This window comes from Chenopodium album, chromosome 11 (genome assembly GCF_948465745.1).
Source record: "Chenopodium album chromosome 11, dcCheAlbu1.1, whole genome shotgun sequence".
Classification (NCBI taxonomy): domain Eukaryota; kingdom Viridiplantae; phylum Streptophyta; class Magnoliopsida; order Caryophyllales; family Amaranthaceae; genus Chenopodium; species Chenopodium album.
The window spans coordinates 40,040,075-40,184,253 of record NC_137844.1 but is presented as its reverse complement, the minus strand read 5'-3'; the positions used below and the strand labels follow the sequence as shown (position 1 = coordinate 40,184,253).

Below are 144,179 nucleotides of genomic sequence, written 5' to 3'. Positions count from 1 at the left end.
CTGGGCCTACTGAAGAAAATTTTCCTGAACGTATCATTAGAGCCAATAAATCTCTATGCTCGCTGGACTGTGGGCCAGTAGGTGTGCATGTGTCTTTTGTAACTCTGTTTTTGAGGGGTAATGCTCGGATTTATAGGAATTTGCCTCAGTTACATTTGGAAGTTCTCGATTATTGTTTGCCGAAGGATGATTCAGTGCATAGGAAGTTAAGTGTCATTTTTTACGATAATTATTTTTTTATCTGTTTTTTTTCCTTTTTTTTTTTTAATGCTGATCTTATTTTTTATTGTTGCAGTGAGAACCTAGTTACTTTTGGATTGAATTTTTTAATTCTAAGAGAAGATATGATGTCCCTTGCTGCTCCACTTAGGATTCGATGGTGCATTATTGATTGCTACTGTCTGTATTTGAATGAGAAAGCATGTTTTGACTCTTCAAGTCCTCGAAGATTCTTCTTTGGTGTGAGGCAAAGTGTACGTAATTTGATTTTTTTTTTATTTAACAAAATTTACTCTATATATATATATATATATAAACAAGATCTTATACTTTAATAGTTTGCATTCTTGCATGTTTGTGAAAACACTGGCAAAGGTGATATTTCTAGTGCTGTTAAGGATTTGTACGATCTATGGGAAGGTTGGGTGAGCTATGAGAATCCTAAATGTGATATAATGGATGCTAAACTGGTATATTTCATGCTAAACTTAATATCATAACTTTAAAATAGTTCTGTTTATGATATGCTCTGTCTAAATCACTTTTAATTTTGCTGTTTCAGATCTATATTCCTATTCTTATTGAGAATCACTACGTTCTGTTTGTTGTTGATCATACAAAAGAGTTTGTATATTATCTTGACAACATTATCTGGCGTGATTCTAGTCTTGAATATTTTAAAAAATTGTCTTCATAATTGGTATGTTTTGTTGAATATTGTTATGTTTCTGTTGATTTATTGTTTCAATTTAAACTTTTTTTTTTGTTTTTAATGTATTCTAAACTTTTATATTTTATGTCAGTGTGGTCATTTGGGTGCTTTTATTGGCAAAAGAAATCATCCAAAGAGTTCTCAGCTACATTCTTATGAGTTTCAAATTGTTGAGTTGGAATGGAGAAAGGATAAAGTTGACAATTTGGACTGTGGGGTGTTTGTCATGTATCACATGCTCCATTTTGTTGGCGAATCGTTCAAACTAAATGAACTCAAAACAGTAATTATTCATCTATTTTGTCTGTAGTTCTTCTTTTTCTAATGCTTTTATTAATTACATATTGATAAGTTTTTTTTTCTGTTGTGAGGTTGTTGGCAGAAAATTTCTGCGAGGAGAGATCTGTACCACACTGGTGCTGTGTGATTTGAATGAATCTAGGAATGATGTGTTGTCAGAATTAGCAAAGTTTAACGAGAAGAAGAAAGATCCTGATTATGTTCAGGGAATTGAAATAAGAAGAAAGGTTGCTATTGCTGAGAAGAAGAAGAAAGAAAATGAAGAAAGAAGAATGGCAGCAGAAGCAACAGAAAAGGCAGAGGCAAAAGAAGAAAAGCCCAAAGAAAAAAGGGCAAAAAAGCAGACAAAGAAGTACACTCCTTTTAAAGAGGGAAATGATTGTTAGTTATTAGCATAAAAAGGGTTACTTTTTGAACAATGAAAAAACTTAATGTATGTGCATACATTAAGTTCAATGATGTAATTAAACTTATTGTATAGTTTTTGGTTGTATTTTTGGAATACTGATGTATGTGCATACATTAAGTAATTGAAAGGTTCTTTTGTATGTTTTTTATGGGTTCACTTTTGTGCATAAAATGGTGAACTTTGTAGCATAAAAAGGGTTACTTCTGTGGGTATATAGGGTAACTTTTATGCGTAAAGAGGGTAACTTTTAATGATAGAAAGGGTAACTTTTACGCAAGAAAAAGGTAGATTTAGTGGGTAGAAAGCGTAACTTTTAGCCATGAAAGGGTCACTTTTATGCATGAAAAGGGTCACTTTTATGCATGAAAAGGGTAACATAAGTTCATGTGAAAAGCTGTGAAAATGGTCAATTTTTTATGTGAAAAGGGTAACTTTTTCTGTTAAAAGGGTCACTTTTTGCTTTGAAAAGGATCACTTTTTCTGTTAAAAGGGTCACTTTTGTAGTTTGGATCCTCTGATTGTTCTTGATTTAAAAGGTTCACTAATTAAACATGTGCTAATAATAGTGTCAATCACATTTTCATCAAACTAGTCATAGAGTAAAAAGAGAAAAAATAGTTTAACAATACAAAGTATATTAATTTTAAAAAAAAAATGATCTAAAAAAGTTCCTAAAAGAATCGTAAGTTAGGTGTCTTTGATCCAAATTCTGAATGTGGAGGTGGTAGTGCTGGTTTTCTTTTTCTCTTGCTTTTTTCAAGACCTCCTTTTGCTCTCTTGCTTCTTCCTTTTGTTATAGCCCTTTTAGGATCAAGTATTGTTGGTACACTTGTGCTTGTACTCGATGCCGAAGAAACATCATTATTGTTGTGAGTGTTGTCTGCCACATCAGGAATGTTAGAAGCAGCTTCTGCACTTTCTCTCTAAGCAGCACTAGCAAGTAAGTCTTCCATGCACCATTTTAACACTGTTTCTGAAGCTTTCTTCTATAAATTCTCTTGTCTCTTCATTTTCTTGACTCTTTAAGATTAGATTGTTGAATTTCCTCATCATTGTTTGCCTCCATGGAATATATTGCTGTGTAGGATCCTGATTCTTCAACCTATCCTATGCCTCTGTTTTTGCAAACTTAGTCCATGTTTTTAAAACATACTTGTCAGGTATTCTTGTTACTGAATGCAAGTGTAGAATTCTGATGCAATGATAACATAACCATCTAGATGCTTCAAAATTTTTGCAAGTACACCATACACTCTGTCTCTCATGTATATAGTTTACTTGATGTGCAGACCATGGCTTGTCTTCTAGGGTTACTTGATAAAGTAGGCATTCTTCATTATTCCTATCATTTGAACAGTTGTTGCCACAAAGTATCCAAACTCCTCTTCAAAATCTCTAAAGAGTGACAAAGTGAAAACCTGTTCACCAAAATCATGTAGCTACATTTAAACTGCTATATATTATGTGTAATTTATGTACTTGTCAGTTAAATTTTTACCTGTGCAGCATGCTTTAGCATTCCGGACAGTGGCAATGAAGTAAATGCTATTGACTTGCTACAGGTAAACTCATCATATTTCTCTATGCTTCTCCAACGATTGGTTGTCTTCTTAAATATGGTATAAAATTCTGTCAAGGTAGTTGCTTTACTTGCTCTGAATCCTATAGCATGATTAGTGCTTTCACTCCTTTGTGACGATAAGATTCCTGCTAAAAAGAAATCTCTACTAAGGGCAAGACACCATTTCTCTTTCAACTTGTACACTCTTTGGTACCAAGATTGTGTTGTCAAGTCATATTTCTGCATCATTGCCTGCCACTTTGCTGCAAATTCTTGTTTTGTCACATACATCTTTAAGCACTGGTTGAATGCATACTTGAATTCTTTGCCTTTTTTAAGAGCCCCAAATCTGGTTATGGCATTTTGTTCCAAATGCCAGATACAAAGTCTATGCCTTGTATTAGGAAGCACCTACATTGAAAATAAAGGGGTCACTTTATACTGTTAAAAGGGTCACTTCATGCATTAAAAAGGGTCACTTTATTCAGTTAAAAGGGTAACTTTATGGGAAAAAGGAAAACATTATTGTCAGAGCTTAAAATCTGTAAGATGTCAATATGAATCTTTTACCTGCTCAATTGCATTTGCCATTGCTTGGTCCTGGTCAGTGAATATTAAAGTTGATGTTCTATTCTCCATAGCTTTCAACAAGGTTTCTAGTAGCCACACAAATGATTCTGTTTTTTCATCCCCAATAAAAGCACATGCAAACATACAATTATGCCAGTGATTATTTATGCCAACAAATGGAGCACATATAAGATTATATCTGTTGGTTCTATATGTTGTATCAAATACAAGAACATCTCCATATATCCTATAGTCTTCTAGCATCATTGAATCTCTCCAAAAGATATTGGAAATTCTTCCTTCATTGTCAAACTTCACCCTAAAAAAGAAGTTTGGATCCTCTGATTGTTCCTGATTTAAAATGTTCACTAAAGTTTGAGCATCTCCAACCTCAATTTGTTCCATTCTTAACCTTGAGCAGAAATTCAGGTGATCTACAACATTATGACCTACATTCTGTTCTCCTCCAGCCTCTGTAGCCATGTAATTGTAAGTGTCCATTGTAGTTAGACCTGAAGATTTCATTGTTTTAATTGCTTCAGCTTTTTCCTCTGTCATTTTTCTTTCGGAGCGATGCAAATAAAGCCACTGTGACCTTGTTAGCTCGTGGTTATGCTGAATAACATGAGCCACCACCTCAAACTGTCCTTCTTTATTCACTTTTGCTCTTATGCATGCCTTGCAATTCGATCTTGTAATGGCTACTTGTCTTGGCTTTCTTGTTTTTACATTTACATCCTCTTCATCAACCATTTCAACTAACTTTGTTTTCTTGTCACCTGAATTTCTCTTTCCTTCAGCAGAACACACATAATTTTTCTTAGTTACTATTTTTGTGTGTGTTCTGTATCTAGTTGTATGCTTTCTTATTGAAAACCCCAGTATAGCAGCATGTTTTTCATACAATTCCAAAATTTCTTCAAAAGTTTCTCTTACCACACCAAGAAATGATCCTCTAAGATCTAAACTAGAAGCATCAATTGGATTTGTATCTGTGATTTAATACAGATATATCAGATAATAACCAGAGGCAGCATATCATTCAAATTGGAGGCAACAAAAGGGTAACATTTGTGCATAAATAGGGTCACTTTTATGCATGAAAAGGGTCACTTTTATGCATGAAAAAGGTAACATTCAGGCATTCAAAGGGTTACTTTTTGCATACAATCTGAGGGTAACATTTGTGCATAAATAGGGTCACGTTTATGCATGAAAAGGGTAACATTTATGCATTCAAAGGGTTACTTTTTGCATACATTTTGAATTTTTTGCATACAATCTGAGGGTAACATTTGTGCATAAATAGGGTCACATATATGTATGAAAAGGGTAACATTTATGCATTCAAAGAGTTACTTTTAATTCGAATCTTCTGCATACAATTTTAATTTTCTCTATACTAATTTACATTCATATCAATGTTGTATTCATACAATTCATATAAAAAAAAATAACAATTTCAAAAGTTTATAGAAATTACCTTCAGTTGCATTTGAATCAATTGATTTACGAGGAACCACCTGATTTTCTACATTGTCAATTGCTTCTTCTGCATTGTCAATTGCTTCTTCTGCATCGTCTCCATTGTCTGGATTGTTATTATCGTCAATTGCTCCTTCTACATCGTCTCCATTGTCTGGATTGTTATTATCGTCTCCAATGTCTGGATTGTTATTATCATCAAAAATTGGTACAAATTCATCTCCAAAACTCTTAGTTTCTTCTTCTTCTATAATCGATCGATTTAAATCGATTTCAACATAAGAATTCGAGTTCTCATGATCACCTAACAATGAAGTTTCAATTTGCCTCTGTTTTTGTAGCAATTCGTGGATGAGATTGCTGCAATTTTTGATATCGAAAGTCGAAATCTCCATTGATGATCGAATTCTCCAATTTGTGGTATTCTCTCTTTGCGTTTTCTCACTTTCTCTCTCCTCCATTTTTGTTCTGTGTTTTTGTGATTTTGCGGTATAAAATTCCGCGTGTTTTGTTATTTTTTTTTTTTAAAAAAAAGCCACTGTAAATGATCGCACGTGCGGCGCCCTCGATTTATAATAAATTTATTGTAAATCGGGGGCATGCAAAAGGGATTGTTTGATAGTCCGTACTTTTTTTGTGTTCGATTAAGTAAGTGTAAAGGTAAACTGCACTTATTATTCATGTCACTAAATATTTTTAAATTGATTATAATATGATGTTTACATATAGTACCCCTAATATCATTAGAGATTCTATGCATAGAACCTCTACTTTAGTTTTCGCTAGCCGCTCTTTATATACAACTGCTAATGGTATTAGAGGTTTTACATAAAGAACCGCTAATACCAATAGAGGTTCTATGCATAGAACCTCTATTACCATTAGAGATTCTATATTAGTTAAAACCGCCAACAATGTTAGTGGTTTTATACTGGCAAATACCGAACCTTGAAATCGAGCCTACGTGGGCGGTATGGTGTGAAATAGTTTTTAAACCAATGTATATAAGGAACTAGCTTAAGACCCGTGCCATGCACGGTTATTTCAAAACTTAATTCATTATTATTATTAAAAGGAAAAATTGACAGGAATATTACGACCTTTCATCGATCTTCCATAAATATAACGACCTTTGGATTATCCGGGAATATTACAACCTTTGACCCTGATCTTCCATAAATAGGACGTAACTGGTTAGTGACCTGCTAAAAAGGTTAAGCGTGACATGTGTCACTTTTTAATTAGTCAGATACGTTTTTTTTTAATTTTACAATTTTCTTATTTTAAAAAATAAATTTAATACTCCCTCCGGTTTCAATTATCTGCAACAAACACAACTTTTACGGACTCCTAAGCAAAACTTTTAGGGAAGTTTAATGACAAGTTAGGGTGTTTAATTAAGTTGGAAAAAAGGAGGGAAATAGGAGAGAGAAAGTGGTGCATGTGACTAAATTTGCATGTGGGTACATTTGAGTGGGAAAAAGGAGAGAGAAGGTGGTCCCTTTTTTTTGGCTGGAAATCTGTCACCAAAAGAAGAGGGAATGTACTTCTCCCTCTCTTTTTTTGGTGTGAAAATTTGAAATTTTCACATTTCCATCCAAAATTTCAAAAGTTTTAAAATTTGGTCCAATTTTAAACATCATTTAAATTTAAAACTAAACATGAAACCTAGAAATGCCTCATATAAAAAGGCACCAAGCATTCAATGTGCATTCATTACAAACCAAGAAGCACCATGGCCTTCAAATTTTAATTCAGTTTCTTCCAAAAAAAAAAAAAAAAAAAAAAAAAACCCATTACATACATGTTTAATTAGTCCAAAATATTTACTGCCTACACTAAGATTAGTCCTAAACTAAGGGCAGCATTAGGGTTTCGCTTTAAGTAGCACTTTACAAAAACATCAGCAGTCACAAAAAACTTCATCACCTTCCTTCACATCTGCAAAAACAGGGGAAAAAAAAAAGGAAACCAAACACATGGAAGAGTACTTTGATCAAGAATTTTTTGATATTGAACAACTACTGAATGAGGGACCATTTCAGTACATAAGTGATGATGAGAACATGGAATATGATGCTAATTCTGACAGCAGTGAAGCAGAAGGGGACAACAGTGAAGGGGATGAACCACAACATCAACAACCAACAAGTAGAAAACAACTCACAGTTCAGACAAAAAGGCAAATGGTTGATGACATTTTACTCAACATGCATGAGGGGGAACTCAGAAGGGGATTTCTGTCAGACATGGCCAGAAAATATGGGATTCACAGAAGTACTTCACTTAGGGTCTGGAAATTTGTAAAGCAAAGTATAGCACAAGGGAATGTTATTGATGTTAGAAGCAAAAAACTTAGAAAAACAGGTCCAAAACCAAAGGACATCACTAATGAGTTCTTGCAATCTGTGCCATTATATAAAAGGACAACAGAAAGGAGTTATGCAACAACTCTTAAAATTCCACATTCATTTCTCCATAAGTTGAAAAAAAGGGCAGGTTAAGAACACATACAGTAGCAAACCATCCAGCACTAACATCTAACCACAAAGTGGCAAGGCTAAAATGGGCACTACAGCATCTTCACCCAATTCCAGCAGTTGGTAACCCAACTTTCATGGATATGCAACAATACATACATATTGATGAGAAGTGGTTCTATATGAACCCTGAGATAAGGAGGTTTTACCTGTTACCAAGGGAAGAAAACCCCTACAAATGCCAACAATCAAAGAGATACAAAGTCAAAGCCATGTTCATGGGAGTCATTGGGAAACCCTTGTATGATTGTAATGGACAGATGTTGCATGATGGGAAGTTTGGTATCTTCCCATTCACTTACCAATAGAGGGCTAAAAAGAAAAGCAAAAATAGAGATGCAGGGGTCATGGAAACTAAGGCTGTGGAGAGTGTGAACAAGGATGAAATCAGGAAAATGCTAGTACACAACATCATTCCAGCTATAAAAAGACAATGGCATCCTAGTCTTCCTAAAGACATATTCATCTAGTGGGACAATGCTAGGCCACATCAAATTCCTATGGATGAGGAATTCATTGCAGCCTGCACATCTGATGGTTTCAATATTCAAATGGTGTTTCAACCTGCACAATCCCCAGATCTTAATGTCCTGGATTTGGGTCTTTTCAAGGTCATACAATCTCTACAACATCAGTCATTCCCTACTACATTAGATGAACTCATAGAGAAAGTATATGAGGCTAATGAGTGGTTTGATCCTATACTTAACAAGTATACATGGATCACTTTGCAAGGGGTCATGATGAAGATTCTGGAAAAGGAAGGGGGTAACAACTTCAATCCACCACATATTGGCAAGTACAGATTAGATAGTCTAGGTCTGCTTCTAGAAATTTTGGAATGTGATAGGGGACTCATTTAACAAGAAGTTGACCACCTAAACACACTTTTCATTTCAGTTAACCAAGTTATCCCAGAAAACACTCAGTTGGAGGTGGATGCAGACTAGGGACAGAACAAGCCAATCATTCAAGGCAGGCATGACTTCCACGCATAACCAAACAAGTACTCAAACCATTGTTTTTGTCAAAGTAAGCTACTGTTTTTTGTTCATGCTTATTATGGTTTGGTTATGTGTATTTTGGTAGATTACTTGTTTTTATTTTAAGGCAGTCATGTATTGAATGATTAGGATAAGGGACTTGTAGCCTTTTAATCTTTTGTGTTAAAATCAATGAAGTATGAAATGGCAGGTTTTAAAAGAATTCCATCAGATAGGTAAGTTTATTTTCAGTGAGATGTTGTAGGTTGTTACTTCAACATCTGTACAAAACAGTTGTTGGAGCTAAACCACCCTACATATCCCACTCAAACTGAGTCCCTTCATCATTTGGAATTTGACAAATCACATAGCACTGAATGAGGGACTCAATCACATAGCACTGAATGAGGGACTCAATCACATAGCACTGAATGAGATAGCACTGAGTGAGGGACTCAATCACACATTAAAAGGCATAGACTAGCAAGAACTCTTAGGCAAATATACATGGGGACTGGTTAGGCACCAACACATGCCTCATCATACATCAACATACATTCCCTTGGCCAGAGTGGGACTCAAACAATCAGAGAAACAGAAAGATGCATACACCAGTAGCAGTAATCAACAATGGTAAACAAAGCCCAATCCACCATCAAAATCAACATACAGAAGGTACAAGCACAGAGTATACAAGCAGGAGTGTATGCACATGTCAAACCAGCATATTAATCACCAAGCATTATTTACATGGCAATACCACCCAGTATTGTAAACAAGCACAGGGTACACAAGCAGAGGGTACACAAGCAGAGGGTATACAAGCAGGAGTGTATGCACAAGCACACACAAAGCATCAACAACCATTATTTACATGCCAATACCAACCATAAACCATCATACAACAAAGTGTACACAAGGGTAATAAAACCCATTTCAACATCAACCATCAAAACATTAACCATCCAAACAATAACCAACAGGTTAATTAAACCCATTTCAACATCAACCAGCAACATCAATATAAGAAAGCAATAAATTAGGGGTAAGGAATAGTTACGCTGCGGTGATCAGTTGCTGGGAGGGAAGTCATTAGGGTACTTGTCCCTAAGGTAAGCAATATAGCAAGGGTCCCAGTCGTTGTAGTCTGAAGTAAAGACAGATTTGACCCTTTTCCTCCTAGTAGAGCTGCTAGAAGAGGCAGGAGACTTGAGGAACTGAGGCAAAACCCTCCCCCCAGCCACGAGCGAGTCAGGAATCACCACCACCTCAATAGGGGGCTCTGAGGAACTTCAACCTCCACCACATCAGAGTCACAAGAGGACTCCTCCACCACAACAACAGCGTTTGATGGGCCGTCAACACCCTCCGCAATAACAACGGGACCCTATAAAGAATATTTCAAGCCATCCCAAACTTGAACCCCACTGTGTTCATACACTAAAGCATGGTGGCGTCCAAAGGGAAGGAAGCTAAAGCAAAAGAGTCGCCAACAAGTTTTAGGAACTTGTAAATCGTTCACAGGGTGAAGGTTACACCCCTTAACGATCCAGGAGATCGTCAACTCCAATAGGTCTGGAACCAAGACTGGTGTTCGGGGATGAAGATACAAATCCAATCTAAAAGAGGTTGAACCTGCTCTAATAATAGGCCTCTACTTTATTCTACTCGTATTCATGTGCGCTTTCTGACTAACATGCAATCATTAGGTTTACCCTAAACCTGTTTAATCTATGCTGGTTAAATATTAATACACAAATAAATCTATTATTGGCGATCACTTGAATTATAACCAAATTAACCCTAAACAAGATTATTAATTATCTTATTAAGCGTGATTACAAGTACAAATTCCCTTTAAACATGCATAAAAGGCGTGATCAAGCAACAACAATGATCATCAAGCAACATAATAACAATCATCATAATTATAATCATAATCATAATAACAATTATAATTAAAATAATCATGTTAAAGCATAATAATAGCAAGATCCTAGGCATGATACTAACAAGATTAATAACAAACCCTAGCATGTCACTAAGCAATAAAGATCAAAGCTTTAGCCCTAACATGATACTAACATGATATTGATATGATATTAGAAAGCATAGAAAGCACCCTAAACATGATACTAGAAAGCAATAATAACATCCTAACATGATACTAGGAATTAATAAATAACAAATATGCTTTCTACAAGAATAGAGCAATAAGACTACATACTTTGATGCCTCGTATCTCTTTCTAATAACAAAATACACGCGTTAGTAACTTCAAGGAAAATATAAAATCAAACAATTAAATCAAATAATTGAAATAGAGATTTGGGACCAAACCCTCAAAAATTATAACCTTTCACGTCTAGGGCGAAGGCAACTTCGAACTTGGCTAGGTGTTTCTAGATCTCGTGTATGCGGAATTGTGTTTGTGAAAAGCTAGAGAGATGATGATTGTAGATGATTGATTGTAGAATGAGAATTGATTGTTGATGAAAAACGGAGGTTCAGGACCCTATTTATAAGAAAATAGTCCGGAAATAGGTAGAATTTGATAAGGAATAAAACTCCACATTGTCGCCGCAAAACCAACCTTGTCGCTTGGCGACAAGCTCTGTGACGTGGCGACAAGGCTTGTCGCGTAGCGACGGGCTCTGTCGCGTGGCGACAAGGCTTGTCGCGTAGCGACAGGCCTGTTGTTTGGCGACAGCCTGGATTCCTACGCGCTTTCAAACACGGAGTCCACTTTTCAATCAAAATTGACTTGTAAAGTCCGTATGAAAACTGAAATCGTATTTTTCATAAAATAATATCTTATTCCAAGTAAAACTCATCAAAATATAATTATTAATTCTAATTTTATTAGGACTTAAGAGAACCTTCTAGAGAATTCTAGAAGACTATCATTAATTCTAATAACTTTAGGAATAATAATTAACATTGGGCCCTCCCCTAGATCATCGGGCCGCATGTAAAACATCAAACCGGGCCCAGTTTAGTATTTTGGCCATAACTTCCTCATTATTCATCGGCATTGGGCTTATAATATTTCGTTGGAAAGCTCTTTGCAAGCCCCATCCAACTACACTATTATTGGACCCTTGTCGTGGACCAAACTAAACTAGTTTGGCTGTTTTCATAAAAATAGAGTTGTTTTTCGAAAACAGAAAGAAAGAATTTTTAATAAAAACTAACTGCAACACCTGACCTTTCACACTTTCACCTTATTCGATTATCATTCGACGCAAAAGGTATTCATCAATGGGTTTGGTTTTAAGGAGACACATTTGGGTGTCTACAAACCCATTTCTCCAGCATTACCCGATTTTCCGGCCAGATCTGGATCTCCTTCACCCTCCTTAGCACCGTTCTTCTCCTCGTCCTCATCACTCGAAAAGTATTCACTCAATTTCGCTCCGATCTTCCCTCGAGTGTATCGGCGAAAAAAAGCAGTGCAACGGTGAACAGGCTTCAGAATACCAGTGCCTCGCTGCAACTTGTAGAGCGTAGAACCCTCAGATATACGCTCATGGGTGGTGTTTTCAGGGGACTCATTTTCGTTTGGGTTCATAGTTGCAGAGAGATAAGAAAAAAAATCGAATTAGGGTTTCGCATGAGAGAGAGAGGAGAGAGAACAGGAGAGAGAGTGAGGAAAATGAAATAGGGGGATGGGTTTTGATCTGGAAAATTCTCCAGAAATGATGAATGAAGGCAGCATAATCGAGACATCTTCAATGAAGATCACTGAATGAGGTAGTTGGGAGATGAAAGGGTTTGGAAGTAAGAGGGTATGAGGGGGTTTAATTTTGGTGGGAATCATTAGAGTGTGTTAGATATAATTGTGTGTAATTAAAATAAGTTAAACAAATTTAAAACAAAAAAGTAAGGGTAAGGATGTCTTTTTACACTATTAATTTTACTAAAAATAGAAATAAAAAATTTGTTGCAGATAATAGGTAGCACCCAATTATGGCAGATATTGCAGATAATTGAATGTGGAGGGAGTATTAAAAAATTGATTTGAATAATTAAAAAAATGATTTTAGTCATAAAAAAAATCCCTTAGCCCCTACTGCCCCCCGCACCCCCGTGTAACGAACACCCTACAACCACCACCCCTGTGAAACCTACCATGGCCTCCAGCCCCACCCACCCTCGTGAAACCCCCGCCGTGACTCCCGCTTTCCCGTCCTCTATCCATTGATGCAAGCAAGTATATAGTATCGGGGGTCAAAAATGAAAGGGTTGGGTAGAATTTCAGATGAAGTGGTCGGAAGTCGGTTTCGAAGGCGGTGGGATTTAGATGAAGTGGGCGAGTTTCCGGTTTAGGGTTGGTCGGAATTTCAAATCCGATGAGAATATAAAGTCAAGGGTTCAAAAATGAAAGGGAAAAGGTGAGGACTACTAGAGTTTGGATTTGGGAGGGGAATGGGGTAGGTTGGTCGAAGAGGAGAGGGGAAGAGGTGGGTTAATTGCCGGCCGAAAGGGGGACAGGGCTACTGGTTGGAAGGGGGAGGGAAAGAGGTAGTTGGAGGGAAGGGTATGGCGGCTATTGGGGATCAAAATTGAGAAGTGAAAGGGGTGGCGTGGTCAGAAAAGTGAAGGGAAGAGCATGGGGTGGTCGCTGGTCGTCGAAAAACGTCGAGGCTAGTCAGAAGGGGAGGGGAAGGCTGTCGGAACACCCTTTATGCTGCCGGAATGGTTGGGGAAGAACATGGTGGGTTTTACATTTTTCTTTCTTTTTCTTTTAATTTTTTCTTAATTAAAAATCAGTTTCTTAAAAAAGAAAAATATAAAAATTAAAATTAAAATTTCTAACCTATCACAATGCGACATGTGTCTTGGGTAACCTTTTAAACAGGTTACCGATTTTTTATCTTATTTATGGAAGATCATGGTCAAAGGTTACAATATTACGGGATAATCCAAAGTTCGTTATATTTATGGAAGACCGCTGAAAGGTCATAATATTCCTGTCAATATTTCCTTATTAAAATAATAATAAATTTATACTTCTTCCACTTTATTTATAAAAGAACTTGTGAAAACAAAATATATTTAATTTATCTAAAAAATATTGTATGTTTAATATGTCAATCATTTGATGTATAATATTAGGTAACGAAGATATTTTTATAAGTTTATAAGTTAGATAATAAAATTTATACAACTTATTTTTCATTGATAACTGGTTGATAAAAATGACAAAATATAAATAATGTGCAGTAAGCTAGGATGATTATTATGATTTTTTTTTTTTAACTTTTATAAGGGCTTTGGCTAAAAATTATAAAATAGGAAGTAACCTATGTAATTTTGTCTCTGTTTTATTTTAGCATTATAAAATATACACGGTTAACATGTTACTATAACTTAATACTCCGTAGAAAATATTTTCGATGTTCAATGTCAATTTAATCCAATACTTCGTATTACATAAAGATGTTTTCTATTCCGTATTATAAATTAAATCTATTTTTCTAAAAAATATTTTAAGAAAACCATTCTTAGCATTATAAGCACTAAGAATCTTTAATTGCTATAATTAATCATCTAAAAGTCAAATTAAATATATTTAATGTTCTAGGTTGTCAATGAAAAAAGAAATAAATAACCTTTTGTTTGGAAATTATTTTTGGAGGGAAAAAAACAACAGCAAAAAGTGATACGTATCAATCCTGCAAGTGTCTGTTTTAGTATTATGTTATTGATGATTAGTTTATATTATTACATTATTTTGGGAAATCACTCTATGATGTAAGATGGGTATTTCAAGACTTGAATAACATGTAAGAAAAGATAGCGTGTTGATAATTTATTAGAGAGTAAAAAGTAATAAATAAAGTTGAGATAAAAAATATTAAATCATAAAAAGCAAAGAAAAATAGTGTGTATGAGGATCAAGGTCCCTTTTAACCCACCTTGGTTTGGGTTCAGTCAATTTCGGGTGAACAGCTATTGAGTCAAGGTCGCGTTAGGGTCGTGTTAACTTCTAATCGGTTCATATTCATTTCAAATAAATTTGTTTTAGGTTGAGTTTAAGTCAGGTCAAGCTGGTGTTGATTTGAGTCAATGTGGGTCAAAATGGCATCGAGTTGAGTTCATATCAGGTTAAATTATTGTCAAGTTATGTTTGGATCAGATCAAGTTTGGATCTAATTGAGTTTAGATTGGTTACATATGTTAATTGGGTCTTGAATTTCTCGGTTCAAATCAGGTCGATTATAATTCAAAACGTATGATTTGTTTGGGTATGCATGGTTGGTTTGATACCTCTATTATTCGTTTGAGCCATTTGGTTGGAGTTTATATCGGATTGGTTTTGGTTGTCTAGTATACTTGCTATACACTCTTGATGTTACTATTGTGTTATTTTTCAAAAAATAACACCATAACATGATGATGTGTCATGTTATGATTGGTCAAATTTTTTTATTTATTTTTAAAAGCCTAAATGTATTATACATGTATGTATAATTGTAAATACATGTATTTTTGTAAAGAATACGTAACTATAGTTTTTTAAAATCTATTTTTATCTTTCTAAATTCATTTTTGAAAATTAAATTATAATTAAAATTAGAAAATAAAAAAATCATTATTGTACTTCATTGTTCTTCATTCATGATCTAAATTAACCACCCCCAAAATTTTGCATAATCTATTTGCAACTCAGACCAAAATTCTAACAAAAAAATTCCGTCCAAACATCGGATTTATTGGGTTTCGAATCTGCTTCCATGATCCATACAAATCTCGTTTTAGGGTTCGATTGATAATTTTGATTTATGTAAAAGTCAAGTTGTTTGATAGTTTTGAGGATGAAAATAGCCTTAGGAGTGTGTATTATGATGATTTAAAGCACGGATCTTTCAATTTTTATGAAGATCAATAGATAACGAGGGTGTACTCTGCAGTTTAAAGTTCAAATTTTTTCCGCAAACTTGTTTGATCCATAATCGAGATCTTCGATTTTTTTAAATCTGTCTGTGGTTAGGTAATTACCTGTACTGAGTTAGGTGATTACCTGTATTTATTTAGGTCATTACCTAACTCACAAACAAGTTCGAGAAAACTTAATTACATTTATCGGATCAAATAGAGGTTGCGAACAAAAAAAAAATGCGACTACTTCATCTTCTACACACTTGATACTCCTTGTTTTTTGACAAAATTGCACAATTTGAGTTCACATAAATCATATTTTCAAACCTTTCAAAGCGAAATTCGTCCTTTGCAAATACTTATAAAACAGTTTGTTGTTGAGATTTTTTTATGAACAAAAACCTAAAATAAAAAATTGAAAAAACATAAAGCAAAAACACAATTTGTTTTCGAATTTTTATCCCGATTTTAGTTCGGATTTACAAATTTATCAACAACTAACATTGATTTTGGAAATGGGGAGCTAATCTATGACATAATTGATGAACATTGACGAACAATGATGAACAATTTAAATTTTTTGATTTTTAATTATAATTATAAATTTGAAAATTAATTAATATTATAAAAATAGACTAATTTATAATTATGTATTTCTTAAAAAAAATATATGTATTATAAAGAATACATACAAAAAATAAAATTTTAATACATTATGGACATTAAAAATAATTCAAAATAAAAATAAAAATACTAAATACGGGCTTATTAGATTTCGCCACATCAGCAAATTGTGGTGTCATTTTTAATGAATGACACCACAGAATTTTCATACTCTTTTCACTGTCATTTTTACCCAAAACCAATTTCATATGAATTGATCTTACATCGTTTTAAAGAAGAAAAAAATATGATCTTACACAAACTTAAACTTAAACTTAACCGTGACTCCAATTTTAGTTGTTCTAAATAGAATTATGCTACAAACAAACAGAGCAAGACTATATATTGTACTCTAAGGCCATGTTCACTTCACCTTAAAAAAAATAATATTAAGTAAAACTAATTTCAGTTGTGTAAAAATAAGTTCAGTTCAGTAAAAATAATTTCAATAAGTAAAAATAAGTTCAGTTCTATAAAATTCAGTAAGGCCCTATTCACTTCACCTTAAAAAAATAATATTCAGTAACAATAATTTCAGTTCGGTAAAATTAATTTAACATCAGTAAAAATAAGCTCAGTTCAACAAAAACAAATTCAATTCAGTAAAAATAATTTCAGTTCAGTAAAAATCAGTAAACTTAAAGAAGAAATGTAATAACAATTCAATAAAAATAATTTCAGTTCAACAAAAATAATTTCAGTTCAATAAATTTAATTTCAGTTCAGTAAAAGTAATTTCAGTTCAGCAAAAATAATTTCAATTCAATAAAAATAATTGTAGTTCAGCAAAAATAAGGTGAAGTGAACGGGACCTAACTATAAAGAAGAAATCTAATAGAAAATCAGTAAAAATAATTTCAGTTCAGCAAAAATAATTTCAGTTTAGTAAAATTTAATTTCAGTTCAATAAAAATAATTGTAGTTCAGTAAAATTAATTTCAATTCAGTAAAAATAATTTAATTTCAGCAAAAATAATTTCAGTTCTGTAAAAAAATTCAGTTCGGCAAAAATAAGGTGAAGTGAACGGGGCCTCAATTAAGGATGACAATAGATCTAGACCCAATCCGGATCCGTGGATCCAGAACCATTTTTCACTGATCTAGATCTTCAAATTTTGGACCCTTCGGATCCGGGTCCTACTGAAAAAAACGGATCTAGATCCGGGTCTGGCCTCTAGACCCGAATCCGTTTACCCGTTTTTTTAATTTTCTTATAAAAAAAACTAAAATTGTTTGTTTCTTTATTAAAAATGTTGATGATATTAGTAGTGATAAAGATTAGCCCTTTCAAGAAATGAATTTTGGATGCTCATATCGGATACATCATCGTTGTTTTTTCACTTGCTCATTTGCGTTGTAACATCATACTTTTTTCGTTATTTATAATTTTTATTTCAAAATATAAATGTATAAGTTGGTTACTTTGTGTTTTTAGATTAGTTGCATAACTTTAATTAGGTTGAACTTAATAACCCCCGACGAAAGTTTGTAATGCATTTTTCCACCCAAACATTACAATTATTGCAAAAAAATTAGGCAAAATATATTGGATTCGTTTTGGACCTGGATCCGTTAGACCCGTCGGATCTGGATCCGGGTCTCCATTTTCTAGACCCGACGGATCCAGGTCGGATCTGGATCCTAGATACAAAAATAGATCAGGATCCGGGTCCATCCGGACTTGGTCCAGATCCGACCTGTTGCCATCCCTAGCCTCAGTTGTTCTAAATAATGTGTATTGCCAGTTTGCCACCATGATTTCTGAATAAGACAAACTTTCACAAAATTATTGTAAAATGGGTTAAAATAACTCTAAAATTATTTAAAGTTATCCTCATATACTATATGAAACTAACCATTTTTTTAACATAAATTTTACCCTTAACAAAACACTCATAATGTAATATATTTATTGTATTTAGCCTTTGTAAGCACATGTTCTTTTCACCTTAAAATAATTTAGTACTAATGATTTCAGTTCAGGTCAAATAGTTTAGGTTCAGTAATAAAAATAAGTTCAATTCAACAAAAAATAAAAATAAGTTTTTATTAGCAAAAATCAGTATTCTTTCTTAATGAACAAATATAATAAATAATTAGTCAAAATAAGTTTTAATTAGAAAATTAATTTCAATTCTATAAAATTAATTTAAATTTAATAAAAATAATTAAAGTTCAATAACAATAATTTCATTTTCTCATAAAAAAATAATAATTTAAGCCAAGTAAAAATATTTTAAATAATTATGAATTGAACAATACCTAACATACATGTTTCCATTAGAAAATAAATATTAAAATATAATTAAACTCATTATAAATTAAAAGTTACCCTTAAATGGGTTACAATTCCTACCTTTTACAAAAATTTTCATAACTCTTATGAATAGTATTTGGACAATTATACCCTTTAAAAATATTTATTTACTTATTTGTCCTCATTTATGCTAATTTTCTCTCTTTTTTTTATTTTTATTTTTATTTTAAGAATACTGTATAAATATTTATTCCCCTAAAAATATTTGTTACATTCACTTATGTATGTTATTAGCAATTAAAGTTGTGTGATGAGGCCAAATTGAAAAAGCTCATTGAATATAACTAGCTATATGACCACCCTAAATACCAATTAAAATAACCTTCAAATTAACCCATTTTTCAATAAAATACTCCGTAATGTTATACACGACTTATTATCTTTTCAGTACTGATATTAAGAAGGCATACTTGAAAGGGAAAGCTAATAATTTGGTTTCAACTTGTATTATAATAATATGCAATTATCATAATCTAATTATTAATTAGATGGATAAGTTGTTAATAATAAAGAATTTTCTGGATACATGTCTCTAAGATCAAATCCCAATTCAAATATATGGAGCCAATTGTCCCTTCGGGCCAATTTGAATTTTCTTTTAGTGTTATAAAAATTTCCACTTGCACAATACTCCATCATTGGGTTCAACTGTAGTAGAAACTATTAAGTACAAGAATAGTGCTTAAATTAGTTGCCTCTTACATTATTATTTGGACTTTTGCATGTTTTCATTCAGAGACAATTAGTTATACACCTAGTTGGCATTGTAGGCCTAATGGCCCATTTAATGCTCTATAATAACAAGAAACCAAATCTTTGAAAGAGTAATGCATAATTTTGCTTCTACTAGTGAGAACCAAAGTGAATAAAGTGCAAATCCGGGAGTAAAGAATAAACTTGGATACTAAACTATGGCATTTGCTAGCAAATTGGGTATTTAATTTACAATTGTTGTAACTTAGAGGTACTCTCTGCGTTCCTTAATTACAAGTATGTATTTCTTTATGGATATCTCAAAATGTTGTGCCTATTTTTTAAAATATCGCATAACCATTACTTACTTTTTATCTTTGTCATACAAAATACACATATATTAAAAAATCTTTATAACTTTCTATCTTTCTATACAACATTCTCTATTTTTTTTATGGGTTTTTTCTACATTATAACCCTCTAACTTTACGTTTTCTACTATGTGTCCCCCCCTTTTATGAAATCCACACTATAACTCCAAAGTACATTTAGTTTCTATACATTAACCATATCATTATCCAGCCGTTAACAAATTCCATAGTGGGACCCACTCTCCACTTAATAATATCTTTATATCGATTTGCGTGTTGAAAATTGTTTCGTTAAAGGGCTTGGGGGCTATTTTGGCTCTTTAGGATCAAATTGAGCTCATATTTGGCAAAAAAATAACATAAATGCCTCGTTTTGCGTATTAGATACGTAAACACGCAATTCGAGACATTTTTTAATACACTAAAAGAGGCGTTTACGTGTTTTTTTTCAAAATTTGAGCTCAATTTGGGCCAAAATAACTCCCCAAACCTTTAACGAAACTATTTCCAACATGCAAATCGATAAAAAAAATATTATTATGTAAAGGGTGGGCTCCACTAACGGAATTTATTAATGGCGAGATAATGACAAGATTACCGTATTGAAACTAAATGTATTTTGGGTTATAGTGTGGATTTCTCAAAAAGGGGACATATCGTATAAAACGGAAAGTTAGACGATGAGAAATATTATTGGGATTAATTATAACAACATCTGATTATGTGATTTACATATTTCCTGAAAATGTTGATAGTCATAATAATCCATACTTTAACTAATTTGTTGTTGGTGCAGTAGACAGTGGTGATTGGGGTTGCAGTAGATAGTCATAATAATCCATACTTTAACTAATCTGTTTGATTCTCACAATAATAATTGGGAGGGGACAAGAACTTAACCACCTAGAATTGAGCCTGACTCCAAATTAACTTAAAGGGTGAATCGGATGAAAACACCAAAAAAATAATAATCAATTTTTTTTTATCAGGTGTATTGAATTAAGACATTGATTCATTTCTATTCTGACAATTTTAAAAATATATATAAAAAATCATGCTGCCTCTTCTTAGCAGTATTTTGTCTCTCGTCTTGGTTAAACTTTGTGAATTATTGTCATATCTTTCTATTGATATATATCAAAATAGTCATGTAGGATCTTGTCAGAAAATACATATATTTGAGAGTGAAGGGTAGCTCAAGTGGTTACAGCTTCCTTCCTGATTCCAAAAAATCTTGGGATCGATTCTTACCATGCCCTTGTGGCTCTCTAAATACTAAAAAAAAGCATATATTTTTATTTATTTATTTATTTTTCATTATTATGAATATGCCATACTTATGGGCTTATGGCACACAATATTGGTAGTAGTTTATCCCTAGACTCAAGACTAGGCACCTATACGTACACCCCCTCCTAAACGATGTGCATAATACCCACTATTACACAGCAACTACTACAGTACTTTTTTTTTTAAAAAAAAAGCCACCATTTTCATTTATTCATTTCAATTTCTCTGCCCATTCTCTCTCCCCACCCATTCTCTCTTTACATCATTTCTCTTCCATTTTCTCTCTCATCAAAAACTTTAATGGCAAAATTATTACAATATTATCACAAATTATCACAAGAAATCTTTCTATCACTATGAAATTCAACAAAACAAGACAAAATTTGAAAGAATAAGTTATTTGTTCAAATTTGGAACAAAAAAGTATAGTTTTATTAATTTTTTTTGTTGTGATTGTATTTTAGAAACATAATCGAAACATCAACATTGGTAACTGTATCATTGTAAGTATCATACTATTGTTTTAGTATTTTTTTTTTTGGCCAAAAACTAGTAAATTAAACCAGTACATTCTTCAATTTTTTTTACAGGGCGAAGGAAACAGTAGTATTAATAATTAGGTTGTAGTGATTTTTTTTTTTTGGACAAATATTCATTTTCATTTTGATAAATGTGCATTTATATATAGTATACAATCATTCACATAATAATGTTAATTCTTTTTCAAAGTTTGGAGTGGAAAATTATTTTGATGAATGTTCATTTTTATTATTGTAAGATGTTCAATTACATATTAGTATATAGTCATTCACAATTTTACATATTAACATTTTGATAAAACTTTATATTTGTGTCATCTTCTTCCCAATATTTCATGTACATTTCAATTTTGAATTTCAATATATATTTTTTCTCATATGAATATATGGTCAATCCCATATTGATAGCTTCAAGGGTTTATTCACGTATATATTTCATGTTCATTGATCGTTATCTTTCACAGTCATTTTCAAACTAATATATGTTCATTTATATATTAATAAATATTCGTTTCCATAAAAATAGTTGATTATTTCCAAATTAATATATGTTCATTTATATATTAATAGATGTTCATATTGATCATGTCAATTGTTATACTCATCCATGATATGCAGATAAAAATTGGTTCATTTCAATACTTATATATTATTGTTCAAATCTAGTGATTTATATGTTTTTGTCTGTTATGAATCGTGGATAAATTAAATTAGACCATGCAATAGCATGAAAAAATAAAGATGGCAAACAGAAAAAAAAAAAATCAAGAAGGTATGGAGTCGTCAAGCAACTCAAACCAATAACACAATTATCTTGAATTGTTCGAATTTGACCTGGATTAATACCCAATAGTTCATTTTTTGGTGAATACAATTTCATTTTGATTTTTATGAAGGACATAAACCTTTCTTTTTCCTTAAGTACTACTATAAATCACGTCCTTCAAAAGAAAATATATAGATAGTGTATATATATAATGTTCATATTAGGAAAGCAACATGTTCATAAACAAAAAACTAAATATTCATAACAACTTGAATAGGTGATTTAGCATTAACAATTGTAAATTTTAAACCTTCACTAACTATATATATTAGAATATTTGAAAAACAAGTTATACTTTGTATGTCATAATTCATACAATATTATGTATTGTTTATTAATCATTGTCAACATAATAAATGTTCATTTACAAAATTAGTAATAAACCAATAAAGAAATATTCGTATAACCTTAGCAATAAAATAATAAATGATACAATCTTCATGAACCAAAAAGCATATGATCAAAATCAATTACAAAAAATCAAACACCTAATAATTACCAAAACATAGCTACATTTAAAAATGTTCATTTATCAGTACATAGATGAACAAATTTCCTAAACAACAAATTTGACATGCAACAATAAACGTTCTTCAAATAAGAAAATGTTAAATCTTTAGATACTTGTTTTTTTTTTTAATAATAATCATTAGAAACTTGTTTATTTACCAATAGATTAATTTATTGACAAGTTAATCGCGATAAGAATTTTTTTGAAAGAAACTAATAAATCAATATTTTTTTCCATGAACATCTACCATTTCCCCACAAATTAATTAAAAAATAAGTACAAAATATATAAATTTAATACATTTTTCTATAATAATGGTTCACAATTAAAATGTTCAATTATAAATAATTATATGTTCATTTGAAAAACATTATATGTTCAATTATGTAATAATTACATGTTTATTTATAACCATTATTAAAAAAATGTTCATTTACAAAATATTGTATGTTCACTTATAAAGTTAAATACGTTAACTTATAAGAGTTATATATCTTTATTAAAAAAATAAAAAAAGGAAAAATCAATAAATATTAAAAAGAGGAAAAAATTAAAGCAAAAACACATCTATAACTTTTCTCTTTTTCTTCAACACCATAGCTACCTTATGAAGCTTCATATTTCTCTCTCATGATACTCATATCACAAGAATTCATCAATGGAGGGAGTAACTACATATCCAATTATTTACCACAATCCTCAATTACACTAAATAACTTCTAGATTTTAGTCAATATTCACTCTAGAATTTCATGATTTCATCAATACTTTCTTCAATCGAGGGGGCACCTCAAAGCAAGCTACCTCCCATGGAAGTCAAACACATCTCATAATCAAAATCACAACTTCAACCAAGTGAAATTAACCATCATAAACCCTACTATTTAATTAAATAAACACAAATATAATTATAATAAGCAAATTAAATGTTTAAACATCAAATACTGTTGCCTCATCATCGTCACTACCACAACAAATCAGCAAAAATAGTCAATTTTGGATCAAATTATTCGAACAATTATTGTGTTTGTTTGTTGAAATGGCTTCGCTGCGGTGGTGGAAAGCGGTGGTTTATCATTGGAGTAATACTCATGCGTACATAGGGGGATTGGGAATACTAATTAAAACGGTGTAGTTTGATAGGGGTGTAGGTAGTACTAAATACACCTGGGTCTAAGGAAAAATTTGTACAATATTGGGTGTTTGTTTATATTTTTCTCCTTGGTCTCTTGTTTATAATTTGGGCCTGATTTGGTGTTGGGTTAAGTAACTCTATTTTCCCATTTTTAAACCTGCTTGTTTTCAAATTTTAGTTTCTCATGTGGCCAGCTTATCATCTAAGCTTCATTTAGCTCTTCTGCTTTAAGTAGTGTTGGCGACCTGATTACATAGGCTCTAGTTGTAATTGGGTACGATGGTAGCACAAAAATGCTTTCGAAACTAGCACAAAGTATTTATTTTGAATTTTATGACAATTTGTTATTGTTTCAACTTTTAGGTTCTTATGGTAATTTTTCAGGGTAATAGCCTATCACTTAGATGTCTTGCTTAAAAATAGTTATCTAGGCGCATTAAGGTAAATAATAGTTTAATAATTTGTTTGTGAGAAATTTATTGCTTATTCTTTGTTTTCTTTTCTCTTCTTTTAACAGGGATTATCATTTTATACTTCAAAATTTATCACCAAATACATCAAAATTCGATTATATACTTCTCCAGGATATCAGAGTTGCCATAGATGCAATTCAAATGACACGAGCAACGTCGGGGCTAAAATACTCTTCACTAACACAATTTTGTTAGATATATGCTAAACTTGTCTCTATAGTTTAGGTTTGGGTTTATGTTCATTGTGGTGTATACATGTTTGGAAATTTTCAATAATTTTAGTTCTGTAAACTTTCGTGTAATATGATTGAGCCCTCCTGAAATTCTTTCCCGGTAAATACAAAGTTTATTTCTCCCTAGTTTATCTGATCATATAAATATACAGAGTATGTTTACTTAGAAGATATCTCCATCATGATTTGGCATTCAGCCTAAAAAGTTTATTCAAAAACCCAATTAACAACGCAAGGCATAACCTAGATGCAAAACTAGTAACAATGTAAACCAAAAATTATTGAAGCTTTATTATATTGTCAATAGCTCTCAATCTCCCATATAGATGTTGTAACAATGTGCAACACAAATTCATTTGATTAGCTAGGTGTAAGTTGTACTGTTGAAGGAATATTCAGCATTATAACCTTTACGCAGGCCTTGTTTGGCAAATGGATGTTGGCGGTTGACTGGTTTACTTGGCTTGTTTGATCGGCTGGAATGTTTTCATTTATAATGGCTTTTGAAATTGGTTGTTTAAGCTAGCACTTTATTAAAGTGTTTGGTAAATTTAATTGTTGATTGTTGGCAATTTATTAGATAACTAGGCATATCAAATCAACTCCTGTGATTACATTCTCAGCCTCCAAACCAATTGAATGTAATAAATTGCTAACTACTCGATCACCATATATATGACAATAGTTTGTAATAATAAACTGTTAATTGCTTCAACACATAATACACTTTTTTTTTTTAAATCTAGAATTTTTTTTACAGCAATAAAATCTACAAATATTTTTTGTTGTTGTTGTTGTTGTTGTTGTTGTTGTTGTTGTTGTTGTTGTTACCAAAATAAAACTGGTTATTTTAGCAGTGTTCTCTTCTTCCTACCTTTCCTGTCCCAAATGAAAGTCTATACTAATTTATAGGTGTTCCTAAGAACATCCACGTATCACTTAAACTCCTCGTCACTACGCCACGTCACCCACTGATTTGAAAACGCAACCATTACTTCTAGAACTAAGTGTCTTACCACCAAGCTATGTGATTTTTTATACAATCTTTTGAATATAAAATATTAATATGTAGCACATGACAATACGAACAACGACTTTAATCAAGAAAATTCAATCACAAATTACAATGTATATTAATGATTAGTTTCAAATTATAATCTAGGGCATCGCCCGAGCCCAAAAACTAGTTTAGAATCTTAAATCTGAAATGTATTCAAACTTCCATTATCAAAGAGCACGTTACATTGGATCAAAATGGCTAATTTTACAAAAGTATTTACCAAAACGGCTAATTATAAATTTTAATTTCCAAACTAGCTAATTTATTAACTTGGAAAGAATTTATCTATTTCTTATATTCCACTGAACAGGTTTGGTTCACATTATGGTTTTTTTTTATAATTTTTTTTTTGGTTTTATTTTTAAAAATATTTTTTTTTTAATATTTTGGAATTTGTTTTTCTTTGGGAAATTCTAATGCCATAGTTAAAACTAGTTGAAACCATGTGCTATGCACAGTTTTACAATATTAATTTGTTATTTCGTTTAATAAAAATAGTACAAAACGAAATAATTAGAAGTAAAAAAAATTAAAAAAAAATATAATAGATATTTTGATATACCATAAGATTAATCTCAATGTCTAATTAAATTTATAGTACAACTAATGTGAGATGGAAAAAGTAATTATATTATACTATTCGTAATATGAAAGCATAAAGCTTGTTCTAGATTAAAATTACTCAGTACTCACTATTCATGTTAGTAGTATTTTATAATATTACTGAATACGAGTATATCTTATTCTTTACCACTATATTTTTAAATTTTATTTAAATTATTAATGTTGGGTATCACTCCTAAAATATAAAGCCAAAATTTCTCACTGAGATATACTCCCTCTGTTTTTTTTAAATGCATCACTTTGATTTTTGCACTATTTACATACTATGGCTGACTTAATTTTTTACCTCTATAAATAAATAAATGTTATTATATAATATATCATTAGATTCGTCATAATGTCTAGTTTCATAATATAATTTTGTGATAATTTTTACTAATTAACAATTAAAAAAATTAATGGTCAAAATTGTGTCTTGGCAAATGTGCTGGTCAAACTGATGAAAACAAAAAACCGAGGGAGTAGTAACAAACTTCTTTCAATACAAAAAATTTATTTAAATTATTAATGTTGGGTATCATTTCCAAAATATTTTCTCCGAAAAAAGTTAAACAATACTTTATTTCCTTTATTGTGGTATAATTTTCGATAGTCTTGATAGAATAATACTACTTGTAATTTCAAATTTTTGTGATTGATATGATCTAGACGAAAAATTAGGGCCTTTTTTGGGATCAAACTTGGAATTCTGCCACTGTTTGCATACTTCATATTTTTGAATATTGCTTAAATTTTCCAACTTAAAAAGATCTTTATGAAAAGTGAAAATTGTGAAAAAGGACCTTTTAAGTGGTCGACTTTTTAAAAAATGACCTTTTAAATGAAAACTTGTGAAAAAGGACCTTTTAACTTGTATTTTGTTTGTATGGGGTACTTGGGTGAGCTTGCGTGGTGGTCAACTGGTCAACGCCAGAACTCCGGTGTTGATTATCACTTGTTAGTCAAAATCCCCAAATTTCCCTGCTTTCCCGACCTAACCCTTTGAATGCTTTGTCTCAATTTCGGTTAGGTCGAAATATTTTTTTTTAAAAAAGGCACGTGACTAACACGTGATAGTCAACGCCGGAGCTCCAGCGTTGACCATTTGACCACCACGCAAGCTCACCCAAGTACCCCATGCAAACAAAATGCAACTTAAAAGGTCCTTTTTCACAAGTTTTCACTTAAAAGATCCTTTTTCAAAAAGTCGACCACTTAAAAGATTTTTTTTCACAATTTTCTCTTATGAAAATTAAAATAAAACAAAATTTAAAAAAATCAATAAATTAAAGTGAACCAAACCAGTTAAAAGAAAAATATGAATAAATAAATTATTTTCATGTTAATAAATTAGCTAGTTTGGGAATTAAATTTTATAATTAGCCGTTTTGATAAATACTTTTAGCAAATTAGCTGTCTTAGTAAAAGATCCCGTTACATTCGACGGACTATAATCAAATAGCCCTTGCGATAGTTGCCTGTTGGGATGAAAAATAAACAAAAATAATTTTGTTATGAAATTAAAGAGAAAGGGAGAAATTAGGGGAGAGAATAAATCTATATTCATATATCTAAATAATGTAGGAGTACATAGATATATATATATATATACATGTGATACAATTAGGGTTTCCTGGTAGAATAATAAACCTAGTATATCTAAAGTATTATAGAATAATCATAAGGGTATAACGGACATCCACTAAATACATATATTATATAACACTCCCCCTTAAATGACTATTATCGAATAGTGTGCCTCGTTAAAACCTTACGATGGGATAAAAACCAAGTTATGTTAAAAAGAATATGTTAGTGTAGATAAGTTGTCAAGGGCCAATCACTTTCTTTATTTTTTTCTTTCATCCGATCAATTTGGCATTTCAAGGTTTAAACTAGGGCTCACATCATAACAACAATATTTTTTTAAAAAAAAAATTTACAATTCAATAACATCATGCTACAGAAATACTCTTACTTTGTGACCTCTATAGCTTGTTGACCTTCTGTACTCTTTTTGTATGTAATTTTTTTTTTCTTAATTATGTTCAATTTTATTTGGTTAAGTTTCAAAGACTCTCTCATCATATCAATTTAATTAATTTTTTTTTCATAAACTATATTACAGACTATGTAGTTAGAAATAATAAAGTGTAACAACTCTAATAAAGTCCTTAAAAAAATTGCTTCCTAATATCACAAAATTTGATGTTGTAATTACAAGTTTATGAGATAAAAGGGGTAAATTTTATTAAATTTTCATGTATTGTTCACCCATTAGAATCTATTTTAAAAGGTAATATGTTTTGAGTAAAAATACCCTAGACATGTGGACCAATCAGAGAGGGCCACGTGTCAAGCCTGAATAAGTCCACTTGGGCCAATTATCAGTAGACACGTGTCAGTCTCAAATACCTACCAAAATTGCGGCCTTCAAGGCCGCAATTCCCTAGAACGCTGCAAAACAGCGCAGCCCACCAAATCTAAGTCAGAATGACCTAAGAGAGAGCACCTTTCCCAATGACCCTATAAATAGGGAGATATCCCTCATTTTTGGGACACATTCAATCATTTATTACACCTACCCTACATTCTCTCACATCAGAGAAAACACCTGATCTAGGAATCCGAGAGCATCCCACTTTACTTTCCGCATCTTTTTAACATTCTCCTACTAGTTCTAACTTGATCATCGGAGGCGGAGCTCCAACCAACCGGGGTCTCCGTTGTTTTGCAAGCACAAGCGTAATCGAACCAGTCTTCGAACCGTAACTCTCCCGAGGGACAAAAACACCTAAAACATTTGGCGCCGTCTGTGGGGAGAGTACCTCAAAGATGGTTCAAGAATCTGTACCACCTCCTGACCCCAAGGATCATCAGCTGGAGGTCTTTATAGACCCTGAGGATGATGATCCTCGGGTCGAAACATATGTGGCCAAAGATGGGTCACTCATTTCTAGGCGCATCCGTCCCAGAGATAACCTTGAACGAGGTGACAGTCAGGAGGGTACAAGCAGGTCCCCTAGGCAGCCGAAAGGGGAAACCCAAACGGTAAGAGGTCAGCTCCAATCACCAGAGACGAGCTCATGAAATTCATGACAAGTTTCAAGGGTGAGATCAAGGACCTGATCGAAAAGAAGACAACTGGCTCTAGCAAGAGTCAAACGGCCAACAAATCTCCTCAAAGTGTGAGGAAGAAGTCAGTCAAGGACAGGCAGCCTACTCCACATCCCAAGGAGAAGACTACGCCTACCCTTGACTGGACTAAAATCCTTATGCCCCAGACGGGCACAAGGAAGGTCATCCGTGTAGTTCAGCTAGATGGCAGCAAGAAGACTTTCACCGATGCTCGGCATATCATCGAGCGAAATCGGAATCAGCAGCTGTATGAGTCAGCCTCTACCTCGAGCTTTCCAGACAGGCAACATACAATGTCCAACCTTTGGACTGGCAGCTCCGTCTGCTTAAACTTGGTGAACAAACGTCTGCGTTCACCAAGGAGATAAACGAGACAGCACAGCCAACCAAGGTTAAGAATGTTTTGGTTGGTGCCTATGATGGTACCTCCAACCCTGAGGACCACCTCATGGCCTACTCCAACCTTATGCACATGCAGGGATTGGAGGATGCTATGTGGTACCGATGTTTCCCGGCTATCTTGAAGGGCATAGCCCAACATTGGTTTGGAAACCTGCCAGCCGGGTGTATTGACAGCTTCAGGAAGCTTGCTTTCCTGTTTGCCTCCAACTTCTCAATGAACATCCCTGCCAAGAAGACAAGTCTTGACTTGAGCACCATACGGCAGGGAGAGAGAGAAGGTCTTCACTCCTACGTCAGACGATTCAATCTGGTGAGAATCTAGATTCAGGGGCTGTCTGACGAGGTAGCCTATACAGACTTCTCAAGGGTCTGAATGATGGGTCGACCTTTAATTTCGACCTTGTCCAAAAGAGGGTTTTCACCCTTCAAGAGGCGTTGATAGAGGCGGAGAGCTTTATTCAAGCTACTGACCTTTGCTCGTCCAGCCATCAGTCGGACTCTAAGAAGTTTGACAAGAAAAAAGAGAGTCGGTCTACTCAGCCGGCTCAGAAAGCTGAAGAGAGAAAAAAGAGAAAAGAAGTTTGGGAGGTTGATGAGTCTGATCAGCTGTCCAGAAAGAAAAAGAAAGAATTCAAGTCGTACGTCTCTCGGTACGAATTCAATAAAGACTCCCACTCCATCTTCATGGAGATAAAGGACCGGCTGACCATTGAGAAGCCGAATCTGATGAAGAGTTCCGTTCAGTCGCGGAACAAGAATAAATATTGTCACTTCCATGAGGAAGTAGACCATGACACCAACGACTGCTATAACGTCAAGCGGACGTTGGACCGTCTGGCTAAGAAGGGCTTGCTGAATTCCTATGTCTTGAAGTCCAAAGCGGCTTCCAAGACGAATCCGGGGCAGTCGTCTAAGACTGTTCAGCCTACTAGTAGCTCGGACACCGACAAGGATTTGGTCTACGCAATAGCAGGCGGGTTCGCAAGCGGTGGCCTGACCATTCGGGGCACCAAGGATCATCTGAAGAAGATGATCCACTCGGTTGATGATGGACAGGCGTCCACCAGTGGTACTTTCCTAGACGTCCTCATCACTGAGAAGGACCGGGGCAAAGTCCGTCGGCCGCATGACGACCCAGTCGTCATTGAGTGTAAGGTCGCCAACCAGCTGGTTGGTCGGATCCTTATAGACACGGGTAGCTCCTCTGATCTCATCAGCTACAAGTGTCTGTCCAAGCTGAGCTATAAGCTGGACAACCTGCGCGACGTCTCCCATCCACTTGTTGGCTTTGGGGGAGGGGTCGTGCACCCAGTCGGACAAATTGATCTACCCATCCGACTGGGGCTGAAGGGAAAAGGGAAGCATATGATCGTCCGGTTCTTGGTGGTTAAAGAGCTAACCGCCTACAACATCATTCTTAGCCGACCCACTCTAAATGAGTGCAAGGCTGTCATCATCCCGGCTGTCATCATCCCGGCTGTCATCATCCCAGCTCTCATGCTGCTCAAGTATGAAAAGGATGATGGCTCTGTTGGCTCCCTGAACGGGGATCAGAAGACGCAAGGGAGTGTTATCTCTCAGACGTCAAACCAACGGTTGCTGCAACCGGTCAGCCGAAGGAGCCAATAGACCTTGACGATGTCAAGGACCCTGATTCACCACCTCCAACAGTTGCAAAGAAAAGAAAAATTGATCAGCTGGTGGAGGTGAAGAAGGAGAAGAAATAGCAATCACTGACCGGGGAACGGTTAGATGAGCTCCGTCCCCAGCCGGCTAGTGAGCACATTGATATTCCTCTGGACGACAACCATCCAGAGCGAACTGTTAAGGTGGGGACGGCTGCCTTTGAAAGGTTGGGTGCAGACTTGCACCTCCTGCTGAAAGAATGCAAAGACATCTTTGCCTTTGAAGTGGAAGAGATGTCAGGCATCAGCCCGGATCTTGCTGTCCACAAACTCGCCGTTGATCCAAAAAAGAAGCCCATCCGGCAAAAGAAAAGAAATCACGGCGAGGAAAAAAGTCAGGCGGCAACTGCCGAGGTCAAAAAGATGTTAGACGCCAGGTTCATTCGGCCATGTAACTTCCCTGATTGGGTCGCAAACGTGGTGCTTGTAAAGAAGCCGAATGGTACTTGGCGCATGTGTGTAGACTACACTGACTTGAACAAGGCATGTCCAAAGGATAGTTACCTGCTTCCAAAGATCGACAGTTTGGTCGACTCTACAGCCGGGCATGCCTTGATGAGTTTTATGGATGCCTACTCCGGCTTCCACCAGATACCCTTGTGGAAAAAAGATCATGAGAAGACGGCCTTCGTCACTGATCAGGGGTTATTCTGTTATACAGTGATGCCGTTTGGCTTGAAGAATGCGCCGGCTACTTTCTAGCGGATGATTAGTACAGTCTTCATTAATCAGATTGGGAGGAATGTAGAGGCGTACATTGATGACATGATAGTCAAGTCCAAGCTACAGACTGAACCTTACTGATCTCCGAGAAACCTTCACCACACTTAGGCGGCATAAGGTCATGTTAAATCCCAAAAAGTGTGTTTTTGGTGTTAAGTGTGGGAAGTTTCTCGGATTCCTGATTGATCAAAGGGGGATAGAGGCTAACCCGAGAAGATACAGGCGGTGATTGACATGAAGTCACCCCGCACCGTCGAGGAAACTTAGAGGCTTACCGATTGCCTGGCTGCGCTTGGGAAATTCCTCAGTCGGTCAGGCGACAAATGCCTTTATTTCTTCCAAGCAATCAGGAAGAAGACTAGATTTGAATGGGGAGATGACGCTGAGGCGGCCTTTCAGAAGTTGAAAGAACATCTACACTCCTTACCAAGGCTTGTTAGCCCTTTGCCAAAGGAGAAGCTTTACATGTACCTAGCCATCTCAGATCATGCCCTCAATGCCGTTCTCCTTGCTGAGAGAGACGACATTCATCTCCCGGTCTATTTCATTAGCCATGTTCTCAGAAATGCTGAACTCCGATACCCCATGGTTGAAAATTTTGGCCTTGCTCTCTACATGGTTGTTAAGAAGTTGAAGCCTTACTTTTTGGCACATCCGGTGGTGATCTATATTGATCAACCCCTCAAGCGGCCATTGACAACCTTGGAGTCATACGGCAGAATGCTCAAATGGGCTATTGAAATGCAAAGTCTTGAAATCACCTACGAACTAAGAAGGGCAGTGAAGGGTCAGGTGTTTGTCGATTTCATTGTCGAAATGACAAGGCCGGTTGCTCCGGACAACCTTGATCAGGTTTGGAAAGTTTATGTAGTCGGGAGCTCTACTATGAACGGCTGTGGTGCAGGCATAATCTGTCAGTCTCCGAAAGGAGATAAATATGAATATGCACTACGGTTTAAGTTCCAGGCCTCAAACAATGAGGCGGAATATGAAGCCCTACTAGCCGGTATCCGCATGTGCAAGGCGGCAAGGGCAACAAAAATTGACGCCTGCTTAGATTCTCAGCTGGTTGTTAGCAATACCATGGTGATTATGAAGCTACCCATCCAGCAATGATTAAATACTTGCAGGCGGTCAAAGTTGAGGCCGAGACACTTGAAGAATTTCACCTAAGCCAAGTGCCCGAGTCTGAAAACAATCAAGTGGATGCTCTGTCAAAATTGGCATCCTCCGCCTCCTGTGATACGCCTCGGTCAGTCTTCTGGGAAGTTATGGAAAAACGAAGTATATTTGACGAAGAACCCATTGGAGTGCTTGAACGAAGCTCTACCTGGATGGATGGCATCCAAGCATACCTTACAAACGGTACGCTTCCTGATTCACCCCAGGAGGCGGCCGTATTAAAGAAGTGTGCTGCCAGGAGATGGTCACATAGGCGGCAGATCCCTAGCTATCAGGACCAGGCGGCAAGGTTATTTCTAGTCCACTCTTGAGGCAGACACCATGGAGATGGTCAGAAAATGTGACAAGTGCCAAAGATTTGGCAAGCTCATCCATCAGCCGGCAATTGACCTGACAGCAATCCACAGCCCGATCCCGTTTGCTAAATGGGGCATGGATATTCTAGGTCCTTATACGCCTGCGCCAGGCAGAAAATGCTATATTCTGGTGGCTGTGGATTATTTCACCAAATGGGTTGAGGCAGAAACGGTCAAAGGCCTCAAAACAAAGGATGTCATCTCTTTCATTTGGAAGAACATCATCACCCAGTATGGTTTACCTATGTCTATGGTGTTTGATAATGGCCCTCAGTTTGAGACGCCTTAGCTCAAGACTTGGTTGGGAGATCAAGGGATCTCACATTGTTTTGCATCAGTCGGCTGACCCCAAGCAAACGGCCAAGTTGAAGCCTTCAACAAACTCATCTCAGACGGCATCAAAAAGAAAATAGAAAAAGCTGGTGGTTTATGGGCTGAAGAGTTAATTCGTGTCTTATGGGCCATCCGAACAACTGAAAAAGGCGCAACCGGTGAACCCCATTTCTCATGGTTTACGGTGCTGAAGCCGTCTTGCCCATTGAGCATTATAAGCCGATGATAAGTGGTTTATTTGACCACTTATTGTGTTAATTTTAACCCGGTTTTGCATTCATTTCCCCTCATTCTAACCCGTTTTTTAATAAAAATGTTTTATCTCGGCCTTGCCCCCTCTTGGTTTGTGTTTGTCCATGTTTTGCAGGTTTATTGATTCAATTTGGAAAGCATTCAATGCATGGATTTTGTTTAAGGCAAGAAAATTAGAGAAAGGAGAGCCCGTTCCAGCTGGAGCGGACGTGCACCTCTCAGGAGCGAGCGCTCCAAACTTCCTGTAAATTTTCTGCCAAGTGCACCCTGTGAGTCGCGGGCGTGCACCTGTGAGGAGCGGGCGCTCCTCCCCAACCTTTCAAAACTGCCTATATTCTGAAGTCAGCTGGAGAGAGCGTGCAGCAAGCTGGAGCGGGCGCTCCTGGCCGTGGAGCGAGCGCTCCTGGCCGTGGAGCGGGCGCTCCTTCGCTGGGAATTCGTTTTCTTTTGACGGATTTCCCTATGTGTTTCGGGGAGTATAAATACTTCCCCTTTAGTTCATTTGTAACCTAGACAGAAATAGCATAGTTTTTAGAAACTCCTCTTAGTTTGAAACATTAATTTAGCTTAGTTTTCATCAAATTAATCATTGTAATAGTTGGTTTCGAGATTCATCCTCAAGATTTGGCACTTTGTACTCAACATTTCCAAGCTTCAATTAGTAACTTCCTTCTACTTTCCTCCATTCAATTTCTGATTTTATTTGTTCTTGCATGATATTTAAATCTTCTTAGTTCTTGATAATTTGTTATTGGATGATAGTTATTTCAATTGTTAATCACTTTTCCCCAATTATTGAAGAAGTTAAAACCCTAATACTTGTTTGCATGTTGATAAACATGAGTTGTGAGTAGTCTTCTTGCTAGGGATTGGGTGAAGCTCAACCTTTTGGGTTAATTATGCAAATGTGGGAGAAGCATTGATGTTTGTATTGCAATTAAATTGATTATATGAGATTGCTTGTTAGTTCTTCATGATAGGATTAACTACCCTTGACTTAGGAGCTTGATAGCATGATATGCTTAGTTTGACATGGGAATGTAAATTGAGTATGTCATTACTTATTGCAATTTGATTATGTATATATCATCTATTGCTAGCCTAATGAGGAATCTAAGTTTAGTAGTGTGAGTTGTTTTCTAATTGCATGAGGTCGATTTTACATATTGTCCTTGCTATACCTTGTTTACTTTACTCCTCGTTTGCCTAATTGCCTTGGTTGAGTGGATCCCATTCCCTAGTGTCTTTAATCCATAGATTTAGAATCATAGTTTGTTTGTCTACTTGACGAACCCCAATTGACCATAGACTTCGAATTAGCTTTAGTGTTAAGATCTTTAGCAACCATATCCCGTTCCTTGTGGACCGAACTCTTACTTATCATTATGCTTGGTTTGTAGGGTGTTTGTTAATAAATGTGTTTGATTGAGTGTGGAATGTGTGACCGTTCTAACGCCCATCAGTCGACTCTAAGAGTCATGCTATACAATGAAGAAGCAAACTGGGAGGCCATGCGGCTAGCATTGGACTCACTCCCGGAGCGCAGGGGCAATGCCGCCTTGCGCCATGAGATTTACCGTCTGAGAATGACCCGTGCCTATAACAAAAGAGTGCACAAACGGCCCTTGAAAGTTAGGGACTTTTTGTTACGAAAGATGGAGGCAACCGGTAGGGCCAATGAGCATGGAAAGCTAACTCCAAATTGGGAAGGCCCCTACCGGATCTATGAGGAAATGAGAAACGGCACCTACCGCCTGGAAACTCCAGACGGTAGGCGGTTGCCCAGAACTTGGAGTGTAGACAACTTGAAAAAGTACTACTTCTGAGATTTGTAAATTTTTGTAAATGAAAAGCCTATTAATGAAAAAGTTGCCTTTTGTTTTCAATCCTGTTGATTACCTCGTATATATATACATGCGTAATGATCAAATACTGCCTGTGCAAGGCACAGACGGTCAATTGAATGAATTAAACTAAGTAAAAAACTTAGTGGCTAAATTAATGTTCAAACTATGAGGCCAATGGCCGGATGTTATTTTATTTATAAAGTCGTCTACTCCAACATAAGTAAGGCGTCCGGCAACGCCCATCCGGATGCCGCAGAGAGTATCTCCCATCCGGGTAACCAAGTGCTCTATGTATTCATGCAGACGACAAAGATTGAACGACCTAATTGGTCAACTCATAGCCGTCTGACCAAAATAGTTTAAAGAATGATTAAGCTCGAAAACTGGATGTCTAATGACATCAGCCGGTTGATGACTGAAGTTCTGATTTAAATTATTCAAAGAAATTGTACAAGTCCACCCAATGGGGCAAACGGACAAAGTGCAATGGACTGCAGGTACCCCAGACGGCCCCTAAGCCGTCTGGGGGCCATTTGACAGGCGGACTATTTATCTCCTTCCTCATCAAGTGCCAAAGGCAATTTTCCTCATGCCTTATCAAAAGACAGTTTAACCGGATTGCGAATATCCCAGACGGAGGAGAAGGGCTATAGTACAGCTAATTCTCCGACTGGGTAAACGGCAATTTACTGGTTGTGTGGACGGCTGTGTACTTGGTTTGGGGCAATCACTACTGTGATTGATTGACTTAGAAACATCTCATACTCTTTAAAGTATCAAAAGTTCCCAAGTCAATCAATCACAAAAGTACTGAAACCAATCACACAGCCGCCAGGGGCAAGAGTAGCTGGTATACTAACTGTCGCATGCTATAAAAAAGATAGGAAAAATGACAAAATTGAAGTGCAAAAATTGAAATAAATTCAGCAAATCGACTCAGTCGGCAAATTTCATTCAAAGCCAGACAAGGCCGGGTAATATTGTTAACCGGATATACATCCGGGAAAAAAAGATTAAAATTGTCACCCGACTCCTTAGTAAGTAAAAATAAACATACTCGGCTCACAGGCCGGAGAAAATAAGTTGGCATACTGCCGTAGAAAATGCAGGAAAGCTGAACTAGGGCTGCTGAGTCTGCTCCGGCTGGTCCTCGCCGGCTGAGAGGTTCGCTTTGTTCTGCTCAGCTGGGACTTGATCAACCTGATCCGCAGCTGTCTCTTCCTCATGATCTGAAACCTTAAAGCCTTGCTCTAAGGCCCATGCCTTAAATGGAGGCGGAGCCTCCTCATTTAGAACTTGAGTGTCATACACCGCAGTGGAGTAATCATATCTCAGCTTGAACACCTCAAACTCGATGGTTGGGTGGAGAAGTCTCCGGGCAATCCTCAGACGGGCTTCATTGTCTTGTTCATTCTCAGCAACCAGCCGGCTTTGCTCCTTAGCAATCTCCTCTTGGTGCTTGCTCCTCAGTTGAACAAGCTCAACCCCACACCGGCTGACATCCTCCCTTAGCTTGGCATTTTCCTGATGAGCCCCCTCCAATGCCTTGAGATCAGATTGTGTATTTTTCAGATCTAGCTCAAGGTTGGACACTATGTTATTGGCGACGTCATTAGCAGTCGTCAAGTTCTTAATCAGCTCCTCCTGTTTCAACTCTACTGCTTTCATTTCTACATCACACATTATTTTACTGTATTCAGTAGAGTTAAGAGCTTGATTGGCCCTTTGTTTAGCATCATCTACCTCGTCCTGCTTCCGCCTGAAGGGGACTCTTAGCCCGTCTACCCTCAGCATTGCCTATAAGGGGGTCAGACGGTTAGTTAAACACTTGAAAATATAAAAGGAGAAAGAATGAAGTACTAAGTGAATACTAAGTTACCTCAGCCAGCAGGCCTTGGATTTTGTCAAAGTCCACCGCCTGCACATCAGGCACTGAATTCTTCTCTAATCTGGTCAGAGACCTCATCATCCTCTTGGAAAACGCCTGGACGTCAGACGGCCCTGAGGGAGCATCTGCACTAAAAGAAGTACTTGGTGAGAAAGCAGCACAGACGGTACCTAATTCATGTCGGCTGCTCATCGAACCTCCAGAGGGGCTGACTCGAGTCTTGACTCGTATGAAGTCAAGCAGACAGGGGAGTTCAATACGAGTCTTACCTTGGGTTCTAGGCTGGAAGGACTCTCCCCCTTCAGCCGTTGCAGTGCCGACTGCAACATTGAGTGGCTCGCTACTCTTCGATGTCGTAGAGGCATCCGGCTGTCTCCCAGCAGCGCTCTGAGCTTTCGCTCAAAGCCTTCAGCACAACTGGGCTTTTACCCCCGGTTGTAGGATGATTTGGGTCGGCTGAAGGGGTTGATTGTGAAGGATTCTTCTTCACCGTCTTAGCCGGGGTCTTTGTCAGCTCATCCCCCGGCCGCTTGAACAACTTGGTAATGGAACGGGGAATGGATCTGTTCCCACTCTGCAAATGAAGAGAAAGGGTTACAGCCGGAAAATTATCAAGTTAAAGCAAAAAGCTAGGAAGCATGGCAGACGATCTTACCCCGCTCTTCTTAGAATCCTTGGCCTCCAAGGCGGCCTTCTTTTCCAATAGCTACTCCTTTCTCAGCAGAGCAGCCGATTTAGCAGGCATCTTGTTTGGATCTACCATGTTTAGCGCTTCTTCTGCAAAAAGCAAGGAAACAATTGGTTAAATAAACCAATAAAATAGTTAGTACATCAATAGAGACGGTAGTTTGCCGGATGTATAGTGAATCTACCCTGTGGGAACATGGTGCTAAGACCACAAACGGAAAGAAAGGCCTCATCCTTCAAAAAATTTGGATGGGGTATCTAGTTCTATGGAACAATTATATCGGTCCCATCCTCCAAGGGCTTAGTCGTAGTCTCAAAGAACCCGGGCTCCATTATTTGTTTGTAAGCCTTAGACGGAATACGGGGAAGGGCGCATTTCTTCACAAGTAAAGTCGGATCCTTATTGTACCGGCATAGGGACCGGTTGTGTCCTAGTTTGGGCGAGGAGATCATGTAAAACTTCTCCTTCCAACCGATCCGCTTGGACGGTTTGTCCAAGGACATCAGGTATTGTGGATGGGTTATTAGTGTGTACCATGCCCCATACCCGCCTGGTGCCCGGCTCATGTAGTGCATATGAGCAAAGGCTGCAAAACTTAGCTCTATATCTTGAAATTCGCAGGCAACGATGTAATTAAGTATATTAATCCATGAATTTGAGGTAAGTTGCTAGACTCCTAAATCATACCCCTTCAAAATCTTCTTAATACCCCTGTGGAGGGGAAAACGAAGGTCGGCTCTAATCACGGCTTCATAACAGCCGAAGCAGTTGTCGGCGTTTTCAATGTTGTCCTCCCAAGCAATCGTTGCCTCAGCAGGCGGAACTTCTATTCTCCATCCTTCCCCAACCGGATGAGCATCCGCAAATGCTCGGAAGCTACCCCTCATGGTAGCAAGATCTCTAGGAAGAATCCTAGTCTCTAAGGAATTTGGCAGGACTAGCCCTTTAACCGGCTGTTGGTAGTCAGCCGCAATATCTCCTTGACCAGAGCCCGATGCTTCTGATCCAGATCGTTTAGCGGCTTCCTCTCCGCCTGACTCCTCTTCATCAGAGCCTTGGGAAGAGGAAGCGTCCTCGCCGCCTGACTCCCCCAGGATTGAGTCACTAGGGGTTGAAGGGGTGCCACCCGGAGAAGATTTGCCTGCTCCTCTGAACCCTCACATTCCTCATCCGGAATAATTTCATCAACAGGCACTTCCCGAGCGCGCCGCTTCCTAGGCATGATAGCCGTTTGCTTGACTTTGGCCATGGTGTCCTGCATAAACACAGAGACGGAGGGATTAGGGGATGAGCAAAGCAGGTCTGAGTGTCCAAAAAGGCACCCCCGATCTAGATTCAGCCGTACCAAGAGACTAGCTGAAAGACCTAGGCGATGCCGTGTGTGTCGATGGAGAGTCCATTTTTATTTTGGATGTCTGAGTACACAAACGGGAAAAGCATAAAAAGCTGGAGGAGAGTAGAGGCGGTTACCTTTATCTTAACTCTGGAAAATCTAAAAATTGCTACAGACGGTGACCAGATGTGTTCCTCAAAAACGTAGACGGAAGCTTCGATACTCGCTACAGGCCGGGGTAGAGTCTCTCTTTCTCAAGAATTCTCTCTTTCTCTCTCTAAAAGGTAAAAATGAGTAAAGTGAGAGGAAAGAGAGGAGGGTAAAACCCTATTTATAGAGTGGTAAAACGGGGGCATCCCCGTCACACCCCAGAAGGTTAACGGTCTTTTTACTGTTCACCACTCCTGGAATGCCGCGTGTCACAAGCACCACGTGGCCCGCCACGTGATACCTGTGAGGGGAAAATGTTTTAGGTAAAAATACCCTAGACATGTGGACCAATCAGAGAGGGCCACATGTCAAGCCTGGACAGGTCCACTTGGGCCAATTATCAGCAGACACGTGTCAGCCTCAGATACCTACCAAATTGCGGCCTTCAAGGCCGCAATTCCCTAGAACGCTGCAAAACGGCGCAACCCACCAAATCTAGGTCTGAATAACCTAAGAGAAGGCACCTTTCCCAATGACCCTATAAATAGGGAGACATCCCCCATTTTTGGGACACATTCAATCATTTGTTACACCTACCCTACATTCTCTCACATCAGAGAAAACACCTGATCTCGGAATCCGAGAGGATCCCACTTTACTTGCCGCAACTTTTTCACATTCTCCTACTAGTTCTAACTTGATCGTTGGAGGTGGAGCTCCAACCAACCGGGATCTCCGTTGTTTTGCAGGTGCAGGCATAGTCGGACCAGTCTTCGAGCCGTAATTCTCCCGAGGGAAAAAAACACCCAAAACATAATATATGTTTAGTGACCGTAAATTTTACTTATTCGGCCCCCAAATAAAATTCTCTAAGATCCGCCACAGCTCTTTACAGTCTCTAGTAAACTCACGATATGAAATTTGATATTGGTGAGCACACATAAGCCACAAGATTGTAGCATCTGTTCAAGAGTCTTGGTTCAATGGGAGCAAAAAATAATAATGTTGACAATATTATTTCATTAAGTGTAATCTATTTTTGTTTTTTTTCTAAAACGGAAAGTGCCATATGTAAATAATGATGCCAATTAAATTATATAAAAAATATACTTAAAATATCTTAGTCAACTTTACAAACTACCAGTTATGAGGGGTAGTCAAATAATAAGCATAAAGTAATTATAATTTTGTTAAAATTAGATTTTTTTTTTCTCATCATACCTTAAATAAAAAGAAATCAATATTATATACAAATTAAATCATTTATATAGATCAAAACATATATCTTAAAAAAAATATAATGCAATCAATTTTGGTAACATTAGTCAAAAGATTCATATGATTATATAATTTTATTAAAAAATATGATTTATTTGACAAAGATTATATAGTACTCCGTAAAATTAAGTACTTTACTAAAATATGAATTTTTTGACAATTTCACTTTATGATTTTTTGTTAAAAACATTTTATGTATTTTCGTCAAAAAAAAGTATTATACTTCGTATTTATTTGACAAAAATTCTCTACATGTGTTGTAATATTCATGTGTAACATATAAATAACATTTTATAGTTGTGAGAAATATTTTATAATATGCTATAATATATATGAATAAGATGTTTGACAAAGGTACGCCAAAAGAATTTTTAGTCATAAAAAAGAAAAAATTAACTTTATCTAAACCAGGGACACTTGTTAGTCATGGAGCTAGTGTACTTTGTTTTAGTATAGTATATAGATAAATAGATACTCATTATATATATATATATATATATATATATATCATGTATAATGTCACTGCTAATATAAATGTTAAACACAAATACTATGTATAATGTATTGTAAATTATGTGCATATATATAATAGTAGTAAACATTGATTATTTTAAGCGCCATACATGGTAAATTTTTTTAATTATATATTTAAGAAAATATATACTATACTTAAATGATATATATTTAATTTCTTTACTGTATATATATTATTTCAAGAAATGAAATATATTTTCTCTTAAAAGATATTTTAGTACGTGATATTCTTTATAAGATCAAATATCCATAAACTGAGTAGATTATTGCATGGGTACTATACTAAGACTATTTCGAATATAGCATGAGCAGTAATCTTTTTTACGGTATATAGTATAGCATAAGAAATTTCGGATATAACATGAGCAATAAAACCAATAATTTACTCAATAGGGGTGAGCAAACTGGGTACCTGGTCAAAATTTTAGGACCCGAACCGGGAATTGGTTAGGGTCGGGTCCTAAAATTCGGAACCGAAATTGGAATTGGTTCAACCAGGTCCTAAAATTTAGGATTTGGAATTGGAACCACCAGGTACCGGTTCCGATTCCAGGTACCCACTTATGTATGTAATTGTTAAAATATAATGAAATTATAATACTTATTTTGTTTATTTTCATTTTTAGCGTTTAATACTTAAATTTATATATGTATTAAGCTATTTATATTTATGTTAGGTATTAATAATACTTTTTTATTTTACTAATTTACATTCAACATATTTTTACTATTAAAATATATTTAGTTTAGCATATATTAGATAATTGGGTACCCAGTCGGTTCTGGTTCTAAAAAGTTGAGAACTGGAATTGGAACTAGTTGTAACCGGGTTCTTAATTTATTACCTGGTATTGGAACCATCGGGTCCAATTCCGATTCCGAACCCTCCGATTCCTAACCAGTTACGGTTCCAATTTCGGGTACCTGAAATTTTTGCTCACCCCTACTACTCAACATGTTCCCTCAAAAAAAATCTACTCAACATGACATTACTACTTAATCGGTTATTCTAGGACTTATGACTTAATCTATTTTTATTGATTCTCTAATCAATAAAGTAATCACATGCAATTATTTAATTTTCCAATACAAAATCAGTCCTTAATTTTCTAATGTACTGTACCTATCTTGTTCAAAATAACTTTTTAATATAAGAATTATAATTTTTTATGTAATTAAGGAGCATATCAATTAATTAGGCAAGTTTATGATACTTAATATTGCAAAAAGATCCATACCCAATATCATCAGCAATATGTTAGTTACGTCTAAAGTGAAATTACAATTTATTATATTGTTTTAGTAAAGAAGAATATCTTACTAAAACTATATATGAGTAAGAATATAATATGAACAAAATTATATGAAGTAATAATACCGTAATAACATAAACTTCTATTATTAATGGCAATTCTACAAAATATTATATAGCCCTCCGTAAAATCAGATACTTAACTAAAATATATAAGATTTTATACTTATAATGATTATTCTATAATAATCGATATATGAATAACATATTTGACAAATATACACCAATACAAATTTTAACCGAAAAAAAAAAAAAAAAAAAAAAAAACTACACTAAACTAAAACAGGGTCACATGTTAGCCATGGAGCTATTGTACCCTGTTTTAGTAAAGTATATAGATTTGTGAGCCAACATGTAATCCCCCGTATTTTTAAATATTTTATAAATGAAAATTTATTTTATTTATAATATTTATTTGTATTTTTCCGGATTTTATTTTAAAAAGTTTCAAATTATTTTGGGTGGAAAATTATTTTATTACATTATGGTTTTTATGAACCATCATTAGCTTATGTCAATACAAATAAAGCTTAGTCCCTTTCATTCTTTTAGCCCATTATTTTTATGAAGCCCAATATTCCTACTTACCCTACTACTCTCTCTCGTATAAATAACCCATACATCCCCAAAATTTTCCCCACACAAAAGGTTAGTCTTATTTTCTTTCTCTCTTTATTTTATTTATTTATTTTTTCCTTTATTTTTCTTTTCTTTTTCCTTTTTCTTTCTTTTCTTTTTCTTTCTTTCTATTTCCTCCTCCTTGTGGCTGCCCACTGCCACCACCGGCGCCACCCTACCGGTAGCGCCCAGCCACCGGCGACCCTCCAGCAGCAGCGGCCTACCGTGGCTGCTCCTCCTCTCTCTCTCTCTCTTCTTTGTCTTCTTTTTATTTTGTCTAAAATTGTTTAATTGTTTTGGGTTTTGATTTTTGTAGTATAAAGATTATATTTTTAGTATCAAAATCATGTTTTTGATGTTTTAAATTAATAATTTCAGATTATAATTGTTGTTATAATTTTCAGATTTTATGAATTATAAACCTAGGGTTTCAATTTATTTAAATTGGGATTTTAGGGTTCTAATAATCAATTAATTTGGGGCTTTTGTTCCTATTCAATTTCTATTGATTAATTAAGCATAAAAACATGTTTTAAAGGAAGTTTTAAGGAGTTTTAATTAAAGTTATATTGCTGGAAATTTGTTTGGGTATTAATTTATGATTATTGGTTGTTTTCTAGGAGGTGATTATTCCCTAGGAGACTTTTAATTGATTAAAAGTGGCACAAAGGATTGTTTATACGAGGTACGTACATATCTACTTTATTGTAAATAGTATCATGTTTAGGTACCAAAAGGAAAGAACTTAGTTTCATGTTTAGAGAACACTTGGATGGAAATTGTTTGGTTATACATTTAATTAATTCATGTGCTTATGTTTATGACACATGTTTTGGTGAATTGATTATGTTTGTATGGAATTATGGATGCAAGCATGTTGAATTATATTGGATTAATTGTTTGTATGGAATGTGGATACAAGCATGTTTTTATTGGATTGGTTTATTAACCATATTTTGATTATTGAAGGATTGGAATTAAATGGTTTAAGTGAAATGAATTTATTAATTATTCCACAACGTTATTATTATTTTATTTATTACTCAAGCATGACTCGTTAGTATGTTGAGTAAAAGTGGATTAAGCCGAAATGGCTAGGTGAGTTGACTATGTTCAACAATTTTGGATAATTTGGAAGTTTAATGGAATTAAAGGTCAATTTATAAGGTGATTACCATTGTCCTAAATAAGATTAAAAGTGAATTGATGTATGATTGTTATGTACGGTCTACTTGAATGAATCGGTTATTAACTAAAATTGTAATCACGTAAAGTGAAACATGGATGAGCAATAAAACTCTGGAAAGTGTGCACTTCTAGAGTATTGACAATTATGGGTTGGGGTACACGGTGGTAGCCCGTGGCTTTCCGAGGCTTGTTTGATCAACATGTCCTCTTCTCTTTTGGTATTTATATTTTTATTTTATAATGAAAGTTAGATGGTATCCTAGACTAGTTTTGTGAGAATGGAGTCGCGCCCATTCTTGCATTGCGCTAAACTTTTATTTTAAATGGTCATTTGGGACCAAAATGATTTGGTGGGTTGGACAACCTCGTCTATTGCTTACTCCAAATTAAATTAATCAAATTAAATATAAAGAGTCAAGTGTTTGGAATCGGTTAGTAAGTATGTAGAGTCAATTGAATTATCTAAGTGTAGAGTCTTGATTAATGAATTAGTGTTGTATGTTTATTTACTTTAATTAATTGAGCATGCTAGGTTTGGTACGTTATAGCTTGTATGTACTCAGCTTTGCTAATTGCGTGCTTTTGCGTGTGTTTACTTTTGGTCATGGCCTTCGCCTTTGAATGACCCTGTGATGATCCAATTATTACACTTGTATTATTGGGGAGCAGTATTGCACAGGTTAGCTTGATGTGGTGAAGTTCGGGGATTTGACATACGCATTGTCAAGGGATTGGTGTGATTGAGAGTATTCGTTCTTTGTGTTGAACTTATTTATATTTTGCTATTTTAATTATGTTTTGGGATTTTGAATATTGGTTTGATAAGGGCCTTTATGGTTCTAATTTGTAAGCATTGACTTATTGGTTTTCTAAATTATATTATTTAAGTTTTAAGTTGGATTTTCCGCTGCGATACTTTGATAAAGCCTTAACGTTTTAACACATGGCGGTAACATGCCAATGGTTCTCCTCTATTTTATATAAATTGTGGTTTGGAAAAGGGAGAATTATTGGGGTTTTACACAACAAGTCAAAAGCAAAAAAAAAGCTACTCATAGCAACTTTTTCATTTGTCTTAAAAGCCAACGTTTTTGCCGAATAAAAAGCCAATTACCAAATACTTTTTTTTGCTGTTTGACCACATAAAAAGCCAAAAATCAAAAACTAACTAAAAAGCCAATTACCAAACATGGTCAGAGTAACGAAAACCCATGTCTGACCTGAAGGATTTATGTCTTCGTCGTGTGTAATTACTAGATATATAAATGGATCAAATTATGGAGATAATTAAGTTCGGACATTTGGGTCGTCATTTTATCATAGCTAGAGGTACTAACGATCTTTGGGCTAGTAAAATAGCCCAAAGCCCAATTGGACAGATCCTATAAGGTCACACATAAAGTCTAGATCGGGCACGAGAGGACAAGGCCCATGATGGGCCTCATCCTCTAGTATGGCCGGCCATATGGAGTAAGTTTGAGGGTTTTGGGCTTCCTAACCCTAGTCTAATTGTAATATGATTATAAATAGACTAGGTGCTTAGGGTTTGCTAAGATGTATGCAATTATCTGATCAGTGTGATCAAACCCTAATTAGCAAACACGAGACCAACCCCTCTCAAACTCTCCTCTCTCTCACGGCTCTCTCCTCCTCCCTTAGCGCCAGTGTGGTGGTTCGTGGTGGTGGTAGATCGTGGTGGTCGGTTAGTCCAATAAAGGTGGTGATCGCGGTTTTCCTCAATCACTTGACCAATCTAGTATTGGTGGACGGCTCGTTCGAAGCTCGTGGACTAAGTAGAGGAGCAACGCTTGGGGCTCTATTCTCTCTCTGATTTGTCAATCAAATTGCTACGTGGAATTCACGCTTCAAAGGTATGATTATGTGTCTTGTGTGTTATGCATGTGATCTTAGAATTAGGTACTTTTATGAATATGATTCATGATTTTCCGTTGCGTAGTACCTATAAACTCCTACATGACCATGTTATTACTAGCCACCACTGCAAAATTTAAACTATACTAATTAAGCTGCCCGGGTGAATCAAATTCTAAAGTTAGATACACATAATTTTTTTTTTCAAACTAACCAAGCCATAAAAAAGCTTACGTGTTAAGGAATCCATCCAGGCTAGGCATATGTGTACGTATGTAATTCCCCGTATTTTTAAATATTTTATAAATGAAATTTTATTTTATTTATAATATTTATTTGTATTTTTCCGTAATTTAATTTTAAAAGTTTTAATTTTTTAATTTGGGTCAAAAAAATAATAATAATAATAATCATTTTAGCACAAATTATTTTATGAACCTATATCCTACAATCCATGATCATAAAAACAAAGCCTAACCCATTTGTTTATTTAATTAGCCCATTATTTTCATCTGGCCTAATTCTACCCTACAATTCTCTCCTATAAATACCCCATGAATCCCCAAAAATTTCCCACACAAAAAGGTTAGTCTTATTTTCTTCTTTGTTTTATTAATCTGTATAATTATAATTATTGTTTTATGGGTTTTGATTTTATTGTTTGAAATTAATGTAATTAGTATCAAATTGTATTTTGATGATTAAACTTTATAATTTCAGATTTTATAAATTTCATAATTTTCAGATTTTGTAAATTTTATAACCTAGGGTTTTTAATTATTGAAAATCATGATTTTAGGGTTTTTATGAACAATTGATTAAGGGCTTTTATAGTAATGATGTTTTGAAATTTTGGTGATTATAACTAATTATTAGTTTAACTTAATTCCAGATTATTTTGAACACGTAAATTCATGTTTTAAATTTTAGATTTCCGCTCGTTAATATTTATCCCGTTTTAATCCCAGTCAGGTTCTGAACTCATCCGATTTTGATAAAAAAAATGTAGTGTTTTCCAAAAGGAAACAACGTTTTAAGAAAGACTCACTACCTATGGTAGTGAGCACTACCCTCTCGTGGCCAAATTCAGCCTCTAAATATGATTTTCGGGCAGTTTTTTATTTTTAAAGAAGTTTTTTATGCTTAAAATTTTATCCTTGAGTTTGATTAATAAAATTAATTATGTTTAAAGTTAATTAAGCATAAATATATGTTTTTATTGAAGTTTTAAGAGGTTTTTCATCATATTATATTGTTGGAAATTACTTGGGTTAGTAATATTAATTGTTGGTTGTTTTTTTTTTAGGAAGTGATTATTTCCTAGGAGACATTTAATTGAGTATAAAAGTGATGTATTGATAAAGTTTAGAAGGGTTTTTAATTAATCTAAAGTGTTGGAAATAGTTTCTAAGTACTACTTTTGATGTTTTATAAAGAGGGTTTAATCACCCATTAAAAAGGGAGATTATTAGGGGTTTTTAAATAATTTTCAGATTTTTATTAAACTTTAAACTTGTTGTAATTTCATGTATAAGAGTATATTTTAAGGTTTTTATGAAGAAAATTTAAAGAACTATATATAAGCCTTTAATTTTAACTAAAGGGAAGGTTTTAATTAAAGTGTTGTTTAATTGGATTTTGAAGGTTTTTAAGTAAAATACTATTGCTGTAAATTTATTTGCTTGGGTATTAATTTAATTCTCGTTGTTTAGTTTAGGAGAGGAGTTTATAGAAGGTGATTTCTAGTGAGTAAAGTGGCATACCAATTCGTTTACTCAAGGTACGTACGAGTTACGACACCTTGCCTTTAGAAGCATGTTTAGGGATGTATCGCGAACTTAGTATCATGTATAGAGAAGACTAGGAATGATTGTTTGGTTATACATTGTGATTTCCGTATGATGTGCACTATTTTACTTTGCAAATATTATTTATGCATTAACTTTTCAAGATGCGCTTAGAGGCAAAGGTATGTGAATATGTAGAATAATTTATTTATTACTCATTCATGATTATTGAAATAGAATGAGTAAAGGAAGAATTCAAGTCTTATGAGACGAGGTTAAGGTTTTGGGGGTGCCTTATGCACTCAAGGTGTTTATACACCAAGGTAGTTAAAGGAACCAATAATGAACATTGCTTGTCACTAATTAATCAAGAATTGAATTGGAAATTTGGTGTACTTGATTGAATGGATATTGGATTGATTGTACTGTTTGCAAATGAGTCATCACCAAGTCTAAACTTGTAAATCACGTAAAGTGCAAGATGGATGAGCAACAAAACTCTGGATTTGTGCACATCTGGAGTAATGACAATCAGGGGTTGGGGTACACGGGGTATTAGCCGTGCACTTTTCTCGAGGCCGTCTGATTTACGAGTCTCTTATTTTAAATACTTTTCAAAACTAGGAGTTAGATGAGATCTCATACTAGCTACGGTCACGGAGTCGCGCCCGTGGTCGTTGGATGTTTTATTGATGTTTCCGAAAGGAGGCATGGGGTTTTCTTTTATTGATGTTCCAAATGGAGCATGGGTTGGACAACCTTGTCTATTGTTTAATCCAATGAATAATAATGATGAGTTAACTACTTTTAACTAGTGGAGTCTTAGTAAATTGATAGTTTAGTCATGTGTCTAGTCTACAAATTAATGGTGTGTGATGATTGATTATTAGTAGCATGCTAGGGAATTCTTATTATGTTTCGCAGCTTGTATGTACTCAGCTTTGCTGATTGCATGCCTTGTGTGTCTTTCTTTGGTCATGGCCTTCGCCTTTCAATGACCCTGTGACGATCCAATTTTTACACTTGTAATATTGGGGAGCAGATTAACCATAGGTTCTTACACATGCAGCATCCGTATCTAGGTGGTGGGATCTTGAGTGAAGTGCTGGTTGCTTTTCTTATTTTTATTGTTATTTACTTTTGAAGTTATCTAAACTCAATTTTTCTTTCATACTACCTCTATTGATTCGAGTTTTGAATAAGGGCCTTAATGGTTCCAAGTTGTAAGATTTAATTTGGTTATTGGTTTTGAAACTTATTTAAAACTGTTTTAGTTTTTTCGCTGCTAATTTCTGAAATAGCCTTAACGTTTGAACACGTGGCGGTAGCACACCAGTAATTCTCTTGAATATTGTTCAGGGTCCTCACAGGTTTAAAGAGATAATTATTGGGGTGTTACAACGTATCCCTTGTAGGAATTATAACTAATACCAATTAATAAAAGAACAAACTTATCTGAATTAATGTCGTGGTGTGACATAGCATCACTGCCCTAAAGTCGAATTTGCCCCGTACTTGTACACACGGACTCATAGCAATCGACCTCCATGGTTACACGACTCTAACTCTTCGGTGTATTACGGAGAGCTAGATTGAGAATACAATGATCAATGCCCAAAACAAGAAACTATTTTGTGTAAGATTTTTGGAGTAAAAAAGAGAAGTATATCCTTTTTCCGTATATCATTATGAAGTGGAGGGGACTTTAATTTATAGTGGAGTAGTAACTAAATAAGGAAGCTAAGCCATTCACGGCAGTCATGCATGCCCAAGTCAAGGAGTATCAATTAAATCCCTTTAATTAAGTAATCACAAGCAATCAAGCATTGTACTTAGCCTCAAATATGCACCGTTAGGCTTAAAATGGGTAATAAATAGAAAGAAATAATTATGGCCAAAAAGTCAACTAATTGATATTTGCAAAATTGGTTATTGATCTTTTGAAACAAAAATGAAACTAGACTTGGAATTTTACTTTGGGAAGAAATAACTCCAACAATAATTCCAACATCCCTTATTCTTTATTCTTTATGAGTTCTTCATAGAAGACATTTCTCTTCTCAACATTTCAACCAAGCATGCTGGAGATGGTAGTTTTAATTAATCTCTACTCTAATCTCATGCATTGGCTTGTGTAGTTGGGTTGACTGATATGTAAGAGGTCCGTCCTAAGCTTAAAATAAGTTCGATCTTATAAACATAACTTATGGCAATTGAACAATTGAACGGTATGGTGTTGTCTGTTTTTATCGAGTCATGTAGCGTAGAGTTTGTGCGTGTGATTGGTTAACTTTTTTTTTCGCCATACTTAGGTCCTACTCTACTCAGAACAAACATACAAGTTTCTACAATCTACAGCAAATTGATCAAGTTAATAATGCACTGTCATAAAGCTAATTAACCCATGAGACATGTTTCTTTGATTGATATTTAGGAGGTCTTACCTTGTCTCCATTGAATTGTTTTTGCATGCACATCTTTTTTCTTATTGTGATGAAGCTGTTGGAGTCTAGTACACTGACTTATTTTCAAGATTTATAACCCTCAAGTCTCACCCCTTCGTTTTTTATCGTTGAAAACTTGTTGATTTTTCCAGTTATGTGTTGATATATACTTAGCTTGATAGCAACAACTAAACTACGGAGTATATATTATTGAGGTTACGACACCAAAAAGTTTAAATGTATTTATTCACCTAAGAGGCTAAGATAGTAATAAGAACCCCCAAACTACGGATGTAAGGGAAATCTCTCATAAAATATGCTTGGTAAAATTTGACCCCGGGCCTCACGTCTGCAAGTCGAAGAACTAGCCAAATACTCTAGCCTCCTATCTCATAGGTCTATGATAGAGTGGTAGTATAAAAAAAGGATGAGAATACCAAAATGAGTGAATGAGATATTATTACACACTTTAAATTACACAAAGTAAATGGGCTATAATTCTATAGATATTGGCCAACTTATGTGCTGGAGTAACCAAGTCTCTTAGCTTGGCAATTCATTGACATAGCAATACAATAGGAGTTTAGGAAGATATGGAGCTATGCAGGTGAATTTTATTCACCTAATTTTTATTTATCAGAACTGAACTTATCTTGATTAGGCCCTGTTCATTTCAATCCAGTAAAAATAATTTCAGTTTAGTAAAATTAATTTCAATTCAGTACAAATAAGTTCAGTTCAACAAAAATAAACTCAGTTCAGTTAAAATAATTTCAGCTCAGTAAAAATCAGTAAATTTAAAGAAAAATATAATAGAAAATCAGTAAAAATTATTTCAGTTCAGCAAAAATAATTGAAAAAATTGTCAAGAATAAAACGACATTTCACCAGTCTTCCAAAAATAAAATGACTTTTTGATTATCCCATAATAATATGACCTTTGACACTGATCTTCCATAAATGGGGTGTAACCGGTTGGTAACCTGTTTTATAGGTTAAATATGACACGTGTTACATTATAATTAGTTAGCTTTTTAATTTTATTTTTACAAATTTTTTTTAAATACAATTGATTTTTCTAAAAAATAAAAATAGAAAACAAAAGAAAAGAAAAAAAAAAAAACCAACATCCCCCCTCCCACCATCCTGTTAACAACCCAACCACCCCCGTAAAAAACCACCACCACTAGCTACATCCCCCACTCTCACCAATAACTCCCTCCTTCCCCCCCCCCCCAATGCCTAACTGCCTGCTGGTCGAGCCTTCCCTACCCTTTCTACTTCCCTTTCCTCTTCCTCTCTCCATTGAAGCAGCGTGCCTCAGCTACCTAATTTAAATCGCACGGCGGGTTTCAATGTAGTGGTGGCCGTGGGGTTTTAATGTAAGGGATGGCACTGGGATTTCGATGCAGGGGGTGACTTTCCGGCTTAGGGTTGGGTGGAATTTCAGGATGAAATTGGGTGTCGGCCGGAAGAGGAGTGGTCTGCCATGGTTAGTGTTGGGGTGGTCTCGGGAGAATATAGGATAAGCATGGTTTGATTTAGAGGGGTTTAATTTCGAGGTGGTAGGGGCCAAGGTGGTTCGATTCAAAGTAGATTTAAGGTGGCGGGGGTTGGGTCTGATTGTCAGAACATGGAGTTGGAGGTGGAGGAAGGGGGGTCTAATGAACAAGAAGAAGCAGTTTTTTTTTTTTGTAATAATTTAAGGTACTCCGTATTTTATAAAATTAAAATCATCATTAATAAAATAAAAATGTTAAAATTTAAAAAATAATCTTAACAAATTATAACTCGACATGTGTCTAATGTAACCTGTAATATAAGTTACCGATTTTTTGTTCTATTTATGGAAGATGTGTTAAAGGTCATTTTATTACGGAATAATCAAAAGGTCATTTTATTTTTAGAAGACTTGTAACACGCCATTAATTCTCTCTTTAAACCTGTGAATACCCTGAACAAAATCCAAGAGAATTACTGACGTGCTACCGCCACGTGTTCAAACGTTAAGCCTATTTTAGAATTTAGCAACGGAAAACGAGTTCAATTAAAAAAAAAATTTCAAACCAATAATTAAAAAAAAAAAAAAAAAAAAAAAAAACTAAATCTTACAAGTTGGAACCATTAAGGCCCTTAATCAAAACCCATGTAATACCCCATATTTTTATGTATGTTTTATAAAGTATTTAAGTATTAATAAAATGTATAAGGGGTCAAGTATTTTAATTAAATATTTTAAAGGGTTAAAGTATTTTAAGTATAAGGTTTTATAAAAGTAAAAAATATATTTTGGACCAAACGTTTATTAATTATTGGGCAATGAAAATTATTCCTACATACTCTTATTGGAATAACCCATTCCAAAACCCATAACTTAAGCCCTATCCCATAACTTAAGCCCACATTTTTATAAGCCCATATTTAACCCTACACTCCCTACTCTATAAATACACCATGAATCCCCAAAAATTTCCCACACAAAAAGGTTAGTCTTATTTTCTTTCTCCTTTATTTTATTAATTTGTGATTTTGATTTTATTGTTTGAAATTAATTTAATTAGTATCAAATTGTATTCTGATGATTAAACTTAATAATTTCAGATTTTATAAATGTCATAATTTTCAGATTTTGTAAATTTTATAACCTAGGGTTTTTAATTATTGAAAATCACGATTTCAGGGTTTTTACGAACAATTGATTTAGAGCTTTTATAGTAATGATGTTTTGAAATTTTGGTGATTATAACTAATGATTACTTTAACTTAATTCCAGATTATTTTGAACACGTAAATTCGTGTTTTAATTTTTAGATTTCCGTTCATTAATATTAATCCCGATCAGGTTCTGAACTCATCCGATTTTGATTAAAAAGTAGTGTTTTCCAAGTGTAAACAACGTTTTAAGAAAGACTCACTACCTTTAGTAGTGAGCACCACCCTCTCGTGGCCAAATTCAGCCTCTAAATATGATTTTCGGGCAGTTTTTTATTTTTAACGAAGTTTTTTATGCTTAAAATTTTATCCTTGAGTTTGATTAATAAAATTAATTATGTTTAAAGTTAATTAAGCATAAATATATATTTTATTGAAGTTTTAAGAGGTTTTTCATCATATTATAATATTAATTGTTGGTTGTTTTTTTTTAGGAAGTGATTATTTCCTAGGAGATTTTTAATTGAGTATAAAAGTGATGTATTGATAAAGTTTTGAAGGGTTTTTAATTAATCTAAAGTGCTGAAAATAGTTTCTAAGTACTACTTTTGATGTTTTATAAAGAGGGTTTAATCACCCATTAAAAAGGGAGATTATTAGGGGTTTTTAAATAATTTTCAGATTTTTATTAAACTTTAAACTTGCTGTAATTTCATGTATAAGAGTATATTTTAAGGTTTTTATGAAGAAAATTTAAAGAACTATATGTAAGCCTTCAATTTTAACTAAAGGGAAGGCTTTAAAGTGTTGTTTAATTGGATTTTGAAGGTTTTTACGTAAGTTAGTATTGCTGTAAATTTATTTGCTTGGGTATTACTTCAATTCTCGTTGTTTGGTTTAGGAGAGGAGTTTAGAGAAGGTGATTTCTAGTGAGTATAGTGGCATACCAATTCGTTTACTCAAGGTACGTACGAGTTACGAAACCTTGCCTTTAGATGCATGTTTAGGGATGTATCAAGAACTTAGTATCATGTATAGAGAAGACTGGGAATAATTGTTTGATTATACATTTTGATTTTCGTATGATGTGCACTATTTTACTTTGCAATTATTATTTATGCATTAACTTTTCAAGATGCGCTTAGAGGCAAAGGTATGTGAATATGTGGAATGATTTATTTATTACTCATTCATGATTATTGAAATACAATGAGTAAAGGAAGAATTCAAGTCTTATGAGACGAGGTTAAGGTTTTGGGGGTGCCTTATGCACTCAAGGTGTTTATACACCGAGGTAGTTAAAAGAACCAATAATGAACATTGCTTGTCACTAATTAATCAAGAATTGAATTGGAAATTTGGTGTACTTGATTGAATGGATATTGGATTGTTTGTATTGTTATGCATATGAGTCATCACCAAGTCTAAACTTGTAAATCACGTAAAGTGCAAGATGGATGAGCAATAAAACTCCGGATTTGTGCACATCTAGAGTAATGACAAACAGGGGTTGGGGTACACGGGGTATTAGCCGTGTACTTTTCTCGAGGCCGTCTGATCTACGAGTCTCTTATTTCAAATATTTTTCTTAAAACTAGGAGTTTGGTGAGATCTCATACTAACTACGATCACGGAGTCGCGCCCGTGGTCGTTGGATGTTTACTGGTGTTTCCGAAAGGAGGCATGAGGTTTTTCTTTATTGATGTTCCAAATGGGACATGGGTTGGACAACCTTGTCTATTGCTAAATCCAATGAGTAAATTGAAATGAGTTAGCTACTATTAACTAGTGAAGTCTTAATAAATTGGATAGTTGAGTCATGTGTTGAGTTTATTATTTAATGATGCATATGTTTGATTATTAGTAGCATGTTAGGTATTTCTTATTATTTCGCAGCTTGTATGTACTCAGCTTTGCTGATTGCGTGCTTTTGTGTGTGTCTTTCTTTGGTCACGGCCTTCGCCTTTCAATGACCCTGTGACGATCCAATTTTTACACTTGTAATATTGGGGAGCAGATTAACCACAGGTTCTTACACATTCAGCATTCGCATCAAGGTTGTGGGATTTTGAGTGGAGTGTTGGTTACTTTTCACTATTTATTTTGCTATTTATTTTTGAATTCATCAAACTCAATTTCATTTTATACTATTTTAACTAAATTGGGTTTTGAATAAGGGCCTTAATGGTTCCAAGTTGTAAGATTTAATTTAGTTTTGGTTATTGGTTTTGAAACTTATTTATAACTGATTTAGTTTTCCATTGCTAATTTCTGATATAGCCTTAACGTTTGAACACGTGGCGGTAGGGGTGAAAGTTCGGTTTTCGGTTTGGTTTATTGCCCAAACCGAAACCGAACCACTATAATTCGGTTTTTGAATTTTGCAAACCACACCGCACCATATTATTCTTGAAACCAAACCAAACCAAACCATATTAATTTCGGTTTTCAAAACAAAAACCGAACCACACCGTTTTTACCCATCTAAGGCATCGTAGCATAAAATATTGCACATGAACCAAACCGAACCGAATCAAACCAAACCAAAAACAAACCAAATCATATAAACAAATCTGTAATTGTATCATATAATAAGCAAACATTAAACATAAATAAGATCTAACTTCAAGTTACAAGGCCTATAAATTTGCTAATATATTAAATACTTCGGCAATGTAAAAAAATAATAAAAAAAAAAGTTTAACAACAATCTGTAAACAACAAAGTTGTATCGTAGGCGAGCAAGCAGTTAGCAGCAGCAACAAATTTGGTGAGCAGCAGCAGCAATACATCAACAACCTACAATATGTAAATTGAACATTTAAATAGAATATAAGCAATTGAATTAGTAAAATTTCAAGCAATTAAACATTTGAATTTAGCGAAGATCGGTAAAGATTAATTGCAACATCCAACAGGATGCATACCTTTGGGCTTTTGATTTGAGAGGACGGACGACGGTGGACGGTGGACAGTGGACGGTGGACGGTGGAGTGAGCCCAGTGAAGGAGTGAGAGTGAGTATTGAATTGAGAGAGTGAGAGAGGCGGAGAGGAGTGACAGATTAGGGTTTGTTTTTGTTTTACTTTATATACTTAGGTAAAAACAGAATTGGGCTAGCTTATGTTTGGGGTATGGGCCGAAATTTCGGTTTGGATTTCGGTTTTTCAAAACTTGAAACCGAAACCAAACCGAAAACCGAAATCTTCTTTTTTTTGAAACCAAACCAAACCATATTAGAAAAAAAACCGCACCGTATTTCTAATTCGGTTTGGTTTGTGGTTCGGTTCGGTTTTAAACCGAATTTGTTTCACCCCTACGTGGCGGTAGCACGCCAATAATTCTCTTGAATATTGTTCAGGTTACTCCAAGGTTTAAAGAGAGAATTATTGGGGTGTTACAACCCAATTAACAAAGTAGCATTTAAATCAAAGCAAAGTTTATGAAAGTTTAATGTTCTGCGAGAAATAAATCATAAGTAGAACCAACTCTACACTCAATTACCCTCCACATGATGCAAGTCCCACTTTATGCAAATACCTGTGATTAATCTGCTCCCCAATATTACAAGTGTAAAAATTGGATCATAACAAGGTCATTGAAAGGCGAAGGCCATGACCAAAGAAAGGCACACAAAAGCCCGCAATCAGCAAAACTGAGTACATACAAGCTGCAAAATATAATAAGGAATCCCTAACATGCTACTAAAAATCAATCATGACATATAATTTAATTAACAACTCAAACACTACGACTAAGACTTCTGTATTTAATGACAATTTATTAATTTCATTATAATCATTGGATTAAGCAATAGACAAAATTGTCCATCCCATGCTCCATTTGGAACATCAATAAAAGAAAAACCCCATGCCTCCTTTCGGAAACATCAATAAAACATCCAACGACCACGGGCGCGACTCCGTGACCGTAGCTAGTATGAGATCTCATCTAACTCCTAGTTTTTGAAAAGTATTTGAAATAAGAGACTCGTAGATCAGACGGCCTCAAGAAAAGTGCACGGCTAATACCCCGTGTACCCCAACCCCTGATTGTCATTACTCCAGATGTGCACAAATCCAGAATTTTATTGCTCATCCATCTTGCACTTTACGTGATTTACAAGTTTAGACTTGGTGATGACTCATTTGCAAAACAATACAATCAATCCAATATCAATTCAATCAAGTAAAGCAAGCTTCCAATTTCAATTCTTGATTTATTAGTGACAAGCAACATTTATTATTTATTCCTTTAACTACCTTGGTGTATAAACACCTTGAGTGCATAAAGCACCCCAAAACCTTAACCTCATCTTATAAGACTTTAATAAACTCCCACTACTCAAATCATAATTAATTCATGAAAGAGTATTAAAAATTAACCTCATGGAACCATTACCAAAATTAATTCCACTTATAAACAACCAAGAATTCATAACCTTTAATTAATCATAACGTATCCAATTGATAAGAAAATTACTTATACATCACCCACAACTGTAGTCATATACTTATACCTCAAACATGTCTCATACACAATATACGGAAATCACAATGTATAACTAAACAATTAAACCCAGTCTTCTCTATACATGATACTAAGTTCTCGATACATCCCTAAACATCCATCTAAAGGCAAGGTTTCGTAGCTCGTACATACCTTGAGTAAGCAAGTTGGTATGCCACTTTACTAACTAGAAATCACCTTCAATAAACTCCTCTCCTAAACCAAACAATAAAACTTCAATCAATACCCAAACAATCAAATTTACAGCAATATTAACTTACTTTAAAACCTTTAAAATCCAATTAATAAACAACATTAAACCTTCCCTTTAATTAAAATCAAAAGTTTATATATAGTTCTTTAAATTTCCTTCATGAAAACCTTAAAATACACCTTTTTCATGGAATTACAGCAAGTTTAAAACTTTATAAAAATCTGAAAATTATTTTAAAACCCTTAATTAATCTCTCTTTTAATGGGTAATCAAACCCCTTTCATTAAAATCACAACAGTACTTCTTTAAATAAAATTCCAGCAATATAAATTTGATTAAAACTCCTTAAAATTTCCTTTAAAACATGTTTTTATACTTAATTAATCAATAGAAATTCAATAGGAACAAAAACCACAAATTAATTGCTCATTAGAACCCTAGAATCTCAATTTAAATAAATTGAAACCCTAGGTTTATAATTTGTAAAATCTAAAAATTAAAACAACATTATAAGCTGAAAATTATAAACTTTATAAAATATAATTTGATACTAAAAATATAAGCTTTATATTATAGAATGAAAACATAAACAAAATTAATACCTTTAAGCAAAATATGAAAAGCAAAAGGGGGAGAGAGAGATAGGAGCAGCCACGAGGGGCTGCTGGAGGGTCGGTTCCCGGCAACTGGCGGCGGCAGGGAGGCGCGCCGGTGGTGGCTGGGCGGCAGCAACAATGAGGGGGGAAGTGAGCTTTGCTCATGTAAGAAGAGGAGAAAGAAAGATGAAAAAGAAAAGAAAGAAAAAATAAAGGAAATAAAATAATAAAATAAAATAAAGGAGAAGGAAAACTAGAACTAACCTTTCGTGAGGGAAAATTTTGGGGTTTAATGGGGTATTTATAGGAGAGAATGTTGTAGAGTAAGTAAGATTGGGCCTCATAAAAATAATGGCCAATTAAGAAATAAGATGGACTAGGCTTTGTTTGTTTGGACATAAATTGTAGAATGATGGTTCATAAAAATTTCTTTGTAATAAAATCGTTTATCAACCCAAAAATAATTTAAAACTTGAAATAAAATTCCGGAAACGTACAATTAAATATTATAAATAAAATAAATTTTCATTTATAAAATATTTAAAAATACGGGGGATTACAAGACTGATGAAAGATCATATTATTCTTGACAATTTTTCCAAAATAATTTCAATTCAGTAATATTAATTCCAGTTCAGTAAAAATAATTTAAGTTCAACAAAATTAATTTCAGTTCAGTAAACATAATTTCAGTTCAGTAAAAATAAGGTGAAGTGAACTGGGTCTTATTCTCATCTAATCTGATCTTACTTAGACTTACGTCATCTTATTTGAGTTTATTAGATCTTACAAGACCTTATTTTTGTTGTATATTGAGCTTGGCCCATCCTTAATTTTTAACCCTTATTTGAAGTTATATTTCTAAATTTATCTTAATGTATTAGAACTTATTAACAACCCTTATTACACTTAAAATAAATAAATGAAATAAGATAAACAAAATAGGATCCAATTTATTAACTATTACTAAGACAAAACATACTGACATTATTAAGGGATTATGATTACACTTTTTCGATAAATAAAGAAGATTGACAATTATTTTCAACAAATAATACTCCGTATCTAATTAATCGACTAAATTAGTTGTCCAACTAAGTTTTTTCCATGCATTAGGACGAATTTGTAAAATACGGAGTATTGGAAAATAAGACAGATTATAAAATCAATTTGTTACTGGATATGAAATAAATATCTTGAAAATTTGTAATATGACTGAAAAATTCTGTATATAGTTTGCATGTATTAATCAAATAATACTTGACCATGGTAGAAGAAGTCGTGTAAGAAAATAATTGCCTAATAGTTAGAAAGAGCCTCCATAGTTCATACAAGTATATATTAGAGAATATTTTTTAAACAAAAGAACACTAGAACAAATACGGAGTAATTTTTTGATCTGACATTTAAGTGATAGATTTGATAATATCATACATAACAACATATAGCTGTTTTCTTTGTTTCCAAATCCCAATCATTGATTAGTGCTAAAATTTAGTGCATATATATGGAGTTTTGTATATAATACTTTCCCTAAGGCAAGCATCCTCTTGTCATCTTGTTCAGTATGATAGATTGTCAAAGAGTAATGTTAAATCTATATATTTATTTAGGCAACAAAAAATCCCATCCCAATATTTTTTATTTTTTTATTTTTCGGATAGGATAAAATGAAATGCTTATTATTTGATCAAATGTTAAAAATTATAGTAGAAAGGCTACATTTACTTTATTAATCAAGCTTGGTTATGTTGATAATGACGTTAAAACTACTTGCATTGTGGTTGGATAATATGAGAGGCGTATTTGGTTCGCAGAGGGAAAAGAGAATAACATTAAGTATGAGCGAGATTGAGGAAGAATATAATGCAAAACCCTAAATCATCCTACATTGTTTGTGTTTAATTTGCATAAAAAGGAAAGGAAAACCTAACTCCCACCGCCCCTTGCTTCACTCTATAATAATTAGATCAACACCATCGCCATCCGACCCACCTTGCCGCCTCCCCCATCCCCATGCTTGCCACCCCTCCCCCTCCCCATGCTTGCCACCTCTATCACCCCTCCCTATGCTGCAGCTGACGCCCCTAACAAATGTAGTTTTCTTAAATAAAAGAAAGTTATTGCATATCAAGGTATGGAGTAAGGGTGAGCATGGGTCGGGTACCTGAATCATTATCACTATCGTTTCGAGTAACTAGCTAATAACCAATAACACTAATTAATAATGATTATACTCATGAACCGAATGATATGTTCAGATGCCAGAAATTCTGTTATCCGGATTTTTGGATTGATTATTTAGTACCTGTTATGATATCTAAATAATGAAAATTTAGACTTTATAATTTAGTATTATGACATCATTCAACACTAATTAACAACAATTCACATGGTCTTGACCAAAATTTACTAATAATTCAAATTAGGTTAACTTGTAATCAAACACCCTCAAAACACGAAAGTTTGATTTAACCACCAAAATCGTTAAATCTAACGCTTTAAAAAAATTTCTTCGGTTTTCATGCCTGAAAAATGGTCTTTAGAGGTTTTAGGGGTAATTTTCAAGCATTTGTTGATTACATTTTCAAAAAAAAAATATAATTTATTCACACTAAAGTATATTAATTTAAATTTATTAAGTGTCAAGGTAAATATTTGTTTTTAAAGATAAAAAAAAGAAAAATGTTAAATTTTTAATATACTTATTGAGTTTCGAGCTGATTCGAGTGAGCACGAGTCAACTCAAGTCAAGTTTAATTGAGTATTGACTGAGTTGAGTTCGAGCTACTCGTGAGTTGCTTTGCTGAGTTAGCACCGTTACAGTCCGTATGTAATTTCATGTTTTGGTTGGCAATGTTGTCCTTTGACGATCATGCCAGGTAGATACATACAATGACTAAAATTTAAGGAATTTCTCAAATAGCATATGCTCCAAAATCCCAGTAACTATAAACATCTACACAAACACACGCCAACTCAAAAAGCCTTGTTCGTCTTCCACCTCTTTCTCTCTCCTCCATTTCAATGGCTTCTTCAACCTCCGTCACCTCAATTCCTGCTTCTGGTAAATTTCCTCCATTTTTCCCCAATTTCAATCAATTTGTTCTTCCAATTTCAATCCTAAATTTTCAATTTACTGATCAATTTCTCCAATTTTGTTTAAATTTCTGCATGTTTTTCTCCAGAAGCTGTACAGGTTCTAGTAGCTTCGCTTGCTGATGAATCTTCCGTTGTTCGAGAAGCTTCCATGGCTTCTCTCAAAGACGTTGCCGCACTGTACTACTTTCTCTCTCTTCAATTTTATTCAACTCTCTAATTCAATGCTGCAAATTTGCTCAATAATTTCTCTCGTTGCTTGCAGGAATTCTCTTCTGGTGCTCGATTGTTGCGCCGCTGTATCGCGTGGCGGTCGTCGGGTAGAATTTAACACAAAATGTTGAACAATTGCCGTGATTCCGGCCAATTTCGGTTGAATTTGAGTGTATAATTGATTGTTTTGTTGATAAAAAATGTGTAGAGATTTGGTAATATGGCTGGCTTATTCCAAGTGATGGCATTTGGTGTTAATGCTCTTAATAAAGAAGATGCTGACCATACTTATATGTCGAAGCTTTTGAAAATTGCGACTTCGGAAATGATCTCATCCAAGGTTAGCTTATCATTGAGAAGTATTTAAATCTTTTGTAATTCTTTAGTTATTTTGCAATTGATCAGTGTAATTAATTTCGTATTATAAATCTATTTGTAGCTTAATGTACTAAACAGTAGTTTGTGTGATCATTTGATAACTGATTATTTCATTTTGATCATTGGATATGCTGTAGATTTGTTGAAATTCTACGAATTGCCACCGAGAGTGGTTTTTCGGTTATGAGATTGCCTAGCACTGGATGATTTTTATGTTCTTTAGTTTGGAGGTGTTTGTTTAGCTTTGATCTTATGGTAGAGGAGTTGTTGTGTTTAGGCGAAGAGAAAAAAAATCTACTTCATTAGCTGCTTGATCATTATGACATTATTAGGCTTGGATTAGCTTGTGTGAAGGAGTTTGAAACTATAATTTAAAAGGCTTTATTAATATGGTCTACAAGACTTGTTGATTCGAAATTGGACAAGAATAGCTAAAGTCTCTTGAAGTCACTGAAGGTAATGCAAGCTTATGTGTTAGATAAGGCCGGTGAGGGGTTTTGCACTGAGTTGAGAGGTTAGTCTATCTCATGCTGTTAGTTTCATGTGTGTGCCTGTCAAATTCTTTTGATTTATATTTTTTCACCGAGTGTTTGGATGATGTACGAAGGGTTGGAGAGTGATGAGTGCATTTTTTTTTATATGGATATGGTTGGAAGGAAGGTAAATACAAAGAAGAGAATAGAAATGAAAGGGGAAGGAGATCCGGTTTCCTAGGCTTGTAGTAAGCCAAATCCTTTGACAGATCAAAGTATATGGAGAGTAAATTCAGGCTTTAAAAGTCCTTAACCATTTCCTTCACATTTCTTTCCAAACATACTATGGAGTTATGGCATGTTTGCTGTTTAAATTTATCTGTCATTGAAGTAAAGCTATTCAAACTTTCATGTTAAGAAGTTTGGTACTGCCAGGCTTGGAAGATTCTTGGAGTGGTATTCTCAAGTCCTGTACCTTGGCTAATTTCATCCTTTGTGGGTGACCACATTGACTTTTAAACTTTATGAAGTGATCTGGGTGCTAGTATTTTTTATTTTTGAAATTTTTTTGTTAGATGTCAGTCTGTTTTGGACTGTTTGGTTAAAAAAAAAGTAGGCTGTGGAGACTATTGTGCAATTCGTGATAATTTGAAAGAATTTTTTAACAGCTTTTTATTTATTCATTTATTTATTTTATCAGTATTGTTTACCTCTTTATTCAAAGAATATGAAGTTTGAGTTTCTGTTTCTATGTGCATGTCATATGTGTGCGACTTCAAATTGACAGACACTGGGAAATTAATTTGTTTCAGGAACTCAATACAGACTGGCAGAAAGCTGCTTCAGGGTTGCTTGTTTCAATAGGTTCACATTATCCTGATCTGGTAACTCTCTTGACTTGAATAGCTCTGTCACATGATGACTTGTTATCATGTTTATTTGGTAAATATTGAAGTTTTTGGCATAAAATGTAAGCTTTCAAATTTCAATAAAGGGGGTTGGATAAGGAAGGTTTGAGAATGTGTAACAATCTCAAACATTTGACAAGCCATTTTAAACCTTTTTAACGGTCCTTTTCTCTTTATACATTAGTTATGTGAGGGGAATGCAAGTCTTTTGATTTTATCAATCTCTTTTTTCCAGAGAAACTATTTGAATAGAAGCAGGCTGCTGTACCATTCTCTTTATGTATCAGTTAGAATGTCTCCTTTCAACTATACTCATAACAGCATAGATGTGTTTTGTTGTTTATACCCTTTGTGCTAGTAGAGTTTTGAGCAGAGAATTATGCAACTGCATAGGCATTCTGAGCAGTTTTTTGGCCTTATGCATAGGGTTGACGTGAAGCATGAGGCTTGAAAAGTCTATCTCGAAGGTCCTAAACCATGTTAATTAAGAACTGAAAAAGTTTTTGATTTGATAAGGATTGGGTTAGGGTGACTAACCATTGTTTTTTTGGGATACTTCATTCTTTTTGCCATTTTTCCCCACCGCTAATTCTCATATTGCCTCCCTAACAGGCTATTACATTAATGACATTTATGATTGTATTAATTTCAAAATACTATGAGGGTCTTTCCAAGTCATCTTTTGAAGGTCTATCTTTTAAGCCTGTTCTACCAGCTGGAGAAGTCATTACAAGGAAGTTTGGAAGGTTATCAATGTTATGAGATATGAGGTATCATCAAGTCTGGTTTCATTTGACATTGTATACTTCCATTGTTCTTGTGATTTTGTGAGGAAGGAAGTTACAATATTTCTTTCTGTAATCTTTTGGATATGAGAGTGGTCTGGAGATGCTTAAGTCCTTTTTTGACTTTTTTTTTTTTTTTTTTTTTGTGGAAAGAGCTGGACTTACACTAGGATTTAGAAACATCAAATCCATTACCGTTTGGGAAGTGCTTATAGGGTCTATGTAAAATTTCTATGGCTTAAGAAAATTGTAGGCGAATTGGTGGAATAATGTCCACCTACCAATGAATGTTTGTTACTGCATAAATACTAGGCTTATGATGATCTGGATACTTTTCAAGGTAAATTCGCTTTCTAAGGAAATGGAGATAGTGGATGCACTTCTATGATTCCAAAGTCCCCTTTTGAATGTTGCTAATTGAACTTACATGTTTCCTTTCTGGTTGGAGAGAATTGTATCAAAACTTTCCTTTTTTTCCCTTGATTATTCTTTTCACAAGTTAGTAAGTAAAGCTGCCGACATGGCAGTTGGCACCACTAATTGATGCTTCTGCATAAAGAGACTCCGTTATCAACATTTATAATAGTTATTTGCTCTTTTTTGATGGTAGTGCTTCTTTCCTCCCCTTTTTTTCAGACGTAATGAGAGAATAGTTTAGCTGAATTCTTATCTTTGAAGCAATTTTAGTTTCCACATGAGTATATTGAATCTTCTGCTGGTAAAATCAGTTGGTATTCTTGTTGTAGACTAAGACCCCGTTCTCTTCACCTTATTGCTGAAGTAAAATTATTTTTAGTGAACGGAAATTATTTTTAATAAACTGAAATTAATTTTATTAAACTAAAATTATTTTACTGATTCTCTATTAACTTCTTTAAAATTATTGATTTTTACTGAACTGATTTATTTATTTATTTCTTTTTTTATTGAACTAAAATTAATTTTATTGAAATAAACTTATTTTTATTGAGCTGAAATTATTTTTATTTAATATTATTTTTTTAAGGTGAAGAGAACAAAGCCTAAAGGTTCTTGTTTCATCCAAAAGAACAAGCATGGCTAGAAATTTTCTGTGAATAAGTTAATTTATCAGGTCGTGGCATATTAAGGCTGGATTAATGATTTCTTCGGATTAAGATTGATATGCTAGGATTTAATTGTGATTTTTGTTTATTTTTTTTTCAACCAAAGATTATTTGGTAGTCTTTGTAGTAGGTATCCTTCTTTCTTTTCTTGTCATATCAGTAGTTGAATGCAAATACTACCTCCGTTTCATATTATTTGCAACGATTTGACGTAAAGTGTGAGTTGAAAATGTCTAATCGTTGAAAATAATATGGAATGGAGTTAGTATACTTTTTTTTGCTGCCAGTGCCACCTTGTATATTAATGATACCTCTCGCCAATTGTCATGGATGATTATATGATACAATTCAGACTGCAAAGGTACAAGTAATCATTTGTATTAAGCCTCAGATGGAGATATAGGCATACTTTTGTGCACAATTTTCACTTTGCCTTTTATAAGGACACTGCTGATGGGTAGGTATATAGGAATACATTAACGCATTTATTGGTGCAAATTGTTTCATACTGGACACAAAATTAAATATATGATACTAAAAACTTTAATTGGTGTACCGGAATTCTTACATAAGGCATTCCACTTCATATGTGGGACCAAGTTTCAATAATTGACACTTCCAGGTAAACATGTCATTTGTGGCGCATTACTTAAATTATCGATACTGAATAATTAATAACTAACCGTGTTACATTAAAAATTAATAATCGACACTAAATCTGTAAAGTTGACCCAAAACATCAAATGGAGGATAACACTTAATTCATGATGTTAATTGTTAAATGACTTAAAATCTAACAATCAATGCAAATAATTAAATTAATGTTGCCAAACATTTTAATTGTATGGCATTCAAATTGATCAGCAATCATTGTAAATTAATCAGTATGTTTTGATTGTTTGTGTGGGTGTGTGTGTGCACACGCATCAGCGCGCATGTGTGTATGTTTAACGCTTCTAATAAAAAAAGGTAGAAGACCACAAAACTATTTGTTTGACAAACTGAAAGTACAGCCTACTAGAAGGTTCTAATAGAATTGGAGCCACTTGCTTACCTCTTCTCGTCTAAGTAAGTAAATATTTCCATACGAATTTTCGTTTCTGTTTTGATACAAAAGGTTCTTTGTATTCTTTTAGAAATCAAATAATAAAGGTTGCAATTTCCTAGAGATATAGCAAGTTTCATCCAATTAAATGATCAATAACATGCTTTTAAATCCCTCACTAGGAGGTTATCATTGTGTTAATGTATAGCTAATATTTTGAAAGGTTTTCCTTACTTTTGAATTGATTTGTTAAATTTAATTCATAAGTCTCCCTCTTTTGTAACTTTTCTTATTTTGTGGAATATTAGTTTTGTTTCTTAGCGAATATTTTATTCTATGTTTCAATATTTGCCTGTTTTTATGTATATAACTTATGTTCATAGAAAGTTGAGGGTGTGAGAATTGTAGGCGACACGAGCAAGAGATGCTCCTTCATTGTCGTTAGTATATAGACCTTACCTTTACTGGGATGTTTCTTACTTTTATTTTTTTGAATTTTGATCGGTAGATGATGGAGGAAATATATACTCATCTATCCGGAGCTAGCTCAGCTTTACCAGCTATGGTTCAGATACTTGCTGATTTTGCAGCTGCTGATGGTTGGTCATTCTTATTTTCTTTTTGGTACTTTTGATAAGCAAATTATATATTGGTTCTCTGGATATGTTAGCCAACTCAAAGCTAATGATTTTTTCTTTTTAATGGAATTCAAGCTTTGCTGTTCACACCACGCTTGAAAGCTGTACTTTCACGAGTTCTTCCCATTCTTGGTAGTGTAAGAGATATTCATCGATCAATATTTGCCAATGGTATTGTCCAAGCTCTGTTTTGGTGATGAACTGTCCATCTTATTATTATTATTAGTATTATTTTGGTAAACAGCTATTACTCCTCTTAATGGTCTGTTTTTACTTTCTTAATGAAGCCGCTAAATCATGGAGAACCCTAAATAGAATTTGTGTTGGATCTGTGATGCTTGGGCTTTACAGTTCCACCTTCCATTGTTTCATATATGTGTCAACATATACTGGATTTCTGATATAGCTACATCATGTAAGCTTGAAAGGTTACAGCGTCCAAATATTGTTAGGAATTGTTTTTCTTGGTGAATATAGTATATGTGAGGTAGACTCAGTAAAAGTTTGTGTTGAAGTATTTGGGTTTTCCAGGTTACGCATGAGAAGTCTGGGCAGGGAGGGTGGCTTTAAACCCAACTTGGCAAAACTTAAGTGTTTGAGCTTAAAGTTTCAATGAATTGAATTCTATTTTAGGAGAGAGAATGACTATGTTTGAGCAAAGAACACTTGTTTTTAAGAGGAGATATAGAGAAACAAAATTGAATACCTTTTAAATTCTAAGGCTGAATAATATAATATTTGATAAAAAAAAATTGTTTAATTTGAGAAAACCTATGACAAATGGTCGATCATATCCGTAGTTGTGTACTAGTAAAAAATATATAAAAGTTGATTTATTGAAAGTATTTTTAAATGATTCTAACAAGATCTTACATGACTATCTTTTTTCCTATATATCAATGGGAATTCGTGATCTAAGTTAATGAATTTTGACTCCAAAACAGGAAATGCAACAAACAATTATGGATAGGGGTTAATTAATTGAACTACGAGTGATTTTGTCATAAATATCCCACTTTACATTTTAGGAGTATTGTTAAATGCTTATACATGACCCTCAGTTATAATAGAGCAACCAAGCTTTTTTTTGGAAAAAAAAAAAAACAATGTGTCGTAATCAAGATTGAGAGTTGTACTAGGATAAGTGACCACCTGTGAATGGTTTATGTAGCCGACCCCACTTGTAGGATTAAGGCGTTCAAGCAAGCAAATGTAGCAATCAAGATTATCATTTTTTTTGTAATTATGTGCAACAAAGGCCTTGACACAGACTCTTAGGAAAAAATTGTTCGTGGGAGTGCTAAATGGAGAGAGAAAGGTATAGATGCATGTGATGAAGAAAGAGATAGAAAGAAATGACAACTTAAAAAGGAAAGAAAACAGTTGTTGCACGCAAAACATCCATTTTCAGTAAATGTTGCACATAATATGAAACAATGGTAGTAGAAATTTAACTAATACAGTTGTGTTAATCATTAAAATACAGTTGTGTTAAATAGTTAAAAAAATAATATGAATAACTCATTCTGGCAAGGACATGAGCAGTGATTTGATCTATCAACTACTTTATTAGACTCTTGATCTTTAAACATTCTTATGGTTCATCTATGATTTTCTCTTTGCCTGAAAACCTAGCCTAACATAAAAGCTGAAAAGCAAGGAACATTATGGATATTTCCTTTATGTTCTATTTCCTGTATTTGTTTGCTGCATTAGGACACTCAAACATGTTGTTCTGAGACACTGATTTAATTTTATGCTGTGTATCCAGCCTTCAAGTGTTGGTGTCAGGCTATATCACAATACAGCATTGAGTTTCCCTCTTTTGAAGTGCTTGACGCGGATGTCATGTAAGATCAAATTGTTCATTTACCAGTTGTACTCTATATGATATTGGTTGATCATCTGATTGATGAGCTGTTCTTGTGTAGTGCAGGTCATTCTTGAACTCAGCCTTCGAACTTTTCTTAAGAGTTTGGGCATCTTCGAGGGACCTGAAGGTTCCTGGGCTAATACTTAAACTCTTTCTCATTTTTCTTCTCTTAACTAATACTCCCTTCATCCCACTTAAGTTGTTCGCCTTTGCATTTGTGACTAGCAACATAGTAAATTCTGAAATTTTTAGTGGACATCTTCAGTGGCATAGAGGGAGTAATTGGTTTGATTTCTATGTTTTAATAATAAGTTGATAACTTTAGGTTTTACTCATCATTAAAACATAGAAATCATTAAAACTTTGGCAATTTTATAAGATTTCCACTGAACAGGGTTTTAAGTATACATATATATATATATATATATATATATATATATATATATATATATATATGTATATTTTTTTTTTTTCAAAACTTATGACTCTTTTGTTAGGTACGAATGTCAACTGTGGAAGCTCTAGGTCAGATGGTTGGTTTGATCACTAGACCACAACTTAAAACAGCCTTACCTCGACTTATCCCAACAGTGTTGGACCTGTAAGTGCTATGTTTACTTTATATATGTTGAATAATCCAACTGATGTAAGTGATTCTGCTGGCCATGCCGTTGATCTTCATATTTGCTGGGTTCATATAGTGCTATGGTGAAGGTTATGTCATGATAATTTGCAATTTGTTTAACAAACCTGTATGTAATGCCTTCTTTATGTGTGGGGAAATAGGTTAACTGAAAGCTTAGGCTATTTCACAAGGGGTTAGAAACCATTATTAATTATGATTTGGCTCTATTCTCGTGGTTCATGTGTTTACCAGGTGCAAGAAAGATCAGGATGTTGCTTATGTTACTACATGTAGTCTCCATCATCTCCTCTATGCGTCTTTATTGTCGGAGACTGGCCCTCCGTTACTTGAATTCGAGGTGAGGCCTGCACATTCTATGTTTAGAAAACTACTTCGGTTCATATAATATATGTTTATCAATTTATGACTGCGTAATGCACACCACCGAAACAGTAATTGAAAATCTCCAACAGTATACAAAGAGGAAATGCTCAAAAGAATTGGGAAAAAAAAAGCTTTTGCCAACTAAGTACTATAGAAAACTGCCAACAGTATGCGTCTTGAATTATCATGTCATATAAGCGCAATTTGAAACTATAATATCGTCATCAATGAATCTGGGTTTTCTATCACTTATTTTTGTTAATCCGGTTTATTTCGGGTGTTTCATGGGTTGAAAGATGTGCAAGAAGGGTAGCACATATTTCACATGTTCTGCCAGCCGGTAAATTGTTGAACTGCTGATGTACTTTTATAGCATGTGGAAGTTTACTAGGAGTATTTTTCCTTGTGCTTATTCATGTTTGCAGAAAACTAAAAGGAAAATTTGTCAAAAATAAGCAAACCTTTGTCTAGTCTTCCCAAAATAAGCAAACCTATTGATTAACTCAAAATAAGTTGACTTTTAAAGAGTGTTTTCTGTAAATAAGTCAGTTGACCTACAACCTTCTCAACAAGTCACTTTTTTTAAAAAAAAAATATTTAATTTCAATTAATAAAAAAAAAAAAAAAAACAAAAACTCCTACCCCTACCGCAAACTGCCCCGCCACCCTCAATCCCACCCTCACCCCTGCCAGAGTGCCAGCCACCACAACATTGCACACCAACCAGTCAGCCGGCGCCCACTCCCCACTGGCGACCCCTTCCCACCACCACCCATCTCTCCTTCACCTTCCCCCAACACCAATAACATCCACCCAATATCAGCCCCTGTTACTCAACCTGCCACCAATTCTAAATTCACAACATCACCAATAACTACCACCCCTCAAATTTATAATCAGTGACCGCCTTCTCACTCCACAACGCACAACAAACACCAGTGAGCAGCCCCAAAATCCCACCAATGCCTGCAGCAACACCGACAACAACCAATTCAAAACCACCTGTAGCGCCTAACTATCCTCCATCAGCCCACAAATCACACCTTTCCACCATGCCTAACATCGAGCCACCACCCTCCACCGTCATTGCATAACCAACAACAACAATTACTCTTATCGCCACTTCTAAACCATCGGAATTAACCATTAAATCACACTCCTACAATCGACAACAACAATTAGACAACGGTATCAACAATTTAACATTTTAACCACAATTCGAAAACTAGATAGGCGCGGCCAAGTGCATTTGCGGGAGGAGGAGATATGTGTGGTGGTGGGAAGCGATTGCCGGTGGGTGGAGGGGGATCTGAGGGGGGATTGGACGGTGGCCGGCACTTTGGCGGGGGTGGGGCAGTTCTGCGGTGGGGGTAAGGTTTTTGTTTTTTTTTTTTAATTAATTTAAATTATTAATAATATTAATTAAAATTTTAAAACCAACCAATCATTAGATAACACGGGGCATTATCAACCAAACAACCGGTTAACTCTAAAGTCAACCGGTCATTACTCATTTTTGGAATATACCTTATAAAAGTCGACTTATTTTGATTTAATCAATAATTCAATAGGTTTGCTTATTTTGGGAAGACGAAGCAAAGGTTTGCTTATTTTTGACAAATTTTCCAAACTAAAATGAAGCTTAACTGGTGTTTCCATACCTTGTTGATTATAGTTTCGATAGCTAGCTTCTAGTTATATTATCGGTTCTTTGGGAATTGTTTAACACTTCAATAACACAAGTCGGTTATCTAAAGGATACAAAATATGTCTTGATTGTAAATGAGGAATGTTATGAGTTTGAGATAGCCTTCATAAAGTATTACTTATCTGTATATTTGTGATTGCTATGATATAATAATCATATCTTTATGTTATCATGTGAGTGACTAGCTCTTTAGCTTCTTATTTAAAGATAATTCCAAAGCTATCTAGAATACTTCATATATAAATAACCAAGCTTAGCTGAAGCTCAAAAAGATTAATAACAATTTCGGTTGGGCTTGATGCTTGAATTGAGCTGAATTGGATTTTTCCTAAATTAAATTTCATCAGTCATTACTCATTAGTAATAACGGTTCATGTAGCCGACCCCACTTATGGAACTAAGGCTTTGATTGATTAGTTGATTAATATTAACGGTTCAGAATTTTAAAATTGAACACTACCTATTGGATCAAAAAAATGTTGACAAATTCAAGATCTCAGTGACTTGAATTTCAATAATCAAGAATTTGATTATAGCTTATTCAACGTAGTTGATGGAAGTTAAAATTTTTTGATGGAAGCCATACATTTCTTTTATTTTGGAAAGAAAATAAATGCCATGACTGAAGGTTGAAACACTTTGTGGTAAAGGTGGATTGATGGCTGGAGATGTGTGGTGGTGGCCAGCGGGGTGATGAATGAGTCACTGATGTTATATCATAGAGCAGCCGCATAAATAGTGTTGTTTTGGATCATTGCTGCTGTTGATTTCCCATGAATGTTGGTTCATTGTTGTGGAGTTATTACTCAATCATAAGCAAGAAAGAAAGAGAGACGGGAAGGTGTTGTTCAATAAGAGGGGCATCCAAAGGTGAGGATAGAAGTCATTGCCTCATGGGAGCTGGAAGGATGATGGGTGGGCAAGTTAATGAAATTTTAGAATTTTATGCTTTGGACAAAAAACATTATTCCACAGGAAAGATTAGTAGTTTATTGTTTTTATGATTGAAAAATTAAGGGAATTTTAAAAGAGAACCAAGAATAAAATTCAAGAAAGTTTTAATAGAGTGGTTAAGACGTTGAAGTAGAAGACATAAAGGTTTGAGAAAACTTTAGCAAGGGAAAATAATACAGTTCATAAAACATTAGTGGGCTAAAGATAAGATTAAATACGAAATTAAATTTAGAAAGTATATATAATCACGACACGTTGTTGACGTGAATTTCTCACTCTATTCCGTGCTATTCAACACCATATTTTCCTCAATCCCCAAAGCACTCATAAATTAAAAGAAAACGAAGGAAGTATTTAATTTTTATAAATTCTAATGACACGTAGTGTACGAAAAATGTGTAAAAAGACAACTAGGACAAACAGAATGGAATTGGGGTGTAACACCCTAAGTTTACATAAGCCCACTAGTAGATATTGTCTTCTCAGGAAAATATGTGGCTTATGTACACTTGGGGTGTGTTACATATGGTATGACCAATGTATAAAAAGGCTAAGGTGCAAGGCGTTTTAGAGTTCGCTGCACCTAAAGCTTTTCGGTATGACCATTTCAGTGTCTTGTTGTGCATTCGGGACACATGCTTCTTAAAGGAAGGAAGAAGGCACCTCCTACATCGGAAGTTGAGGAGAACAAATCCTTCCTTATGTGGGGGCTAATACCTTAATCTAGTCGAGGCTTTTTGGGTCAACAAAACAAAATTTTGCCGGCTTAGCTTAAACAGGACAATATCTACTAGTGGGTTTGTGTTCATCTAAGCAGAAAAAGTGTCCATAGCTCTCCAACGATGGAAGTTGAGGATATTAAAGACTAATCAAGTAGAGGCCCTAGTGGGCTTATGTACACCTTATAGATGATATCAGGGCCTATTTTGGTGCCCTGTTGTGCATTAAGTGTGTTGCGGACGCAAGTTCTTTGAAGTATAGTAGACGGTGCCAATGACTTTCCTATATTGGAAGTTGAGTGCTTTCCTGGGGGTTGATACCTCAACCTAATAGAGGCTTTTTAGGTAGGATACACCATAGAAGGGATATCTACTAGTGGGCTCATGTTCTCCTAGGTGGGTGTTACTATGAGGCAGTCCAAAAAGGAAAGTGGATTTAACTCAAAGGTAACCTAATAAAAACCTAAACTTACATAATCTATGACTTCGTTGGGTGTTTAATTAGTTTTTTTTAATTAAGTGGATATAAGGCTCATGAATTACGTGCTACATACTAGTTTTTTGTCAATTTTGTGCGGATTTGTGCTAAGGCTGTCATGGCCCCATCTATAACTAACAATCCCGCCATCCCACAATAAATTTTTCACAATGACTATATGCACTATTTACATGTGCATTGACCAATATACAAAAAGTGAAATTACTAAAATGTTGTTGGATTATTCTCTTACTCTTTCTAGATGTTTTCAAATTATAAATTTCTTATAAATTTGCTAATGATTAATTACTGATATCAATGGTCAAAGTTTGTTGGCAAATGTGCCCAAACTGTGATGAAAGGGATGGAAGGAATACCGAGTACAATTCAACTACACAATACGTGACAATTGACAGAGTATTAGTGTTTCTACTATGTCTCATAATGTGTGCTACAAGAGGAGAAGCCTGTACTCATTAAGTAGAACTTTCATTACATAGAATGGTTTTGTAGGCAACCCTTGATAAACGGTTAATTAACCAAATTGGCTATAAAAAAAAGACCATTAACGACAATTTGGTAAAGAAAAAACAACTCCGGCGAATTTGGTGATATTTTTTTACCCCATGCAACAACTTGGTAAAAAAAAAAATTATCTTAGACGACATTTGGCCCTAAAAATCAAAAGTTTAAACACCAAACGAATTAAATTGGGCTTTTTGAGAAGTTTGTCGAAGAAAATTTTATTTTTTGTCCAAGCTTGAGTTGTTTTATTTTATTTTATTTTTATTTTTTAAAAACCAAAGGGGTTATGGTTTTTTTTTTTCAATTTTTTTTAAATTTTTTTTTATACCAAATTTTATGCCGGAGTTATTTTGTTTTATTTTTTCCCCAAATTTTTGATAGGGGTCATTTATTTTTACCTATCTAATCAATTGGCCCTTGATAAACTCATTGAAATCCAGCTGGAATGGAAAGAAACTGGATTACAGGAATATTAAATATTTTTAGTTGTAATTATATATATTTTTTGTTATGCACCTACAGCTGGGTACCTTTACATAACCTGATTCAATTATATAATATATATTTTTCTGTCTGACAATTAGTTTTCATGTCTGCAGGAACTTATCATTGTCCTGTCCACTCTTCTTCCAGTAGTGCTCATGAACAATGACTTCAAAGATCAGCCAAAATTTTCTGCTGGGTTGAAGGTTCTTCCCTTTCTCTCCATTCTCCTGTATAAACTTTGATATTGCTCTGAAATTCTTCATGGATGAGTGTGTGTACTTTGTGAGAGTACATTTGTTTAATTCTGTGTATCATCTTTTTTTTTTTTTTTGTGTGTGTGTACAAGTCGTTGGGAAGGTTGTCTTTTTCTTGGGTGTAGAGGTTTCCTTAGCTATACAGAATAACTTATTTTTGATTAACTGAACTTATTTTACTAAATTGAAATTAATTTTACTTAATATTGTTGTTTAAAGTGAAGTGAACGGGAATAAGTCAATTTGTAACTTGACTTTTCTGGCCGAAGGCAGAATGGCTATTAGAGTTTTACCAAGCTGCCCATTCAGATAACATCTTAACTTGTAATTCTAGATACGGGCGTTAGAGAACCTGATGGAATGGAGTGAAATTCTATGAGGGGAAAAGTTCTGATGGTGAACATTTGGTCTTTCAAAACTCAAGGGCTGATGGACCTTATAAAGAACATCATTTGTATACCTGCATGATTTCTATGCCCTGGATGAGGATTTGGCCTGCTTGAGGTCTGTTAACTTGACATTGATACTTATGCTGTATGCATTCAGTCACAGACTCGGTTTGGTACTCAGATTTTCAGTAGTCTGAGTAGGACTCAATATCCTTGAAAAATCTGGGTGAGTTCTTAGCAATTCATGGTCCACCCGAAGCAAAGGGATGGGATTTTGCTTAACCCTGGTCATTTTCCCTAAATTTTTGTGGCATCCTTTTTGGAATCCATGAGCAAAATGATTAAGGAGAATCACCGTTTGATGATATAGAGTTGATCTTGATTCAAGGGAAGGGACCAAGCCCCACTACCTCTCTTTTTTTTTTTTTTTTTTTTTTTTTTTTTCCTTCCGCGTACATTATTGCAAAAAATGCTTCTGCAACAGGACTTTTTTTTTTTTGTTCTTTCTTTTTTCTCTAGTGTTTTTCGTGTTCTGCTTTAAGAATATCTTATCTTCAAAAAGTGGGGCCCTTGGATATCTCTTCTTCAAAAAAGTGAAAACCAAAGTACAATTTGGTACATGATTGATGTGCTTAAACGAGTCTACAAAAAGGTGTTGGTGTATTTAATGTCTTTCTGCTGCGCAAGCCAATTATGCTTGCTCTTGGCAAATGAAATTGGAAATATTTTTCTAGCATTACTAATATATTTATTATCTCTTTATTGCCTTTATGGCTAAAATTATCATGGTCTGTTAGTTTTCATGTTTGTGTTTGCTGCTATCAACTAACAAGTTTCAAGCTGATTTAATAATGTATGTGACAATCCATTATCTCACTTTGTATGTACCTCTCTTGTTTTCTGTTATCCTTTACATGCTTTATCAAGATAGCTATTATCTTATCATCATACTTAGGTCTATATAGATTGATAAGAAGTTTCTTTTGGTGCATCAGACATACAATGAAGTTCAACGTTGCTTTCTCACGGTTGGCATGGTTTACCCTGAAGATCTTTTCGTATTTCTTCTAAATGTGAGTAGTGACTTCCATTTTATTAGAAAGAATCAATTTTTTTACAAGACTATTGAACGGAAGACATTGTCTATTGTTATAATAATAAATGATGGTGTGAGTTAAACAACGAAGTTCATTATTTCCAGTAGCTTCTGCTAATGATATATTGTTATCAGAAATGCAGGTTAAAGGAAGAAGCGTTGACTTTTGGGGCACTTTGTGTCTTGAAACATCTATTGCCCAGGTCACTTTTCTGGATATAATCTACAGTTGTGAAAACATCTGTTTCTCCAAATGACTTCTCTACATATGTGCTATACAGATTGTCCGAGGCTTGGCATAATAGCAGGTCTATGCTTGTTGATGTAGTAAAATTGATGCTCGATGAACAAAATCTAGGAGTAAGGAAGGCACTTTCAGAGGTTTGTTAATGATATGGCACCTATCATCTCACAAAACAATAGGAGATTTCTGTTTACTAACTATTGTCTTTCATGGCAGCTAATTGTGGTAATGGCTTCACACTGTTATTTGATTGGTTCTTCTGGGGAGTCATTTGTGGAGTACCTAGTACGTCATTGTGCTCTTCCAGACCAAGAGAAACATCAGCTATCCTCAAGCAGCTCTTATCATACTTTAACTTACAGAAGATATGAGGTTTGGATCTGGTTTATTTTATTTTCTTGGGGAGAATTCATGTTTAAGAACATCTGTTGCATTTATATAAATTTGTAGGATCGGAGTCTAATGAGAAAGTCTAAACGAGAATTGAGAACCAATTTTGTGTGTTAAAAGTAACTCAAATAGCATTTGAGTGATTAGAATTGATTTGAAAGTAAATACCCAATTATACTACTGTTAATACAACCTTTAATTAATTTATTTATTTTGTATAACTGTTAATGATGAAAACACATTGTCAATCATCTAGCTACAACATTAACAACAATTTAAAATCACTCTGTTAAAAAAATATTTTAATAAATTTTCGTTAATTTGGTTTTACAAGTAAAGAAAAGCCTAGTAAATTTTACAAGTAAACAGCTTATTTGAGCAAAATTAGCTTATTTGACCAATATTAGCTTATTGACTATTAAATAAGCTAATTCAAGGTGTTTGGTGGGAAGCTTATTTGAAGAGCTTATTCCATTAAATAAGCTCTTTTTGAAAAACATTTTTCAATTAGCTTATTCATTAGTTTATGGTGAAATGACACTTATACCCCCATTTAATTTAAAATCATACCTAAACTACCTACCCACAATTAGCTTATTGGTCATTTCACATACTCAATCAATTTTAAGCTATCAGCTATTTACCAAACACTTTTATATAATCAGCTAATAAAATAAGTTAGTCAAATCAGTTAGTCAAATCAGCTAACATAATCAGCTTCAGCTTTAAGCTATTCACCAAACACGGCCTATGAAATCACTTTAAAAGTAAAGAGACAAGGAATCTGTTTGGGAAGTTGCTATTGTTAAGGAAATGCCAATATGATATGGCAAGATACAGAAAGTTCCAAACATTCAAAGTTATATATCTTGTCTCTCTTCTTTTCAACAGTGCCAGCAAATTTGCCACAAAAGTTCATTTTTTTCAATGTCTATCTTCCTAAATCAACTATCTTGACCTCTTGTAATTGGGATCTTACTTGTCATCTCACACATTTGTTTATTCTTTTGTTTCTATTTCTATCAGCCAGTAAAAATTCTTTCATTTCAAATTTATTCATTTGTTTCAATCTCTATCCGCCAAACTACTATTTGGTTATAGACGGTGTCTCTGCACCTAAGGTGTTGGTATATTCCGTTTAAGATGTTAATCTTGGTACTTGGTATCCCCTTTGGCTGAGAAATAAGGTGGACTAATTTATGTCTAAAAGAAGAAGGTCTAGAACAATTGCTAGTCATCTGTCATTATCTCAGGCTGTTATGCTAAATTCTACCTAGAATCCTAGGGTTAAGGTTAAACAAGTGCTTCCCTGAATGCAACAAATGGTGGTTACTAGAGAAAGTACTTTAATTCAATAAGCTGCAGGTGAACAATCTGCCTTAAAATGCTATCTTCTTTCCCCTGTTTACCACCATATTGCCAAAGGAACTAGCTTCAATAATTTAATTCATCAAACTGTCTATCTTATGTTTCTGAGACTCGGATATGGGTGTTGTGTCTGAGTAGGAATCGGAGGAACCGAGATTCTACTCCAAAAATTTAGCTGATACGGGGATAAGGTCAAAAGAGTGTCTTGACTCGTTTTTTTGGATATGGGGTATCATATTAAGTGCCCGCAAAAAATTTTTACAAAAACAAAAGCTTTAAAAAAATGGATTTATAACAAAAGCTATCATTTTCGAAATTGCCAGTGTTACATTTCCTTTGGTACCCAGCAAGATTTAATATCTTAAAGAGAAAATAAAAAAAATGAAAATCAATCCTTTAAAAAAACATGAAAAATACAATAGTTTAATATGGTTGTCTATCCACTCACTAAGGCACAACCACATCTTTTCTATTTGAGATTAAATTCAGTTCAGACCAAACATTGATTTGCTTAAGTGCCGAGGAGATAGAACCCAATTGCATAGGACTAGCTGCTAGGTGGAAGAGTTCTTCACTGGACACAAGCTAAACTGAGAATTCTTCTTTTGATGTACTTTAATTTTAGCTTGTACTATTGCCTTTGTAAAAGCTTACTTTTGTTCTAAAATTATAATGTGGGTGCTTGTCAGGCGAAGAATGGGATGATCAGCATGACAGAGTTGAGATCAATCTGTGAAAAAGGCTTACTTCTGTTGACAATCACAATCCCTGAGATGGAGGTATATTGAATCCTCTCTCTCTCTCTCTCTCTCTCTCTCTCTCTCTCTCTTCCTTTTTCTTTTTTGGTAATTCAAGTTTTTGTGCTTGCTTGATTATTAAATTTATTAACTGCTGCTACTTTATATAATGCCTCTGTAGCACATATTGTGGCCTTTTCTGTTAAAGATGATCATTCCTCGGGCGTATACTGGTGCAGTTTCTACGGTAATTTTTTATTTTTTTTTATTCTTTTTATTTTATTTTTGGGTTTCCATAGCTTCTTCATAACCTTTTCCATCTCTGATCTTTGTTTTCTGCAGTTTTGTTCTTTCTCACTACTACGTATTCCTCTTTTATCGTTTACTAACTATTAGGTGTTGTAAGCTGATCTATATTCCTTAATAATTACTTTTGAAAAATATTGCGGTCAAAGTCTCAAACATACTATACTTATCCAAACTTAATACGATGTGTTTCTGTTAACCTTGAGAGTTACCCCACCGCGTTTATTTCATACTGCCTCAGGATACCTACAAGTCTTCCATATCAAATGAATCTACAGCCTGGTAAAGGAAGATAAAGAACAAATGGATTGTTGACTTGTACAAGTCCTCAATGGCTGTGCTTATTTAATGTTGCTTAATCTTATCTAAAAAATCAATGACAAATGGCCTAACTTCAACTATACAAGGTCCTCAGACAGTATATTTTAAAAAGCTTAAATTAGTTTGTATTTTCATTCAAGAATCCGCTGATTTCTTGCCTTCTAACTTTCTGAGTATCCACCAAATAGTCAAAGTATTATCGTGTACAAGTCAACAATCCACATGCTCTTCAACTTCCTTTACCAAGCTAGCAGAACATCTTTCACTCTAGGCTGGTCACAATTGGATCTAGACAAAGAAAGTTGATGTACTAATTTTGAATTCATAGGTCAAGATTTTTATTAATTGAAAAAGCTTCTAGAAATATCAAAGAAAAAAAAAATAGGGACTATCTGTCACCCATTTCCTAAAATCTGCCTCCTTATGCTTTTCAATTCTGGTTGTTTGCATGGTATTTCTCTACATATGTAATTCAATGACTAAATAATATTTTATTTCTTGTCAGGTTTGTAGATGCATTTCAGAATTGTGCAGGCATAGAGCTGGAAGTGGTAGCATGATGCTGAGTGAGTGTAAAGCTCGCACTGACATTCCAAGTTCTGAGGTAGCTTTTGCTATGATGTAAAGATTTTCTTAAATTATATACCTGTACTTATCTATGGTCATGTTTGGTTTTAAATATCAGGAGCTCTTTGGTCGCTTGATTGTACTTTTGCATGATCCCCTGGCAAGGGAACAACAAGCAACTCATATTCTCTCTGTAAGGATTCTAAATGCTCGGCTTCATTTTTGAATTAAGTTTGATTTAAATATGGATAACTATTCAGGTTTCCATTTTTTTTTTTGAGCTGGTGGACAAGTTTTGTTATCATTCAAAAGTGTTAATTGGACTGATGATAATTGTTTTGAGGATGTTAGATTTGAAAAAAAAAAAAAAGTTGGGAAAGTGAATGAATAAATATTCAAAGGAAATTTATCTCATGTAACAGAGGGGAAAAAAATTCACATGTGGGAAAACATCCAAAACTCTAAGAGATAATAAACCTAGTATGTGGGTTAATGTATAAAAAAGCTCAAGGTACACCAGGATAATAGGGATTTTTTTGCACCTTAGCTGCACCTCTTTTGAAGTGAGTCACTCTAAGTAAAAAAAAAATATATAACTGAAAAAAAATTGGGCGCCTGGACCAAAAAGGGCGCATGGACCATCTAGGATTGTCTTTTATACAGTTGTGTAGCTCGAGCAATGCCTCGATTTATTACATCTAATACCATGTTGTAGTGTTTACATATGTTGGAGAGACGGGTTCATCACTTTATATCATGCTCTTTAAACCCTTTTATGGACTTTCATTTTTCCCTTACATCCGCTTTATTATAATTCACTATATTAATGTATGAACTTATGCTGTAGTATGCAGGCATTAATAATAGGTGACATTATCGCTTAGACCAATAACTATAATCTAGCTGATCCCAAGTTTAGACCTTACTATGAGGTTTTTTTTTCTTCTGGCAGTTGTGAGCTTGCTACCACATGAAGGGTTCTGTGTGGCAATAGAATTTCCTTCGAACATTTTTTAATAGATTAGTATTAGTAATATTTTACAATGGAAGATGTAGTTACTGAGTGATGGACCTAATTTGAAGCAAAATCATGGAAACAGAAACCAAAGGAAGCTGTAGTTGTGTACACTTGTGAGTGTGACGGTGTGTATGTCAGTTTGTGCATTTATGCGTGTATGCAACTATGCATGTATGTATTATGAATGTATGCAACTATGCATTTATGAGTGTATGTAGTGTGCACACATACATATATGCATACAGTTGTACAGGGATTATGGTTACATTTTTCATGCAGACACTCAAATAAACACACAGTTTTTCTTGTGGTCTATATTTTCCTTGTCAGGTTTCAGTTGGAATATGGATATAAAAGATCAGCATAGGGTTGCACTTTCTTATTTGATTATTTTTCTATTTATTTTATTTTGAGGTCCAGTTTACACTTCTATCTTGATGCTTACTAAATCACCTTGTAAAAGAAGATAGGAAATCTATAGCTAAAAATTTTCTTTTCATGTATTCTATGGTCAGGTGCTAAATTTCTTGGGCCCTCTCTATCCGAAGAACGTCAGTATGTTTTGGCAAGATGAGGTATGGTTAATTGATAAAAGGAAGTGGTTATTGGGTGCTATGGAGTATTCCCTCTTGTCTATTGTTTATATATATTTACATAATTTTTAAATGTGTCTGTCCCACATTAGTTCGAACACCTCTCATTGCATAGAGTTTTAGGTGATAGTTGTGGTATCAGTTGTTATTTTAATGAAAAAGTTGGTTTGACAGCAGTTAGTTAGGGTATTATTTGTATGGTTATTTTAATGAAAAAGTTCGTGTGATTTGGAATAAGTGGACCTAACAGAAATCGATTTTAATGAAAAAGAAATCAATTGAACTCCTGAGTCAAATTCATGTTGAATCTATTTGCTTTTGTGCTAATGTTATCTTTCTGTAAGTATCAGCTTTTGCTGCTAGTTACTTGTATTTCCAATCTTTGACCATGTTTGTCCTTTTTAGATTCCAAAAATGAAGGCATATGTCAGTGATACAGAAGACTTGAAGCTGGATCCTTCTTGCCAGGAAACCTGGGATGACATGATCGTTAATGTGAGTGAACATTAGCAGCGTCATATATGCTATTATTATTTTCACTGTATGCATAATAATTTATTACTCATGAAAACATGATTTTAATTTACTTTGAGCGAGCTGTGTTGTATTTATCCAACTAATTTTCTGTTAGATCTTGCTATTAAGAGCTCATGAGTGGATCATGATGGGGTCTCCTCTGATGTTTTTTCTTTTGATCTTGAATTAGTGCTTGCTTTTAAAATTTGTTAGCATGACTAAGACCATGATGATGTGTTACTTCTGATATACTGATTCCTTTGATCTTGAAATATCACTTTGCTTGTGCTTCTAGTCATTCTTGGAGCATTTAAAAATGTTTCCTATTGAGACCATAGCGAGGACTTTGTCAGGTCACGTGGCTTATCTTATTTGTGGGCTTACAAGTAGTCTATTATTGCTTTTGTTGATCCCTCACAACTAAATATATCTGTATTTTCTGTCCCTCTCTGCTCAAACTGTACATCGATCCACAAGATAGAAATAGTTTATTTGGTATCTGCCCATTGATATTTATCTCCTCTTTTACTTGGTAGTTTCTTGCAGAATCTCTGGATGTGGGTCAGGATACTGATTGGATAATTGCTCTTGGAGATGTGTTTGCCAAACAGTATGAGCTGTATACACCTGAAGATGAGCATTCTGCACTTCTTCACAGGTACAATATGCATAATCAATTGAACTCATCTCCATCTGCTCAAGTTAATTGAATATCATGTAATTATGACAATTTATTTGTTAGAGACCAGTCATATGGTCGATATGGGTATCTCGCAGTTTTCCAGACACCTGTTTACCTTTTTTTAAAATTTTTGTGAAATCTCAATAAATTGATATTTGAATATAATTTCAACCTACACCTATGACCCTTGATACTCCATTGTTTTGGTTATGTTGCAAATCTGCAACATAAAAACTTATGATAGTCCCAGCTGCAAAAATCTCATTTCGAAGCAATTATCAATTATGTACATTAAATTTTTGGGTTTGGCACAAAATTTTAGAGGGTAGTGCCTCTCTCTCTGAATAAGTTGCTTGGATACGATAGTAACATCTTGCAGGTACTACGCTGCACATCAGTATTTTGATGACATGTATAAAATTGTGGTAAAATTATTAACTTCATACTTTTTATTTTTTAAATTTTTTATTATTCATTCATTGTAGAACAAATTTGTCTAATATGATCTGCAATGTAGATTCTATTACTTTATCTTGTTCTTTTACAAATGATTGATTTTTAACAGTTTGACTTTTTTAAAACTAGAAATATATTCATTAGTGAATAACTATGTCATTAGTAGTAGAAATTAAATTCAAACAAATGCATGTCTAATATAAGTATATAACAAACTTAATCTCCACAAAAATTTGGGTCTACCACTAGCAAAAAATGAGAGGTGTTGCTTAGGAAGTTCCAATAATCCAATGTATACACACATATACACATTTTTTTAAAAAATGAGTACCAATGTATTATAAATTAATGAATGCTTAGGAAGTTCCGTTTTTTTTTTTTTCCTTTTTTCTCAGATGCCTTGGCATGCTGCTTCAGAAAGTTGACGACAAAAGTTATGTTCGTGATAAGATTGACTTGATGTATAGACAGGCTAATATAGCAGTTCCTACCAATAGGCTTGGCTTAGCAAAGGGCATGGGATTGGTATGCCATATAGTTTCCTTTTCAGTGGTTTGCTTATTTTTTTGGCATATCTGCTGTTTTATATCTATAGCTTCTTAATTGAGAATGATCTTCAGGTTGCAGCTTCTCACTTGGATATGGTTTTGGAAAAGCTGAAGGAAATTCTTGATAATGTTGGGCAGAGTGTATTCCAAAGGTTTTGCATCTTTTCGTTTATAGCTAATCTGCCATTCCACATGTCTGTGGACAATTGATCTTTATATGAGGGAGCCACACTAGATTGATGGATTCTTTCAGTCAGTTACAGACTTATAGATATTGAGAGGAGATTCAGCAAGAGACAGGTGTGGGTGAGGTGCTGTAGCATCTCTACTACGTCACCCTCGTAGTTGGACAACCCCTGAAAGTGGTCCACTTTCTTTATGAATGGGAATACGTGTTGCTTTTAGGAATAATTAATATGTATCTGCAGGTAGCTTCTAGTTGTTTTTAAGAAACCCTCTGTTTGAACTTTGAAGAAATATTTTGGAGGGGCAATTATATATAGGATATTTTGAACTGAGGGGAGTGATAGGTTTAGGACACACAAATCTTATGTGTTATTAGTTCGCTATAAGTCCTCATGAAGCCTGCAAATGTCTTGATGCTTTATATGTTGGCCTCTTGGAGCTTGGACAGTGCAGAAAAAATATGTTGGATGTCAATAGCATATCTGTTTCTGAATCCTTATATTGGAGCTTTATAATTAAACTCTGAAGTTTTTTGTAGTGCACTAGTATTCGTCCTAAAGTTTTAGGAGGCTAGAATTATTTTCTTACAGGAAGGGAAACATGTTATGAGGTTTTGCATTTTATGAGACCCCCTTTGGCTTCTATCTCTTCCTTGTAGTTTAATGTAGTTTTATTGTTGCTTGTCATATTTCTTGCAGAAAATTTGTGGTATACTAAAATATGTTTTGATAAATTCAGGTTTCTTTCTTTCTTCACTGATAGAGCTAAAACTGAAGATTCAGATGATATACATGCGGGTTTGGCTTTAATGTATGGATATGCAGCAAGATATGCTCCGTCATCTGTTATTGAAGCACGCATAGATGCTCTTATAGTAAGTTTTTCAAACTAGACTCTGTGTGCAGTTTAAAGTGTATGCCTTGTTTAATATTCATCTATGTAAGCCACTGAACATAGGGTTGAAAGACATGAAGATTACCTCATTCTTTTTGACTTTTATGAACCTGTAATCCATTGGGTTAATGCATTATTATCCTGCATGGACGCAACTCTATTGTATAGCCTTTCAAATGACGCACTACTCTCCTATTCCAACAAAGGGAAATAGATGTTGGCTGTAGTGAAAACCTTCCAAATACGAACACCTTTATATTCTTTTATCCTTTGAAGTTAGAATTGGGTCGTGTGGATTAAGATTTCAACTGATGCAGCATGCACCTAATACAGCAAGAAATTAAGAAGCTATGGACTTTTGCCAAAATTATGCACCATGCCTGACTTTTTTTTTTTATTCACAAGGCTTTTTATTCCTTGCCTCGATCAATATCAAGCAAAACCAACATAATTTGGGTTTATACACAACAAACTTTACAATAGTATCTTTCTTCTCCAAATATAAGTTGAGGTTATCCTCGTTAGTTCTAGCTTTTGATTGAAAAAACTCGAGTCTGAATGAGTAAACTTTTGATTGAAATTGAGAGATTCTAGTGAATAGCCTTGAGAAAGCTTGTAAATTTCAGAATATGTAATTGAGCTTCCTTTTAAATTGATGCCAGTATATTGTGTTGAACTGCTCTGTATCTCTTTTATTGAGTGATGGAAGTTTCTTAACCTTATGTTTTAGATTTTTTTTTTGAAAGAATTTATGTTTTATATTTTAAATGGTGTTTTAAAGATTTTCTGTGATATTATGTAGCATTTATTTATTTAAATTAAGGCCTACAGGATTGGCTCTCCTTATCTACTGTGCTTATGATTTATAAATACTCGCTGAATACAAATTCACTTACATAGTTACATGTGAACAAATGTCAGTATGACTACAGTATTAGTGCAGGAAGATATGTGGCAATTAGGTGTAACTGAGCCCTCCTTGTCTATAGATGATTATAGACATAATGTATAAAAATAAATTAAAAGAGCTTGTTTCATTAACTTCAAGATACTCATATTCATTCATAAACCATTTTTAATTTGCTATGAATTTTCAGGGAACAAATATGCTGTCACGCCTTCTTCATGTGTATCACCCTGTTGCGAAGCAGGCTGTCATTACTGCTATTGATTTGTTAGGTATGCGATGCTATGGTATCTATTTTGTATATTGAGAACAGTGTATACTTTTTAGTATAATTGATTATTAAGTAACCTGTTTGTATTAAATCTGCAAGATAGTGAGGAACCACACTCAGTTTAGTTTAGTACCTTTGGCCTTAAGAATTATTTTTCTCTCACGTTATTAGTTCTCATTACTCTTGTTCATTTGATGTGAATTTCTCTTTTTAAACTTTTTAAATACAATAATACTAAATGTAGTACAGAATAACCTAAATGCAGAAATTAATTAATGATACGAAAATAATAAAAGGACTGAAATACCCTTTTCCAAAATGAAAAAACTTATTTGTCATTTCACCAGGCTTTCATTTATTACATTTTCCCTTTTGCAATTCATTTCATTCACTATTTTTTTCCATTTCATTCACCATTTCAGTTGCCATTTTTTTTTTTTTTTTGCAATTCATTTCATTTCACCATTTCCCTCAAAATTCTTCAATCTAAGCCCTAGAGACGAAGAAGTCGTTCATTGCCGGCTATGTTTTTCGAGGGGTACTATTTACCCCCCGGCTATGATTTCCAGGGGGTACTATTTACCCCCGGAAATCTTATCGAGGGGTACTAGAGACCCTCGGTAATCTTATCCGGGGGTACTAGAATAGTTACCCCGGCAACACAACCGGCACCGTGATACATGCCCTTGAATAAAAAGTTCCGTTTAAGATATCGAGGCTATGTTTTTTGTTTGATTGTTCATCTATAACTTAGATTTTGCAGGAAAAAATTGCAGCACATAATTTACATAGCTCAAAAAAATCGTCGTAATACTTCATTATTGTTCATGAATTTGTAGAGTATTGAATATTAGATAGGATACAAGGTTGAATACGTTAAAATTTTGTTGTAAATTAAACGGTAGGGATGATTATATAGTTAGGAGTGTAAAGGATTTAATTCTTATCCTTTTAAAAAAGGAAAATTTGACTTTTACCATAAAAAAAAATAAAAAAATTGTATTTTACCACCAAAATTTCTAAAACTTTTATTTTACTACAAAAAAAAAAATTTTAAAAATTGTTTTTTACCACCTAACGTCAAGATAACCGTTAAATCTAACGGTTAAAAAAAAATTTCTTCGAATTTCATGCGCAAAACATGTTCTTTACCGTTTTAGGGGGACATATGTTCTATGGGTTTAATTTGAGGTCAAAATTGACAAAAATGATCAGAAATGCCTCGTTTTGCATGTTTCACGCAAATCGAGGTATTTTTAAACACGCAAAATGAGGCATTTCCGATAATTTTTTTTCAATTCTGACCTCAACTTGGATTCACAGGGCCAAATGCCCCCCAAAACCCCTATAGAGCATTTGTTTGACTCGAAAATCGAAATTTTTGTAAAAAAATACATTAGGTTTTTGACGACAGGTGGTAAAAAACAATTTTTAATTTTTTATTTGGTGGTAAAATAAAAGTTTTAGAAGTTTTGGTGGTAAAAAAACAATTTTTTTATTTTTTTTGGTGGTAAAAGTCAAAAAATCCTTTAAAAAAAAGTGTAAAGGATTAAACTAAAACAAGGGCAAAATTGGAATATATATATATATATATATATATATATATATATATATATATATATTTTTTTTTTTTTAAAAAATAACTTATTCTACATTTAGGTAAAATTACCATGGATTTAGTACCCCCCTTTAAATATTATAAATTAATAAAAGAAAATTTGAACAACTTCCTAGTAGTTATCGACTTTTGAAAACAATTACTTAATAATTTTTCTTCTAAAATACCTATTAACATTTGTTTATTTGACTAGCAGTTGGAAAAAGCCAAATAATGCCTGTCATCGTTTACTTTTCTGTTAATTGGTCGTGCTACCATAACTTTGAAGTTTCAATTTGGTAGTGGATATAAATGTTAACAATTTATTTGCATGAATTTTCAAAGATGATGGATTTCAAGTGAGAGTGCTTTTAAACTTTAATGTAGTATGCAGTAGTTATCTGGAGAAGGAAGAATTAAAAATAGGACAGGAGTTTGATAAGGGAAGGGTAGAAATGGGCCCAGTGATGGTAGGTTTTATCTAGATAATTTTATGAGTATGTTGCTTTTATAAATACATGAAAATTGATAGATTCTATCAATAAGATCTAATTTTGAAGTTGTTTTCAAATTATTATTAGACAACTAATAGGTAGCTGTTCAGAAATTTTCTTTGCTTAAAATAAACCTAGATAACTATGTTATTGTCTAATAAGTCATTTCTTCTATGGCTTTGTTACAATATAGTGCCAGATTATTGAAATAACCTTGTGATATTTAAATCAGGGAAATAGGGTTACCACTTAAAGTTTACTAGGAGAACGGCAGTTTCAAAGAATCAGTGTAATTTTAGATTTTTAGGATGGTTATCAACTTAAGAGGGTGACTTTAACTGTTGTATTTTTTTTCTTTTTATTGATGCTGTATATTTGCAGTTGTTGCTATATGATCCACTCAGTCTCTTAAATAGATGGGCAATCCACTCAACCTCTGGTTCACTCTTTGCTGTATTGGTACTTCACACAGATTACGATTCCCCAATTTTTTTTTTTCACTCCTTTTTGTCTTATTTTACTTCATATCTTCTGCATGTTCAGATGATTATCCTGTAAAAAACAAAGTTCCAAGAAGCTACATAATCTTCTTTTCATAAGTCATTGTTATACCTCGTTTGACACCTAAAAGCCTTTTTGTCACATTTTTATAAGCTGTTGTTTTTCCCTTTATCTAAGGCTGTTTATTTATATTGGAAATGAAGCTACTTATAGAGTAGTTAATGCAACAACTAGGACTCTTCATTTCTCTTCACATACCCATGTCGGAAACTTGACACTCGGACATGGATATGACACTTGGACACTTCAATTTTAGTTCAAAATCATGGAATTTTTTCACATAATGGCCGAGTCGGACGCTGGGACACGTACTTGTGTCGAACATGGGCACCTGAGTCCAAGTAACATACAAGTTCCCATAAGGAAAAATCACTTGTTAAAAATTGATATCTAAGCAAAAACAACTGTAAAACTATTGTTATGACTTATGACAAATTTTTAAAAATAAATAAACACGGACTAGATACCATGACCCACAAAGAGACCAATTATTTTAGCTATATGAATCTCAAAAACAAGCTACAGTAACTTAGGTTCCCCAAGCTGTTCCATGTATCAGATCAAACCTTGTTATCAGTAACACTGTATTGGACAAATCTCCTGAAATATGTATTATGCATTGGTGCTTGTAGGTATTGCGATTTCTTTATGGTATGAATTCAATAGTTCTATTTGTTTGCATGGGCAATCTCATTTTGTATTCTTTGCAGGTAAAGCTGTCATTCAGGCCGGAGAAAGTGGTGCACCATTCCCGCTTAAAAGAAGGGATCAGTTGCTTGACTATATATTGACTTTGATGGGCCATGACAATGAAGATGAATTTATTGGTACCAGTGTTGAGATTCTGCGAACTCAGGTCAGAGCATCTACTTCTAGTTTCACACTTGCTGAATAGTTTTTCTGATGTCCCTTTTCTTATCAGTTTTCTCCTGTCCTTTTTCTTATTAATTTGTATTTTGATTAATCTCAATATAGGCTCTTGCTTTAAGTGCTTGTACTACACTGGTTTCAGTGGAGCCAAAGTTAACCATGGAAACTAGAAACCATGTTTTGAAGGTACTGATTACATGCATTTTGAGTCATGATTTTCACTCTTACTCTCCTGATAAAACAAAATTCCAAACTTTGCCAGGCCGTCCTGGGATATTTTGCTTTACCAAGTGAGCCGTCAAATGTTGTCAATCCCCTCATAGACAACCTCATCACTCTTTTGTGTGCTATATTACTCACAAGGTATTATTATATATATATATATATATATATATATGTCATTTTAGTCCATCGTTGCTCATAATCTGTGTGCAGAATGTGTTATCTTTAATCTCAGTTTTTTGGCATTCCTGAATTATTTTGAGCACCAACATCATGTAATTAAGTGTATGAAACTTGCCGGGTCTGAGCCTTGCAAAATGATTTGTTAAAATATTCAATGCAACATGCAGATGGGCTTGACCGCTTGAACACACTTACGCTCTGAAATATTGGTATGAAAAATGGTTATTTTTTGGTAATCATTTTACTTTTTGGAAGCTAAGAAGCTGACAGCTGACTTATAAGGTAGCCTGTCTCTGTTTTTTCAGGATCTCAATCCCTAACTCTTATATCTAACTGCTGTCTTATATTGCTTTCTCGTTTCCACTGAAGTCCTGCCTGTATTGGTGTATATCAACTATTTGTGTTCCGTATCTCGTTCTGTTGTCTCCATTGCTTAAATCTCTCATTTTTTGATTCTCCATAAAGTGCTAGATATGATCTGGTTTTATCCCTTTCTTTCTTCTGACTTTCCTGTCACCCAACATCACCTTGTCATTTCCCACCACGCTGTTTCCTATTTATGGATATTGGCTGGTAGTCTTCAATTTGCAGGCTTGTTGTCAAACCTATAAAGAGGTGATAGATGTCATTCAAACTAATATGGAAGAGATTGTTCAAACAAGTATCTGAATTTTATATCCAAGAGTCTCAATTTCTTTTGAATACAATCCCAAATTTCAAAAATATAGATTACGAATGTGATTGGGATATTTTAATTCTTGTTTCTTCCTTGACTGAATTTTGAAAAGTTTCTATTACTCCATTCTCATTTTACTGTCTGCTATTATTTCAGCATTGTAGCATGATAGACATGATAATGTAGGCAATTTTTGACAATTGATAGATTTTTTTTTTGAGAAAAAATACTGCTTCATTTTTTTTTTCTTTTTTGTTATTATTATTTTGAAAAGTTTGAATGATTATATTCGAAAGTCATGAAGAAATAGGAAAGAAGTTACATGAAACTGGGACAAATTGGAATTTAAAAAAATTTAATTCTGCTACCTTGAAGGAAAAAAAATGAGGAGTTTACGATACATAGAAATAGAGAAGTGTTTCAAGTTTGTAACTGGCTGTAGACTGTAATCTATGAGGATTAAAAGCTTTGAAGGGGTGTATGTCATAGAAACAATACAGCATGTTGTTTGTGGCACGGAGGATCGATGGGAATAAGGGATGTGGGTCAGAAATTGGGAGGTCGAAGCTGGTGAGCTATTATTGGGAAGGAACACAATCCCTATTCCAGTGGCTGGTAGTAGAGCTTAATTACATTTCATGTTTTACGTGGAATAAGTGATGCAATAACACAATTGTCTTTATATTGTATTGTTTAATGATTCTTGAGTTTAAATGTACTGATCGCTCTGTATTTTTGATGATGAATTTTTTACAAATTTATAATATTGAAAATTTGGACTGAGTGTTCTTATTTTGTTTGTTGTATCTTCATTTGAAGACTTATATTTACTGTTATTTTCTTTTGCTGCTATAATTTACCGTTGATCAGTGGGGAAGATGGAAGAAGTAGGGCTGAGCAGCTTTTGCATATTTTGAGACAAATTGATCCGTATATTTCCTCTGCTGCTGATCATCAAAGAACGAGGGGCTGCCAAGCTGTACATGAGATGCTTGTTAAGTTTCGTATGCTGTGTACTAGTGGGTTTTGTCCACTAGGCTGCCATGGGCCATGTATACACAGCAAGCATATTGATCGTAACACACTTGGGAATTTTCCAAACTTTCCAAGTAATTTTCTCAACTGTACCATTTACTAAATTTTGTTAGGCTATTTCTCTGATTTTCCCCCTCTTTGAGATCTTACTACTGTAAGAAAGCATTATTTAAAATTTTGCATAGCCACCCCTAAATTATAAGAAGTTAATAAGTAATTATCCACCCTCTACTCCTCAAATCCTATTTAGTCTTTTTATAGCCACCCTTTAACATTTTCTGCTATGTTATGGTTCAAATTCCTATTTAAATTAATAACCTGAACCCAAAAACCAAGTATACTATTAATTAAGCTACTAATCTAGTAATATTTACAACCAAAATGTGTACTGTCAAAAAAATAACTAAAATGTGTAACAGTGTAACAATAAATTTAGTGGTAAAGTTGGATTATTTAATTACAGATTTAACAAATAAAATCAACTATAGTTGTTAAATTGTGGCTATGAGAAGATGAAGTATGACTGTGGCAAGTGATTAAATATTCGTTAAAAAATCCTCTATGTTACCGTACTTTATAGAATAATTGGTTTAATTGTATTCATTGACAATAATGCCTGTGCTTTGGATTTTTTATCAGCTGCTTTTGTACTTCCTAGTCGTGAGGCCTTATGTCTTGGAGATAGGGTCATGTTGTACCTTCCACGATGTGCAGATACTAATGCTGAAGTCAGAAAATTTTCATCGCAGGTTGTAAGCATCTTGCTGAATCATTCTTTATGTCACATCTATATTTGTTCTGAAGGTGAAGCTCATATTCACTTGGTTGTTGGCTTTCGTATCCTGAACAGATTATTGATCTCTTCTTCAGCATAGCCCTTTTACTTCCAAGGCCTACAAATTCCAACTTAAATGGAAATGTGGAAATGTTTTATGGTGCCTTGTCTTCTTTGGAGGATGTTATAGCAATGTTGAAAAGTGTGAGTTTTTTTCAATTTGCATCTATTTATCTTAATATTGACACTTCTATGAATCATGATCCTTTATATAATCTCAAATCATTCAACAGGATGCTTCTATTGATCCCTCTGAAGTTTTCAACAGGGTTGTTTCGTCTATTTGCATATTGTTTACAAAGGATGAGGTAAGTACTTGACTTAATTTAGGAGTTATTTTTTCCTCCTATGTTTTAAAATATGAAATTTCTATGAGCAAGAAGCTAATGGAAAAATGTATGCAAATTATATAGTGCTTTAGTCAAAGAAATAATACAATAGTAACAAAAGAAAAGGAAAAAATTACTTAGTAACTCTCCATATCTCTTGGGCACAGTTTTAGGAGAGAAGTTGTTATGGGGGTATTGTGGACCAATCTATTACTCTATACTAAATTGTAATTTTTTTGGAGGGAATTTTCCCTCCTAAAACTCTACTCTTTTTTTTTTTAATTTTTTATTTTATTTTTTAATACATTATTTTGCCTAGGAAATTCATTTTTTATTTTTTGAAAACTATTATTATAATTAATTGTTTAAAGAGAACTAAAATTAATATATTAGGGTCAGAGAAGTTTTGTTGATCAAAATTGAATAAAAAAAAAGAAATTAGTGGATGATAAACCTCACCCAAATAAGAAATGGGCCTTTTACTTATGCACAAGATTTTTGTACAATCGGGCTTTTATTTTGAGACGGAGAATGTATCGTTCTTGCATAATTAAGAAGCACTTATCTGGCCAACTACCCTTACTTTCTTAAATAGATATTATGGTCAAGGATCAAGAAACTTTCTTTAGTGAACCATTTATGCTTTCACCTGTTCATCTTAGATTCTCTTTGAAATCAGTACTCGTATTTCTGGGGCCAAGGAGATATATTCTATCCTAGTAAAGAGAAAATTGTTCTATTTTTGGCTGTTCAAGAAGTTAGCATGTACCCATTCATGTGGTACAATTAATTGTTGAGTGTTGTGAGTTGATCCTTATACTGCATCTGAATGATTTACTGATAACTGATCTGGAGCAATTTGCTAATTACTGTAGTATATTCTCTGATGGTTGTATTTGTATTAAGATGATGGGTTACATAACTTGCACTGGTATTTGTCCAATGGAACTTGCAAATAATCTCAACATGTGGTTCTGAAATCTTAATACACTCTCAGCTTGTTGCTGCATTGCATGGTTGCACAACTGCTATATGTGACAAAATCAAGCAATCAGCTGAAGGTTCTATCCAGGCCGTGACTGAATTTGTAATGAAGAGGAAGAGTGAGCTCAATGAATCTGATGTTTCAAGGTTTCATCTTTATTAGAAATTATTAAAATCTATTTATTGTTTCCTTTGAATGGAGATTGAGTTCTCTTTTTCGTTCAATGTATCTCCTACAGGACAACACAATCCCTTCTCTCTGCGGTAGGCCATGTGACTGAAAAATATTTGCGGCAGGAAACTCTTGGCGCTGTATCCGTTTTTACTTGTTTCAAAAAAATTTGCTTAGTCACATAGCTGTGCAAATTATGCGAAGTTATTAGGTATTTTTGTAACTTTTTTTCCTTAATTATGGAAAGATATCTTCTCTTGCAGAAAACACAAGTTCAAAAGTTGTTTTTAATGAAGTCTTAGCTGCAGCTGGAAGGGATATTGTCACAAAAGACATATCTAGATTACGTGGTGGCTGGCCAATGCAAGATGCATTTTGTGTAAGCACTTATGGGTGTTCATTGATTATGTGATGATGTAGTTGTTCTGCTCATCATCTTGATTTAGTATTTCAAATTTTGCTTCTTAAGAGTTCTATCCTTCGACTAAATAAGAACTCATCTTATCTTGAAAAGAAAAGGAAATCGAGTGTTGTTGTTGGTGGTGGTGGTAGTGGTGGTGTTGTTGTTGTTGGTGGTGGTGGTGGTGTTGGTGTTGGTGTTGTTGTTGTTGTTGTTGGTGTTGGAGTTGTTGTTGTTGGTGTTGGTGTTGATGTTGTTGGTGGTGGTGGTGGACTGGTGGTGTTGCTGTTGGTGTTGTTGTTGGTGTTGTTGTAATCAGATGTTGATTTATATACATGTGCTTAAACTGGATTTTGCTAAATAATGAATGGAAAAATGAATTACGTCTCCTAACATTTGTGTATAGATATCTATAATTTCTGTATTTGTGCTTATCATATATTTTTTAATCCATATTAAGAAATCTATGACACAAACACTTCTTGTTCCTAGGTATGATATATGGACTTTTAAATATATTGTGTTCATTAAGTTTTTTTATTCTACATTGAAACTCTCGACAAAGGCGACACTTATTGGTTCTTCAACCCTGTTTGTTTGTTTCCAATACTTTTTAAGCTTGCTCTTTAACAAGTTTTGTTTTTTTTGCTATGTAAAAGTGATGGACCCTAATTTTTAAGGTGAGACAAAGATGTATAAAAAAGTGTAGAATGGCTAAAGGCAAGGGACATACGCATACTTGCTGTCAGTTTGTGGTAAGTGTGGATTGGACGATATGGAGGTATCAGGGATATGGGATTGTGGAGCGCATTTGATATGATAGATAGATGATAGATCTACTTTGGAAATTCCATTGTCGAGGGGACAAGATTCCTAGATCTAATCTATATTTTGAACATTCATCAAAAGTTGAATAAATATGGGTCTACCACTATTAAAAGACACATCTTATTACTTCTAAGAGATGCCTGATCTTTCTCCCACATCTGCCTCTATAGTTTGGTAAAAGGAGAGGGCTTGCACATAGAAGAGTAGGTAGGTTGTGGCCACCAATCACCTGAACTTATGGTGTATGTGTTTTTTTACTCTTTCAGGTTATGTTGAAGTTTGAAGCTGTAAGGAATCTAAGGATGTTATGTTTCTGCAAAGTTCATGCTTAATATATTACTTAACAGAGTTTTTTTTTTATTTTTTTATTTTTATTTATTTATTTATTTATTTATTATTTATTTATTTGTTATTATTTTTTAATCCCAAGTATATTTTGAATAAGAGTAGCAGGGAGCACGGTAACAGAAAACATGTTGATTAACAACAGAAACAGATAGTATATTAGCCCAATTCTGCCTCCACTGAGTAACTCTTAAATTCCCCTGTTGCCTTAAACTCACAATGAAGCTAATGAGTTATTTTTAGCATATTCATTTGTCATGTGAATATCTGTTTCTGTCACTCCATTTTTTTTTTGTCTCTTTAACTTTGCTAAGTGTCTACAAATACTCTATTTCAGGCTTTTTCTCAGCATAGTGTGCTTTCATATTTGTTCTTGGAGCATGTCATATCAGTCCTAAATCACACTCCTATCAATAGACTTTTACCTGAAAAAGGAGATGGCTCAAGTCATGGTGCTAGCCCTTATTGTGAGAATGAGATATTGCAAGCATCTATATTCGCTCTAACAGCCTTCTTCAGGTAAAGTATGGCATAACAAATCAATAAAGAGGCGAACAGTAATATATGATGACAATAACAGCAATGGAGTATATGTGCAGGGGTGGTGGAAAAGTTGGAAAGAAGGCTGTTCAACAGAGTTATGCTACTGTCCTTGCAGCACTTACTCTGCAGCTTGGAAGCTGTCATGGTCTAGCTAGTTCAGGTCAACCTGAACCTTTACGGTAAAGTCCTGCATGACATTTCCTAGTGCTGATGTTGGCTAGGTAGGAAAGTTGTTTACTTGCATCTGTCTCTTCACCGTCAATTTCAGTTGCTCTTTATGATTTTGCAGAGCTCTGTTGATTGCATTTCAAGCATTCTGTGAATGTGTGGGAGATCTTGAAATGGGAAAGGTTTGTCAATGATTAAAATCTTTTTTGGTTGACCGTCTCGATCTTCCTGTAAGAATTTTACAATATTGGCTTTTGGTAGAAGAATAATATTATTGCTATGTATCAGATCTTAGCAAGAGATGGAGAGCAAAGTCAGAATGAGAAGTGGGTGAGTCTTATCGGAGACATAGCAAGTTGTGTATCTATAAAGAGACCAAAGGAGGTAATATGATAAACTAGGAAGTAATTACACCTTCTGTTCTGTATCTTTTCTTCAAAATGGCAGTCGAAGTCTATGTAGCAGCTGTAATATGAAAAATTAAAAGCATCATTTGTTGTTGTTGTTGTTGTTACTGCATTTATTGTGATGAAAGGAGAATAAAGAATTCACAATTTTAATAATTTTGAAATTACTAATGTCATCACTTTGGTACTCCGTAAATGAAAGGAGTGAGTATTGATAAAAGTAATTGAACATGGAATGAAATTGCAAAGGGTGATAAGTATAATGGGTGAGTAATTGTTATTTTTTCCCCTTTTTCCAGACGATCATTAAATTTTAAATTTGTTTCTATAAACACTTTATTTTAATAACAGGACTTGCGAACACATTTTGGGAAAATTCTACTAATGTTTAGGAGAGTTGCTGAGAAATTTCGAAAATTGCGAGTGCAAAGGACTATTTTATGATCCTTTTGGTGCTGACATGCCACTAATTAGTTACCCTTTTAGGATGATTTCATAACTGTAGACTTCTATTTTCTGCTTGACTGCCACAGGTTCCAGCCATTTGTTCAATTCTAAGCATATCCTTAAATGAACACCAAAATTTCCAAAGGGAGGCTGCAGCTGCCTCATTATCTGAATTTGTTCGCTTTAGGTATGACTGGATAATCATCCTTTGCTTTTCATTTATGATAAATAGTGTTATTATAAAGGCATATAGATGTTTTTTTGTCATTCAGATTAATGTAGTGCCAATGTATATCCATGCTCTCTATTTCTATATTTTTAAAGCTCCTGTACATACTGTCGTATTTTAGAGATAAGTGAGCTAGTGAGTTGTGATTGTCTCTGAGACAATATCCCAGAGTGTATAGGTTTCGTGGATTTTACTGGAGAGTGTATAGAAATGATGGATTCTACGGGGTGTATATTTAACTTATGCTGTAGGCAAAATGTACCCATGTCCATCACCAATTTTTGAATTGGTATTGGAAGAAATCAATCTAAAGCAAGTCAAAACTTAGAACTTCGGTAGCTCTGGTAGAGATATTTAATGACGACATTACTAGAATAAGTTGCTGGTGCTTGAAACTATATATGCATGGTGTTACGCTTTGAAAGGAAATCATTCACAATAGAAGGTATTTCAGCATTTGCATGTCATACAACAAGTAGATGTTTGATTTTGAAAGTATGTATGAAGCCAAATTCTATAGGTTACTACCCCTTATTGAGTGGAAGTGTGGCAGTATATGGTCCTGTAAGCTTGTATGAGATACTCAGATCTGACTAAATGACACTATTCACTGCTTCTTCTGACTATGAGGATCAGGTCATAGAAGCCACTTTACATGCAATTTTTGTTGTTCTTTATTATAATATGCTTCTGACATTTGTCATATGACTCTGAACTGTCTGGAGAAATTGAAAGATCACTGGCACTATTTCTTTGGTTTTTGTTTCTGAATTGAGAGTTGTTGACAGATGAAGTAGCAATTTTAATTATTGATATAGCTAAACCCCCTGAACTGATTGAGTTTTCCTAGGGCAAATCTATGCCTGAAATTAGGAAATTTTGTCATGACCAAACCTCAGTGCATGCGATTTTATGAAAGAGATCAATGCGACCTTATGAAAGAGATCATAAGGGGGAAGACCTTTAAGGATCACCAAGCAATTGTGAAAAATTGTTTTTTCAAAGATTTTGTTAGCCTTGTGGATGTTTTGAGTGATTTATGTGAAAATATAGGGAATATCGAACCTCCTTAACCAAGAAATTCATACCGACGCCAAATTAGTTTCCCCTGAGCAAAGTAAAAGATGATGTAGCTTCTAAGATCCACAAATTACATTCGAACCATAGAGCAAAAATTTCCATAAAAGCATTGCACCACAGTAACTTTTTTCCCTAAACCCCCTCCCTGTCCCCAATGGCCAACCTTGTATGAGACTTTCATTCCCCACTAATGCAGTTACTTTTCTTCTAATGTTGTAGTGACGGATATGATTGCTTGTTAGAGCAGATGGTTGAAACCTTATGTCGCCATGTATCTGATGACTCTGCATCTATAAGACGGCTTTGTCTTAGAGGACTCGTTCAGGTATCATAATAATTTTGATTCTTTTTGCTTATTTATATATACATGTATTGTAGAGGAGAAGAATTACTGTCAGACGTCTGCCTTGTAGGACTTGGCAAAACTGACATTGGTCAATTTTCACGCAAATATGATAATCAAACCTTATGATTAAACAACTATCTCAGGGGAAATAAAACCTTGAGATGAAACTTGATCCTCACTGTATACCACCAAAATGGATCTAAAATTCATTTTGTAGTTTCAATTCTATTTACCTACTTTTTATAGCTTCATATTGCATTATTAATTTATTATCATCTGTCAGAGGATGAAAATAAAAATATTTAGGACTATTATGAGTCTCGTGACAATTAAGCCAAATAATACTGATCTATTCTGAAAAAGCACAAAGCCACAAACCTATTCTACATTAACCTGATCTGTAATCGCTCGATTCTGATTCAACTTGTATCCTATCCAGCTTTCAAAATCTTAAACCTAAATCAAACAAACGTGAAATTTTACTTAATGGTGACTTATACTTAATTTCTGGGTGTGTTATTGGCAAATGAGGTTACTCATTCTCTTTTAAGATTCTATTGTTGCATGTGTGGCTGTATGGTCTGATACATTTTATCAGACTTCTACTGTCTAGTCTGTGTATCAGGCAGCATTCTTTGTGCATTTAATAAAATGCTTGAAGCATTGATGCCCCTGTTCCCAGCTTTTGATACTTGTATATGTGTAGTAGGTACTTGTACTTTAATCTATCAGTCTTTCCTCTCACTTCCAAGGGTCATATTGTCTGATTGCAGATGCCTTCTATTCATATTAGCCAATATGCGACCCAAGTGCTTGGCGTGATACTAGCTTTGCTAGAAGATTCTGATGAATTGGTGCAACTTACTGCTGTGTCATGTTTGATCATGGTGATTCCATTAATTCTATTCAATATACTTTTCTTGAGTTTGCATGTAACCTGTCTTTTATTCCCCCTTTTTGATTTTTTCTACTCTAAATTTTTGAAGGTACTTGACTCATCACCTGATGAAGCTGTGGAGCCAGTTCTTATTAATCTTGCTGTACGAGTTCGCAACCTTCAAGTGAGTCCCCGTGTCTTAGTATTTCGATAATGCTGTATCAGACACTCAAATACGTATCCATATCAGATACTCATACCCATGTAACATAGGTCTTAATCAATTTGGTGTCTATTCATGAATTAGCCGGTAAAAATAGAGGTGCATCTTACATACTTCTTTTCTTGATTTCCCCTTTTCTATCTATTTACTTCATAATAAGGGTCTTAAACAATTTGAATCCTTGAAGTGCTTACTAGGTGATTTGAGTTAAAATCCTCAAACTTGCCCCTTATTTTCCTTTTAAAAATTAAGACCCAAGTTTTTGCCCACTGAATAAGAGAAACAATTTTGCATATTTTTACATAATTTTTAAGATCATTCAACGTCATCCTACCTTTGCTCTTTTGAGCTGTAAGTTCTTTGTGATTTCCGAAATTGAAATTTCTTTACTCTTTTTTCTTGTTATATTGATGAACTGTTTTTACTACCTTACCCCTCTTACCCCACACTATTTACAGCTTTTCACTTAATCTCTCATACCTAATCCCTCTTTTATTTACACCCAGCCACCACCTCTTTACACATTGTCTCACTTACTTTATCCTCCTTTTTCTTACACCCACTCACTCCACTGTCACCCCATTGACACACTCACCAATTGTATTAATTTATACAAAAACTAGGTTGATACTCATGCAATGCACGAAAACATTTTTAAAAAGTATGTCATAAATGAATTTTTAACGCATGTATAGTACTCATAATGAAGAGTGTGGAAATTTATATGCATACTATAGTACATTAGTACTAATAGTGAATGTTGTAAAAATGGAAAAACTCGAAAAATAATATTTTTGATAGGTAGAAAGAAGTGTCCTACCCATTCCTCACTGGTTAACCCGACTTGAGTTAACGGGCTAGGCACTTTGTAAGTGGGGGTCGGGTAAGGGGATCCTTCTCCCAAATACCCCTAGTAGAGACTGAACCCCTAACCTTGAAGTCGGAAGGTGCTCTCCTTTCCACTTGGCTAAACTTAGTTTGGTAAGAAAAAACTAAAAAATATACCAAGTTTGTTAAGAACTTTATTTTATTTATGTCGATTTTATTATTTGGCCATATGCCTTTTGGTTTGTATTTGTTTGAATCAAGCCCTTGTAAATCAGAAATTTCGTTATCTTTACATAGCCTTTCATGAGGGTTGTCAATACCTTTAAACAGGTTTGCATGAATACAAAGATCAGAGCCAAGTCTATTGCAGCTTTTGGGGAACTGAGCAACTTTGCAGCTGGGACACAGCGTGATGCCTTCTTAGAGCAGGTTTTTCTTTCTTTTTTTCCCTTGGCCCTACTTTTTACTTATAACTTCATTATGCTCACTGAATTAAGGTACTAAGCTGGCATTGCTGTATTATCATGACTTATGCTGTTGGTCGTTGGTCACAGGTACATGCTGTTTTGCCACGTCTGGTTTTGCATCTTCATGATGATGATGTCAGCAACCGTGAGGCTTGCAGGGTACATCATAATTGCCCTTAATCTATTCTCCTGCTCCTCCATTATCTTAATATCCCCTTCTCAGTTGCCCTTGCATGTGTGTGCTATCTACACTTAATTGTTTTGGGTGAAAGAATCAACACGTTTGTGTTTTTTTTTTTTTTTTTTTTTTTGGCAGAAATCTCTCAAGCAAATTGTGTCGTTTATGGATGTGCAAGGAACTTCTACTCTTCTGACTACCCATTATTTTCATTCTGATCATCGGTATGATTTTGTTACCAAGAGCTCTAGTTGGATAATGAGCCTTTTTGCTTTGTTTTTATTCAAATCATATCTTTTCACAGAAGTGACTATGAAGATTTTGTCAAAGACTTGACAAAGCATTTTTCTCAAAATATGGCTTCTAGGATAGGAACTTACTTGGCTTCAGCTATTCAGGTAGGATCTTGCTCAGAAATTACTTCATACCTATGTTGAACCAAAATCATATGTATGAGGAATAGATTTTGCTGTATTAGATTGCTGCTAATATGCTTTTGTTTTAATATTATGTTCCTTTTGCTTTTTGTTTCTTGATCTTAAAACACATAGGTAAAAGGGAAAATTGTTAAACAAAAGAAAATTGTGAGTGGTGCATGTGCAGGGGCGGAGCCGGGGGGGGGGGGGGGGGGGGGGGGCTGGTGGAGGCCCGGCCCTCATGGCCCAACTGATGACTCTTTTATTTTGAAGGCTGCCCCCCATAAATATATTATGTATACAATAAAATTGTAGCTAAATCTAGCCTACTAACGTATAGCTTAGTGGTTATAGCGGGGTCTGCTAACTTCAAATACACTGATCTTGTGTTTGATTCTTCTGGGTGTTACTTGCATTATTTTGATGAAATATTTTGTGTTGCTTTAAAAAATATTGTCAATCTAATTTATTATATCGCAAATACCGCAAAAGAAAATATTTTGCAATGAGAAAATTATAGGAAATACAATGTACTTCATAAATCTCGGCCTACCCATATTTAAATTCCTGGCTTTGCCCCTGTGCATGAGTGGGTATGTGCGTATGCGTGATCGTTTGCGTTATTGTGTTAGAGAGAGAGAGAGAGATGATCAACGTTTGTCTCTGCGGCAACATGCATTATCTTGTTATTTCTCCTAGACTTTGTGAAGTATACTAATTAATTATCATATTTTTACTGATCCATAGTAGAGCTTCTAAGAACATGAGGTGTAATGATATTCCCTTTATGATGCAGGCGTTTGATGCTCCTTGGCCTATAATTCAGGCTAATGCTATGTACTTCTGCAGTGGTATGCTCTCACAGACAGATGATCAACGCATTTTGGCTCTTTATTACTCTCAGGTTATTTCTGAACCAATGGCTAGGGAGTACATCCAGTTTAATACTCTACAAATTCTGAAGTATCTTGATAGTGTTTTGGGATTCTTTTACTGTATTGCCTTATTTTAACAGTATTTTGTGCATCCCTTGCTGAGGACTGAATGCTACCTAGCCTATTACTCCCTCTGTTCTCAAGTAATTTGCAAAGTAATTTGCAAGGAATCAATATTTAGGGGAAGGGTATGTTAGTCATAGCCTATTATTAGTAGCTTGGGGAATAAGTTAGAGTTTGTTATGAGAGTTTTTCTATAAATAGGCCTCATTAGGAGGAATAATGATCATGTTGAATATTATTGAGGATTGTTATTGGGAGAGAGTGAGCCTCTCGAAAGCTCATATTAGGAGAGATCCCACCTCTCGAAAGTGGAATTATCATCCAATTTAGTGTAATTCTCATCTAATCTATATAACCATCATCTTCCTTCTGTTTTTCTGCCATTTATACTGCTGTAATCAAGCTAATCTCTAGCATAATTGTCCTATGAAATTCCGTTAACCTAACTCATTGAACCCATGTGATGTGGGCCCTTCCTCTAACTATCTTAGTGTCACTCTCTTTCTTCTTATTCTATGTGTTGTGCGGCCCTCCACTAAATCTTTCTCCATTAATCTATTTTTTATTCTAAATTTTTTGATACCTACTATCTATTCTTGATAATGTGCCCCTACCTAAGAGTACAACAATTTGAAGACGGGGGTGTATTAGATTGCACTCTCAATCTCTTGAATGTTCTTCATAATCCCAAAATGATAGCATACGCGAACATGAAATTACACAAATAAGTTATGAAGATGGACAAAATTTTACATAATGTTGAATTGAAAACATGTTATTATGAATAAAACATAACATGGCAATTAATACTTCATCTGTCGTTTTTACTTGACCTAATTTGACTTTTGCTCTATTTACAATTTTACACACTTTTGACCGTCTTTTGCTATATATATATATATGTAAAGAATAATATTCTCATGTGAGATCTTGTTCAAATTATCTCAATAAATCCTATTCTAACATCTATTATTTATAATATTTACTTATTAGAAATGAAAGATATTGGATTATTGGTGGTTAGATTTATGCATTAGCAAGGGTGATTAATGAAACAAGTCAAGTAAAAAAGAATGGAGAAAGTAAAAAATAACATTGTAATGATTTGAAAATAATGCTATTTTTTGTTCACTAATATTTTCAAACCTATGTTATTTTTGTTCATAGCCATGTTATTTTCCAACGTATGTTATTTTTGTTTATTTTAATGTTACTTTCAAATCTCTGTCATAATTTTTCTGATCAGCATATGTTATGCTTTTCTGAAAACCGGGAGCTCAAAGAATATGATGCTTCTGGGTACACCTAAAAGGGCTAAAACACTGTGACCCTAACAATCACTGCATAGTGTGTCCAGAAGACATCATCCACACATCCAATTTGCTATTTTTTTTTAAGAATTATATTTTGACCCCTTGCATAATTTAGATAGTATCCTAAGATGTATAGAACTGTGCAGGTATTTGACATGCTGGTGAGCAAAATGATTCACTCAACTGATGCTATTGTCCGAGCAGCATGTTCCTCATCATTGGGAATCTTACTTAAATCTAGCTATTCACTATCTTGGAGATCAGCTCGACTTGACCAGGCAGAGTTAAATCGGAAAGGCCCTTGAAAATGTTGTTATAGTATCTACATATCGAAGAAATATTGGGATATGCTTGCAAGGTTTCAGACCTAGTGTCTTATAAATCAAGCACCTTTACAAAGTCGCTCACGAGGGATGTTTGTACCGCTTTTGTTGGTGAAGCTGATCTTGATGCACTTCAACTTTGGAGGAAAAGTAACTCATGTCTGTAGTCATGCTCAGTTAAATTGTTTCCTGTTCTTTTTATAGTGAGCAAAATGTACAGAATTTGGTCGCATACTAACCACAGAGGAAGGTGGACACATAATTTTGTAAATGACCACGTGTAAAATTTTTGGTTATTGGCAGAGATTATTGCTTGGGGTGTAATATCTGCTTTCTTTACGCTCACATGAATCTATTTAGAGTTGAGTTATCACAAACAGTGCCTTTTACACTTGTACAGTAATTGCAATTAAAATATTAAACTTTGCTATGTCTGTTGTTTAGTGCAATTCATTGATGTACAGTGTACACCACATATTCTCCGTTGCAATATAATCTTTCCTTTTTTCGCTCCTTTCTGCTGTATTTTTTTTTTAGTTTACAATATCCTTCCCATTTGACTATTTAAGTGCTGATGGGCAGCTTTTGTGATTTTACTGGCATATCGAAGTTTAATGACAATTTACTCTGTGTTATATTAACAGGTGCGCAGTGCTCCTGAAAGGGACGTTGGTGAAGCGCTGAAGCCTTTATGCACATATAAAAGCTGATGGATGCCTTATCTAAATGTAGTGGACAACATACTAGTATTTCGGCGTACATTATGTTGCCGGACATTGTAGGTAGTTGTGGCCCCAAATGATCAATGGTAAGATGCTTTGCAATATACTTCACCAGTTCTGCTGAATTCTTTTACTTACACGTTTAGAAGCTTTACTTGATTAATTTTTTGAAGTATTAAAAGGCATGCATGACATTTGCTTCATTTGTTGCTTAGTTATATTTCTTGTTTGATGGACAGTATTTAAAATACAGTAATTTCTAATTTTCAATTATATAATAACAATTTTGAATCCAATTTCCAAGGTCTTTGACTGGACTAGCATCTCTACAATGCTAGAGTAGGGTGTTGCAAATTGCATGCATTTTACATTTTTACCTGCCTGAATCTGTTTAATAGCCGTGAAACAGGAATTCTGTTATAGATTAGTAGCCATCATGAAATAAATTTAAGGCTAAAACTATCAAATCTTGATTTGTATTACTTTGGAGCATATTAGAAACTTAAACGGTCCTAACATTCTTCAACCCCTTTCTAACTTAACTTTGCTCGTTTTCTTCGCTTTAAGATTCAAGGTTTGTAAAGGGCTTTATCTATCTATACTATTTACTAAAGCAATCACCAAAAGAGACACTTGGTACAATTTTGTAAAAAATTTTCCTCCAAAATGTTATTGATTTAATTTCTTAAAAAAATTCTATTAATAAATTTGATTTATATATATAGTATGCAACACATAAGAATTTAAATGATATACATTAAGAAATTCCAATTTGAAAAAAAATTGTTACTCATTTAATTTCAATTAACTCTATTTTAATTGACTATTATTATTAATAAATCTTTATAAATCCGTGCATTACACGGGGCCAAAAACTAGTTAAAGTACTGTAACAGAAATTATTGGTATTTTATAAATTGATTATAGGAGTAAACAAGAAGGATATATTCTAAAGTGTGAGATGATTTTAGTTGATAATAATGAAACATTGTTTGTTAAGATTTGCATTTAGTTGATAATATCAATTACCTTGTGTGTTAAGATCTACAACTATTAAGCTGACCTTGCATTCTTAATTAAATGGTGTTGCTGAAAACGTGATTAGTTTTTAAGTACTACTCATGGAAGTTAATATAATTTGGAGTCCCAAGTTTGTCACCTAGTGCTATCTTACATCTATATTGGCTACTTACTGTTTGAGCTATTAGTTACATCTTAAGAAATTGACTGCTTAATTTTAGACATATAGGGTGATGCCTGTAATTATCTCTGAAGTTTAACTGAATACAGAAATCCAACAAGAAGAAGATAGGTCATATCTAGACTTAAGGTTAGTACTATGAACCAACCACAATATTAAAACAAAACCACCAGCACCGGTGATATTCTGTTAAATCACTCTTTTATGGACTTCCTCACTTTGCTTCTCTATCTGTTGGATGACATCTTGGATCATTAACGTCAAACTTCTGTCAGAAGATCCGCCCTTTTCCACTGCTTTCTTAGCACTTTCTGCAAGCCTCACAGCTCTCTCTCGCATCTCTTTACCTTCCTTTCCATTATCCATCACTAAATTTATAGCATGCTTGACGTGCTCTTTATCTAGAGAGATTCCCCTTACCTCTTCACCTGGGTTCATCGTCGGGTTTTCCACCCTAGCACTTACACCAACCCTCAAAACTTCCACCACAAATTTCTCATTCAGAAATTGCTCTGAAAACAGAGGACAAGTAACCATCGGCAAACCAGTAGATATGCCTTCAAGAGTAGAATTCCAACCACAATGTGTCAAGAATCCGCCTACTGAAGGATGAGACAGTATTAGCACTTGTGGTGCCCAACCCAGTATAACTAATCCTCTCCCTTCAACTCTTTTCAGGAAACCATCTTCTTCTATCAATCTTTCCACCTCGTTTAGGTTATACCCTTCTCTCATAGCCAGGATGAAAGGCTTGTTTGATGCTTCTAACCCGAAAGCAAGCTGCATAACTTGTGATGCGACAACGTTGCATAGGCTTCCAAGACAAGCATATATCACTGACCTAGGCTTATGTAAATCTAACCATTTCATGCATTGTTGAATGGTAAGTGCAGCTTTGTTACCTCTTTCTCCTTTATCCAACTCATCCTGATTGCAGAGTGAAACAGGCCCAACACACCATATAGTATTCTTCCCTTTTGCCTCCTTACACCTCTTCAGGTACTCTGATTCTAGCTCCTCAAAAGAATTCACTACCACCCCAAACGCTGTCCTCTCTGCCTCTCGCATTTCCACCCTTAATGGATCCCCCGCTTGGTGTACTGCATTCGGCACCTGAGTTCTGGTGAGCTCAATTCTATCAGGCAAACCAGGCACCTCAATGGGTTCCGTATCTGACTTTACACTTTCAATCGCGTTGTACGCAATCAAATTGTGCAAGCTTAGGAGGGAGCAGCAGGACATCCCATTAAATACTATCCTTGGGATGTTGAATTTTCTAGCAACTTCAGTCGTCCAAGTGAACCCGAAATCAGAAATTAGGCAATTTGGTTTGGGTTGCAATTCTTTAAGCAACTTTTCCATAGGTTCTTGTAACTTGGCAGCAGCTTTAATAAAATTTATTGCATAGCCTAATGAAGGAAGCATGTCCACATTTTCACATCCTTCTGGTAATCCAGCCTCTTGCCAAGGGAACTCGAGCTGAGATAGTCGAATATTCAGCCCGCTTTCACTAGCACGGTTTATGGTTGATTCGAAGCGGGTCGAATTCACAGGAGTAGTCACTATAGTGACTGCAACACCATGCTTTGCTATTAACTTAGCCATGTCTATCATTGGGATCATATGGCCTGGTGCCATTAATGGAAACATCACAAAATGAAGCTGATCATTGTTGTGGTGGATGTTTTTCAAAGCCATGCCTAGCTTTTGCATGAAAAGACGGTTAGTTTGTGAATTTTGAGAATGATTTGAATTCTACTTGTTACGTGCAAGATTTTTATACTACTGTGAGTCCATTGAATATGAATTTAGTGACATGACATATGAACCTAACTAGTGTTATTTATATATATTTATTTAATCTTTAAAGAGTAAGCTTTAGAGCTTTGACATAAGCATACACATAAGCAAACGTAGCTCTTCTTTTTTCCTAAATTCCAAATAAATAGATACATAATTAAATAAATAGTTATAATATAAAAAAAAAAACAAAAATCAACAGAGGTGAAAACTTGTTCTTTTATTTATTCATTTCTTTCTTTTTGTCGGTGCTTACATTTATGTCTTACTCTCATGCATAGTACACTTCCTTTGACTCCTTTATATTTTTGGGAAATTCCCATTGGTATACTCCAGGTTCTGACTTTTTCCAGCGATATCATATTTTTTTTTAACTTCCTAATGATACACCCAAGTTTCTGACTTACTAACTTACGTGATTAGTCTGTTAATCAGACGTTAATAAGTTAGTTTTGTAGCAGCTTAGGTTTAAAAAAAGGGATAAGTTTAATTTTCCTCCAATTAATTCATTTCCCTCTAAACTTTCCCTCTCAATTTTTCGGCTATTTCCCACCAAAAGCATTCCCTCCCTATAAATGCGTCACTTCCTATTCTTTTCTCCATTTCATTTCTCCTCCATTACTGAATTTCTCTTCTTCTTCATATGTTGTCTTCTCCAATTATTTGACATGGCTGGTTCTTCAAGTTCTGGTTTTTCTTCTGGCGGCAGACATGGAAGGTCCACGTGGGTCGGGCTTTTGTACTGTAATTGTCATCCACCAAGACATGCTGAAGTAAGGGTTTCTGACTCCATTTCGAACCCTGGGAGAACCTATTACAAGTGCAAGCACTGTGGTTTGTTCATGTGGGTCACCGAAGATCAAATTATGGGAAACAGAACAGGGGAAACAAATCTTGCTGAGTATGCTAATCTGAGAGAGGAATTTACTGAATTTACAGAGAGAACATATGAATTTGCAGCCTACATATACATGGTTGTTAGGATTGTTGTTGTCATGTACTTGATTTTACTATTGGTTGCTCTCAAATGAAAGTGATGTACTTTTCCTTTTAGTCATGCCATGTAATTGGTAGATTATTAGCAATTAAAGGTTTTATTGTCTGGATTTATGAATAACAAATGAAAAAAGGGAAACATCCATCCTTTGTGTTTTATATACTGTGTTAAATTAGTCATGAATCTAACACAACCTTTGATCTAAATGAACGCACATCACAACTTTAAACAAGGCCAAAGTTGGCTGATTTCATATATCCAAAATGAAGATAGTTGTCAAAGTTATGTTCCAAAAAGCAATGTTATGTTCCAAACAGCAAACTACACTATCAGAAACCAAACAAAAGTACTTAAATTCCCTAGCTTTTACTGTACCAAAAATCAAGCTAAAGTATCAAAAACCAAAGTTGAATACATATAACTCTATGCCACTGTCTACAAACTTAGAGAATCATATTAGACTTGAGACTGGTTCAATGGTTGGCTAGGCATCTGTGAGGCATTCAATTTTGTTGGATGTTCAGTTGGGGGTCTTCTTTGCTTCCTTGCCTTAGATGCTACAGCCTCAGATGTTGTTGTCTTTGAAGCCTTTGCTGCATTAGATTGATCTCTGACCCTTGGGTTCTTGATGACAACAGGCTCAGAAGCCTTCAACTCTTTTCCAGTTAAGTCTCCCTTACAGGTTGCCTTATTGTGCCCAAAGCAACCACACTTGTTGCACTTCACTGTTTTGCTTCTTTTGCCTGGTTGCACTTCTCCTTCTTCTCTTTTTCTATTCCTACTTGATCTTCCAATTCCTCTCTTCATCTTAGGGGGCATGATAATTCTACCTGAGTCATCAGCAGGCCATTGTTCTGTGTCTGGAATGGGGTTAATGCACACACTGTAAGACTTCTTATATGTCTTCACAGAGTACCAGGAGCTAACAAAGTCATGTGGGTCTAACTTTGCATCAATTAGGGCCCTAATGGCATGCCTACATGGTACCCCTAATAGTTGCCATGTCCCCACATGAACAAATTTTCTTGTTAAGGCTCAGAGGGAACTGAGATCTACCTTCATGGATTTCATACTCCCCTGGGCTGGACTTGAAGACTCTGCAGTTTGAGCTTGCTTTTCCTATCTCTTTCACCAGTTTCACAATTTTAGGATAAATGTCTTCATCTTTTCAAGACTTTGCATTCTCAAGCCTTGTTGCAATTCTCACCATGCACACCCTCCTTATTCCTGCATATTTGATCTAAATTAGACAACTAATCACAATACATAAACCTAAGTATGAGAACTAAACAAGTTATGTACAATGTACCTTCTAGCAAAGTTAATACATGCCTACACCTATTAACTCCAAGTGTGGAGTTGAAGCTTTCCACAAAATTAGATGTATTGGACTCATTGCATACATCAGGGTCAAATTTATGCTTACTCCACTTGGACTGTTCTCCCAAGTCTGCAAACCAAGACATGACTCCATCACCTCCATGTTTCTGAAGCTTCTCCATAGCTTTCCTGAATGTGAAATCAGAAGTTGAGAATTGCAGAATGTGAAAGTAGAAGTTGAGAATGGCAAATGAATGTGAAAGCAGAAGTTGAGAATTCTACCTGAATGTGAAACCAGAAGTTGCATTGCAAGCTCTCCAGAACAGGACATACATGAGAGGGCCTGGAAACTTCTTTTTGTAGTTCCTACTGAGGTGCCTACAGCAGAACCTTCTGTCGGCTTCTGGCCACACATTGTCCAAAGCTAATTCTACTCCCTGAAACAGTGATGAATTAGATAAGTATGCATATACATATATAAAGTACAGAACAAAACAACAAAATTAAACTTAGGTACTTGCCTTTTGCCTATCAAATATGATTGTCCAATGCTTTCTTAAGGACTCTTTGACAATGTTCAGCAAATGCCAGAAGAAATAGCTCCATGACTCCTTGTCTTCTTGGCTTACTACAGCATAGGATATGGGAAAAATCTCATTATTGCCATCTATACCCACAGCAGATAGCAATATTCCCCCATAATTACCTTTGAGGTGTGTTCCATCTACACCAATCAAAGTTCTGACACCTCTAAGAAGGCCTTTCTACTATCCAGTGAAAGAAATGAACATGCTTGTAAACTGTAGCTGCTTAGGTAGGGACTCAATTTCTTTCCATGCACAAAAAACTTTGCTACCATGGTTTGTTTCAGTTCACATTTGAGCATACATAGGCAGCAAAGAGTATGACTCATCATGTCCTCCAAAGAGCTGCTCAATTACATAACTCTTTAACCTGTACAAAGTGGACTGTCTCATATAGATGCCATATCTTTGGAAAGCAGCTCATTTAGTGCTTTGCCAGGAATGTCAGGGGTTAGCTCTGATGTCTTCAATAACCATCTGAGAAGCCCACTTAACATTGCATATGTGGTTGTATGTCTCTAAGCCCCTGCAAGTGTGTATATTGAGCCATATTTTCTTAATGGCCCGGGTTTTGCCATCTGCAAGTCTACTTGCATGTAACCTCCAGTGACAACACCGAGATTGGCACACTGCAGTGTACCTTTTGTTGTCAGCATACTCAACATTAATGGAAAATATTTCTTGTACAGTAAAGTCCTTAAGAGTATCCTTAAAATGTGTCTTATCTGTAAAAATCATTCATGGTCTGAGTGAAATCTTACCAAAATATGCATCCTCATACATCTCTCCATTCTTGTACACCCTCTTAAAGTAATCCTCATCATTTTCATCATCTAAAAAGTCAAACCATTTCCCTGGTTTCCAATTATTCTTTATTTTAGGAATCCTTTGAAGCTGTACCAACTCATCTACAGGTACATCCCCATTTGGTGCTACTTCTCCATCAGAGTCTTTTTCATCACCTTTACCCTCTCTTTTTCCAGATTCATCACTTTGCACAACAAACTGCATATTTTTTCTTCTCACCTTTATACTAGAGACTTGACCCTCCTCTTCACCCTCATTCAAACCAAAGCTAGTACCCTCCACCTCACTCTAATTCCTACCAGATTCATCACTTTGCACAACAAACTCCATCTTTCTTCTCACCTTTAAACTTCTAACTTGACCCTCCTCTTGACCCTCATTCAAACCAGTACTAAGGCCATTTCTTTGACTCTCAATCAAACAGGAATCAACACCAAGCATCCTTCTCTCAGTGACATTAGTACCAACCTTTGACCTTAACCCCTTTCTAATTGATGTGGTCCTAGGAAGCTTTTTTGCAAAAAAAACAGAGCTTTGAGATGCTTTAGGCAAAAGTTGGTCATTAAAAGCAGCTGTATCATTCACTGTAATAGGTGAAAATCTTGGGCTCCTTCTCAAAGGTAAGCTCTTGAATACAGTATTTGGTGACCTAGGGGATGGTGGTTGCATTGGGGTTGATTTGGTGGCAGCTTTCTTCTTACTCTTTGAAGCCTTGACCTTCCTTGACTTTTCTATCCTTGCCATGGTTTCCTCAAACTGTTTCCTACCCTTGGTATACTCAAGATCAGTTTGTTCAACATTTGGTTCATCTACTGATGAATCATAATTAGCATACCTAGGTGGAGATGAATCATTTAAAGTTATCTCTTCTATGGAAGGCTGAGAGGGATCAATTTGTGATGGTTGTGTTTGGGGTGGTTCTGTTTGGGGTGCAGTGATCTGAGAGGGTTCATCAATTTGGGGTGGTTCTGTTTGGGGTGCAGTGATCTGAGAGGGTTCATCAGTTTGGGGTGGTTCAATTTGGGAAGGTTCATGACTTGGTGGTGCAGGTTTGGACTTCCTCAAGTTCTTGATCATTTTATTAAGAGGACTTGGTTTTTTGGCAAACCCAACCCAAATGTCATACACATCACACTGACCTAGGGTCTTAAACATCCTAAATAAATCAGTATCATCTAATAAAGGGTTATGCTTTTGATTGTAAGCATAATTAAAGGAAGGGTTGATGATAGGAAACTCGGGGTCTATGTCGACATTGTCTTCAAATTCAACAACCAAGTCAATCAAATTGCATGTATCTAAGTCAACATTAAAGTCAATATGTTTCCCAAACTAATGAAACCTTAACACAACCTCATGACTATCACCCATTCTGCAAAATAAGGCAAACAAAGTACACAATTACAACATGCACAGATATTCTTCACACTTTAAACAACAAACATTCACAGATCCATAGATCAATCAAACATGATCATGCCATATCATCCAAAAAAAAAACTAGTTTTACACCACTAATTCACAAAACATAATCACACACCTATTGTAGATGAAAGTAACCTAAATTCACATAATTAAACAACATATACATCAAGAAATTAACCTAAATTTGCTCAAAACAGAACAACAAACAAAATCACCAATTCTTAAAACAATTGAACAGTAGTAGTACTAACATACCTGAATTATGGAAGATTTCCCTTTCCAAGCTTTGAAACCCAACGAAATTTGCGACAAATCTTGTAAACCCTAGGTTGTCCCTTCGTGAATTCAACAGAGCAAATGAGAAATAATTTTGAAAATTCTTTGGTTTATGTCAAATCGACATAAATGGAAGGGGAAGGGGTTTTGATCGTTGGAGGGAAGGGTTTATAAGGGGGTAAATTAGTCTTTTCAATTTTTTTTAACCTAAGTACCTTTTACCCTATATTTACTAACTTATTAACGTCTGATTAACAGACTAATCACGTGAGTTAGTAAGGCAGAAACTTGGGTGTATCATTAGGAAGTCAAAAAAAAAAAATGTGGTGCCACTGGAAAAAGTCAGAACCTGGAGTATACCAATTGGAATTTCCCTATATTTTTTATTGCTTGACTTATTGCATTATTTTTGAAATTTTTTTTTACTAAGTTTTTAACTATCAAGCTGTCAAAAAAAAAAAAAAAAAAAAAAAAAAAAAAAAAAAAAAAAAAAAAAAAAACTAACAAGCTTTATACTTCTTCCGTTTTTTTAGTTGCTACATTTTTATTTTCTCGATCTCGTAGAGATAGAGAAAAAGAAATGTTAAACCGAAAAGTGTTGCAATTAATCAACAATTTTCAAAATAGGAAAGTATAGCAACTAAAAAAGAAATTAAGGAAGTAATAATGTTTATAGATAATTAATAATACTCCTACTTGTATTAATTATTAAATATTCCAATTGTTAATCAATGGAGGAAATTTTTTCCAAAGATCATTCGACATAATTTTAATATCATTTTCAAATGGCTCTGGAATTTAGTTGGTCCTGGATGGCTGGGCGGCTGACATCTTGATGTTGCCATATTGTGAATTGGATATAGCGAAATTTGGGACGGAAGTAAACACATTGAACGTACATACAATTAGCATTATTGGTGGGCCAGAAAGCTTTGCAATTTGCAGCCATAGAACGAGGATTACTTCACCATCTTATATTTGTAGTAAAGTTTAACAATTGAACCTTCTGGATTTTTGAATTTTGTTTGACATCTTCGAATTAAGGTGAAATTAGTGTGTAATTCGGGTGATGTCTTGAATTGCTAGCTAGTTTATGTACTTCTTTAATTTAATAATTATGTTCGATTATATGTATAGTTAGTGTATAGTGGTTCGAGCGTTGCCTCGAGTGTCATTTTTTTTTTAGATCATATGTATTTTTATTTTAATCTTGTGAAAAATAAATGAATTATTACCTCTAATTTACATAATAAATGAAAGGAATATATAATATTATGTTAAATTTGAAACATTAATAAAAGTTGGTTGAGATGGTAAATGTATTAACTATATGTATTGAAGGTTATGGGTTTGAATCTAGTTCAATGCATATTTTATTTTGTTAAATGAAGTGACTAGCTTATGTGGCGCATATACTTTAAATAGTGATGTGGCACTGTAAAATGACACACATTAGAGCCTGTTCTATTCAGATTATTTTCAGTTCAGTTCAGTTCATTTCTTAATTTCCTTCTCTCATAAAATAAAATAGACTATATATACTTCAGTTTTATAATATTGTTAACATTAACTATTTGTACAAGAATTAAATCAATTGAAAGAGTCTGAAAAGATAGGTATAAACAAAATAAAGAAAAAGATGGACAAAGTAAGATAGATTCCGTTATTCAAAGTATGGGTCTGTTTTGATTGACTGAACTGATACTGTCAATATTATCATTATTATTTATTTTGTGGTAAGAAGAAGGCACTATTAATCGGTTGAAATTTAAAAAAGGTCAATTCGAACCGATTTAATGAACAGGGCTCCTTAGAAGTAGTAGGAGAAAGGTAATTGAGTTTTCACTCCTAAAGAGTTCCCTTTTATTTGATCCCATAACCACATATTTATACTAGATCCATTCTTAAATATTTTGTGGAACAATGGTAGACTAGTAGTAAGAAAAAACTAATTAAATTTTTGGTTATACTTAATCTTATTTGTTGTTTTTACTCTCGTAGTGCTACAATCATTTATAATTTTTTCTTACAATTCTTAATTTTGTTTGGTTTATACGATTAATATTTTTAGAACACCTATATTATTCACCATTTTCTAACATCAACTTCCGTATTTGGAATCTCTCTTACTTTGTCCATCTTTTTCTTATAGTTATCTTTCTTTTCAAACTCTCTCAATTGATTTAATTCTTGTACAAATAGTTAATGTTAAGAATATTATAAAACTGAAAGTAATATATAGTCTATTTCAAAATCAGTTCTTAGTTGAGTCTCATGTTTCAAATTTAGATTTCATAGCAAAACTATGTTCCACATAAAACATAATCGCGTGGGTTTAATTGTGTTGGGAACTTCAACCTAAAACCAACATGGAAGCCTTGAACTTTGCATGAAATAAGAGGACAGCCGAAGTAAATTTTAGTGGCACACAAAACAGAATAACTGATGCACTGCATTCAATCAAGACAACTACAAATTTGAGGTCCACATGAAAACCACCACAAAACTACACATAACATTAGGTATTGTTGATGTATACCAACCAAAATCACATGGCTTCCGCCTTTTTCTTTTTCTTTTTTTTTTTTTTTACCTTCTCATGCCTATCTCAATATACCATTGCATTTGCATTGTATTTGTACTTATTTGTTACGACTTTTAGTTTTTATTTATCTTCAGATTTATGTTGCCACAACTTGAATAATGGAGTTATGGGTTACTCAAGTTACTCGGTCGGGGGTTACTTGAGTTACTCCTGACTGCAGTAACTCAAGTAACCCCTGACCGAGTAATCTCTCGAGTAATCCATGACCGAACCCCTTGAGTAACCCTTTACCAAATAACCCCTTAAGTAACGAACCCCTAACTGAATAACCCCTCAAGTAACCCCTGACTGAACCCTCAAATAATCCCTGACCGAGTAACCCCTAACCAAACTCCTTAAATAACCCCTGATCGAGTAATTCGAGTAATCCTTGACCGAGTAACTTATGATCGAGTAACCCCTCGAGTTACCTCTAACTAATTAACTTGATTAACCCTTGATCGAGTAACTTGAGTGACCCTTGATCGACTAACCCTTCAAGTAACTCATGACCGAGCGAACCCCTCAAGTAATCCCTCAATCAAGTAACCCCTGACTGAGTTACTCGAGTAACCCCTGACTGAATTAGTTAGGTAACCCCTACAAAATAACTCAGGTAACCCTTGCCACACGGTGTGACCTACTGCACAAAAAAGTTTCTAATTACTCAAACCATAAGTGATATTAGGTATTTCATGTTGGAGGTGATAGCTTGTTTCAAGACCAATCCAACAATAGGTTATATGCCCAATTTTATTAAGAAACAAGAAAGTTATGATCGTTTTACAAAGAGTTGTCAAATTTGGAGAAGGGACACAGACGTGCTGATTTACATATAGCTTGTTCGTGCTTGGTTGAGTGAAGAAGTTAATGCAAAAATTTCTGCTACGCTTATGACGACTACTAATGATATTCCTTGAGGACTTATTAGGGTTTCCTTATGTTATTTGAGGAACTGTTGGGTGGACAATTGTAATGCTCACATTGATATGATTAGCCTAACCAATTAAAGCCAATATGTAACTGCGTTTTTCTAGACTTCTAGTACTTGAGATTTTTTGTGATATGGAGAGAGAGTTATATCTCCTTTGTTATATGTCTTAAGAAAATACTACCTCTTACCATGTGAACGTAGGTCATGTTGTTCGAAACACATATATTCGTGTGTTCATCTACTTAATTTATCAAATTAACGTTGTTTATACTGTTGTCTATGTTATGCGCACATCAAACTGATTACTTAAACCAAACAATTTTCATTTATTTCCTAACAATGATAATGTAGTGGAATAGGAGAGAGCGAGATTAATAACTACCCTCTTTTCAGATACTTTTCATTATTGGATCTCTTGGGTTTCTTCGGGAGAAATATTAATTATTGATGCTCGATCCAAAATCACATTTTAAATCGGATATCCGAATTCGAAATTTGTTGTTTCTGATATCCAAATCCGATCTAAAGATTTGGATATCCGATATTTGAAAGTTGTATGATTGGATATTGCACGCTATCCATCATTAACTTTTACTTCCTTCGTTTTTTTTACAGTTGCAACACATTGTTTATCACGATATTTAAGAAAAGTGGACCTCAAATGATATAATACACATTAAATGGGGTTAAGAGGTTGTTAGGAGTATAATCAAATAGGCTATGAATTTTAAATAAAGGGTAAGAGTACAATTTTCATCATAAAAACTTTCCTTTTATAATGGCTTACAATAATTGTAACATTTTCATTTTAGGAAAGTGTTATAATTAATTACATAGAAACGGAGGCAGTATTATACTCGTGTTTTGATTGTGTCTAGTGGCAAAACTATAACACTAGATTGATCATTTGTTATCCTATGCTAATTTTTATCTCTTTGTTGCAAGGAAAATTTGCAAATTGCAGCCATTTAAAGTTTGTATTTTGCAAATTGCAGCCCAAAATTTCGTATAAATTGTAAATTGCAGCTCGATTCAACTTTTTCATCGGTTTACATGTCGAAAAATCTTCGATTAAGGTTTTAGGGGCTATTTTAGGGCTTAAGGGCTCGAATTGAGATCGGAATTAGCAAAAAAATAACGCAAGTGCCTTGTTTTGCGTAACAAAAATGTATCGATTTGTGGGAAACTATAAAAATGAGACACTTACGTTATTTTTTTGCTAATTCCGAGCTCAATTTGGTTCCCTAAGAAATAAAATAACCCCTAAAACCTTAACCGAAAATTTTTCGACATGTAAACCGATGAAAAAGTTGAATCGGGCTGCAATTTACAATTTATACGAACTTTTGGGCTGTAATTTGCAATTTTTTTAAATGGCTGCAATTTGCAAAATACAAACTTTAAATGGCTGCAATTTGCAAATTTTCCTTGTTGCAATCGATGTTGTAACACAAAAAAATTGTCGTTTTACTACAAAAAAAATGACAAAAGAAATGAGCAAAGGAGAAGAAGATATGAGCATCTGGACGAAGATCTCCGGCAAAGCGGATACGTTAACGAGTTAAGAACGCAAATGTTGATAGTTGATAAATGATAACGCCAATTAATTAGGTAAAATTGGCCTCTACACTCTGAACTATAGTTTGGGTAAGCTGGCAATCCTGATTCGGATGACCCGACCTGTGGCTCGAAATTGACCTGAACACAAAGCTGACCCGACCCGAAGTGGAGTTGATTCGAACTTGACTCGATACCCTTATTGACCTAACCCGAATTAACCTGACCCGAAATTGACCCAATACCCGAATTGACCAAACCCGAAATTGACCCGATACCCGAAGCAACCCGACCCGAAGTGACCCGAAACCCGAAGTGACTCGACCCAATTTTGACCGGAATTGATTGACCCGAACAGACCCGAAACCCGAAGTGACCCGAACTATACCCGAAATGACCTGACCCAAGATTAACAAATATTTAAAATGACCTAACTGATTTAGGGATTAATTACTTTACCCGAATTAACACTTATTGAAAATAATTAAACAGTATAGTATTGTGTGCATAATTAATATTGTTGAAGTGTGCGTGTAATTTATTACTCGTATTTATAAAGAGTTTCATTTGACTAGGAATACTAGTTTTTGTTATTGTTATTATTACCATTACTCCTAGCTTCTTCTTTTAAGTGTTACATTGAATTTTTTTCCACTATTCACTTTATCCAATTTGAATATTTGACCAATTAATCAATAATAGTAATCATACATATGAAACAATACAGTCTTGTGTATATGGTATTATTGGAATTGTTAATGAATATATTATTAATATTCAATTGTTGTACTTTATTCTTATTGATAACTATAACACAAAATATTGGGTGCGGCAAGCCGCACCCAATGTTTCGTCAGTCGAGAAGTATCATCATCATCTTCTTGCGACGATGCAGAACAAGTTTCCATCCGATGAGAAGGTGGTGGTTACGGCGAAGGAGAGGAGCGAGGTCATCCATGGCGGAGGAGAGAGAAATTTTACTTGCTTGAGATTCTCGGATTTTTCGAAAAATGCCCAAAAAATCGAATTGGAGCTTTCTTATGTGATGTATAATTGTTGAAATTGATTGTCCCATATGATTGTAGGTTGAATTGTGAGCATTTTGATAACATATGCATGTATTTTGGTTGAGAAGTGAGCAAGTTATGTTATACCCATGACTTTAAGTACGAAATCATCAATGGAGGTTCTGCCATTGTTATACATATCATCAAACAAATTATGCATATTCTCAAACAAGTTATACATATCCTCTAATGGCTTGATGATATCCTCTATGACTATATGATATCATTTATGATTGTGTCTATGATATCCTTTATTGGCTAGATGATATCCTCTATTGGCTATATGATATTATCCAGCCATGATACCATATAGCTAATAGAGGATATCATCCAGCCAACATAAGATATCATCCAGCTAGTAGAAATATCATTCAGCCAATAAAGAATATCATATAGCTAATAAAAGGATATCATCAAGTTAGTAGAGGATATCATCCAATTAGTAGAGGATAGCATATATCTAATAAAGGATATCATCCAGTTAGTAGAGGATATCATCCAGCCAATAGAGGATATCATCCCACCAATTGAGGATATCAAAAATCCGCATTTTGTTAGTCTGGACATTTCGTCAGTCAGGACTGATAAAATACCTTCTCATATATTATTGGTTAAATTTTTACATCGATATAGACAAAAATTGACCTGATCCGATTTCAACCCGACCCGAACTTGACCTGATAATTTAACCCGAAGACTGACCTAACCCGAATTGACCAAACCCGAAATGACCTGACCCGAACTCGATCCAACCGAAGTGTTGACCCGATACTCGACCAGACCCGAATTACCATTGACCTAAAAGTGACTTGAAACCCGAATTGACCCGACCCAAACTAATGATTTGGGTGCAAAGCGTACCTTTAATGAGTTTTCCGGCTACCATTCTCACCGGAGCTAGTGAGTTAAATTTTTATTTTTCGATTGGTGTGCCGAAAAATGTTCTGTAAAGGTTTCGGGGGTCCTTTTGACCCCTTAGCACCTAAATTGAGCTCGAAACTAGCAAAAAATAGCGTACATGATTCGTTTAGCGTGTTATAAAATAACTCGATTTGTGTGTCATTGTTTTTTAAGCCGAATTGAGTCATTTACGCTATTTTTTTGCTTGTTTCGAGCTCAATTTGGAATCTTAACGGCAAAATGACCCTTGAAACCTTTGCAAGACATTTTTTGGCACGCAAATCGATAAAATTCACTGGCCTAGGCTAGAATAGTGACTGGAAAACTCACTAAAGACGCGCTTTGCACCTAAGTCATTTGTTGGCAGTGTTTTGACTACTAAGCAAAGTATAGGGTGCTGGTTGTAATTTTGCCAAATAATTTATGGATTTGTTCCAAACCCAAAACTACTTTTTTTTTTTTAATTCTTTTTCCACATTCATTTATTTTCAATAAAATATTAACAATTATATTTCTTTTATAGTTTTTAATTAGGTTAAACTCTGTGCAATAGATGTACGACTATTAAATAATTATAATGAAATTCAAATTATAAAACTGTTATAAAAATATAAGGAAATGACACATCAACCATTCAAGTATGAAGTATATAACCACTATAATAGTTATAATAATCAGTTTAATATTTAAGAAAGTTTAGTTTAGAAATATATGTAAAGCAATTGTCATTTTTTAGATACAATCCTTGGATATGGTAAGAATACTTTAATTTAAACAAATTTTTTTTCATGAAAAATTTTAAATATAATTTTGCCGAGTGTCCCTTTTATTCGCCTTTTAGTAATACTTTTATGTAATAGATAGATAGATACTCTAACTACTTTTCTTACCTCTTATTTTATTCAAGTCAATTAAATTTCCCAAAACTATGTACCGGTCAAATTGTAACATTTAAAAAAAATAAGGGGAGTATTTCGGATTATGGATAGGATATCTAATATTCGATTTTATTTAGAATATCGGATATTTGGAATGTTTAAGAATCAATATCCAAATGCGTATCACATATCCATTTTTTCGGATTGAATTCCAATCCATAACAATTATTTAGATACGATATCGATAAACTTGGATTGGATATCCATCAGATGTCTAAAAAATTGGATCCGATTGTCAATTGGTCTTACATGCATCTTTATGATACTAGGATAGGTGCAACACTGGCCCATGAAAGAAGCCCACTTGTAAAATGCCCCCAATGTGCAAACTTTTAGCTGGTCTAGAGGGACCAGCCAGATATGGCTGGTCCCTCATTTTAAAAATGAACATTCAATGTAACAAGAATGAACATTTTCTTCCTATAGGATATTATTTCTTACAAAATTAAATGTTCGTTTTCATACTATCATATGTTCATTCTTATAATATTAATGTTCATTTTCATACTATTAGATGTTCATTCTTATAATATTAATGTTTACAATTTAATATAATAAAAATGAACATTTTCTTGCTATAGGATATTTATTTTTAAAAAATTAAATGTTCATTTTCATACTATCTGATGTTCATTCTCATAATATATGTTCACCAATTTTTTATTATCATCTTCCTCCAAATCCACCACCATTTTCTCTCTCCAAACCTTCAAATTCATCCTAAAATGACGGTAACACTATGAGCCACATCTTTATAACCTCTGATGACATCTCTATTCCATCCAACACTCTATCTCACCACCTCCATCCGACGTTTCTAACCACACTGCCACAACCGATCCTATTTAAAAATAAGCAAACTCATTCGACTCCTTTAAGTGCAAAAAAAAAAATACGGAGTACCTATTACTTAAAACTAATTAACAAGGAGCTCTGATCTATTAAAATTGCTTATAAATAAAGATCAAACTCATCCTCGCCACATCCTTTGCCATATTACGGGCAGTCACTTCTAGAACTCCACGGAGCTCGGTGGTCGTCGACATGGTGGAGTCATGTGGATCTGACACCCCACCGAAGCTTTCTTGGCCGATCCTTTTCCTAACAAAGTCAATGTTTATACGAATAAATATTATGCTACATGAAAATGAACATTTATTTTATAAGAATGAACAACATACTGTATAAAAATAAACATTTAATTATAGAGAAATACAAAATTATTGTAAAATACGTTCAATTAGAAAATGTTAATGTTTGTTATAGTAAATGTTCATTTCAGAATAAGGGACCACAAATATATAGCTGGTCTCAAGACCAGCCTTCAACAAATGCCCCCAATGCAAAACACAACAATTGGTCTTATATATGCATCCTTATGCAGCTAGGATAGGTGCAATACTGGCCCATTAAAGAAACCCACTTGCGAAATTCCCCCAATGCAAAACACGACCCAACCAAAAACGAAACCTACCAACACCGTCACTTCCCAAACCCAACACAAAAGCTGCCAAGTGTTCCTTTTATCTGCCTTTAGTAATATGTAATAGATGGATAGATACTCTAACTATTTTTCTTACCTCTTATTTTATTTAAGTTGATTAAATTGCCCAAATTTATGTATCGGTCAAAGTATAGCATTTAAAAAAAATGAGGGAAGTATTTCGGATTATGGATAGGATATCTAATATTCGATTTTATTTAGAATATCGGATATTTGAAATGTTTGAGATTCAATATCCAAATGGGTATTTAGATATCCATTTTTTCGGATTGAATACCCAATCCATAACAATTTTTTGGATCAGATACCCATCAGATGTCTAAAAAGTTGGATCCGATGGTTTTGCAAAGTCTGCTAGGCCATTATGATGGGCTTGGTGTGCTTTAGATCCAATTACATATTTAATTGTTCATGGCTGTTCTGCTTTGGGCATTAGGCATGATACTGAGGACTAAAACAATTTAAATAGAAGTATTGATAAATTAGACGGAAGGATGGATCAACACCTACACAAATTTTATATATAAACAAATAAATAAATGAATATCTAACACAAGTATTTCTCTATTTGAAAAGTGCATTAAAATTCCTACAATTTTTCCTTATCCCCCCTGCATTGCCCTCAAGAACTTGCATATTTCCGAGCTTGACCATTGCCTTGGCAAACCTTTGTCCAAACAATGCATTATTAGAGGCCAACCTAGAAACCAACTTAGAGCTTGATTTATCCAATGCTATTTCTTGGTCAATCCGTAAAATCCCTTTATTCTTCATAATTTGGTTATAATACTCGTTATCAAGCACAAATGTTGTATTTTGGTCAAGGGATATGGTAGGATCCAAATTCGGATCCGATCCACACGTACTCATTAGGCTAGTAGCTAATTCTTGGTCCATAGTAGAGTCTGGTGAGCCGGTTCCTTGGAAATTAGTTAACCTATCTCGGAAGAAACTGCAATGTGTTACACCAAGTGTGTGACCACCTAAGAGCACCACCATATCAGCTAGGGTTAATCCTCGAGCTTGAAATGCTTGTTGGGCTTGAGGTATAGTGGACGTCGGCCCAGGTAGATCCACCTCACTAATACTTGAGACTAGCCCATCACGCCGGCCTGTTGGCACATTGTATTGTTGCCCCCTTGATAGGGCTATTGCATCTCGAGTTGCTAGTGTTATGATATCCGCACATGAGACGGTTTCAGGACATGCAACTTCTAACATGGACTTGATTTGGTCTATGAGTGTGTATTCTCGTACGGTTAAATTTGGAAAAGCATCTTTTTCTGATTGGTTGTTTGGGGTGGAGTCTATTAGTATTGATGCATCACAGCCCTGTGTAACAAAATACATAGACTAATTAATAAAAAGTAATTGTATTAGACAATAGATAAAGGATGAATAGCACGATATCAATCTAGACTTCTAGTATTCAGCAAATGTAGTTGGTAGGACTCAAACTAATGATCTCAAAGTCACAAGGTTAGTTCCCCACATCTTCACCATAAGTCATAAGAGATTGATTTATAATTGAACGTTTGTAACAAGTCATTTTCTACACTAGATATAGCCTATATTACGTTAAATCTTGATATAATTAAGATAACAACTATTTTAGATGGATGAAGTAATAGCTTGCTAGCCGTACTAGTATAATCTCTAGACTAGCATACAACATAAGAGTAATAATTAAATTAGAGTACTTACCCTTACAAAACAATCATGGAAATGCATCCGAGGTAAGGCAGCAGTTACAGATTGATCAACCGCGAATCGTTGTTGCACAGCTTGTTGAACAATTGATTCAGCTTGAGGACATAAAGTTCCGTAGAAGCCGACTTGAAGTTTCGTCAATGTCAATGGAATAGAAACCATGACAAAAACTAAAAACAATTTCACTTGAGTATATATCTCCATTTTTTTTTTTGTACTTTCTCTCTTATTATTAATGTCACAATTATATTGCATGTAGTGTATATATATAAGTACCAATATATACGTATATATAACAAAAAAACCAAAGTCAAATTTAGGTGTTGAAAGTGAAAACAAGAGAAGCTAAAAACCCCAGAACATGGGTTTTTGAAACAAATTTGGGAGTGTAGTGAAATTTTTGTACTCCCTCCCTTTCAGTTTGTTAGCCTCATATATTATTTTGGGTCTTTTAAAAAGATCTATCGATATTGAATGTATTTCATTTTTTAACTTAGTTTTTTTTTTTTTTTTTCCTATTTTATACATATTAAATTCTGATTGCTTAAATTAATTGATTGTGAATTGATGACATGACTCTAAGTAAGGAAATTATTCCCTTGAATTATGCAACTATTTTTGACGGTGTCCTAAAAAAAATCAAAAAAATTTAAATAAGGTAAACTATTTATAAATTGTTTTTAACTTTAATGTTAGATTTCAAAGATTCTTCTTTTCTTATTTTATTTGATTGATTCCATATGATACTATCATATTGAAACACAGAGAGTATCATTTTATTAAATCAATAATCAATAAAACGCGTTGAGCGTATGATATGGCAAAATTGCGGCGCGTAAATAATGTTTCTCTGTCAATTTGAGTGATTCATGCGTTACAGGCTTGCGGACAAAAACTATGTAACGCAAAACGGTCACTTTCATATTTAATTTATAAGACAGTGGGAAGAAAGTGAACAGTTTCTCTTATCTCTTACATAATACATACTGTATAAAAAATCATTTTAATGCTAAGATTTGAGTCGGATACTCCATTACTCCCCCGTTTCATATTAAATACAACACTTTTCATTTTTATCGTTTCATAATAATTATAACACTATTATATTTGACAAGAACCCATCTTTATTTCATAATTTATGTGAAAAATTTACAAATTGCAATCATTTAAAGTTTATTATTTTGCAAAGCCTTTAAAAAAAAGTTTATTATTTTGCCGGACTTAGACCACTCACTTGCCGATGACCCTCTCGATATACCATCATTGGGTGGTTATGCAAGCCATGCAAACCCGATGAAGGAATGATTTTCCACCCTTGATCGTCCACCATACATGTGACCTTGATACGAAATGGACACTTAACACCCTTTCTTTTTGTGTTTTTCCGTACAGCATTCTCCATATCTCTATCTTCGGATGTGTTTCTATGGCCACGATCGCACTTAAGATACTTGACCGGTCGACCATCTCGTTGTTTCTTATACGAAGACTTTGTAAGGAAAAAGCCATAACGTATGGAAATGTTTTGTGCCCATTCAAATGCTTCTTCAAAAGTCGGGAAGATCATTGACGTTATAAAATATGAACTGTAGTCGATGTCATCGCCACCATAATCCGGTAGTGATGCCTATTAAACATCCCAACAAAATATTTTTAAAATAATAATCAAAATAATAATAATCATAATCATAACAACAATAATAATCATAATCATAGTTATAGTAATAATAATAACAACAAGAACAATAATAATAATAATAATAATAACAATGAAATAATAATAATAATAATAATAATAATAATAATAATAATAACAATTAAATAATAATAATAAAAACAATATTAATTAAAAAAAAAACCGGGCAAACTGGGCAGTTAAACCGTGGTAAAACCGTGCAATCCGGGCGGTCCAACCACGGTCAAACCGTGTAGTCCAGGTGGTTTGACCTCCTGGACTACACGGTTTGACCATGGTTGGACCGCCCTGATTGCACGGTTTTACCACGGTTTAACCGCCCGGTTTGCCCGGTTTGACCACGGTGGACTGTTTTTTTTTGGGCGGTTTGAGTTCCGGCAAAAATAAATTACCTCGCGAAGTGGATCCGGCGGAGTACACGGCCTGCCGCTATCACTTTCCGTCATGTTGGCGCTGGTGGCGACGGTGCAACGGTGGTGACGGGCGGTGGTGGTTGTGTTAGGAGAGAGAGAGGAAGAAAAGGGTAATGTTGGAAGTTTACATAAAAATGTGGGCGTTGTTTAGCAGTTCATTTATAAAATATTGCAAATTACAACCTAAAAGTTCTTATAAATTGTAAATTGCAGTCCTTTTCAACTTTTTATCGATTTGCGTATCAAGAAATATTCGGTTATGGTTTTAAGGACCATTTTAATTCTTAGGGATCCGTATTAAGCTTGAAATTAACAAAAAATAATGTAAGTGCCTCGTTTTTACAGCAAAAAATAGTTGCCCACAAATCGATACATTTTTGCACTTAAGTTATTTTTTTGCTAATTTCGAACTCAATTCGGACCTTAACCGAATATTTTTTGATACGTAAACCGATGAAAAAGTTAAATCGGGCTGCAATTTACAATTTATAATAACTTTTGGGCTGCAATTTGAATTTTTTTTAATGACTGCAATTTGCAAAATACAAACTTTAAATGGCTGTAAATTGACAAATTTTCCAATTTCTCTCCTACTAATCCCACTTTCACAAATAATAAAATAAGGAGTATTAGTCTTTCGTACCAACCCCACTTATACTACTTTTTTTTTTATTATTATTTCTCTTTCCTATAAACAATACTTTATATTATAAAAAATCCTCTTTTGGGCCTCACCCTATAAATTTTCTTAAAATTTGTGAACACCCTAGTGTTCCATTTGATATAAACGAAGGGAATATTTGTCTTCAAGTTGTCATATTAAATTACAGATAGCCACACTACCTTCATTTCGTAAAAATCACAATAATTTGACTTTTACACTAATTATATGACTATACTTTTTCCTATGACTAATATACAAAAAATATATCTTGCCATGTAAAATATTTTTGAATAAGTTTTTATGTATATTTTGATTATATGAATCTTTTATATATATTCCTAATAGGAAAATGCTATAGGACAAAAATAATACAAGAATTGAATTAAATAGTTAACAAAAATCTCCTTTCTCCTCTATTCTCTCTAAAAAAACCCTAACCTCCATTCTTGATTTTTGAAGGGGCTTTCATCACTTCTTACCGATGAAAAGCCCCAACCTTTGTTTATGTACACTTTTATGTTTGTGTTTGTGGTTTATAATAATTTCTCCCTCGAAAAAAAGGGTTTTCGTTCTCTTTCGAAAGACATGGTTTTTTTTATCTCTTTCGAAAGACAAAGTTTTTTGATTTCCTTCAAAAGACAGGTTTTTCTCCTCTTTTGGAGAGGGGGTTTTCTTTAGCTTAAAATCCGGGATAATAAATCTGATGGATTGCTGTGAAATTGTTTCATTGGTGAAAATTATGCAAGTCGCAAAGGTTTTCAATTTTTCAAATACGGTCAGATGTATCCGATAGAAATCATCCTCACGACTACAAGGGATCGTTAGATTGTCACTCCAACAAGGCTGTATTTTGTAACGATATAAGCGGGAGATGTTCCACATTGCAAGATCTGCTTAACGATCGTAGTTTTTATGAAGGAAATTTTTATTTTTCAAATTATATATTTGTTAAATTCGATTATCGTTGTAGATGTTGTATGACTTTTTATTAACAAATTAATTTTACTTTTAAAAAAAAAAGAATTCTATACATAGTTGTTAGAGTTACATATAAGCATAAAAAACACACTAGAAAATCGTATAAAGTTAGAAAATCATAAAAATATAAACACTAATTACACTGATTTATGCGTGTTTTTGTCATGAATTCCTAATTTTTTTACAATTTTCAAGATTGTATTTAATGCTTATATATAGCCCTTAGTGCTACATATAGCATTAACCCTTCTTAATAATATAAAATTACACAAATTAATGGTCAAAGTTAAGCATTGACATGTGTGTCAGTCAAATTCTTACGATTATTATGAAATGAGGAAGTAGTATATTAGTATTCATTGTGTCTCATTAAGTTGATTCATTAGAGCATTCACATTTATGGTAATATTTTATATCACCACACTCTCAACCATTTTGTCACTTCTTCACATCATTTATGCCAGATTACTATGTAGTCCCCCAACAATATAATCATCCCATCCATGATAAAAAAAAAAACAAAATTATTGCTACAAATTAATTAAAGGATCCTTTAAATGCACTTTTTGCGAGGAAGGACCTTATAAATCCAAAGTGGTGTAGAATGACCTTTTAAAAGTTTTTGGTGGTGGCTGGGACCTTTACGCTGGAAAGTGGGAGTTGACCACAAAAGTCCAGCGTTGACCACCACGTACCAAGTACATGACTTTTTAACCCCCTAATTTTTCCCACGCTTCCCTTTCTTTTCCCCCTAACCCTTTTATTTTTCCCCAAATTTATTTCTCTCATCTGCGAAATAGAAGTGAAATGGAACCTATAATTTAATTTCAATTGCAATCAATTACTCCCCCCAATCTACCCTTTGTCGCACATTGAATTCGAATCTAAAGGAGGAATACTTCACTTGGCGAGGTACGAATATGCTCTTCTCTCTCCTCTGTCATATTCTTTTCCTTTTTCATACATGCAAAAGCTTATAAATTTGCTCTGCCATGGCAAAAACAAACAAAGGGAAAAAATTTGGTAAAGAATTTGGTGTTTTCTTCAAAAAGGTCATGAGAACTAGGTAAAGCATGAATTTTTTAACTCCCTTAACTCGAAATTGTAGAAATTAAGGGTTTACGTTAAGTGGTCCATTAAAATTTAATACATTAATTTATTAATCCAATTATTTAATAAATTGAATATTTGAAGTGATGATACTTGGAATTGGTTGTGATTTATCTCTTTTTTTTTTTTTTTTTTGAATTGTTGTCTTATGCGTTGATGTGTTGTTTGTTGGTGTTCATTTTTTTTTTGTGTATTGTGGTATGAATAGTGAATAAATTGTGCTCCTATGTAATTACTTTTTTTTTTGATTAATTTGTATCTTAATTCAGGTTTAACTATTAGTATACAGTGTTTAAAGTTATGGATTCAACAAACATAATGTTCTATTATGGGGTCACTTTGTGACTAGGATGGGCAAAACCACTGATGATTATGGTAATAGTGATTATTATGGACTATCATTACATTCTAATGCAGAAGAGGTATGCTACTTTGAGTTTGTTGATTAGGATAAGAAGGAGCTAGGATACAAAGTTATGGGTTAGCTTTGGTTTAGAAAAGATAGTCAAAGCTTGTTTACTACTAGGCAACATCTAAAAGTTGATAGTTTATAAATTTTCTTTTTTCTAGAGATGATGATGGTTTGTACAACTTATATTTGGTGCATGAGGATATTGTGGAAGATAATAAAAGGATGATGTATGGTCCATATAAGGTTGGAGTGTACATATATAGATACAAAATCTAATTGGGGGTCCACTTCTTTGGGTAGTTTTGTGTGTTCAGACTCACTTAATAGTGAATTAGTAAATGGGTCCCAATCAAGAGATGATGTTCCAAACCCAAGATCTAACTTATTTCTTTTCCTTTCCAATTCAACAAAAACTCTTGATTGCACCTCATCCAAGCCCCCCAACCTTCCCAAAGTACCCTTTGCTTCCCCTTCCTTTTGCAAATGAACCTGAATTTCAAATATTATCTACTAAAGCATCAGTAAATTCTCCCCTACATAATAGCAATAACATCTTACAAACCATTCTAGAAGTTGATGTTGATGGTTGCATATGAGGAAGAGGGTGAAGAATATGATGTTAGTGACCAAGATGTGGTGTTAAGTGATGGCGACTTTGAGGATATAAAAGATGATGACTTGTTTGCATCTTATGTAGATGCTAAAATAAGTGAGACCGTAAGACAAAGTTTAGGAGATCTTAGGAAGTGTAGTGAAGGCAAGGAATTATATTTGAATGGTGAAAGGCAGGAGCTGAGATCTTAATTCAGAGTGATAAAGATTTGAATGATAATGATGAGGAGCTAAAAGGCATATATAGCTGGATATGATCATTATGAGGTCAAATATCCAGTGATTAATCCAAGTGCCGAGTTTAGGAAAAAGATCAGATCAACCTGACTATGGGGCCTAAATTTCCATCTGGGATAGTGTTTTAGGAAGACTTTGCAGCATCATACAATAGAAAATGGGTATAACTACTACTTTTTGCTCAACAAGAACCATGGGATAAGTGTTTTGTGCCGAGAAGTGTAAATTCCCTTGGAAAAGCAGAAGGATTGAGTGTAAGTGCAACCAAAGAAGAAAGTGTTATTTTAAGGTGCATTTGTAAGAAGTTGAAGAATGAGGAGACCTTTCAAATAAAGAGTCTCATATTAAATCATGTACGTGGCCATGAACATGTCAATCCCATAGTAACTTTTGAGTATTTGGCAGAAAGGTACATAGAGGATTGGAGGTATAACCCTTAAATTCTTACAAGTTAAGTGAATTTATTGAGAGAGTTAGGAGAGAGGTTGATTGTGAAGTTGATTATTACAAGTGCTATTATTAGACTTGTCAATCAGGTCGGTTGGGCTCGGGTTCGAGTTCGGGTCGGGCCACTCCGGGTCACGGGTCATTTTGGGTCTGGTCACTTCAGGTCACGGGTCGAGAAATGCTCATGCCTAACCCAAAGTTCCGGGTTTAGGTCAACCCAACGGGTTTAGAACAATTTTTTATTTAATTTTTTCTTGGTGTATTTTTAAAAAATTCTGAATTTTCAAGCTTACTTTGCTATTTTTTTTCCAATTTTTTTATCGAACATTTTAACCATATTGTTTTCAGCCATTACATTGATGAGTGTCATTTATGGAACTCATTTGGCTTCTTTTAGGATGATTTTTCATTGCTTTTACATCTTTTTTTTATCTCTTTTTCTTTACGTTTACTTGTATTTTCTCTATTTTGCATTTTCCTTAGTAGTTTTCTCATTTTCTTGCATTTCTTAGTTTATTATGCCTTTTCTCCTTTACTTGTTTGCTTCTCTTTAATTTTAGGAGAATGGTGATGTAATCCCCCGTATTTTTAAATATTTTATAAATGAAAATTTATTTTATTTATAATATATATTTGTATTTTTCCAGATTTTATTTTAAAAAGTTTCAAATTATTAATTTGGGTCGAAAATTATTTTAGTACAAATTATTTTATGAGCTTTCATTCTACAATTTATGCCATACAAACAAAGCCTAGTCCATTTCATTTACCTAATCGGCCCATTAATTTTATGAGGCCCAATACTCCTACTTACCCTACAACTCTCTCCCCTATAAATACCCCATACATCCCCAAAATTTTCCCCACACAAAAGGTTAGTCTTATTTTCTCCTTTGTTTTATTAATTTGTGTAATTATAATTATTGATTTATGGGTTTTGATTTTATTGTTTGAAATTAATTTAATTAGTATCAAATTGTATTTTGATGATTAAACTTTATAATTTCAGATTTTATAAATGTCATAATTTTCAGATTTTGTAAGTTTTATAACCTAGGGTTTTTAATTATTGAAAATCACGATTTTAGGATTTTTACGAACAATTGATTTAGGGCTTTTATAGTAATGATGTTTGAAATTTTGGTGATTACAACTACTGATTAGTTTAACTTAATCCCAGAATATTTTGAACACGTAAATTCGTGTTTTAATTCTTAGATTTCCATTCGTTAATATTAATCCCGTTTTAATCCCGATTAGGTTCTGAACTCATCCGCTTTTGATAAAAAAAAAGTAGTGTTTTCCATGTGGAAACAATATTTTAAAAAAGACTTACTACCTTTGGTAGTAAGCACCACCCTCTCGTGGCCAAATTCAGCCTCTAAATATGATTTTCGGTCAGTTTTTTTATTTTTTAACGAAGTTTTTTTTTTATGCTTTAAATTTTATCCTTGAGTTTTAAAGGGTTTTTGATTAGTTTAAAATGCTGGAATTTTATTTAAAGTAGTATAATTGTGATTTTAATGAAAGGGTGTGATTACCCACTAAAAAGGAGTTTAATTAGGGGTTTTAAAATAATTTTCAGATTCTTTTTTAAGTAGTCTAAAGTAAATTTAAGTTGCTGGAAATTCGGTTGAGTATTAATTTATTGTTATTGGTTGTTTCCTAGGAAGTGATTATTCCCTAGGAGACTTTTAAGTGATTAAAAGTGGCACAAAGGATTGTTTATACGAGGTACGTACATGTCTACTTCGTTGTAAGTAGTATCATGTTTAGGTACCAAAAAGAAAGAACTTAGTTTCATGTTTAGAGAACACTTGGATGGAAATTGTTTGGTTATAAATTTAATTAATTCATGTGCTTATGTTTATGAGACATGTTTTGGTGAATTGATTATGTTTGTATGGAATTATGGATGCAAGCATGTTGAATTATAATGGATTAATTGTTTGTATGGAATATTGATACAAGCATATTTTTTTTATTAGATTGGTTTATTAACCACATTTGTATTATTGAAGGATTGGAATTGAATGGTTTAAGTGGAATAAATTCATTCATTATTTCACAAGGTTATTATTATTTTATTTATTAATCAAGCATGACTTGTTAGTATGTTGAGTAAAAGTGGATTAAGCCGAAATGGCTAGGTGGGTTGACTATGTTCAACAATTTTGGATAATTTGGAAGTTTAAAGGAATTAAAGGTCAATTTGTGATGTGATCACCATTGTCCTAAATAAGATTAAAAGTGAATTGATGTATGATTGTTATGTATAGTCTACTTGAATGAGTCGGCTGTTAATTAAAATTGTAATCACGTAAAGTGAAACAAGGATGAGCAATAAAACTCTGGAAAGTGTGCACTTCTAGAGTATTGACAATTATGGGTTGGGGTACACGGTGGTAGCCCGTGGCTTTCCGAGGCTTGTTTGATCAACATGTCCTCTTCTCTTTTGGTATTTACATTTTTATTTTATAATGAAAGTTAGATGGGATCCTAGACTAACTTTGTGAGAATGGAGTCGCGCTCATTCTTGCATTGCGCTAAACTTTTATTTTAAATGGTCATTTGGGACCAAAATGATTTGGTGGGTTGGACAACCTCGTCTATTGCTTACTCCAAATTAAATTAATCAAACTAAATATAAAGAGTCAAGTGTTTGGAACTGGTTACTAAGTATGTTGAGTCAATTGAATTGTTTAAGTGTGGAGTCTTGATCAATGAATTCGTTTGTATGTTTATTTACTTTAATTGAGCATGTAAGGTTTTGTACGTTGTAGCTTGTATGTACTCAGCTTTGCTGATTGCGTGCTTTTGTGTGTGTTTTCCTTTGGTCATGGCCTTCGCCTATCAATGACCCTGTGACGATCCAATTATTACACTTGTATTATTGGGGAGCAGTATTGCACAGGTTAGCTTGATGATGTGAGGTTCGGGGATTTGACATACTCATTGTCAAGGGATTGGTGTGATTGAGAGTATTCGTTCTTTGTGTTGAACTTATCTATGTTTTACTATTTCAATTATGTTTTGGGATTTCAAATATTAGTTTGGTTTAATAAGGGCCTTTATGGTTCCAATTTGTAAGCTTTGACTTATTGGTTTTCTAAATTATATTATTTTAAGATTTAAGTTGGATTTCCGCTGCAATACTTTGATAAAGCCTTAACGTTTTAACACGTGGCGGTAACATGCCAATGGTTCTCCACTATTTTATTTAAATTAAGTGGTTTGAAAAAAGGGAGAATTATTGGGGTGTTACAGGTGATGTTCGAGAAGCTCATTGGCGTTCTCTCGGAGCATACAAAGCTTAGGATGCAACTCGATTCTTCCTCTTGAAGCTCAAAAGTGAAGGAGTGCAGAAGCCAAGTCTTCAAGGCCACGTGGACATCAAAGTCGGTGTTGAACACACTGTGAAGGCCTCTAGTGACTTCCTCCCCCAACATGTATCAAGTGGAGCGCACGGGAGCATCAACGAGGGCACAAAAGAAGTCTCCCCTGCTCCTTGCTCCCAGGCGCGGGCGCGCACGAGGGAGGAGCGGCTGCGCAAGGCAGTGGCGCGGCCGCGCAGGTGCCAAAAGCGACCGCGTAGCCTCCTTCCCCCTGTTCCACACCCATTTTGACGTCTAACTAACTTCACTTTAGTTAGTTTTACTATATATAGAATTCCTTCATTTCTAGAGAAAGAATAACATTAGAATTAGATTTTGATTAGAATTTTAGAGAAAGAAGCTCAAGATTTTGGAAACTTTGTTCTTAGATTTTAGAGAGAGAAACTTGGTGTTGATGATGGCTACATTTTGATCTTCTTTCCTCTTTGATATTGATCAAAGTTTTGTAAGAATTCTTTCCTTTTAAATGCAATTTTATGTTTTATTTTTGATATATTGTTGAATTTCATTAGTTTTATTTGATTTGATTGTTGATATTTTGATTACAATGTTGATGATGGAATTGATGATTACTTTTGTTATGTTTTTCAAATTTACCATGTGTAGTGAGTAGTTCCTTTGATAGGGATGTGGTGAAGCATGTATTAGTGATAATCTATAGCTAATTTGGGGTTTTAGATTGATTTGATGATGTGATTAAATTGGTTGATGAAATTTGTGTATGTGTTTGATTTAAAGAGGAGTAGCTAACCTTGATTATCAAGCTAGATTGCATAGTAGTTTTCAATGACACGAAAAATTGATTTGGAAGCTTATCGATTGATCTTATTTTGCGATTTTCCTTTGAAGTCATTTGTAGAGACATCTAGATTGACAATAGGTTATAGCTCTTTGAGTGATTTTGATTGCAAATGTCGTTTTCCCTCGCATTGCTTGATTGATAAAAAATTAGCAAGTTTATCACGAGTGCATGTGGATCCTAAATTCCCTAGTGCTTTCATATTTGAATTCTATATCTTAGTTTTAATTGAGTTGATTCGGTAGTATAGCTTAGACCAACCCATTGTTTTAAGACTTTAAAATAGCTTAGCTTGACACCTTAGTAAACACCGCATTCCCTTGGGTTCGACCCGGACTTACCCCTATACTTAGGGTTGGGTTTGGTTTTATAAATTTTGTTTTGATCGGGGAATCTTAGTAACCAACGACCTAGGTTTCACCCACGTCAAAAATGGCGCCGTTGCCGGGGAATGGCATGGTGATTTTCTATTGTTGATTGAGTCTATTCCATTTATTTGAAAAATACAAAAAGATTTTCTTTCTTTTAGGCTACATTTGTAGCCCTGCTATTGATATTTTTCTTTGAGATTTGTATGCGTAGGGCACGAGATCGAAATTTAGTGCCATTTGATCTAGAAATTGAGAGGACTATAACAAGGATAAGCGTTGCTAATCGTTCCTCAATCTCAAGTCCCTCAAGAGAGGAAATCCATCAAGAAGAAGCAGAAGAACGATAAAGCATGGGTGCTAATTCGAGAGTAGCATTGAAGGAGTTGGGAACTCTGGGAGCTTATAGGTTTGAAAACGGAATTACTCCTCCTACGACACCAGCAAATGACTTTGAGATAAGATCGGTGATGATTACTTTGATAGAGAGGCGTCAATATAGTGGTGCAAAGCATGAGAGTCCCCTCAACCATCTTAAGGAGTTCGAGAAGTATTGTAATACCATCAAGGTGAATGGGGTTTCTCAAGAGTTCATTCGACTTAAACTTTTCCTTTTCACTCTTATTGGACGTGCTCTAGAGTGGTTGGACAAAGAGGTGAAGCCAAACTCGTTGATAACATGGGATGAAGTGACTAAGGAGTTTCTATCTCGGTTCTACCCTCAAAAGAAGACGACCGAAGCAAGAGCTCTCATTCAAAGCTTTAAGTAAAAGCCAATTGAAAGTCTTTATGAGGCATGGGAAAGGTATAAGGAGTATCAAAGATAGTGCCCACACCATGGGATTCCCACCTATCAAATCACCCAAATCTTCTATGGAGGTTTAAGCCCCCAAGGAAAGTCTTACTTGGATGTCGGTGCCAGAGCTCCTATCATGAACAAAATGGAGGATAAAATGGTGGAATTAATTGAAGATGTGGTAAGGTATCACACGGATTGGCAAGAAGGCGAGAGAGAGAGTCGACAAGCAAAAGCGGTTCAACGGCTTATTCAATCGACCATCTCAATGCCATTAACAATTTGTCCTCACAAATCTCAAACTTGGGAAAGGAGATGACCTCAATTAAGGCAAAGCTTGAGAGTGCTTCTTCACAAGCACTAATTCTTCCCTTCCACAATAAGGGGAGAGGTACATCTTCTAACTTTACTCCTCCTTCTACTTCGAATATTATGCCAAATGGATGTGTGTTTTGTGATGTATGTGGGTCATATAACCGTAAAGCTTCTAATTGTCCACATGCATTTGAAAATTGTGATGATGTTAATAATAATGATTATGAACAAGTGAATTTTGTTTCAAATAACAACAATGGTCAATGATTTGATAGACCAAGAAACTTTGGGAATAGAAATGCTCACCAACAAGGGAGCTTTGATAATTATAACAATGGTGGTTATAGAAACCAAGGAAATCAAAATTTCCGAGGAAACTATAATAATCAAGGCTATAATAATCAAAGCCAAAGTCAAGGGTATGGAAACCAAAGCCAAGGTCAAGGCAATGGTAACCACTACCAAAACAATGGCCAAAATCAAAACTAGGTTAATTGGAGCAACCAAAACCGGGGAAATTTTCAAAACAACAATCGAAGGGGACCCCTTCTCGGATTTTCTCCAAGAACTCAAGGTAATGGTGAGAATTCCTAATCTCAACCCTCATCTTCTAGAACTACCTTGGAAAAAATCATCGATAACCAAACTAAAATTTTGAACACTTACTATACATGTCGGTAAGTGATAAAAAGTTCAATGAGATGATGACACACAACATAATGCTTGAAATACAAATCACTCAATTAGCAAATATCTTGACAGAGAGTGTGAATGCTAGCCCTTATTCTTTACCCTCACAAAGAATTGAACCTAAGAAACCCGTGTATTCTATCACCACAAGGAGTGGGAAAGTGCTTGAAGAGAGAGTTTCTAGGAAGAGTGAGGAAGGTGAGAAGGTGGGTGATTCAAGTGAGGAAAAAGAGGTTGATGTTTCAAAGAAGGTGAGCAAAGAAGCCTAAGAGGAAGAGAAGAGTGATGAAAAAATGCAAGAGGAGGTGATCAAACTCAAACTCCCATATCCCCAAAAGTTTTTGAGAAACAAAATTGATGAACAATTTGGGAGATTTCTTGACATGCTTAGGGAAGTTCATCTTTCAATCCCTTTCACTGAAGCCATGACCCAAATGTCAGGGTATTCTAAGTTCCTTAAGGAAATCTTGAGTGGCAAGAGAGAGTGCAATGAGATTGATTCGGTAAAGGTTGGGGAATGTTGTAGCGGTTTGATTCACAATGATTTACCCAAGAAAATGAAAGATCTGGGTAATTTCTCTATCCTTGCAAAATCAATGGAAAATTGTTCCAAAATGCTCTTTGTGATCTTGGTGCTAGTGTGAGCGTCATGCCTTATTCAGTCTTTAGGAAGCATAAGCTAGGTAAGCTTCATCCAACCAACATGATCTTGCAATTGGCCGATCGATCTATTAAGTTTCCAAAGGGAAGAGTTGAGGATGTCCCCCTCAAGATAGGAGAGTTCACAATTTCGGTTGATTTTATTGTGCTTGAGATAGCGGAAGATGATAATATACCTATCATCTTAGGGAGACCTTTCTTAGCTACTTTGGGAGCTTTGATAGATGTGAAGGGTGGCCTTATAACTTTGAGGGTTGGTAACAATAAGGCTATATAGTTTTGAGCTTAAATCGATGCATGAATCTTTTGTCTCTTGTAAATGGAATTATGTGCATCAATTCACCTCATTCCAATGATAATGTATGCATGCTTGTTTCTTCAACTAACAAAGTTCTTGAGGTTTGTGATGATGTGCCTTTGAGTGTTGAAAGCAAGAAGGTTAGTGAAGACAACAACAAGGAGCCTTTGAAACTTGTGGATGAGGAGGTGATTGATATTCCTCCATGGTTTGAGCTCTACCCTCAAGAATATGAGATTGACTCGAAGAGTGTTGATGGTGAGAAGCCGTCCACTAAAAGGATCAAGAAGACAAAGAAGTAAAAAAGAGCTTTTATGAAGAAGAAAATGAAGTTGAAGTAAAGTGAACTTGATTCGGAATTTTCAACAAGTGAGAAGTTGCCAAGGAATGAGAAGAAGTTTGTTTCCTCTACCACTTTAGATAAGGTGGTGTTCTTTGACCCTCCATGATTTGGAGGAAGGGTCGAGCTAAGGACCTTAAGCAAGCACTTCCTGGGAGGCAACCCGATTTTTTAACTTTTTCTTTTGATTCTATCTTTCTTAGTTTTCTATAAATTATTTTTCTTTCTTTTATTTGTTTTGTTTGGTGTAATAGGTTGAATTCATGGGCATTAGACCCCCCTCAAACGAGCGTGAGCACGATGGGAAGGTGTTTCATGGTAATTGGTGAGAGTATGCTTGATATTATTGAATTTCGAGTTGAATGGGTAAGGTTATCAAGGAGGTAAGATTGGAAAAGTTGTGCTTAAATGTGAAGCAAATTGGTGCTTGGTGGGTTCATTATGGTGCTCTCATTATTTTGGGATGTTGAACCCACTGTTAAGGGATTTAGAAACTGATGCGTTTAGTGGGTTCAATAATCCCGGGATGATAAAGATCATTAAGCCCATAGATGAACGCACCAAGAGCAAGAAGCAAGCAAAGAAGAAGAGCAGAGGGGCGCGGGCGCGCACCCCTGCTGTGCGGCCGCGCAGGTGCCCAGCCGCACCTACTTCTTCTTCTTTATCATTTCTCCTTTCTTTTCCTCATTTCTTTTTTATACTCACCCTCGTCCGCACTCCTCTCTAATCCCAAACCGAACCCCTAACCCCAAAATAACAAAAATCATCCCTGAAATCATCCAAACAACTCACAAAATCAACAAATTCTTACTCAAATTTCATCATTTTCTTCAAAATTCATACTACCTTCCTCCATTTCTTCTTCTCCAATATCTTTCCTCCATTGAAGAACAAATTGGGGATTTTTAGTGTGGTGGATTTTGGTGCTTAAATCTTGATCAAACTTGCTTCTTGTATGGTATAATCATCTTCTTTACCTCTATTTTACATTATTACAATTTGTAGCAAGAATTTAATTATGCATACTCGTGAATAGTAGTAGTATCATTTTGGTTGAATTTGATGATTGATTAGATAATTTGGTTGATTATATGTGTTGTTGTTGATTAATATTGCCTTACATTGTGTTGTTGTTGATTGTGTAGCTTATTTGTGAAATTTGGTTGCAATTTGTGGAATGTTGAATTTTGGTATTGTTGGTAGTAAGTGGTGATTGGAGTATTGGTTGGTTGAACCAAGTATTGCGGTAGTGTTGTGGTTGTATTATGATTGTGGTAAATTGTGGAGTTGTGATTGAGTTTTGGTTGTGAAACTTGGTGAAGCAAAAATGTCTAAGATCATGAGATCCCTCACTTCCAAAAAGAGAAAAACAAACATAACCATTGAAGAACCTTCTCCCTTAAACACACCTACTTCCCAAACACAAAATGAAGACCCTCTTCCACTACCCAAAACACGATTCGCCAACCCAAACCATAAACCACTTTGGAATTAATTCAAGAAAAGAACCATAAAGCCCTCACGACACTATCATCAATCGAGTATGATTAAATTTGGAATTGATGAGGACTTATGGGTCTTATTTGATAACCTTAGGTTGGGTAGCTTCGTCAACAAATGCTACTGAACCTACCTTGAGCCGATTAGGGAGTTCTTGGCTTCTTTGACTACTACTCCGGTTGGTACCAATGTCTACCAAATAACCTTCCAACTCTTCAATGTGGAGCATCACATGTCTTTGGCCGAATTCAATGCGGCTATTGATTTCAATCTGGGGACGGATATCCTTTTCTCCGAGCATGATGATTTGGATGGGTATGCCGAAAATGCATAGTGGCATGATATCTCGGGGTTGGATGAGTTCACCGCCCGCTATTCTTTTGCAAGCGACATTTTCCAACCGGGCGTTAGAGTGCTTCATCGGTTGTTGGGTTACTTGGTATTACCAAAGCAAGACTTGGGAAAGATGTCGCAAGCCGAGTTGCGAATTCTTTGGATGGCAACTAGAGAAGAGTTGCGTAGAAGGTTGAACTTTGGTAACATATTCTTGAGGAATTGTATGGATATGTAGGGTAAGAAGTCGGGAGACATCCCTTGTTGTAGCATGGTGACTAGGTTGGCTACCAACCTTGGTTATGGTAGATATCTCCTTTCTTGTACTCCGGTGGGGGATTCCGACACCCTCTACCTCGATATTGCTCAACTCCGGCAAGTGCAATTTATAGCAAAGGGCAATGGTGATGAGGTGTTTGATTGGTTAGTGAGGAATGCTCATCGGTGTTATCTTTCGAACTCCTCCTTGACCTCCCTTCACCGGCATGCCCCGAATGTGTGGTTTGTTCCCATTAGCAACCGCATCCCCGGTGAAGATGAAGACATGAAAGATTGCCTCAACAAAGAGCAACAAATCCAACAAAATCAAAATCAACGTCAACAACAACAACAACAACAAGAGCAAGAAGTGCCTCAAGCTCAACATCAACAACATCTATTTTCTAACCCCGACATGGAGACTTTGAGTGCCCAAATGGCGGGCATGCAAGTTCGCTTGGAAGGGATGTATGATCAAGATTCCGAGGCGATCTACAACCATATGAGAGGCATCTCCGAAATGCAACAAGGTATGTTTCTCCAACAACAACAACTGTATGATGCGAGTGTTAACCATGGGGGGATCACTCCCCCAGTTAAATACCCATACTTCCCTCCTCAACTCGGTCCCGTACCGTTTAGAGGAGGTGACGGGAAGCTTACCTACCTATATTGGCAAGGACCTCAAGGGTCCAACACCGAGACTCGCTCATTTTCGGATGAGCACGGTAACTATGATTACCATGTGCCCGGTGGGCGCGACTATAGGGGTGATCCTAACTACCCTTATGTCGATCCCACCCATCCGTTACCACTTGAGTTGCCTGATCAATTTACGCCCTTGGCCCCTTGGCAACAAGATAACTTTAGGGGTCACTATGGTTGGTCACCTGGTTATACCGGGGGATGGGATCCTTATGGTACCCCATCCGACTTCTCATATGATAGGGAGGGTGATGATGATGGTGCCGGGCCTAGTGGTAGCTAGTTCCCCTCTTGGTGCTTTTACCTCCATCCCTTTTATTATGTGATCTTTGTTTTGTATTGATGGGATGTTAAGATGTATTTTTGTTTAGCATGGGGGGACACTAGTCTTATGGAAGGGTCTCGGTGTCCAATTTTGTTGTTGTTTTATGACTTCGAAATAGCTTAGCTTGAGACCTTAATAAACTTTGCATTTCCTTGGGTTTGACCCGGACTTACCCCTATTTTTAGGGTTGGGTTTGGTTTTATAAATTTTGTTTTGATCAGGGAATCATAGTAACCAACGACCTAGGTTTCACCCGCATCATACATACATACTACATAATTTAAATCGTCCCTATTTCACCAAAGCACATCATTTTCTAACTATAAAAAGTGATAATAAATATAAAAATAAAACTTGTAAACATCCTAAAATTTAAGGAATAGACCAACATGATTATATATATGGACTACAATATATTTGGACGTAATATCAGTAGAAATATCAATCGGTGGTATGAAGGTGATGTGGGTTAGTTATACGGATGCAATTAGTGTGGGTTGATAATTGGTGTAGAGGTAATTGATGTGGATTTGACCAAGAGTTATATGAGAGAGATAAATGAGAAATACATAAAATAAATGTCTGATGGTAGACAAACAATCAAACTTAATCAATGAACTAATATGAATTTTCAAATAAATGTATTTAATA

At 34.6% G+C, this 144,179-nt stretch overlaps 1 protein-coding gene, 1 long non-coding RNA gene and 3 pseudogenes across 2 annotated transcripts; 2 read left to right on the top strand and 3 right to left on the bottom strand.

Annotated features, from left to right (window-relative positions):
• The first annotated feature begins 62,370 nt into the window (after positions 1 to 62,370).
• On the top strand, positions 62,371 to 106,281 carry LOC145567569 (protein SHOOT GRAVITROPISM 6-like). The gene is made up of 51 exons (XM_081626883.1): positions 62,371 to 62,425; positions 62,547 to 62,637; positions 62,723 to 62,777; positions 62,879 to 63,010; positions 64,334 to 64,405; positions 67,853 to 67,943; positions 68,058 to 68,153; positions 69,754 to 69,832; positions 69,919 to 69,982; positions 70,353 to 70,456; positions 70,733 to 70,838; positions 75,848 to 75,937; positions 77,373 to 77,450; positions 77,609 to 77,676; positions 77,755 to 77,854; positions 77,934 to 78,089; positions 80,165 to 80,254; positions 80,394 to 80,459; positions 81,345 to 81,443; positions 81,525 to 81,599; positions 82,940 to 82,999; positions 83,423 to 83,512; positions 84,070 to 84,191; positions 85,067 to 85,196; positions 85,292 to 85,371; positions 86,144 to 86,279; positions 87,397 to 87,478; positions 90,840 to 90,985; positions 91,105 to 91,185; positions 91,262 to 91,362; positions 92,951 to 93,189; positions 93,755 to 93,864; positions 93,966 to 94,094; positions 94,184 to 94,258; positions 95,277 to 95,410; positions 95,503 to 95,575; positions 95,683 to 95,814; positions 97,346 to 97,527; positions 97,608 to 97,730; positions 97,841 to 97,901; positions 98,008 to 98,103; positions 98,660 to 98,760; positions 100,102 to 100,207; positions 101,002 to 101,115; positions 101,215 to 101,289; positions 102,487 to 102,585; positions 102,711 to 102,782; positions 102,940 to 103,025; positions 103,106 to 103,199; positions 104,014 to 104,121; positions 105,675 to 106,281. Exons 1-51 carry the CDS (start codon positions 62,386 to 62,388, stop codon positions 105,831 to 105,833), a joined length of 5,148 nt encoding a protein of 1,715 aa, XP_081483009.1. The 5' UTR covers positions 62,371 to 62,385; the 3' UTR covers positions 105,834 to 106,281.
• A 1,403-nt stretch (positions 106,282 to 107,684) lies between these two features.
• LOC145568877 (UDP-glycosyltransferase 73C2 pseudogene) lies at positions 107,685 to 109,534 on the bottom strand (annotated as a pseudogene).
• Positions 109,535 to 125,031: 15,497 nt separating this feature from the next.
• Positions 125,032 to 126,393, bottom strand: LOC145566603 (peroxidase 57 pseudogene; annotated as a pseudogene).
• Positions 126,394 to 130,538: 4,145 nt separating this feature from the next.
• LOC145568876 (uncharacterized) lies at positions 130,539 to 136,365 on the top strand. The gene is made up of 3 exons (XR_014096001.1): positions 130,539 to 130,840; positions 134,416 to 134,480; positions 135,651 to 136,365. It is a non-coding gene; the product is annotated as an uncharacterized LOC145568876 (long non-coding RNA).
• A 1,689-nt stretch (positions 136,366 to 138,054) lies between these two features.
• On the bottom strand, positions 138,055 to 138,152 carry LOC145569718 (small nucleolar RNA R71; annotated as a pseudogene).
• Positions 138,153 to 144,179: the final 6,027 nt, after the last annotated feature.

Bases quoted from the DNA above. Each gene is read 5' to 3' on its own strand.
- LOC145567569 (XM_081626883.1), top strand. From the start codon at position 62,386: ATGGCTTCTTCAACCTCCGTCACCTCAATTCCTGCTTCTG. The intron at 68,154-69,753 runs GTATTGTCCAAG...CTGTGTATCCAG, and splicing joins TCGATCAATATTTGCCAATG to CCTTCAAGTGTTGGTGTCAG. The intron at 70,457-70,732 runs GTAAGTGCTATG...TGTGTTTACCAG, and splicing joins ATCCCAACAGTGTTGGACCT to GTGCAAGAAAGATCAGGATG.